Below are 144179 nucleotides of genomic sequence, written 5' to 3'. Positions count from 1 at the left end.
ATAAGCATCCAAGCTTTCGAAACCACTCATTTCATGGATAAATTATGTTTTCTTAGGGCTTTCTAATGAATCACAGCCTGGTGTCTGGTTTTCCTACGAATTAATTCATTTGATCATATCTCTTCAGGTCGTTCCGGACGGTTCTTTCTAGACCTTTTACGGTTATTACAGTGTCCAATAATTGTTCTCCAATATCGTATTCGAACAGTGATGGATCTCTCCGCCTATTTTTCCGCAATATGACACTTTTATTTACGTTCATGGTCAACAGCCAGTCCCTGCACCAACCATCGATCTTCTGCACGCCAGACTTCTGCCGTTGCAGCGTTCGTACAGACAACAGCATCGTCTTCGAACAATCTCTTGTAGATTCCAACTTTATTCGTTAAATCATTTATGTGTATTGTGAATAGTCGTGACCCTATAATGCGCCCTTGAGATGCCCCCGAAGTTACTTTTACACCCGCCGTTTTCACTCCATTTACGACGTCTTGATTTCTTTCTTCTACGAGTTCCTGAATGCGAGTTCCTGATCCGATACTCGGTAATCTTGTATTTTATTTACTAAACGACAGTGCGGAATTACACCCCTGTTCAGAAAAAAAAACAGAACACCTTGAATGACTAGAGAAAGGATGTTCATATTCACAGGACATGTACATTAGTATGTTCTGCAGAAATGATTAGCATTTCAGTCACCTCAGTTCAGCATGTGTTCGGTTGCCTAGTAAGCACAGGGTTCGCCATGGGCCCTGAGAACTTGTTCCATGCGTGATGGCATCGACACGCATAAGTCCACAGCTTGTTGTGTAATGGCTAGCGTTGCTACCTCTGGGTCAGAGGGTCTCGGCTTCGATTCCCGGCCGAGTCGTGGATTTTCTCCGCCCGGTGACTGGTGTTCCTGTTGTCGTCATCATTTCATCGTCATTCGAGAAAACAACGAGACTGGAAACTAGTACGGGCCATGATAACCACTCAGTTGAGTGCCCCACAAACCAAATGTCATCATCATGCATGTAAGTCGCGAATGGCGCCCTCCTGTGGTAAAGCTGTCCATGCTCCATTCACCTGGTTCCACAGTTCATCTGTGGTGATTGGCACTGGGTCATAGAGCTGCAGCAATCGTTTCACCATATCGCTCACATTTTCGATTGGCGACAAGTCTAGTGATCTGGTGGGCCAGTGCAAAAGACTGACACCCTGTGGCAGCAAGAAGGCACGTATTTGTGCAGCAACTGTGGTCGTGCACTGTCTTGCTGAAAAATTGCATCTGGAGTGTTGTGCAGAAATGGTTCGGCTAGTCGCAGGATGTCATTCACGCAGGTCACACTGGTCACAGTGCTCTCGACACGCACCAACTATGATTTGTGGTTGCACACAACAGCACGACATACCATAAGGCCCTGAGCTAGCACTTATGTTTTGTGCGAATGCAGTCATCCTGATTCTCGCTCCCCGTGTCTGTGGCGAACCAAAGTGCGGCCATTATTTTCAAGCAAACATAATCAGAGTTCATCCGAAAGCACTATCGGATGTCATTCATGTTCCCAGTTGCGTCGGTCGTTTCATACAACACTTCCGTCTTGCAAGTTTCTGCACATTAGTCAAAGGTAGGTGGAGAAGTGGACGACGTGCACGTAAGCTATGCCGTAATAAAAGGCGAGGCGCTGCATTCATGGACCGTGCGGCTGGTAACGGCGGAGGTTCGACTCCTCCCTCGGGCATGGGTGTGTGTGTTTGTCCTTAGGATAATTTAGGTTAAATAGTGTGTAAGCTTAGGGATTGATGACCTTAGCAGTTAGGTCCCATGATATTTCACACACATTTGAACAATAAAAGGCGACTGGCTGCCACCCTTGTTCCATTGTTGCGCCAGAGCCGAGGAGGACGTAGATCGGTCCTGGGTGGCTCTGAGCACTATGGGACTCAACATCTGAGGTCATCAGTCCCGTAGAACTTAGAACTACTTAAACCTAACTAACCTAAGGACATCACACACATCCATGCCCGAGGCAGGATTCGAACCTGCGACCATAGCGGTCGCGCGGTTCCAGAATGAAGCGCCTAGAACCACTCGGCCACACCGGTCGGCCCCTCGTTCTCCTCGCTCTTGGTATTCCGAAGGCTAAGAGCTACGAGCACGAGTTCTATAGAAGGCTCATAGTCGTTCAAGGTGTTATGTTTTATTTATGTGCTTTTTTTAACGCGAGTGTATATTGAATGCCTTCCTGAAGTCAAGTAACTAGGCATTAACTGTGCTGTAGTCTAGGGCGCTCCGGATCTCATGCACTAACAGCAATAGCTAAGTTTCGCGAGATCTCTGTTTCCAGAATCAAAGCTGTTTCTGGTAGCGGAGATTGTCGTACTCCATAGCACGTGAGCATAAAACGTGTTCCATAAATCCTCAATAGCTTGACGTCAGAAATACAGCGCGTCGTAGGGACAGGGCATGTCACATCGCTAATGATAGAACTCGGTCCGTGAAATAGCGACGTTAGACCCAGCCGGCCGGAGTGGCCGTGCGGTTCTAGGCGCTACAGTCTTGAGCCGAGCGACCGCTACGGTCGCAGGTTCGAATCCTGCCTCGGGCATGGATGTGTGTGATGTCCTGAGGTTAGTTAAGTTTAATTAGTTCTAAGTTCTAGGGGACTGATGACCTGACAAGTTAAGTCGCATAGTGCTCAGAGCCATTTGAACCATTTGACGTTAGACCGTTGTAGATATCGCAAAGAAGTAGCCTTCTGTGTCGAACCCGAGTTTCTCCTTCACTATCCGTTCACTTGCTCAGCATTCGTCAATAACAGCATCGGCACAACACTATGTTACATAGGCGCTCTATCATCCACAACATCCACACTTCGCACTGCGGCGTTATATGTCGGAGGGAGACAACGACCAACTTACCTAGAGACCTACAACAGGAGCGCAATGAGTGTCATCGATTGTGTTTCTGACAGTCATGGCCTGAGTATTACATTGACTTTAACATGTAATGCTCTGTTTTTCCTCTAGTTCGAAATTATGTAAACGTATTGTCATCGAATCGACAGAGTCAAAAGATTCGTTGTACACCTACACGAAATTTTACTTGCAGTTTTCTAAATTTTATTATATTGTATTGAGACAATACCTGAAGTACGTTGCTAGAATACTAGTTCATTCTGCCAGTAACAATGCTGTATAAGCAACGTCTTATTCTTTCATTCTCAGATAGAACAAGTATCTTAATTTTACAGCCTATGGTAACACGACAAGGCTATTATTCTCTGTACACGCAAACGATTTGAGGTCACGGTGAGCATAAATCTGCAGCTGACTGCTAATGATGTTGTGGTGTACGGTAAGGTGTCGTCATTGAGTGACTGTAGGAGGATCCGAGATGACTTAGACGACATTTCTAGTTGGTGCGATGAATGGTAGTTTGCTCTAAATGTAGAACAATTTAAGTTAATACAAATGAATAGGGAAAACAATACCGTGATGTTAGAATGCAGCATTAGTAGTGCGCTATCTGACAAGATCAGGATGATTAAATATCTTGACGTAATGCTGCAAAACGATATGAAGTGGAACGAGCATGCAGGGAGTGCATTAGGGAAAGCGGATGGTCGACTTCTGTTTATTGCGAGAGTTTTAGGAAAGTGAGGTTCATCTGTAAAGGAGACAGCATATAATACATGAGTGCGATCCATTCTTGAGTACTGCTCGAGTGTTTGGGATCCCTCCGACGTCCTGTTAAGGAAGATATCGAAGCAATTCGGAGGCGGGCTGCTAGGTTTGTCGCCGGTAGGTCCATCAACACTCAAGTATTATGGAATGCTTAGAGGACGCAAAAGGAATCATGGCATCGAGAAAATTAGAGAATCAGCATATGATGCCGTCTGCAGAACGATCCTATTGTCGCATCATACATATCGCGTAACCACCACGAAGATAAAATGAAAGGAACTAAGGCTCTTAGGTAGGCATATAGACAGTGGTTTTTTCCTCTATTTCCGAGTGGAATAGGAAGGGAAATGATTAATAATACTACAACGTACCTTCCGCAATGCACCAGTAGGGTGGCTTGCGCAGTATGTATGTATGTAGATGCAGATCACAGGAAACGACATAATACTGAAACAATGTTACTCGTGTATAGGGAATGTAATTTAACAGAATAGTAATGACCAGTCTGAATTTTCCTTGTGTTCCCATTTCTTTTCTGTCAGTTCCAGCAAGTTAATCTATGAGTTACGTCACCCCGGTGACCGTAACGGACAGAGTTACAAGAAAGATGTAATGCTACGTATACCTTACTATCATAATGTACATATATTCACAGAAAATAAATATCCTACATTGAACAAAGCTGAAGCATAATAAAAATTCACTTTAAACTGGTTTTTGACTCATTTATGTTAACAATTGTGATTACTAATTTTCGTGGTTGAAGACCAATGTTGCTAATAATAAAATTACATTATGAGAAAAATAGTGTTTTGGTGATCAAATATATGCAAATCAAGTTTATATGTGGAATATAGAATGTAAGTATAAAAACTTAAATCTGGTCTAAATTTATACAGAATCAAACATTTCAGTTGAAGTAAGAATGTTCTGAGGAGGCAATCTTATAATTTCATAATTCGTACGAAATAAAATCGAAGTGTATGTTCACATTTATGGATATTTCACTTAGCGCTACGATTGTGAACGCAGGTCTGCACGCTGTAGCAGTGGTCTCGCTGTTCTAGGCGCGCAGCCCGGAACCGTGCGACTGCTACGGTCGCAGGTTCGAATCCTGCCTCGGGCATGGATGTGTGTGATGTCCTTAGGTTAGTTAGGTTCAAGTAGTTGTAAGTTCTATGGGACTGATGACCACAGCAGTTGAGTCCCGTAGTGCTCAAAGCCTTTTTTTTTTTTTTTTTTTTTTTTTTTTGCACGCTGTAGCTGAGCGATTGTGTAAACAGACGGACTTCCGGGAAAGTCTGTATTTGTGTTACTTCTTTCTCGGCGGAGGATCTTTCTCTTCCTCTCATGCCTTACTCAAGTTCGTGTGGTTTGTCAGTTCTAGTCGTGGACTCAGGAAACGTGTGGGATTTACTGATGGCAGCAGGTACCATCGGCTGTGAGTGTCCGCCTTTTATTGGCTGGAGCGTTCTCAGAAGGCGGTAAGACTGAAAGCTCAGAGATGTGGGCAAATCCAAAGCCAAGCAGCTGGACAGTACACTGCGTTAGCGTAGCTTGTAATTTTTTGGAACCTTTGCCATTTCAGAGATCGTTACTTTTATACAACGTTATTCTCCAACAATTAGCCGAGAAATTTGGGAATTGATATGAAGTAAAACATAAACGCTATTAGTGAATTGTTCTTGGAGGGTCTGTGTCAAGATGACTACACTCTTCCCCCCCCCCCCCCCCCTCCCCCGCCTTTTCTTTCATCTGTGCCTGGAATGCGCTTGCGTCTGTGATGTGGTGTACGAGTGTGTGTGTGTGTGTGTGTGTGTGTGAGAGAGAGAGAGAGAGAGAGAGAGAGAGAGAGAGAGAGAGAGAGAGTACAGTTGCTGCGGTTCTTCTGTCCACAGAGAGGCTCCATTCCACTACTACCACATTCAGCGTTTGGCTCCGCGGTCTCTGTCAGACAGCCCTGCGGTCTATATTCAGCCCTCAGTGTTCGCGTCCAGCGATTTCGCACGGCCTCCGTAACGGTGACACGAGTGAGCGGCACAAAGAGCTGGCGGGGTGATTTACACGTTGCCACCCACGGGAATTCAGTGGCTGCCGCTGGATGCCGGCAGCATTCATCTGTTTGTCAACCCAGACCCACACTCCGCCCATCGGAGACTTCATAGGGGAGTGACAGGTCTGAAGGACGATCACGCATATCAATATTACAGAAGACAAACTTTATGCAGCGCTCCATGTACGAGTAGAGGGATGATGTCAAAGTGCACGTCCGAAGGAACAGGCACTGCGGCGACTGCAGCCGTTATGAAATACATGAAATGTATTCGCAGTTGCGAATATGGACAACCATCAGCTGTATCATGGAATGACGGCAATGAAAATTTGGGCCGATTCGAGACTCGAACCCGAATTTCCCGTCAATCATGTGTCGACAACGCATACTTGTACATTCATTACGTATTTTACCGCATAGGGGAGACACTTTAGTTGAAAGACGTTTGCCCTTGCATGTCCGAAAAAACTTTGCACCGTAATTTGGAACAACACAGGCACTGCAAAATGGTATTTATCCGCCCACATCGGGCAAGCGACTTTCAAGTATGTCTCCCTGCATGGGGTTAAATATACATAACGGATGTACGAGTACAGGTCGTAGACCCATAGTTGACGACGTATACAAGTTTGGGTCTGGCCGTGAGTTGTGCTCGGACAGCGAAATGGTAGGGCCACCGCTCGCAATAAGCGGGAAATCCCAGTTCGAATCCCGGTCCGGCACACATTTTCACTGTCGTCACTCCACTGTACAGCTGACGGTTGACCATATGCGCAAATGCAAATCTATTTCCTCTATCTACAGTTTCGATGCAGCTAATAAATGAACAAAATCAAAATAAATTCACTAGTACTAACGGCAGTATCAGTATTTAGCTTAATAATTAGTTAATAGATTTTATTGTAGCTTGCTTGGGTAGAAAGTACTTGTAGTACTGACATTTTTTTTGTATTAGCATTTAATTTAATAACTACCAGGAACAAATGATTAATATATACATTTATTATTACGTACGAAAATGTGAATTGTGCCGGCCGGAGTGGCCGAGCGGTTCTAGGCGCTTCAGTCTGGAACCGCGCGACCGCTACGGTTGCAGGTTCGAATCCTGCCTCGGGCGTGGATGTGTGTGTTGTCCATAGGTTAGTTAGGTTTCAGTGTAAGTAGGCTGTTTAGGTTTTCTTATTGGTAACGCCACATAGCGCTCTGTATGAAAAATCACTGTCTGTGCTGTGCGCAGTCTGTGGCTGGTTTGCATTGTTGTCTGCCATTGTAGTGTTGGGAAGCGGCAGCTGGATGCTAACAGCGCGTAGCGTTGCGCAGTTGGAGGTGAGCCGCCAGCAGTGGTGGACGTTGGGAGAGAGATGGCGGAGTTTTGAAATTTGTGAGAATTGGTGTCATGAACTAATACATATATTATGACTATTAAGGTAAATACATTGTTTGTACTCTATTAAAATCTTTAATTCGCTAACTATGCCTATCAGTAGTTAGTGCCTTCAGTAGTTTGAATCTTTTATTTAGCTGGCAGTAGTGGCGCTCGCTGTATTGCAGTAGTTCGAGTAATGAAGATTTTTTTGTGAGGTAAGTGATTTGTGAAAGGTATAGGTTAATGTTAGTCAGGGCCATTCTTTTGTAGGGATTATTGAAATTCAGATTGCGTTGCGCTAAAAACTATTGTGTGTCAGTTTAAGCACAGTCGTGTACAATTGTTCTAAGAGGACGTTTCATATGGCGACCCTGCCAGGATACCTCACTGGAATCTTCTGATTTTTTCTTGTAGTTTGTGTAATTAATGTTGATTTTGTTTATTGCTAGCGCGTAATCATAGAGAGAATCTCCTTTGTATTTGTAGTTTTTCATTGTTGTGCAGTAAAACAGTTGTGGCATGCATGTAAATTTGCACCAAGTATTTCGCAGCTTCGCTTGCAATTAACTAGATATTATTTTCAGTGCTATGTTAATGTGTTCTCTTATTTTTGCTCTTCAAATTGTGCTTTTATGTGTTATCGTGTGAAATATTGTGACAATAATTACACAGCTATCTTGTTATTTAACTGAGAGAGACAAAGATTTATTTTACTACATCAGTGACAGATGTTTACGTAATTGCACCGTTGGATAACTTCACACTTATGAAATTGTATTTTGTTTGTACTTTGCGAACCCTTCATATTTTTTTCGGAACCATTGTGATGCTATGAGAGCTTTGAATGCTGTATTTGTTATGGGATCATGATTTTTAAAGTACGTTTGAGGCAGGTGACACTTGACATGAGCAGAGAATTTTTTTTTAGTTTTTGAAATTATTGAAGGAAGCTACGACGATTTTGAGATTTGACTGAGGTGTTATGATGTTATTATTACGATAACTATGTGTATTATGCTGTTGTGGTATGTTTATGGTCAATAAGCTGATGCTATATGAGTTATTTGATTATGCTATGTATCTGTTATGATGAAATATTGAAGAAGTGTCGACGAATAAGGTAAGGAATAAAGAGTAGTGGTTAGGGACTCTGGTTTGTGAAAAAGGATGTCGGAAAACGAGAATCGTACTTTAAGAGTTATGAAATGTATGTAAATGCGTGAATGTATTACAATGCCAACGAAAATTTTTTGGACACTGTTATATCAATAGGATTTTGTTTCTACAAATGTGTAACGCAAATTCTTGACCTATGAAGTATTTTTTATATGAGACTGCCACTGTAGCGGAAACTGGTGTCGTAAATATTTCGACAAGACAGTTAAGTGTCCACCTGCACGTAACGCGTCGTGGGCACCCAGCTGCGCGACAACCACCTGACAAAAGAAAGCCATTAATGTGTGCCTGTCAGAGGCACAGGTGAAAAAGAAAAAGAGGCCGTTATCCTCGCTATTGATATCCATTTGTAGAAAGCATCGCAAAAACGACACGCTCATTACTTGGAAAGATACTTTCTTACATCTGCACACCTGATAATGACAAGCGTCTTTCTACGAGAATTGAGAGAATTTCTACTAACTTATGAAATGCCACATCACTATTGAATGATATTTTTATGCTTTTTACATAAATGCTTGTTTCAACTGATATCTGTTTTCCAGCTGTGTTGCAGCATTGGTTTTATAAAATAAAAGTAAATGCATTTGCTAATGTGAAAACTTTCTGTCAACAGATCTGTTAAATAATAATTTTGTGATCCACATTCTTCAAAAAAAGGAGCACTTGGAAAGGAAAGAACAATAAGAAGGGACTAATAACAGTAACTGTATATATAATTTTCTTTTCAAGTACTTGGTAATTTGTTGTAGCATTAGTTTTGTGGTGCACCACTTTAATTACATAGACATTAAGATGTGATTATAACTTTCCCTTATCTGCATTGTCGTCTTTAGTATACTATTTTTTCTACTTGTGGGTTTGTCATGTTTAGATATGTTATTACATTTACTGCTGCTTGCTTTGCAAATCTGCATTTTTTTTTTGTCATTGCTGTTTGCGTTAATTTGTTTTGTGCTGCTGCATTGCGTCGGCCCTTAGTTTAGCATCTGAGCTCAGTAGGTTTAAGTTAGCTTAAGATGGGGTAGACTATATAAGAAAGTAACTATGATGAATTGAAAGAAAAGCATTGAAAAGCTATAAGAAAATGGTTTGGCCAAAAAAAGTAGTGTACAATGGATAAAAACTATTTTTGAAATAGGATGTGAACAAAATACAGATAGCATGCTTGGACAGGATATTTTTGGTGGAAACAAATGTTGACATATGACGAAAGATCTACAGAATGAAGTTTTGGGTTGGACTGCAGTACCAAATGTTACACTGAAAACAAACCCTGCCCTTACCTTTTGTGTTATCCCACTATGTGTTTGTGTACCCTTGTGTATTTATTTTCTTCCTGTCTCTGTGTACTGTTTCATAGAATTTTTTCTCTTCTAATACTAAGCTACAATCACTATGATGAGGAATACTGTTACCCTCAAATATAATTTGCATTAATAATATGTTATTTACTTTGTAAAGATGTTTAGACATTATTTATCTGTTCAGTTTTAATGCTCATGTGTGAAGTTGATGTTTCAAAAGTTGTTCTGATCTTTTATGTATGTACTTATGTCATAATTTTTGTAACACTGATGTGCAAGTTTATTTCTATTCTTTTGTAAAGCCGGTGTTACTACAAATGTTATCTCTATTGTTATGTTCTTTAATGATGTATTTTGTACCTTTGTTATTGTATTCTTATGTTATAAAATTGTAATTGACACCAGTTCATTAAATTAAGTAACTTGTAAATTACATTTCACTGCACACGTTTCTGTTGGTCATAGTATATGGACAATATGTGAGAAGTAGGGACTGTTAGTGCTTGAACGTGTGTTGATAATTCAGCAAGGGACTGGTTAACAGCATTGCTGGTTCTAAGGACATACCAAACAGTATGTGAGTGCACAAGTGGTGGTTTATGGACTTGCTATATTCTCCGCAAGACTCTTCGATGGTGATTGTGCACCTGCACAGTTGCAACAGATGGCTGCTGGCCGTCTCTACAAGGACTACGGTGGATCTGCACCTTTGATGACCCACCAACACCATTATTTCTACAAGGACTACAATGGGTCTACACCTTTGATGACTCACCAATACCATTATTTCTACAAGGACTGCAGTGGGTCTGCACCTCTGGTGGCCCACCAATAGTAATCTCTACCAGGACTGCAGTGGGTCTGCTCTGTAATGACCTACCTACCGATAGTCTTCAACGTCGACTGACTCTGCTGTGGCTCATTGCCTGTCAGCATGTCAAGAGTCAGCACTGTCTTTCCGTTGGAAGGACAACACTACTTCTTCAAGACTGCGTGGAAATCCACTACTTCTGTGTGCATTTTCTTTTACTGCTCAGACATTGAGCAAAAACACTGCTATTTAACTGTGATGGATGATCAGAACTGTCTTTATGGACTGTGAGAAAATTTTAGCTTTTGACTAACATTGTATCGATAAGTGTGTGCATTTCATTTCTTTCTTATTGTAATTATGAAAAATGTTTTCAAATCTGTATTGGCCACTGCCCAAAACAATTTGTAAAACTTTTTTGTGGGGAGCATGGGGGCTATGTAAGTAGGCTGTTTAGGTTTTCTTATTGGTAACGCCACATAGCGCTCTGTATGAAAAATCACTGGCTGTGCTGTGCGCAGTCTGTGGCTGGTTTGCATTGTTGTCTGCCATTGTAGTGTCGGGCAGCGGCAGCTGGATGCTAACAGCGCGTAGCGTTGCGCAGTTGGAGGTGAGCCGCCAGCAGTGGTGGACGTGGGGAGAGAGATGGCGGAGTTTTGAAATTTGTAAGAATTGGTGTCATGAACTGATATATATATAATGACTATTAAGGTAAATACATTGTTTGTACTCTATAAAATCTTTCATTCGCTAACTATGCCTATCAGTAGTTAGTGCCTCCAGTAGTTTGAATCTTTCATTTAGCTGGCAGTAGTGGTGCTCGCTGTATTGCAGTAGTTCGAGTAACGAAGATTTTTTTGTGAGGTAAGTGATTTGTGAAAGGTATAGGTTAATGTTAGTCAGGGCCATTCTTTTGTAGGGATTATTGAAATTCAGATTGCGTTGCGCTAAAAACTATTGAGTGTCAGTTTAAGCACAGTCGTGTACAATTGTTCTAAGGGGACGTTTCATCAGTAGTTCTAAGTTCTAGGGGACTGATGACCTCAGCTGTTAAGTCCCAGAGTGCTCAGAGCCTTTTGTGATTTGTATGGGCTATTTTACTTTTTCGAATAACAGGCTGTAATTGTACCCCCACCCTCCCTCCCGATGAGCCATGGACCTTGCCATTAGTGGGGAGGCTTGCATGCCTCAGCGATACAGTTAGACGTACCGTAGGTACAACCACAATGGAGGGGTATCTGTTGAGAGGACAGACAACCGTGTGGTTCCTGAAGAGAGGCATCAGCCTTTTCAGTAGTTGCAGGGGCAACAGTCTGGATGATTGACTGAAATAGCCTTGTAATATCAATCAAAATGGCCGTGTTGTGCTGGTACTGTGAACTCCTGAAACCAAGGGAAAACATAGCCATAATTTTTACCGAGGATATTCAGTTTTACTTTATAGTTAAATGATGACGACGTCTTCTTGGGTAAAATATTCAGACCTGTGGGCGGGGACTACTCAGGAGGATGTCGTCATCAGGAGAAAGAAAACTGGTATTCTGCGGATCGGAGCGTGGAATGTCAGATCCCTTAATCGGCAGGTAGTTTAGAAAATTTAAAGAGGGAAATGGATAGCCTGAAGTTAAGATATAATGGGAATTAGTGAAGTTCTGTGGCAGGAGGAAGAAGATTTCTGGTCAGGTGAATACAGGGTTACAAATACAAAGTCGTATTGGGGTAATGCAGGTGTGGGTTTAATAATGAATAAGAAAATAGGAATGCGGGTAAGCTACTATGAACAGCATAGCGAACTCATTATCGTAGCCAAGATAGACACGAAGCCCACGCCTACTACAGTAACACAAGTTTACATGCCAAGTAGCTCCGCAGATGATGAAGAGACTGAAGAAATGTATGACGAGGTAAAGAAGTTATTTAGATAATTAAAGTGGACGAAAATTTAGTTGTGATGAGGGACTGGAATTTGACAGCAAGAACAGGAAGAGAAGGAAAGGTGGACTAAGGGAAAGGAATGAAAGAGGAAGCCGCCTTACAGAACTGTGCACAGAGCATAATTTAATAATCGCTGACACATGTTCCAGAAACATGAAAGGAGGTAGTATATATGGAGGAGACCTAGAGATACCGGAAGGTTTCATATTGATTATATAATGGTTAGATAGTGATTCAGGAACCAGATTTAAAATTGTAAGACATCTCTATGGGCAGGTGTAGACACTGACCAAAATTATTGGTTGTGAACTTTAAATTAAATCTGAAGAAATTGGAAGAAGGTTAGTAATTAAGGAGATGAGACCTGGATACGTTGAAAGAACCAGAGGTTGTTGAGAGTTTTAGAGGGAATATTAGGCAACGGTTGACTAGAACGGGGGAAAGACAAATGGGTAGCTTCAAGGGGATGAAATTGTGAAGGCAGCAGAGGATCAAATAGGTAAAAAAGACAAGGGCTAGTAGAATCCTTAGATGATACAAATATGTCGAATTTAAGAGATATCGAATTTAAGAGATTTCGGATTTTATTAACAAAAGGAGAAAATTTAAAAACGCAGCACGTGAATCAGGAGAAAGGCAATACAAACGTTTAAAAAATGAGATTGATAGGAAGCGCAAAATTGTGAAGCAGGGTTGACTGGAGGACAAATGTAAGGATTTAGAAGCACATTTCACTAGGGGAAAGATAGATACAGCCTACAGGAAAATCAAAGAGGCCTTTGGAGAAAAGAGAAGCAGCAAATAAGGGAAAGCTTAAAGGTGGAAGGAGTACATGATAATCCATAGAAGGGAGATAAACTTGAAAGCAATATTATAGAAGGGAAATTGGCTGTAGATGAAGAAGAGATGGGAGATATGATATTGTGAAAACAATTTGACAAAGCCCTAAAAGAGCTAACGTGAGTCAAAACGAGGTCCCGTAGATAGATTATATTCCGTCAGAACTCGTGATAACCTTGGGAGAGACAGCCGTGACAAATTTTCCATCTGGTGACCAAGATGTATGAAACAGCCGTAAAACTCTCACACTTCAAGACGAATGTAGTAATTCCAATTCCAAAGAAAGCAGGTGCTGACACATGTGAAAATTACCGAACCATCAGTTTAATAAGTCATAGTTGCAAAACACTAAATCGAAATCTTTTCAGAAGAATGGAAAAAAGCTGGTAGAAGCCAAACTTGTAGAAGATCTGTTGGTAATCTGTAATAATGTAAGAACACGGGAGGCAAAATCGACTCTACGACTTACCTTAGAAGATAGGCTAATGAAAGGCAAACCTACATTAATAGCATTTGTGGACTTAGGGAAAGCTTTTGACAGTGTTGACTGGAATACTCTCTCTGAAATTCTAAAGGTAGCAAGTGCAAAACACAGAAAGCGAAAGGCTGTTTAGAACTTGTACAGAAACCAGACAGCAGGTACAAGAGTCAAGGGACATGATAGGGAGACAATGGTTGGAAAGGGAGTAAAACAGCGTTACAGCCTATCCCCTATGTTGTTCAATATGTAATTAAAAAAGCAGGAAAGGAAACTAGAGAAAAAATTGGAGAAGGAAGTAAAGTTCAGGGAGGAGAAATAAAAACTTCGAGTTTTGCCGATGAAATTGTAATTCTGTCAGAGACAGCAAAGAACTTGGAAGAGCAGTTGAACGGAATTAACAGTGTCTTGAAAGGAGGGTATGAGATAAACATCAACAAAATCAAAAAGAGGATGATAGAATGTAGTCGAATTAAATCAGGTGATGGTGAGAGAATTAGATTAGGAGTAGATGATTAGGAGTAGTCGAGTTTTGCTATTTGGACAGCAAATTAACTGATGATGGCCAAAGTAGAGAGGATATAAACCGTAGATTGTCATGGCAAGAAAAATATTTCTGAAGAAGAGAAATTTGTTAACATCGGATACAGATTTAAGTGCCAGAAAATCTTTTCTGAAAGTGTTTTTCTGGAGTGTAGGCATGTATGGAAGTGAAACAGGGACGATAAACAGTTAAGACAAGGAGGGAATACAAGCATTCGAAATGTTATGCTATAGAAGAACGCTGCAGATTAGATGGGTCGATCACACAACTAATGAGGAAGTACTGAAGAGAATTAGGGAGAAAAGAAATTTGATGCGAAACTTGACCAAAAGAAGGCACCGGTTGACAATATACATTCTGACATATCAAGGGATCACCAGTCTGGTATTGGAGGGAAGTGTGGGGTGTTGAAATCGTAGATGGAGACCAAAAGACGAATACAGTATGCAGATTCAGAAAGATGTAGGCCTCAGTAGCTACTCGGAGATGAGGAAGCTCGCACGGGATGGAGCAGCATTATACTAGTCTTTGGACTTAAAACTACAACAACAACAACAACAATTATGAATAATAAATAAATTTGTACATATCTTTTATTTAATGAAATATCTTCATCCTTCATCAGTTTTATATAAAAAATGACTAAAAATGATTTCGATCTGGGCATAGCACAACAATTAAACAACGAAAAACCCAAACCCCAAAACAACCAGTAAACCAAAAAATAACGCTGAGGCTATACGAGAAATTCAACCCAAAAAAGAAAAACGCATACATACCTGACACTTATATGGGAAGTATCTCAAATAAACTAAATGCCATGTTAAAAAAAAGACATCTATTACTAGCTTTCAAAACATCTGATACCACAATGGTCAGTCCTCGAATATACACACACCAAAAAAAGTTTTGCATCACCTCCTTTCCGAGATTTCCGGAACCTATACAGAAAATTGGAATACAGATCAACATGAACATCATTTCCGACCTTTTTATTGCTCATGAAAACAACACACTGGCATGTTGTACCACTATACAGCGAGAGCTTCAGAGGTGGTGTTCCAGATTGCTGTAGATACCGGTACCTCTAATACCCAGTAGCACGTCCTCTTGGCCGGCTGGAGTGGGCGAGCGGTTCTAGACGCTACAGCCTGGAACCGTGGGACTGCTACGGTCGCAGGTTCGAATCCTGCCTCGGGCATCGATGTGTGTGATGTCCTTCGGATAGTTAGGTTTAAGTAGTTCTAAGTTCTAGGGAACTGATGACCTCAAAAGTTAAGTCCCATAGTGCTCCGAGCCATTTGTACCATTTTGAACGTCCTCTTGTATTGATGCATGCCTGTATTCGTCGTGGCATACTATTCACAAGTTCATCAAGGCACTGTTGGTCCAGATTGTCCCACTCCTCGGCGGCGAATCGGCGTAGATGCCTCTGAGTGATTGGTGGGACACATCATCCATAAACAGCCCTTTTCAATTTATCCCAAGCATATTCGATAGGGTTCATGTCTGGAGAACATGCTGTCCACTTTAGTTGAGCGACGTCGTCTTCCTGAAGGAAGCCATTCACAAGGTGGGCACGACTGGACCGCGAATTGTCGTTCATGGAGGCGAATGCGTTGCCAGTATGCTGCTGATATGATTGCACTATCGGTCTGAGGACGGCTTTCACATATCGTACAGCCGTTATGGCGCCTCCCATGACCACCAGCAGCGTACGTCGGTCCCACATAATGCCACCCCAAAACAGCTGCAAACCTCCACATTGCTGCACTCGCTGGACAGTGTGTCCAAGGCGTTCAGCCTGACCGCGTTGCCTCCAAACACGTCTCCGACGATTGTGTGGTTGAAAGCATACGCGACACTCATCAGTGGAGAGCGGTCCATTCGACATATCGTTGGTCCCATCTGTACCGCGCTGCATGGTGTCGTGGTTGCAATGGTTGCAAAGATGGACCTCGCCATGGACGTCGGGAGTGAAGCTGTGCATCTTGCAGCCTATTGCGCACAGTTTGAGTCGTAACACGACGTCCTGTAGCTGCACGAAAAGCATTATTCAACATAGTGGCGTTGCTGTCAGGGTTTCTCCGAGACATAATCCTTAGGTAGCGATCATCCACTGCAGCAGTGGTCCTTGGGCGGCCTGAGCGAGGCCTGCCATCGACAGTTCCAGTCTCTCTCTATCTCCTCCATGCCCGAACAACTTCGCTTTGGTTCACTCCGAGACGCCTGGACACTTCTCTTGTTGAGAGCCCTTCCTGCACAAAGTAACAATGCGGACGCGATCGAACCGCGGTATTGACCTTCTAGGCATGGTTGAACTACAGACAACACGAGCCATGTATCTTCTTCCTGGTGGAATGACTGGAACTTATCGGCCGTCGGACCCCCTCCGTCTAAAAGGCGCAGCTTATGCGTGGTTATTTACATCTTTGGATGGGTTTAGTGACGTCTCTGAACAGTCGAAGGGACTATGTCTGTGATACAGTATCCACAGTCAACGTCTATCTTCAGGAGTTCTGGGAACCGGGGTGATGCAGAACTTTTTTTGATGTGTGTATAAAATTAATTGCGGGAATTGTGAAAATATTATTTAGGACAAACGGTACATAACTTTACATTAGAGATTCCGACAATAATCCATCCATGTTCCTTCTTCATCTAAAAACCTATAATCATAAAATATGAAATATACAAACAGCAATCCAGGAAACATTCGCTCAAATTAAGTTGAAATCAGCGCGGTGGCTGATGGGAGCGATTATAAATGGGAAACGCCTTTGAGGTCACTCCCACAAGCCACCGTGCCGTGTGTTGACTTAATTTGGGCGTATACTGTACAAAATTCCAAAAGGAATCAGAATGAATGTTTTAAGAAATGGAATTTTACCCATACATAAAAAACAACTCGTAAGATATTCTGAACGAAAACATAGACCCAAAACATAACCACCATTTTGAAAACTTTATTAGCATTTTCAAGTGATAAACCAAATTAATACATGCATCAAAGATTACACAAAGAACAACTCGAACCACAATATCTATGCTACAGATAAACAAATGTAAACATTCAGAATATAAGAATACATTATAACAACTTAGCGTAAGTAAACCTGGGTCAAGTTAATAAGCTGTCAAATTAAAGCCAACTGTCAGATCATACGAAAAATATGTAATTGTTCATAATATAAGACAGGAAGAAAATAGCTACCACACACAGATGCAGCATGCACATACGTTCTAAACAACGTAAGTACCCCTTTGCACACACTCTATGTAAACTACCATCTAATTGACGACATCTGTACTTTGCGTATTGAATTGCGGGTTGTGCTAGAGGATGATAATAACGCCGAAATAAGCTTATAGCACGAAAGGGTAATAAACTCGTAGTAGCTAACAGGAAGTAACTATTTAATAAAATGCCATACTCTGACCTACACTACGCTGGGAGCCACACACTGCAGAAATGAATGATAACGCTTTTGGCATTTGACTTACTTTCGGCTCTGTTGCTATTTTCAAGTTTTTCATTATTGTCATTTACACTGCATGCCGCAGCACTTGTCAAAAACATAATATTCATCGTTGGGCCATACAGGAATCGTCATGTTAACGCCATTTCTATGGTTTTTGGAACCACTACCAGACTCATGCGATGCAGGCTTTCACGCCAGATACCTCTAGCCAAGTTGTTCAAAGTCATTGGAGAGAAAGCCGTGAAAGTGTGCATTCAATGTACCAGCAAATATAGACAACCCAACAGTGTCCAAAAGACCAGAGAAGTTCAGTATTCATCTCGATTCCATACAAGGGAATTGCTAATGAGTGTTCGATCACCAAACAACCGCATTAGCTAGCAAACTTATGCTTAAAATATTACAAAATAGACTTCTTCCGCAAAGATGTGTACCTTTGTTTTATTGATTATGCTAAAGCCTTTGACTGTGTCGGAAACAATAAACTGTGGAAAGTGCTCGAAAACGAAGGAGTACCAAACCTTCTCACTTATCTCATACAGAATTTACGCTCTGACCACGAACCCATGGTGATTCAGAAATGAGTATGGAAAGGCTATATATTGTCACCGTATTTAATCAAGCTGTGTGCAGCGCACATTAAGAGCAATGGCGGATTACCTGAATAAGAAACTGGAATTGAAATAGATAAGTTAAATACAAATAACTTTAGGTATGGAGCTAATGATGTGTGATTGGTAGCACCTGAGCACTGTTTTACAAACAGCAAGACAGTTGGAGGAATCACAACAACAGGCAACGATTAGCTGAGATACCACAAAATAGCAGATTTAGCATTGCCGAGCGCAGTGGAAAATATTGTAGTTTTTTCGGTTTATTTCTATTTATCCCCAATGACAAATATTAATTGGGCATTTTTATAAAGGGCGTTCAAAAGGAAACGAGCCAGAGGCATAATTACAAAAACCAGTATCTGTATGTTAGAAGTATTGATCCTAGCTGTTGAGACACTTGTCCCCCTGTGACAAAAGGTGGTGAATGACTGTCTCACGAAACTCTCGGGGCTGCTATGTTAACCAATTCCGCACGTACAGCTGGACGCCGGCGTCCACACGAGTGCAGGAAAGGTTGTGCTGGCGTTCTTCTTTGACCAAGATGGTCCCCTACTGATTCACTTCCTGCATCACAGGACAACAATGAACGCCCAGCGTTACTCACAAACCTTGACCATCCTTCGCCAAGCGATCAAATCGAAACGACCTGTGGGGTCATTATGCTCCACGACAATGCAAAGCCTGATACGGCCAACACAGCCGCGGCACTCCTGCAGAAATTCAAATGGGAGGTTCTCGGCCGCCCTCCATACAGTCCGGACCTCTCTCCCTGTGATTAAGCCATTTTTGCTCCCCTTAAAAGGGCTCTGAGGGGCAAACGATTCACTTCGGACAACGACATCATTATGAGACAGCCATTCACCGCCTTGTGAGACAGGGGACAAGTGTCTCAACAGCCAGGGTCAATACTTCTAACATACAGGTTTCTGTAATTAAGCCTCCGGCTCGTTTCTTTTAGAACGCCCCTTATACTTGAATATTTTTTATTGCTAGCCGACAGGATTTTCTCGTACTGATTTTGTTTCCTGTTGCAATTTTTTTTGGCGATGACTTATCTTTATAGGTATGTGAATAAAAATATTTCTTGTGAACAACTCTTTGAAAACCCAACAACTGATTGTTGCCGGTGATAGTTTGATTACAGATCGTTGAATCAAAATGGTGGCATTCGTGTTAATACTATAGAAATACCTACTTAGCATGTACTAATGAAATATGCTTACCATTTCGATATCAAAATCATTGAGTGAATACTTATCGATTAAGATCCTTATCCGTCGATTAAGATCCGATAGCTTTGTGCAATTTGTATAACATTAAACTCATTCTCAGACTCACCAAATTAGTTACATACAAACTGAAACTCTTAGAATTTTGTCCGCTTGTGGATAAATTTTTGCAGATGCTAATGACGACAATTCCTCTTGCCACAAAAGGCGCGCTAAAATTGATTTGTTCCAGAGAACCAGTGATGCCTAAAGGGGTAAAACTGACCAGTGGTGACTGGTGGTCACGTAGTGGTGCGCTACAGAAATCTGTAAATATCCCACTAACATTATGCAATTTCTCTTCGAATGCAATTCTAAAACTGCACTAAAATTACACAGTTCACTTTGAATGGGGTCTGGTATGAAAACAAAACGGACAAATACGTGTTTTGTAACGCTCTCTACACGGTAAGTAGAAACCACAGTGTCGGCAGTGTCGGGTGCTGAAATGATTTCAGCCGTGCTACTATCCGCTCAGAGAACAGCCGCTGCTGTCTGTTTTCGACTGCACATGCTCGTATGTGACGTTCTCCCTCCTGGCGATAATGGTCCTCGCAGCAGCATCTCAGTAAAGCTCTGCTGTGCTGTTGGTTCGCCGAAGAACTGTTTTACTGTGTATTTTTCTTTCAAAGTGCGTGTAAAGTGTTGCGCAAACAACACAGCAACTTCTGTAGATAATCTACTAAAGAGGCACTTCTCCAGTGAGTCAGAGACATGGGTAGACTTAACCTCAGACTTAAATCTAGGTCAAAATGGTATGGGTGGGGGTAAACAAACGAGTATATGAGAAAATTTTGTATGAAACTGTGTGAAAACAGTTGGATCTGTGGATATGATGTTTGCAGTACACTTTTTGCTTTCCTTGCTAGTTATTCAGGAACAGTGATGTCCTGGGGTACAAATTAATGCATTAACAAGAAAAAAAGTGGAAATCATAAATATATAAACATCATACTTGATATTAGTGCGTTAGGAAAAAGCTAATATCACAATAATGCTAACTCGGGCCTATCATGAAGTACATGATTAACAGCAAGGAAATAACAGGTATGCGCTCTACAGAGCTATTGGTTTTATAAAATTATGTGGTGCTTTCGAAATGCCTTTGTGAGCGCACGGCAAGACGGAAACATCGAAAAATCAAGTGACTTTTTGGTTTTGATAGACTTAATTTCTGATATAGACAGTGCAGTGAATGACGATGTAGAAGGTAATCAGGTTTTCATCCAAAATAAACTGCTGGACTGTGTGTTGGAAATTTGCTATAAACTTAATTCGGAAGAAATAAAGCAGAATCAGTTTGCTACTATAATGGCAGATGAAACAACAAATGTCTCCGAAAAGACAAAATTAGTACTGATGTTGTGGTATGAAAAGAATAGTATGCCATACGAAATGTTCTGGTTTTTTTTTTTTCAATCCTGAAGGGCATAATTCAGATACTCTAACAACATGTATTTTGAGTGTTAGATATACTTTGTTCATAGATACACCACACACAATCATCATGCAATGAGTGGTTGTGAAGGTTCCAAAAATTGAAACAGTGTATCTTACTACTCTTTGTGTGCATTGCTTTGCGCACCATTTAAATTTAACAGTGGAATACACACTGCTTCACGAAATGAGACGGATAGGGTATTATTTTTTGAATTTGTCAGATTTTTCAGCCTTCTTTTCAAGGTCGCCGGGACGAATTTTCGCATTACAGGCATAGGTAGCATGAAGGGGGTCTTGTGAACCGCTATTAAATGGAATTTTGAGTCACAGACCGTAGATGTGGTGTTGGAAAATAAATCCTTGCTGGAATGTTTATCGGCGCTGGAAAAAAATCACAAACCGATCAAACTTGTGTAAGTAGACTGTTTAGGTTTTCTTATTGGTAACGCCACATAGCGCTCTGTATGAAAAATCGCTGTCTGTGCTATGCGCAGTCTGTGGCTAGTTTGCTTTGTTGTCTGCCATTGTAGTTTTGGGCAGATGGATGTTAACAGCGCGTAGCGTTGCGCAGTGGGAGGTGAGCCGCCAGCAGTGGTGGATGTGGGGAGAGAGATGGGGGAGTTGTGAGAGCGGATGATCTGGACAGAGACAGTAACTTTGTAAGACTGGATGTCATGGACTGATATATATAATATGACTTTTGAACAATATTAAGGTAAATACATTGTTTTTTCTCTATCAAAATCTTTCATTTGCTAACTATGCCTATCAGTAGTTAGTGCCTTCAGTAGTTTATGAAAGATTTTGATAAAGAAAAAACAATGTATTTACCTTAATATTGTCCAAAAGTCATATTATATACATCAGTTCATGACATCCAGTCTTACAAAGTTACTGTCTCTGTCCAGATCATCCGCTCTCACAACTCTGCCATCTCTCTTTCCACATCCACCACTGCTGGCGGCTCATCTCCCACTGCGCAACGTGCAAACACTATCAGTGAAATGTAACTTACAAGTTACTTAATTTGATGAACTGGTGTCAATTACAATTTTATAACATAAGAATACAATAACAAAGGTACAAAATACATCATTAAAGAACATAACAATACAGATAACATTTGTAGTAATAGGGGCTTTACAAAAGAATAGAAATTAACATATACATCAGTGTTACAGGAATTATGACATAAGTAAATACATAAAATAATGAGAATAGTTTTCGAAACATTAATTTCACACATGAGCATTGAAACAGAACAGAATAAATAATGTCTAAACATCCGTACAAAGAAAATAACATAGTATTTGAACAATTCTACAACATAAATCTTATTAGCTAAACACATAAAGACAGGAAAAAGACAAATACACAAGGGTGCATAAACACATAGCAGAATAACACAGGAGAAAGGACAGGGTTTGTTTGACTGCAGTATTTTGCAAACAAAACTTTCTTTACTTCTCGGAGATCTCCCTTCATTCTTCATTATTTCCAAAAAGTCCTATCTATACCTGCTTTCTGTACTTTTCTCGTATAACCTCTCAGTGCATTTCTTCAAATTCATCGCAACTCATTCTCTTATATAGGCTACCCTCTCTTAAGCTAACTTAAATCTACTGAGCTCAGATGCATAAACTAAGGGAGGAGGCAATGCAGCAATACAAACAGCTATGACAAAAAAATGCAAACTGGCAAAGCAAGCAGCATAAATTAGCAAAGCAAATGCAATATTACAACTAATATAAGGCAATATGCAACAAACAATAAAAATAAATCATTAGTAAAATTCGCTTAACAGAATAATACAAAGTAAAATTCAGTAACACTATGCCTGGCAAACAGCAGCAGCAAATGCAATAACTTATATCTAAACATGACAAAGTTCAAGCAGAAAAAATATTACAGTAAAAATGACCATGTTTAATACCTATGTCACAATTTAATACTAGAGTGATGCATCACAAGAACTTACTGTATCAGACAAGTTACCAAATTGTAAAAAAAATTTATTTATGCAGTTCCTGTGAAGGGAAATGTCTATTTATGTTCCCTCATTTTCTTGGAAGTAGATCATAATTTCCTTTTTTTTTAAGAAGGCACTAACTACTGATAGGCACAGTTAGCAAATGAAAGATTTTGATAGAGAAAAAACAATGTATTTACCTTAATATTGTTCAAAAGTCATATTATATATATATCAGTCCATGACATCCAGTCTTACAAAGTTACTGTCTCTGTCCAGATCATCCGCTCTCACAACTCCGCCATCTCTCCCCCTACATCCACCACTGCTGGCGGCTCACCTCCCACTGCGCAACATTACGCGCTGTTAACATCCATCTGCCCAACACTACAATGGCAGGAAACAATGCAAACTAGCCACAGACTGCGCACAGCACAGCCAGTGATTTTTCATACAGAGCGCTATGTGGCGTTACCAATAAGAAAACCTAAACAGCCTACTTACACTTGTTGTCAAGCAGTTGCACTCCACCCCAATTTACAAGATGAAGAATTTGTCTTTTGGGTAGCATGCTTCCACAAAGTAATGCTTCATGTGGATATCATATATAGTAAGTTTGAGGCAAGATCAGTCGATGCAACAAAAGTAAAAAGCTCAGTACTCCATTTCATGTAGGTTATTAATATGTGGATCATTCTGTCCCTTAGTCATTTGAAGAGGGAGTCAGAAATCACCGACACTTCATTAATAACATAACACTTTTATTCACTAGAGACAGCCGGCCAGGTTGCCGAGCGGTTCTAGGCGCTACAGTCTGGAACCGCGCGACCGCTACGGTCGCAGGTTCGAATCCTGCCTCGGGCATGGTGAGAATGGCAATACTCTCTTAGGATTTAAAGGTTGGCTACAGCGAGCATACACAAGCTTCTGGAATCTAAGATATTGTTGTCGCGCTTCGCAGTGCATGGATTAACTAGTGGCAGTTAGGAGGCCAGCGCAGGAGCCTGCCTGCTGTGTGTTGGGCGAGGGGTCGTTGCCGAGCTGCCGTACTGCCGTGTCCGCCAGCAGCGACACAGGATTTGGTATTTAGTTGATATTGTTTTTATAACTTGCAGCGCTCTTATTAATTTAAAGAAAACGGTTTGTGTATGTGCGTAGCAGCACATGGTAATTTTGATAATGATAGGAGTTGAATTCTTAAGGGGAAACCATTGTTAGATTAAGTATTGATTTTTGTCATTGATTTCTTTTGTAATTGTCAGGGAATTGTTTCACTATGTATTCAATTGAGAAGTATTTCAGTCTGTCTCAAGGGTTTGATTAATTTGTAATATTGCTTTAATGCCACTGGAGGCAGATTTACAAACGAAGCGATTGTTCAAAGAGCTTCTAGCGTTTTGTTAATTGAATGAGAAAGAACCGCTTTCAGAATACAGTTTTTTGTTTGGGTTATCATTTATGGAGTTTAGATTTGACCAAACCCTTTCTCTTGAATTATATGTAGTTGTAGTAAGCAGCAGCAGCCGCAGCAACAGCAGGAGCCGCCATACAAAACATGCATTGCACTCAGTATGAATACTATGTTTTTTTATGTTTTTGTTAAATAATGGAATGCAGCAGATCAAGCAGTGGCAGCAGGAAGACCAAGAAAGTTATTTGTTGCGCACAGGACCAATAAAAAATATGGTTTTGGCGATCTATGTAATAGTAAAGTTAACAAGGGTACAAGCACAAGATTTTCAGTAGTAAATACGAGATAAGAAGATAGAGCTCGCAAATTTCAATGGATGTGTGTGACGTCCTTAGGTTAGTTAGGTTTAAGTAGTTCTAAGTTCTAGGGGACTGATGACCTTAGAAGTTAAGTCCCATAGTGGTCAGAGCCATTTGAACCATTTCACTAGAGACAATAACATAATGAGCTAGCAACTGAAAACTCACGAACAGGGGTGAGGCAAAAAAGATCGGTCAAAGAGAACGTGAGTCAAACAACAGAGTTCCACCCCCCCCCCCCCCCCCAACTCCCTTTTCACTAGCAGAGCAGAGCATAGGGCAGTATCATAATAGGAGATGGCGTCCACAATATAGTCTTGCATCCACGTAGGAGGCTGGAGTAGACATCCTGCGTGTAGGCGGTGGGGTTCGTCAGTCGTAGATGGTCAAAAGACTATAATCAGCAAGGAATGGTAATTGAGAGTGTTTCATCACCGAGGCCTAGGCTACGAAGAGGACTAGGTCAGGGTCTGCAGGGAGCTCGCAGGAGTCCAACTGCCGCCTTTTGGGTGTCGTTGAGGCATCTCGTTGCATAGCCGTAGAGACGAACCTCTACTGCGTAGTCGTCCAGACCGAGGTCGCTGACGTCAACGATGAACACTATTGATTTATGAGTAGGCGACCTGGAGAGCTAGAAGTCACACAGAAGTGATCGTAGTATCTGTCTGGCGTTGCGTTTCATACAGATGTGGTGATGGAATTGCGAGAAGGGCGGGTGTCTTCCTCCGTGGTAGACGCCTCTGTAGGCAGAAACAGGAGGCGGGCGTACACCAATGACCGAGCCGGTTTCACTCTATTCACATGAACTGCTAGATGTTTGCCGCTGAAGAAAATGTCCAAGGTATTCGGCTCTCGAATCATGTAAGGGTCGAAGTATGGGGACTGAAGAGAGGCACAGATGGAGTCGTCAAGCAGGATGATAAAATCGCAGTGTGCATCATCTTTGTGTACGAGGACTTGTGGAGCGTGAGAAGCAGAGCTCTCGACCACAAACTCGGCCAATGCAGTGCCGAGTTTAGCCGTTAGAGAGGAGCTCTCAAAAAGAGAGCTGAAGAGGGAGCCCTTTAAGGGAGAAAATATGGAAAATTCGCTGAACAAGCCTGGGATCAGGGAACCAGAAGCGTGGAGCAGTAATGTAGCATCGTGGATGTTAGGGGAAAATCAGAAATGTTTAACAAAATCAGTACCTAACATAGGTTCGTCGACATCTGCGACAAGGAAGTCCACGTAAAACTGTGGCCAAGCGCCAGATGCACTTGAATATTTGTCGCGGCCTGGATGTTGATACTGGAGTTATCCACGGCAAATAAAATCAGTTTGGTTGGGGATGTGTAAAAGCGGGCCAAAGCTATAGGAATGACGCTGGCCTCTGCGCAGTATCAATCAGAGTTTTAAGGCCTGAGGCGCAGTCTGCTACATATAAACGAACTCGTGGCATGGATGTTGCACATACTGACTGTTACCTAGTGAGGTGCGATTAGGAGGCGACGTGGACCAGTGGGCCTAAACCGGTCCATGGGGAGAGTTTGGTGATACACAGGGGGATCAGCAGTTCCGTGCTGCGTCGCCAAATGCAGAGTTAAACCAGCACAATGGATACACCAGGTGAGATACTTCCTGCGTGCCATCTGTTGGCGTCTGAGTGGAGTTTGGCTGCGGCCGACGAAACTTTGGCAGTGGTCAACGAGAAACGGTGCAGATAGTGAGAGGAGGCTGCTGCCACATGGCTACGTGTCGTCTTGAAGTTGAGTGCTCTAACGCGGCCTCTGCCGGCCGGTATAAGTTGATGCCAGCAGGGCAGATAGTCTCTGACATCAACCCTGTGTTCCCCACTTGTACCTATACTGTTGAGGAGATGTCAGTGTCGAAGTATGCTCTAAGCTTAGTCGGCGAGTCTCAGCTTAGACTCTAAAGGATCTGAGGTGTGAGATAGTAATTGCAGTTGTAACTCGTACGAAAGCTTGACAGGTCATAAGGTCCAGAACACAATGTCCCACACGAATTCTACGTTGACCATTGTATGTAGGCATCGCCAGAGCACATTGGTTGGTTGGTTAATCTGGGGGATGGGACCAAACAGCCAGGTCATCGGTCCCATCGGATTGGGAAATGATGGAGGAGGAAGTCGGCCCTGCCCTTTCAAAGGAGCCATCTTGGGTTTTGCATGAAGTGATTTAGGAAATGACGGAAAACCTAAATCACAATGGCCGGACGTGGATTTGAACCTTCATCCTCCCGACTACGAGTCCAACGTGTTAACCACTGGGCCACCTCGCTCGGTGCCAGTGCAGGGAAGGGGCTTGTGACCCCAAGTTCTCTTCATGTATGATGTGGCGCAACACTTCGGATGGAGGGCGCAATAAACGCTCGATGATGAAGGCTTTTGCAATAAAGTGCTTATAGTGGGTGGGCAGGCACAGAACTAAATTGCTGCTCAAGTCCGTATGACCGTATAGATGACTGACAAGGCACACGGAGTACGAATAATTGTCCATAATAGCGAGAAGGTTGAAGAGGTCTTCAGCCAGGGCGACCAGGTCCGAGAGTTTTCTTCCGACTAGGAAAGTAATGCCTGTCTGCACATATTTTGTGGGAGAAAGACGAGTAGGAAGGCCTGAAGGATGCGTACGTGACGAGTCTCGATGAGCAGCGGAATGTTTCTTGATTGCCGAGTGAGTGTCCCACGGTGTCGTCGATCGAGGTGGTGACCACGCGCGAAACACGACGCTGTAGACGCGCGGAACGGGGTTGACCGCTGTTACACAGACGACTGATATCGCCAGCTGGGGCTGTGATGTATGCACGAGCGGAGTGGGTGATAGTCGGTAAAGTAAACTGCGTAGAATAACGCGATCGGAGGATGTACAGTCTCCAGCGTGGTATTTTAAGCCAAATAGGTCAGTTTTGTGGCCACCGAAGGGAGATGGCGAAATATGAAATGCACTTGTCGGGCACTAAGCTGTGACATGCGGTCCGAAACACGCGTGAGCAGCAGATTGTGGAACTTCTGTGATGCCGATGTCGGTGTGATGCGCCGTAAGACGCAAGACAAAGAACTGGGTTTGCATCATTATGAGCTCGAAGAGGTTAGAGAGCTCAGTTGTGTCGTGTGAAGCGGTCAGCGTTCATGTTCCATTTTTAACAGCAACTTGTAGAGAGTAACACACTTGAGCTTCAGAGTCCCAAGGAGAAATATAGTGCGAGAACACCGGATGCGAAGCATTGAATGGCGGTAGGCTCGTTGTTTCTTAAGGTGCAGCATTTCATCGTAAATAGTCACCGGAATAAGGATCAGAGAGATGAAACGAGTTTGGGGTTTCCAATGTGGCAAATTCCTTCCCTAGTCGTGTAATGAGTGAAGCAGAAGCCACCAACACTCGATTAATCATTAGCACTTTTATTCTTAGAGACAATAACTCAATGAAAACATTTCAAAACCTGCGAACAGGAGTGAAGCAAAGAACATCGGTCAAAGATAATGTAAATCAAACAACAGAGTTATTGTCCTCGTGGCTGACGGTTGTCATAAATAATATAAGAGCCTCAATCGACGACAATGATACTGCATCTCAGCAACAGCAACAGCCACCTCTCAGATCTGTCTCTACCAGCGTTTCGATGCAAACGAAGTCAGTGATAGGATTAACAAAGAAGCCCGTGATCGTTTCCATGCCACAGATTACCTAGACGTAGCAATCCTGTTGGATTCCGCAAAAATCAGACGAATACTCGAGGCATTTCCAAGAGAGATAACTTAATGTTGCTGTTCGGTATTATACCATATAGGAGAAACGAAGATTAAAGACGGAACTTCGGTACTGCATCAACGACCACACTTCAGGAACATTGCTGTAGCAGTAAGCTGCTCCATTTCATTTCGAACAATAATCTGCAGGACACTTTCTCTTAGATACCAAAACTTCTGAACGTTGTAGTGACAACAACTACTACAACTCTGACAACCTGAACCTGAAACATGTTTTTCTTCTTTGAAGAGGACCAACTCCTGTCCTCGGAATACCATGGCAGAGCAACGACTTAATAACCTTGCATCGTTCTCCTCTGAGAAGAATATGGTAACTAACGTAGTGGGCTTCAACTCCAAAGTAATAAATAAATTCTACAGCCGAAAATAGCAAGGTATGAACTTCATTTTTCGTCACTGAATGTGTACTACTTTTTACTTTAAAATATTTTATGCGAACTTCTTTTCTGTTAATTTCTGTGATGTTTTAGCACCATTGGTAAAATTTTGCGCAAGCTGCCACTGCAACAACTATGTCATACCATTATCGACACTACCATTCCTTACATCTACATCCACATGACTACTCTGTAATTCACATTTAAGTGCTTGGCAGAGGGATCATCGAACCACAATCATACTATCTCTCTACCATACCACTCCCGAACAGCGCGCGGGAAAAACGAACACCTAAACCTTTCTGTTCCAGCTCTGATTTCTATTATTTTATTTTGATGAATGTCACTGAATGTCACTGAATGTGTACTACTTTTTACTTTAAAATATTTTATGCGAACTTCTTTTCTGTTAATTTCTGTGATGTTTTAGCACCATTGGTAAAATTTTGCGCAAGCTGCCACTGCAACAACTATGTCATACCATTATCGACACTACCATTCCTTACATCTACATCCACATGACTACTCTGTAATTCACATTTAAGTGCTTGGCAGAGGGATCATCGAACCACAATCATACTATCTCTCTACCATACCACTCCCGAACAGCGCGCGGGAAAAACGAACACCTAAACCTTTCTGTTCCAGCTCTGATTTCTATTATTTTATTTTGATGATCATTCCTACCTACGAGGGTCAGTCAAAAAGTAATGCCTCCTATTTTTTTTCTACTTTTAATTGTCAGGAAATTTAAATGCAATTACATAGGTTGAAAACCACAACATTGAGGATCATTTTGTCATTTTTCAATGTAATCTCCGCCCATCTCTACAGTTTTGGTCCATCTTTGAACAAGGGCATGTATCCCAGCACGGTAAAAATCACAGCTCTGCTTCCTAAGCCATTGACGCACGGATGTTTTGACGGCCTCCTCATCTTCAAAATGAATCCCACGATGAGCTTCTTTTAGTGGCCCGAACAGATGGAAGTCTGATGGTGCCAGGTCAGGGCTGTATGGGGGATGAGGCAAAACTTCCCATCCAATTTTGACAATCTCGTCAGAGGTGTGACGACTGGTGTGTGGTCTTGCATTGTCATGCAAAAGAAGAACATCTGCCATTGATTTTGTTGGGCGAACTCGCTGAAGACGTGCTTTAAGTTTTTTGAGGGTTGTGACGTATTGAACAGAATTTATTGTGCATCCCTGCTCCAAAAAATCAACCAGAATCACACCCTCTGTATCCCAGAAAACTGTTGCCATAACTTTCCCTGCCGATCGCACAGTTTTGAATTTTTTCTTCCTCGGCGAGCTTGTGTGACGCCACTCCATTGACTGCCTCTTTGATTCGGGTTCAAAAAAATGCACCCATGTTTCGTCCCCGGTCACAATTTTTTTCAGAAACTCATCTCCCTCCAAACGGAAGCGCTGCAAGTGTTGGGAGGCTATTGTTTTCCTTGCCTCTTTATTCTGATCGGTTAACATTCTTGGAACCCACCGTGCACAAACTTTTGAGTACCCCAATTGTTTAATAATCGTGATCACACTGCCTTTACTAAGAGAAATAATGCGACACACTTCATCTGCAGTCACCCGACGGTCACCACGAATGATGTCATCAACTTGCTGAATGTTGTGTGGAGTCACTGCACTCACCGGCCTGCCGCTCCGCTTTTCGTCAGTCAACGGTGTTTGCTCTTCAGCTTCCTTACAACGACGAACCCATCGTCTAACAGTGCTGACATCCACTGTCACAACACCATACACCTTCTTCAGTCTTTCATGAATGCGTATGGGCGTTTCACCTTCTGCATTCAAGAATTCAATCACACAACGCTGTCTCAAACGAACATCGATGTCGGCCATCTTACAAACTTCTGCTGTGCTGCCACCTGTTGACACAGAAAGTTACTACTGCAGTGGATTGCAGAAGAAGGTTTGAGGAATGGCGCCAAATTCAAATTTTTCACTTAACTTAATTTTTTTAAGTAGAAAAAAATGGGAGGCATTACTTTTTGACTGACCCTCGTATGTAGGTTGGGCTCAACAAAATATTTTCGCATTCGGAAGAAAAGGTTGGTGACTGAAATTACGTAAAAAGATCTCGCCGCGACGAAAAACGTCTTTGCTGTGATGACTTCCATCCCAATTCCCGTATCATATCTGCCACACTCTCTCCCCTATTACGTGATAATACAAAACGAGCTGCCTTTTTTTGCACCCTTTCGATGTCCTCCGTCAATCCCACCTGGTAAGGATCCCACACAGCGCAGCGATATTCTAACAGAGGACGAACGAGTGTAGTGTAAGCTGTCTCTTTAGTGGACTTGTCGCAACTTCTAAGTGTCCTGCCAATGAAACGCAACCTTTGGCTCGCCTTCCCCACAATATTATCTATGTGGTCTTTCCAATTGAAGTTGTTCGTAATTTTAACACCCAGGTACTTTGTTTAATTGACAGCCTTGAGAATTGTACTATTTATCGAGTAAACGAATTCCAACGGATTTCTTTTGGAACTCATGTGGATCACCTTACACTTTTCGTTATTTAACGTCAACCGCCACCTGCCACACCATACAGTAATCTTTTTTAAATCGCTTTGCAACTGATACTGGTCTTCGGATGACCTTACTAGACGGTAAATTACAGCATCATCTGCGAACAACCTAAGAGAACTGCTCAGATTGTTACCCAGGTCATTTATATAGATCAGGAACAGCAGAGGTCCCAGGACGCTTCCCTGGAGAACACCTGATATCACTTTAGTTTTACTCGATGATTTGCCGTCTATTACTACGAACTCCGACCTCCCTGACAGGAAATCACGAATCCAGTCGCACAACTGAGACGATACCCCACAGGCCCGCAGCTTGATTAGAAGTCGCTTGTGAGGAACGGTGTCAAAAGCTTTCCGGAAATCTAGAAATACGGAATCAACTTGAGATCCCCTGTCGATAGCGGCCATTACTTCGTGCGAATAAAGAGCTGCGTTGCAGAGGAGCGATGTTTTCTGAAACCATGCTGATTACGTATCAATAGATCGTTCCCTTCGAGGTGATTCATAATGTTTGAGTACAGTATATGCTCCAAAACCCTACTGCAAACCGACGTCAATGATATAGGTCTGTCGTTAGATGGATTACTCCTACTATCCTTCTTAAACACTGGTGCGACCTACGCAATTTTCCAATCTGTAGGTACAGATCTATCGGTGAGCGAGCGGTTGTATATGAGTGCTAAGTAGGGAGCTATTGTATCAGCCTAATCTGAAAGGAACCTAATCGGTATACAACCTGGACCTGAAGACTTGCCCGTATCAAGCGATTTGAGATGCTTTTCAACCCCTAAGGTATCTACTTCTAAGAAACTCATGCTAGCAGCTGTTCGTGTTTCAAATTCTGGAATATTCCATTCGTGTTCCCTGGTGAAGGAATTTCGGAAAACTGCGTTAAATAAGTCCGCTTTAGCGGCACAGTCGTCGGTAACAGTACCATCGGCACTGCGCAGCGAATGTACTGACTGCGTCTTTCCGCTTGTGAACTTAACATCCGACCACAATTTCTTCGGATTTTCTACCAAATTTCGAGACAATGTTTCGTTGTAGAACCTATTAAAGGCATCTCGCATTGAAGTCCGTGCCAAATTTCGCGTGTCTGTAAATTTTAGCCAATCTTCGGATCTGTTTTGTGTACCATGGGGGATCAGTTCCATCTCTTACCAATTTATGAGGTATGAATCTCTCAATTGCTGTTGCTACTATATCTTTGAATTTGAGCCACATCTCGTCTACATTTGCATAGTCAGTTCGGAAGGAATGGAGATTGTCTCTTAGGCAGGCTTCTAGTGACATTTTATCCGCTTTTTTAAATAAAATTATTTTGCGTTTGTTTCTGGTGGATTTGTAAGAAATGGTATTTAGCCTAGCTACAACGACCTTGTGATCACTAATCCCTGTATCAGTCATGATGCTCTCTATTAGCTCTGGATTGTTTGTAGTTAAGAGGTCAAGTGTGTTTTGGCAACCATTTACAATTCACGTGGATTCGTGGACTAACTGCTCGAAATAATTTTCGGAGAAAGGATTTAGGACAATCTCGGAAGATGTTTTCTGCCTACCACCTGTTTTGAACAAGTATTTTTGCCAACATATCGAGCGAAGGTTGAAGTCCCCTCCAACTATAACCGTATGATTGGGGTATTTATTTGTTACGAGACTCAAATTTTCTCTGAACTGTTCAACTATATCATCGGAGTCTGGGGGTCGGTAGAAGGAGCCAATTATTAACTTAGTTCGGCTGTTAAGTATAACCTCCAACCATACCAATTCGCACGGAGTATCTACTTCGACTTCACTACAAGATAAACCACTACTGACAGACACAAACACTCCACCACCAATTCTGCCTAATCTATCTTTCCTGAACACCGTCTGAGACTTGGTAAAAATTTCTGCTGAACTTATTTCAGGCTTTAGCCAGCTTTCTGTACCTATAACGATTTCAGCTTCTGTGCTTTCTTTTAGCGCTTGAAGCTCAGGGACTTTCCCAGCACAACTATAGCAATTTACAACTACAATTCCGACTGTTCCTTGATCCAAGCACGTCCTGTATTTGCCATGCACCCTTTGAGATTGCAGCCCACCCCGTACTTTCCCGAGGCCTTCTAACCTAAAAAGCCGCACAGTCCACGCCACACAGCTCCCGCAACCCGTGTAGCCGCCAGCTGAGTGTAGTGAACTCCTGACCTATTCAGCGGAACCCGAAACCCCACCACCCTATGGCGCAAGTCAAGGAATCTGCACCCAACACGGTTGCAAAACCGTCTGAGCCTCTGATTCAGACCCTCCACCCGGCCCTGCACCAAAGGTCCGCAGTCGGTTCTGTCAACGATGCTGCAGACGGTGAGCTCCGCCTTCATCTCGTAAGCAAGACCGGGAGCCTTCACCAAATGTTTATATAATTATTTCACCACCTTTTGTAACACGTATAGTGTGTGAAATAGCAGATGAAGCCAGACCACAGCATGCAACTGCTCTTTGACAACAAGTCACAGCTTTATATTACTGAGTGGTTTACAACATCTACGTAAGTAGCTCTGGAATTTCATTTTTAGTTTTTGTCAATTTCATATTTATGTGTATTATATTTGATGACTGATTCCTTTCAGAATGCTTAAAAATGACAACGTATTGAAACTGCAGATGCAATAAATAATGTTTTAGCAGTCTAAAGCGGAATGGTTTCGTTTAAAGATTTTGAAGTGGATGACAAAGAACGTCTTACTGGAGTAGCAACGAATATGGGGAAAATGTGTTGCATTTGGAGAAGCCTGTAATAAAGGTAACAAATATTTGAATTTGTGAACTTCTGGAACAAAGTATTTAGAAAATGACTGGTAGGTTTCCCTGAACATCCCTCGTATTTGAAGATGAGAAGGGATAATTACTGATTTCTTTTTGGAAATTCGTGGTAAAGTCTTTTGGGACCAAACTGTTTGGTCATCGGTCCCTAAGCTTATGCACTACTTAATATGACTTAATTTACCTTACGCTAAGGACAACACAGACACCCATGCCCGACGGAGGACTCGAAACTCCGACGGTGGGAGCACATCGCCCGGCTATCCCGCGCGGCTACTGATTTCTCACTGACCAGAAAATTAAGTAGCAGGACACAGTGGAGAGGAAAGCAGTTATATCTAGCGAGTAGGCCAGCTACAGCAGTATTTTCAGTTCTTCCTTGCTGCCATTTGTTGTCTTGATAACGACTGCTGCGACAGTAAAAGTTCGGTTAGAAAAGAGAATGGACGTTTTTGCGAAGCGCTTTCGCTTCCTAAAGCGTTGATTGCGTTAGACAGCCGACAAATGTTGGGCGCGAGTCCCTATTAAACAGTGGGTTACTTACACGGGATGAACGCCTGAAGCACGTCATCAGATGCTGCCTTTAAGAGTGGAAGATCTTTCGTATAAAATTTTTTAAATATCAACTCATTCGCTGTTGCAACGTTAATCGGTCAACTGGAAAAAAGGTATGAAATAATATTTACAAGGCCATCCAGCCGCTTACATAATTCCCCCCTGCGCACTTTCACACACTGTACATCTGCTCTAAAGTTTAAATCTGAAGATGCCGCGGAAAAACTTCTAATTGAGTACATAATAATCCAATATCGTAGAGGCAGACCGGTAGAATCGTCATTGATGGACGAACAGGCTCTAGTTTAACAATTTGAAGGCTGGGAGGTGCAGACATAATATGATTGGGCTATTTTCTTTCTGATTGTGCTGATAATGTTGGTAATACTTCCTTTTTATAGACACTTTTATCTCCTCTGTACAACTGGTGGACGACATAATGTTCATTTGCCGTAACATAAATATGCAGTGTTCGATTTCCTTCTATGGATGAAGCTTGCTCTCATAATCAGGGACAGATTTTGAGTTTCAACCTTTGACAACAGGGCTTCTTTTCAGTTTAGTCCTGTAGGACTAAGTAGCAGTAACCTATCACAATTGATCTCTTGTTTCTGCTAAAATTTGCAGAGTGGTTGAATTTGGACCCTTCATGCCGCAGATTGACGTCATGTGGAACTACCGACTGAATGACAAATTGAACCACATTGCTGATTTCCAGGATTCCCTTGAAAGCTGTGTTGTGGCTGTACTCTAGACGGCGTAAGAAGGTCCCTATATGCCCGCAGCATTGTTGCAAGGGTTCAACTGTGAAGTACTGACGGCTGTAGCCCAAATCAACAGCCATCTACAGAGCTGTGACAATACTCAAGCCTTGTCTTGACACGTTGACAAAATCGATTTACGTTGTTGGTCGAGGAAACCCGTAAAGTTGCCGCGACCAGCCCACTTCAACAGACAGGGATGAACTTGCGCCGGCTCAATTATAGAGTAGACCTCCCATGGCTTGACAGACCTGGAGAACACTCTTCTTTATGACTGGCGAAAATCCATCGTTAGTAACCTCACTGAATTCATTTCAAGCTATTCACAAGCATTGCAAGCCCTATGTGACGGCTGCAGACCACTAGAAAACGTAATTACGTTTGCTTCCCTGTTTCTGAGACGTCCTGCTGCTACTAATTCAACAACTATAACTATTACTTCCAAGATTGTCCTCTCATGTATTTAGTATATACGTTCTAATTGGAGCTAAATCTTCAGATCTCAAGATAGTATTGAGCGAACCGCAACGGAATGTTATAGGGCAATTAGTGATATAAAAATATTATAAATGATACGTAAGTGACCTAGTGGATAACAGCTGATGCTCTATGAGTCTGTTCGTTGATGATGCTTTTCTGTATTTAGTTCTGCCGATGGGCACAACTTCAGATTCAGAGGGATGACACATTTATTAATTTGATTTTATTTACTGACGAGGCTACATTCACGAACCATGGGAATGTTAATTTGCATAACATGCATTATTGGGCAACTGAAAGTCCATGTTGGCTGCGACAAGTCGCGCACCAAAAACCGTGGTTGGTGAATGTATGGTGTAGGATTCTGTAAGACAGAATTATAGGCCCCTATTCCATCAAAGGAAATTTTAGTGGTAAGAAGTACACCGCCTTCCTGCAAGAAACAGTAGGTCTGTTATTGGAAGAAATGCCTTTAGGAACTAGGAACAGAAAGTGGTATCAACACGATGGGTGTCCGGTACATTTTTCGCTGATGGCTAGAAATGAGTTGCAGAGACAATTCTCAAATCGTTGGATTGGACGGAGGAGATGTGTCGTGGCCGGCTCGTTCGCCAGACTTGACGCCTCTGGATTTTTTTCTTGTGGGCATTCGTAAAAGACATTGTTTATAAAGATGTTCCAACTACACCTGAAGATATGCGAGAGAGAATTGTCAGAGCATGTGCTTCGATAAGTCCCGATGTGATAAAGAATACCACTCAATCCATGATAAGAAGATTGCAGCACTGCACTGATCCCAATGGTCATCACTTCGAACACCTTCTCTAAATGGAAGTTCATGCCACCTTTGTGACCTTTTTTGACCTTCAAAGACCTTACTGTTGCACATCATTGGATTCGTCTCTCTAGCCACTATCAGAAAATAAGTATCAAACTATAGCATCTCATTTAAAAAAACAAAGTTGACCTCATATCTCTGAAGCGACCCCACCTAGCAAAAAAAAAACCAACGTCATATTATGGTCCCTGTTGTCCCATGCAGCATTTGTCCCACAAACTTTTCAGCTTCTATCATACTTTCGGAGTTATTCTTGGGGGCAATAGTTAATGACTCGCCCTGTATAGTCCACTAACAAGTAACAAGCTATCTAACTACAAAAACAACCTACTAGACGAAAACCAATGATGCGTCCGTAAACATCACAGCACGACATCTCCCTTAATAAAGGTAACAGATGACCTGAAGCTTGCCATGGATGCACAAGAGGCAACTATCATGTGCTTCTTAGACTCCATCAAAGCCTTTGATACTGTTGACTATGACATTGTAATTGCCAAACTTAGCAACCTAAATTTCTCGCCCAGTGCAGTGGTTAATCTCATCCCTTAAGTCTCGCCAGCAGTGCGCCATTTCCGGCACCACAGAGTCACATTGGAAGGAACTAGTATCAGGTGTTCCGCAGGGTTCGGTATTAGGTCCTATACTCTTTTCATTGTATGTTCGCTGATGACCTCCAGTTGTATCTAATGTACCTGAGGAGAGTTATCGAGAATCTCATTACCGACCTCTGCGCACTTTTAAAATGGATGGATTATTGTGGATTAAAGCTTAAACCATCCAAAATCCAATCGGTGCTGGTTGGTCATGTTAGACTCATTGGCCCAAAACACCTGGAATCCCTACCATCTTTAACCTTTAATGCGACAAATATGGACGTCTCTCTATCAGAAAAGAGTTTAGGAGTAATAATAGATCAAAATCTAAGTGGGTCTGAGCATGTAACTGCAATGTGCAAGAAGGTATCAGCATCTCTCGGGGCTTCTTGACCTGAAAAAGAAACTTATACAAACATTTCTACTTCCAATTGTTGATTACGGCGGTGACCTTCAAGACATATCTCAGAAAAGCCCACGGTACCTGGGACTAGTTATGAATGCTTGTGTTCGTAACATTGATGATGTTCGACGCGTTGATCACACTTTTCCATCGTAGGCACAGTTATCCTGGCTGATGCAGACAAGAGCAGAGATTTCCAAACCGTCTGTCTTCTCTCTGTTTCATCAATTAACACTGTCCTTCATATATCTCTCCTCGACCTTAACGCTCTTGTACGAACAATATGCCTGAAACCCCCGCCGCTCCCATCACAGCAAACTCTTTCCTGTCCCACTCCTTCGTTCAGCCACTTTCTCGAAGTCCTTCTTCGTTTCAGCAACCCGACTTTGGAATAACCTCCCACATCGTATTAGAGAACTGAAGAACATCTCCAGATACAGAAGACAGTTAATGACAAATCTACTAGGATTTCCATTGTCTCTGTACGCACTCGTTACCACTGTACGTCCCTCTTTCCAACGTGCTCTTCGTCATCTCCCATACCCTTGCCCAATGCAGTCCCCTCAAACTTCATTTCCTGAGAACTCGCTACACCAGAAAACATGTACATTGCACACCTCTAAATTCTTCTTATACCTGACACTATTATTATCGTTATTATTGTCATTGTTATTATTACTACACTACTGGCCATTAAAATTGCTACACCATGACACGCTACAGACGCGAAATTTAACCGACAGGAAGAAGATGCTGTGATACGCAAATGATTAGCTTTTCAGAGCATTCACATAAAGCTGGCACCGATGGCGACACCTACAACGTGCTGAAAGTTTCCAACCGATTTCTCATACACAAACAGCAGTTGACCGGCGTTGCCTGGTGAAACGTTGTGCAAGGAGGGGAAATGCGTACCATCACGTTTCCGACTTTGATAAAGGTCGGATTGTAGCCTGTCGCGATAGCGGTATATCGTATCGTGACATTGCTGTTCGTGTTGGTCGAGATCCAATTACTGTTAGCAGAATATGGAATCGGTGGGTTCAGGAGGGTAATACGGAATGCCTTGACGGATCCCAATGGCCTCGTATCACTAGCAGTCGAGATGACAGGCATCTTATCCGCATGGCTGTAACGGATCGTGCAGCCACGTCTCGATCCCTGGGTCAACAGGTGGCGACATTTGCAAGACAATAACCATCTGCACGAACAGTTCGATGACGTTTGCAGCAGCATGGACTATCAGCGTGGAGACCATGGCTGCGGTTGCCCTTGACGCTCCATCATAGACAGGAGCGCCTGCGATGGTGTACTCGACGACGAACCTGGGTGCACGAATGGCAAAACATTTTTTCGGATGAATCGAGGTTCTGTTCACAGCGTCATGATGGTCGCATCCATGTTTGTCGACATCGCGGTGAACGCACATTGGAAGCGTGTGTTCGTCATCGCCATACTGGCATATCACCCGGCGTGGTTGGTTACACGTCTCGGTCACCTCTTGTTCGCACTGACTGCACTTTGAACAGTGGACGTTACATTTCAGATGTTTACGACCCGTGGCTCTACCCTTCATTCGATCCCTGCGAAACCCTACATTTTAGCTGGATAATGCATGACCGCATGTTGCAGATCCTGTACGGGCCTTTCTGGATACAGAAAATGTTTGACTGCTGCCCTGGCCAGCACATTCTCCAGATCTCTCACCGACTGAAAACGTCTGGTCAATGGTGGCCGAGCAACTGGCTCGTCACAATACGCCACTCACTACTCTTGATGAACTGTGGTATCGTGTTGAAACTGCATGGGTAGCTGTACCTGTACACGCCATCCAAGCTCTGTTTGACTCAATGCCCTGGCGTATCGAGGCCGTTATTACGGCCAGAGGTGGTTGTTCTGGGTACTGATTTCTCAGGATCTATGCACCCAAATTGCGTGAAAATGTAATCACATGTCACTTCTAGTATAATATATTTGTCGAATGAATACCCGTTTATCATCTGCATCTCTACTTGGTGTAGCAATTTTAATGGCCAGTAGTATATTATCACTATTAGCGGCAGCAGCTGAGGTAGTACAAGTACTGCGAGTATTAAATTTCTTAGTTCACAGTCTGTATAATTTACTCGCACTGCCACTTCAGACACTCGAATTATTTTAATGCTAGTCAGCACTGCGCGCTGGCTTCGCGGCCAGGGTAGAGCCTCTCTGGTTATCGATGATCGTCCGTGGTTTAGTCTTCCGGTCAGAGATGCTGGTCTGAGAGTCTTTGACTGGAAAACTATTTCAGCGTTGGCGGCGTGTCCGTCGATCTCGAGTCCTTCGAGTTTGTTTCCGCGGTTGTGCGAAGATACTCTGCGAGGTGGCGCGTCGCGAGGCTGCTGGAGAAGTGAGAGAGCGGTGCAGTGGGGCGTGTTGTCAGCTGTGATTGTGCGGAACCGGCGTGGACGCCCAGTACGAGTCCGACGAGAGTACTGCACTGGAGCGTGAGGGGCCGATTGGCCCTGGTGTTCACAAACAGCGGTGGCCGTTCGTTGGTTTGGTGGCTAAAAGGTGGTTTAGATCGTTAGTGTGTCCCACAACATGGTTACAGTAGGAGTACGAGTGCAGTTACCCTATTTATACTATTCTGTCACCGGATTGCACTACTGAGCCTGTATGTCATGAAACAGCTCGTTGGTCAGAGTGATTTTATATCAGTAATTTGCCCACCTTGTACTGTTGAAACTTCTTTTGCCCATTAAGAAAAGTCATAATTTCAGTTGGCTGTAATTTAGTACGTTGCTCATATTTAAAGAATGATCATGCACTGTTGTTGTTTGACCGTAATTTATATGTTTTGTGGTTTAAAGGGAGTTCCTTTTACTCAACTGTCATGTAAAGATCAGCTGGATTGATGATCACTGAATTGTTTATAATTCTAGTACGAAAAAGTGGGCTAACTCTGCCGCTTCTTGTAAAGCAAGGAGGTGTTTGTGAAGTAGCTGTTGACTTACTGAGTGCGTGTGGAATACGAGTAATTGGCTTAAACTGCTTGCACTGCTGTTCATCCGGAACTGTTTCATAAAGTTAAAAGTTCTTGTTTGCATTGGTCAAATAGTTACTTCTTACTTGAAGTGTCTGGAATTACTTCAAATTGTTGGTTTGTTAGGTTCGTATTAGAAGGCTTAATTCACAGACAGTTAAATTAATCGGTTACAGTGAAACCGGTTTGTACTGTTTAATGCCAAGGGATAATTCTAATACTTGTAACTGCTCTTCACTGTATATTTTCCGTGTGTGTGCGTGCGTCCGGTTACGTTTGTTTGCTGGCGTTATTAAACATCTCTATTGAGCGCCGTGATTTCTTGTCTATGCCTGGTACTAACAGGTTTACGTTACAGGTCTCGTATGTTATTCTAACCATATGGGCCAAGATGTGATCTATTGTAAAGAAAAAGGCCAGCGAGTGCACTGAAGGATCTACCATTTGTAACAATAATACCAATATTGTGACGCATAAACCCCCCACTCCACAAGTACTGTTGTTTGTTCTTTGGTTGCCAAAGGGTTTGCAAAGATTGTATCTATTGTTTAATTTATTGTCCTGAGTGATTTCTCGGGCCAACTGTTGGTGAAATTACGAATTGTAATTATTTGTTTTAAGGAGAAACAGTCATACTTGAAGGTTCTTGGAATTCTTTGTACATATTCTTTCTCGTCAATGTTATTTTACTGTCAGTAATCAGTGCTGTAAAGTTAATAATGTTCTCTAATGCTGGTTATCAGAGTTTGTTTAGTTTTCTGAACTGACCATCTATGTTCAACTTTTGAAGAGGCTAACAATTAATACGTTTTTAAGGTATGTTTGTGAAATGGCTTGGCATCTTAACACACCTCTCCCGCTCCTAGAATTTCAACTAGTTGTCATATTAAGACTGTTATTCCTTGGGGAACTATGTTTTAGAAAAGATACTGTATATGATAACCCTGATCCGTTGTAAGAGATGGCCATAATCAGGTTGGGTTAAATAAATAAATAAATAAATAGAAATAAATAAAACCTTCTCGTTGGCGCCGAACGTCATTAGCGTTATCCAGCATTCTCTTTAAATGGGTGTTGCACCTCATACGACATTTCCAGGGCTAAGGCTCAGGCTTCTCGATGAGTAGATAAGCATCCGTTGGGAATTACAGTAAATTCATGTGAAGCACTTCAGCAGTGTTGACTGTACGTGGACGGTGACCACACACCGTGTTACTGCGGTTGCTTCTCTCCTCCTGAGGAATTGCGCCACTACAAAACGTGCTCCCACATTCATTTAGACATACAGGCAGTATTACTGCCTACCAACAGTGTTACTATTTTTGTTATTTCGCAAAACGATTGATACGGGAAACCTCTCTGTATAGGAGACCGCTCGTCATCCATGCTCAGTTTAATATGGATAATACGCTGCCCTCGCTACAGTGACCAGTGACCGCAAGCGTGGACCGATCTGCGCGGCCAGCGGTGTGTGCCGCGGCCAGTGTCGCGCTGTACTTGAATGGACCCCCGTAATTTATAGCAGCGGCCGTAATAGACTGGCGCGCACTCGCGCAGGCCGGCGAGGTTCCGGTCCGCGGGCGTAGGCCACGCTAGCTACTGAAGCCGGCGAGCCCACAGCGCCAGCAAGCGCTGGCCTGCTTACGGCTTTGTGCTGCGGCGGCCGCGTGGGTGGCATCTACGGGGCGCGCGTAAATCTCGCATTGTGTCGCATCGCCCGACGATGAACTGGCGAAGCCGTGTGAACCGCCGTGCGGCCGCATTCATACTGCCACAAGCGCGGCGGCGAGCGAGCGCCGAGAACACGAACGCGCTGTCCTGCTGACGCCACTCGCTGCAGGTCAAACTCTTCACGTCAGAAAACTTTCAAGCGCACTCCCACTGGACGAGCGCAACGTGTCATATTAGCGAGCATAGCGTGTCAGAGAAGAGCTAACTGTTATTGACAGCCACAGACAATTAAATGAATATCCCAGGTAATAGCTGAAGTTCAGGACACCAGCGGTTAAAGACAAGCTTTCTGTTTTCCTCCCTCGATTTCGAGGGAGGTATCGCAAAAAAGCAAACAACTCTCGTTACCTCCTGCCGCAGTAGCTCACGCTATTACACGTCTCCGAACTAGCCGGAGATACGAGTAGAATGAAAGTAGGGGACGCTGAGATCTCAGGACGCCGTCCGTGGACGGCGAGTCTGCGGGTCTCTGGGCAAAGGACAGGCACAAACACCACCAGGCAAGAAAACGTGACTTAGGCGGACCGTAATGAAGGTCCAGAAGCAAATCCAACGCATCCTACACACACCACGACACAAGTCTTAAGGGGAGCCGGAGGTGCCTATGCTGCCCATGTTAAAATCACTAAGTTTGAGGAACATTTATGAATAAACTACCAAATAGAAAAAAATTGAATTTTTTTACATATAGAGTGGTTTAGAATTGCAATTATGACAGAGAGATTTTGGAGTATCTTTTCTAGTTTCCTTCCAATTATTTTTTTTATTAATGACCCAATTTTTTACAAATAATTGCTTTATAATTAAACTGAAATGAAACTACTGAACATATTGCCAAATGGCTGTGTTACAATGTAAGTTTGACCACTAGGAGTGCTGTATAAAAATTTTATCTCTCTAGCTTGAGTGGATTTTGAGAAAATGTTCCTTATATTCGAAAAATTCTAATTTACGGGAAATGGCTATCAAAGTTTTTCAATACATTCCTGCACTATAGGATGGATTATCAGGGTCTTCTTCTTCATCCTCCAAAAGCTCCCTCTTCTGTCTTCTTTTCTGGCCTGTTGTTCCATCATACTTCATATGCCTTTCTCTTCTTTCTGCTCCTCTTATCCTTTCTCTGTCAATATTTCTTAGTGCCCATACAGTGTTCACCCCAGCTGTAAATCGTAATGCTTTCAGAACTTCACACTTCACACTGTTCCCTTGGTTGTAGGGTGCTATTGCGTCATAAATGCCAAAGTGCAGTGTTTTTATGCTTACAAACACCCTTTTAGGAATCACTTTCCAAATCAAATTGTTTACACTCTCATTAGTATTCTGTGTCTTTCCGTGTAGACATTTGTGTAACAATTCAGGCTGTGCTACGTCATGAAAAATTGGTTTTATTGCATTTATCACAGTTGCTGCAAACCAAGTTTGTGATCATAGTCCATTTTTGAATTATATTTGCGCCAGGAATCTTTTGGGCACAGGCTGTGTTGAGGGTATTCATTGGAAGAGGCATTATGAACGAACAATGCCCACAATGCTTTTCGCATCTCACTAACATTACTAGTATTTTGCCTTATAGCATACCCATAGTATCTCTGCAGACGTTCAATCACCTCATCAGCAAGCCTGCCTCTCCCTCCTATTGTCTTTCCATCACTGAGCTTGCTTGAACCCAAAGTTTGTTTGAGCCTTCGAAGCCGTGCACCCATACGCTCTTAACGCTTCATTTGTCACAGAAAACAATGTAGCCAACCCTTGCACACTCGCTGTATGCGTAACAGGCCGAGAAAATCCCAAGCAGTTCGCCAGAAAGTCACGAGAGTGTGTTAGATTCATTCAGCGGCCGCCCATTTCCTCTGCAGGCGTGGGGGAAAATGGTAATAACTCCACTTCTAGGTCGAGTAGAACAATAATTAAAAGTTTACATTAAAGAGGAATGTTCCAATTAATTTTCGGTAGCAAAAAAAACCGTTAGTTTTTGGATTTGACCACCTCCGGCTCCCCTTCAGACCAACGATAAAATGGCAGCAAAGCAAGAACAGATGTCAACGAGAGCTGGAAATAGCGGCAAAATCCGGATTACTAGAACTGTCTGATGATGACTCGCCGTCAGAATATATATATATATATATATATATATATATATATATATATATATATATATATAATAGTTCAAATGACTCTGAGCACTATGCGTCTTAACTGCTGAGGTCATCAGTCGCCTAGAACTTAGAACTAATTAAGCATAACTAACCTAAGGACATCACACACACCCATACCCGAGGCAGGATTCGAACCTACGACCGTAGCGGTCGCTCGGCTCCAGACTGTAGCGCCTAGAACCGCACGGCCACTCCGGTCGGCCCGTCAGAAGATGAACGCAGCTCTAATGACGTAATGGAAAGAGTTGAAACGATGGAGCTAGATCAGAACATGCCGAAACAAAACGCAAACGAACAAGGTTTCTAAACTCTTAAGTCTGTAATCACGAGGAAAAGTCTGTAATTCATGAATGAGAATACGAAAAAGCTATCAACTCGACATACATAAATGCTCCATGGACACTGAACCCGATAAAAACGATCCTATGTGAATACCGACCGTCTCGACCACCGGAACTGCTGAAACAAGTGATAGAACGATCAAGATATCGCCCATAACAATATGCTATACAAGACGGAACCTGCCACTTAACATTCAACTCAAGAAACACGTATGTACCGACCATAGCAATATTCAAAGGCGATTCAATACATCATTTTGAGGTAATCCCCGACCAAAGAATCGCGTTGTAATTCTTTGAATCAAATAGGATCCCTTTCTTAACTGATCAAAAATCGACTGATGAATTTTGAAAGGTCCTAATCAAGTGTTTACCGCCTGAGGCTGCGAAAATAGATGTAGAAGAGGAACTTAGACAACTCGGATTAGTACGAGCTAATGTCTATCAATTCAGATCGCTAGATAAGGGAACAAAAAGTTTGATTCTTCAACCGGTATAGTGTGTACGCTGTCGGCAGGGCCGGCTAGTGTGATTCCATCTGCGATGTAAACACATTCTCGACCCCAAAGTCGCCGTGGAAAGGTACCGACACCAGGAACGGTCATCATTATACAAAAGATTCGTAACTGAAGACGTGAATAGGAAATAAATAATCGTAAAAATTTTTACTAGTGTAGGACACCAGACGTGCGTCCAAGTCCTGCTGAAATTGGACTCTTGTTAAAGTTATCAACTAATGAAATGCAAGGAAGTCCAGTCTTCAAAGAAGGCAGCACTTCAGAAAAATACAGAAAACAATATTTTACGGAGAGAGGGGACAGAGGGGGCAAGGGACAAATTCATATTAAGGGACGGGATATTGAAATAGTGGTCAACTTTAAATATTTGGGAAGTGTATTAATGGGGAATGCTCGTTTGGATACAGAAATTAGCAAAAGAATACAACAGAGTAGTACATGTTACCAGCGTATGAGGGGCTTGGTGTGGGGAAGGGAAGTGCCAATGAGGAGCATGCTGGTGTTATATAAGACTTACTTCACACCCATACTAATTTACGGCACAGAGACTTGGACTACAACTAGAAGAGAAGAGAGGAGAGGAGAGGAGGATAAAATCCAGTGAAATGAAGTTTCTGAGAAGTATGCTAGGGAAGACGAGGAGAGAGAGAGAGTGAAAAATGAAGTTGTTAAGGAGGAATTTGGAGTGGAGAAGTTGACTGAGAAAATTGAAAAGAATAGATTAAAATGATTTGGGCATGTGAAGAGGATGGGAGAGGGAAGAATACCAAGGAGAATGATAGAGTTCAAGATTGAGGCCAAGAGGAAGACCGAGAACAATATGGATACAATAAAGATGAGTTTAAGGAGGAGAAACCTGCTATGGAACCAAATTGTGGAAGAAAATAATGGTGGACAGACCGAGTAAAGCGGCGAAGTACCATTGAAACCCAACCCGACTAGATGTTGGGTAGACGAGAAACGAAGAATAATATAATATTTTACGGACTCACCTACAAAAAACGTAAATATCATATGGCGTTGTTCGCTGGGATATCTCAAAAAATGTGTTCAGCTGCCTGTCGGAAAAAATTTTATTCCTCCACACACATTGGATCCTTTCCTTGATGATACGTAAGTGTTTTGTCGTATATTTATTTGTGTCAGTGATTGTAATGGATTCGTTTGTGGTATAGTGTTATGCTTGTGTTGTATGATGATGAGAGGAGTGACGGAGTGAAACCAGAGTCAGCCACATAGCCTACACCTCCCAAATAATACCAAGGGGGCCGTTGAGCTAAGCGTCTCCGTGCGATGAACGGATTACCATTAATATTGACACATCCCATCACCTCGTGATAAACTGCAGAGAGATTGGGAGTTTCATCCAGGATATTGGTTCAAAGACTCGCGATCAGGGCGTTCACGCAGCCATATCTCTTCCCCACACCTCCTCCCCATGGCTGCCAAATACTAGCAACGAAAATGTCATCCACGAGCAGGATTCGATTCGACTTACCTCGTACTCAAGCGCCACCACACGGGCGTGCGTTACGGAGGAGGGTGAAAGAGTTCACCAATGTTAAAGAGTTCCAAGTAGGTTGTCCGTGTGTACATTGTGAGAGGCAGATACCAGCCCAAGGAATAAACACTAAGACGCCATGAATGTTTGTGCCAGATCAAAACTGTGCTCTGGACCGGGACTCGATACCGTAACTGCCCTTTGGGCAACTATCCACGCACAATTGACGATCTATCATCACAGCTCAATTTCCCCCTGTATCTCTCTTCTACCTTCAAAACTTCACGGAAGTTCTCCTGTAAACCTCACGAGCTTAGCACTACCTCTACATGACAATTCACATTATCGTACCTAGCACAGTTTTCATCGAAACACTTGAGCACTATTTTTCCACAGTTCCACTCTCGAACAGCTCGCTGGAAAATCAAACACTCCAGTATTATCGTGCGAGCTTCGATTTCATTACGATGATGATTTCTCCACACCCAGGTAGCCATGAATAAAATATTTTCGCCTTCGGAGGAGAAAGCACTCCCAAAAAAGAGGTTCAAATGGCTCTGAGCACTGTGTGACTTAACATCTGAGCTCATCAGTCCCCTAGAATCCAGAGCTACTTAAACCTAACTAACCTATGTAAGTAGGCTGCTTAGGTTCTTATATTGGTAACGCCACCGCCACATAGCATTCTGTATGAAAATCACTGGCTGTGTTGTGTGTAGTCTGTGGCTGGTTTTCATTGTTGTTTGCTATTTTAATGTTGGGCAGTTGGCTGTTAACGGCGCGTAGCGTTGTGCAGTTGGAGGTGAGCCGCCAGCAGTGGTGGATGTGGGGAGTGAGATGGCGGAGTTTTGGAGAGACAGTAAATTTGTAAGCCTGGATGTCATGAACTGCTATATATTATGACCTTTGAACACCATTAAGGTAAATACATTGTTTGTTCTCCATCAAAATGTTTCATTTGCTAACTATGCCTATCAGTAGTTAGTGCCTTCAGTAGTTTGAATCTTTTATTTAGCTGGCATGAGTGGCGCTCGCTGTATTGCAGTAGTTCGAGTAACGAAGATTTTTGTGAGATAAGTGATTTTTGAAAGGTATAGTTTAATGTTAGTCAGGCCCATTCTTTTGTAGGGATTTTTGAAAGTCAGATTTCGTTGCATTAAAAATATTGTGTGTCAGTTTAGTGTTGATCAGAATAGGTAAAGAGCGAAATGTCTGAGTACGTTTAGTACTGCTCAGCTGTTTGAAAATCAAATAATGTAAGAGGTTTATCAGCACAGTAATTCAATAATTTTTCTAAGGGGACGTTTCATATGTCGACCCTTAGCCGAGGATACCTTACTCGAATCGTCTGGTTTTTTCTTGTAGTTTGTGTAATTAGTGTAGCTTTTGTTTATTGCTAGCGCGTAATTGTAGAGATAATCTCCTTTTATAGTTGCAGTCTTTCATTGTTGTATAGTAAAACAGTTGTGGCATGCATGTAGATTTGCACCAAGTATTTCATAGCTGCGCTTGCGATTAACTAGATATTATTTTCAGCGCACGTTAATGTGTTTCCTTATTTTGCTCTTCAAATTGTGCTTTTCTGTGTTATTGTGTGAAATATTGCGACAATAATGGCGTGTGAAAAATGTAATACTAGGCTCCAAAGAAAACTGAGAAATGACAGTGAAGACGAAAGCAATGTGTTAGCGCCACTGAGTAATGAATTAACTAATGTTCAACGTAGTAATTTGGTAATTGTGCATAGGGAAATGGAGCGGGCTATAGTAATAGCGTAGACAGTGAAACAAATAGTGAACAAGGAAGCATTATCGATCGATTGGTCGGCAACAGCTCGTCTCAGGATTTCGAAATGACAGGACACAATCTTGCAAATGCTGTAGATTCAGGTTTGCGTCCTCGCCGTTTTCTCAAAGAAGTCAAGGCACATTTTCTGCTTTTCAAAATGCGAATATTACCGGTTCAAATGCACTGCCGAATAGCACTGAGGAACATGTTTCAGACACCAGTGCATTGTTATTACAATTAATGCAACAAATGGGACAAAAGCTTCAAAAGTTAGTCACAATGGAACAAAGTCTTCAAAAGTTACACACCACACTTGAATAAAAACGTGAAGATTTAACTACTGAGTTCCATAACATAGAATCGAATTGTCAAAGTCTGTAATGATGTAAAAACACAAATTTGTGAGCATTTTCAACCTATTTTTTCGCGGCATGAAAATGCATTACAGAATCACGAAGCACACATAAAAAACTGCAAACTATTGTTAATGAAAATCACGAGACCTTACGGGCTAAAATTGACTCAGTTGCATCTAACGATTTGGTTACGCTACTTGCAAAGACTCAGGAAAACTTAAAAGGACACAGTAGATACTATGAAAATTGGTTTAGAAAGACACATGGAGAAAATTCATTATCAGAGAAAGTACTCGAACTTTCGGATCAGCTAAATAATTTATCTACGAAGGTAGGTGATAATCTGAATGACACAAGACCGGTAGTCTTCAATGATACAGAAGTGTACGAACAAATTAGGAAATTCAAACAAAATCAGAATCAAATTAATACGTAACACCAAAGAGAAATCCGGGAAGTACATATCAGTTGACACAGGTAATACAAAAATTACATATTTCAGAGGACACTCGCGCTCCAATACAGGGAGGGGAACATAGAAATACGGAACAGCCACAAAAAAATAACACAGGGCACTTCAGAAATTATGAAAGAAAGTGGCAAGGTACACCTAATTTTGAGATGGAACCGTCGAAACGACGTAACAATGACCGACATGCGACTCGCCGACACAATGATTTTGACTATAAGCTGTTTATTACTACATGTAAATTCAAAACATTTAAGAATTCCGGCAACGACATTCATCCACAAGCGTGGCTTCATCAATTCTCTCATTGTTTTCCTCCCAACTGGTCATTGGAGCACAGATTAGAATTTATGTGTGGCTATTTAGAGAATGAACCAGCTGTAAGAATGCGATCGGTCATTCACGATTGTCACAGTGAAGGAGAATTTTATCATGCCTTCTTCTCAGCATATTGCTCTTAAGCTACACAAGACCGAGTAAAACATAGCATCATAATGATGAAACATTCCGAACAATCTGAATTTTCCAGTCTTGTGAAATATTTCGAAGACATGTTGCACAAGAATCAGTACCTCTCAAATCCACACAGCCCCTCAGAACTCATCCGCATTTGCTTAATCAAATTGCCTGAACATTTACGACATATTATTTTGGCAGGACGTTGCAAAGACGACATTGAAGCTTTTCAGGGACTCTTACAAGAATTGGAAATTGACACTGACAATCGCGGAACGCGAAAACAGGAACTCAACAATTACAGGTCATTTCCATCACAATTCTGTGACGACAGAAACAATAACTGGACACAACAAAGCTATTTTTACAATGCAAATCGTGACCATAACAGACACCACCTGTATGACAACCATTGGTAGAATAATAGTTACAGAGAAAGATCGCATTTCCGTTATAATGAATATGACAGAGATAACCAAGGAAACAGACAATATGGGAACCAAAACAGTTATTATCATGGGAGACAGAATAACTTAAGACACAACAGTTCAGCTCGCAGTTACGATTCAGGGAGAAATTCTCCACCACGTGATCGACAAGAAAGAAACTGTGGAAGCAACCGACAAAACGACAGACCAGAATTCCATCAGAACTGGCGGGATTCAAACAGAGCTGGGCCCTCTCGGGAAGGTGAATTTGTAGAAGTGAGGCCTCGTAATCCCAATAACGACGCACGCCAACAAAGAGATAGCAGACAATGACTCGCACAGCAGGCAGCCACGTGCGCCGGCTGGGTCAGAGAAAAATTACATTGGCGCGTACCTTGAGAAAAATTCCAGCATTCCTTACCGACATATACAACATGATAATTGCTTTGAAGTTGAAACTCTGCGCACTAGAAAGGGTAAAGGTTTACACCATATTTCACATGTAAAACCGTTTACTGAAAGATAATCTGCTTTTTAACTTAGTCTTTGCCATAAAACTTTTCACTTCACGTTGCTAGAACTCTTTGTCAGACTTAGAAACTGTTAACATGCAACAATGTTTGAAATTAACTATCCAGCCTAGAACTTATGGAACATACAGGGTGTTTCAAAAATAACCGGTGTATTTGAAACGGCAATACAAACTAAACGAGCAGCGATAGAAATACACCGTATGTTGCAATATGCTTGGGACAACAGTACATTTTCAGGCTGACAAACTTTCGAAATTACAGGAGTTACAATTGTCAACAACAGATGGCGCTGCGGTCTGGGAAACTCTATAGTACGATATTTTCCACATATCCACCATGCGTAGCAATAATATGGCGTAGTCTCTGAATGAAATTACCCGAAACCTTTGACAACGTGTCTGGCGGAATGGCTTCACATGCAGATGAGATGTACTGCTTCAGCTGTTCAATTGTTTCTGGATTCTGGCGGTACACCTGGTCTTTCAAGTGTCCCCACAGAAAGAAGTCACAGGGGTTCATGACTGGCGAATAGGGAGGCCAATCCACGCCGCCTCCTGTATCTATCGGATAGCCCAAAGCAATCACACGATCATCGAAATATTCATTCAGGAAATTAAAGACGTCGGCCGTGCGATGTGGCCGGGCACCATCTTGCATAAACCACGAGGTGTTCGCAGTGTCGTCTAAGGCAGTTTGTACCACCACAAATTCAAGAAGAATGTCCAGATAGCGTGATGCAGTAATCGTTTCTGATTCCTTTGGAAGAAATGGCGGCCCAGACCAGTACTTTTTGAGGATGCAGGGACGATGGGACTGCAACATGGGGCTTTTCGGATCCCCATATGAGCCAGTTCTGTTTATTGACGAAGCCGTCCAGGTAAAAATAAGCTTCGTCAGTAAACCAAATGCTGCCCACATGCATATCGCCGGCATCAATCCTGTGCACTATATCGTTAGCGAATGTCTCTCGTGCAGCAATGGTAGCAGCGCTGAGGGGTTGCCGCGTTTGAATTTTGTATGGATAGAGGTGTAAACTCTGGCGCATGAGACGATACGTGGACGTTGGCGTCATTTGGACCGCAGCTGCAACACGGCGAACGGAAACCCGAGGCCGCTGTTGGATCACCTGCTGCACTAGCTGTGCGTTGCCCTCTGTGGTTGCCGTACGCGGTCGCCCTACCTTTCCATCACGTTCATCCGTCACGTTCCCAGTCCGTTGAAATTTTTCAAACAGATCCTTTATTGTATCGCTTTTCGGTCCTTTGGTTACATTAAACCTCCGTTGAAAACTTCGTCTTGTTGCAACAACACTGTGTTCTAGGTGGTGGAATTCCAACACCAGAAAAATCCTATGTTCTAAGGAATAAACCATGTTGTCCACAGCACACTTGCACGTTGTGAACAGCACACACTTACAGCAGAAAGACGACGTACAGAATGGCGCACCCACAGACTGCGTTGTCTTCTATGTCTTTCACATCACTTGCAGCGCCATCTGTTGTTGAAAATTGTAACTACTGTAATTTCGAAAGTTTGTCCGCCTGAAAATGCACTGTTGTCCCAAGCATATTGCAACAAACGGTGTATTTCTATTGCTGCTCGTTTAGTTTGTATTGCCGTTTCAAATATACCGGTCATTTTTGAAACACCCTGTATTTAGACAGTAATTACGAATGCATTGTTATAGTGAACAGACGTCACAGTGTTATTGTGTGTGTACATTCTTGCATGCAAGTTGCACGATTACGTAACGACTATAAGGCGTACATACTTAGAACATATACCAGTACTGCTAATGAGATTTTACTGTAACATTTTGGTTTACTTAAAAATACAGTATCGATTTAAAGTGCTTTCTGAGAGATACCCGATGACACAGTGGTTAGTTTATTTGATAGGTACACAACTATATCACGACGCTACTAATGTGAGACATAATTTACATTGTTGCTTTTGCGGTGTATCTGTTTTATATCTTCACAGTTTTTCTGGATTCTTCTGGAAAGGAAAACATGTTTTAGTAGTAACTTTTGTGGTATAGCTACAATGAGACAGCCTTTTCTGTAGCACAACAATACGTTACAGTACAGTACTTACTTCATCAGGGCAATAAGCGTAACAACTACGATATCTATACGCATAGCAATTCACTTCGTTTATTACGAGGTAAGTACATTTACTTCTACAGAACTTTGCTTACGGACGACGATAATTACGACACTTGGCACATTTTTTTACCCTAAAGTAATGACAGAGATTATGTTACAACAAGACGCACAATTTAGCGCCGCAGTACAGGTATTTGAGTGATTAATTTTGTACTTAAAACATTTATGTTTAAAGATTTTTAACTACAAGAAAAGTTTTCCGTGATACATTTCATTCCATTTCTGTAATCTGTAACACCTGAGGATATAATTACATTAATCCTCAGGGGGTACACGCTTACTTTGTGTACCATGTGTTTGGCAAGCACAAGAAGTCCTAGCTAATATGGTATTTAGTTATATAACTTTACACATCGGTACCATATTCTTCTAACTAAGAATTACACAGCTATCTGATTATTTAACAGAGAAACAAAGATTTTTTTTACTACATCAGTGACAGATATTTACGCAATTACACAGTTGGATAACTTCACACTTATGAAGTTGTATTTCGTCAGTACTTTGTGAACTGTTCATTTTTTTCTGAACCATTGTGATACTATGAGAGCTCTGAATGATGTATTTGGTATGGGATTATGATTTTAAAGTACGTTTGAGGTAGATGACACTATTGAAATGAGCAGAGTGTTTTTTTTTTAGGTTTTGAAATTTTTGCCGAAAGCTATGACGTGTTTGAAATCTGACTGAAGTGTTACGATGTTATTATTACGACGACGATGTGTGCTATGCTGTTGAGGTATGTTTGTGATCAATGAGATGATGCTATATGAGGATTCTGATTATGCTATGTAGTTATTATGATGAAATATTGAAGACATGTTGATGAATATGTATATGTGTAATAAGGTAAGGAATAAGGAGTAGTGGTTAGGGACTCTGACTTATGAAAAGGAGTTTGGACACCAAGATTCGTACTTTAAGAGTTATGAAATGTGTGTAAATGCGTGATTGTATCACAATACCAGCGAAAATTTTTTGGACACTGTTATATTTATAGGATTTTGTTTCTACACGTTTGTAACGCAAATTCTCCACCTGTGAAATTTTATATGAGACTGTCACTGTAGCGGAAACTGCTGTCGTAAATATTTCGGCAAGAAAGGTAAGTGACCTTGACGTAATACGTTTTGGGCGCCCATCTGAGAGATAGTCGTCTGACAAAAGAAAGCCATTAGCTGGAGAAATAAAAAGAGGCCATTTTCCTCGCTATTGACATTTCTTTGTCGAAAGTGTCACAAATACGACACGCTCAAACTTGAAAACATATGATTACACTGTGGAGCTCTTAATTTGTGATATTTACTAAAATCTCTATGATGAGAAGCATTTTATATCTATTCTCTTTCCAGTTGAGAGATTTTTTTGCCTTTGGAGATGCCATTTGCCTAGTGAATGACGTTTCATATGTTGCTTTATATATATATATTTGCTCATTTCGTTTAATATCTAGTTTCTAGCTGCAGCATCGTTGGTTAAAATAAAATTTAATAGATGTACTAATATATATATTTCATGCCTACAGATCCAGTAAATAATAATTTTATGATCTACTTCTAAAACGATGAGGAAGCACAAAAAGACATTTCCCTTCACAGGAATTGCATAGATAATTTTTGTCAATGGCTTGGTAACTTTTTTGGTACAGTAGTGAAGGTGATGCATCACTCTGGTGTTAAGATGTGACATAGGTATTAGATATGGCCATCTTTACTGTAATATTTTTTCTGCTTGAGCTTTGTCATGTTTAGCTATAAGTTATAGCATTTGCTGCTGCTGTTTGCCAGGCATAGTGTTACTGAATTTGACTTTGTATTACACTGTTAAGCCAGTTTTACTACTGATTTATTTTTCGTGTTGCTGCACATTGGCTCATATTCGTTGTAATGTTGCATTTGCTCTGTTAATGTAGATATACTGCTGCTTGCTTTGCCAATTTGCATTTATTTGTCATTGCTGTTTGTGTTAATTGTTTTGTACTGCTGCATTGTCTCATCCCTTAGTATATATATCTGAGCTCAGTAGATTTAAGTTAGCTTAAGAGGGCGTAGACTATAGAAGAAACTAACTATGAAGAATAGGGAAAGAATGCATTGAGAAGTTATATGAAAAAGATTTGGGCCAAAATGAGTATTGCACACTGAGAAATAATTATTTTGAATGAAATATGAATAGAATACAGAAAGCAGGTATAGATAAGACTTTTTGGGGATAATGATGAATGAAGGGAGATCTCCAAGAAGTAAAGAAAGTTTTGTTTGCAAAATACTGCAGTAAAACAAACCCTGTCCTTTCCTTTTGTATTAGTTCGCTATGTGTTTGTGTACTCTTGTGTATTTGTGTTCTTCCTGTCTTTATATGTTTATCTGACAAGACTTATGTTGTAGAATTTTTTCTAATACTCAGCTACATTCACTACGATGAGGAATACTGTTATCCTCAAATATAATTTGCATTTATAATATGTTATTTACTTTGGAAAGATGTTTAGACATTATTTATTCTGTTTTGTTTTAATGCTCATGTGTGAAGTTGATGTTTCAAAAGTTATTCTGATCTTTTATGTATGTACTTATGTCATAATTCCTGTAACACTGATGTATATGTCATTTCTATTCTTTTGTAAAACCTGTACTATTACAAATGTTATCTGTATTCTTATGTTCTTTAATGATGTATTTTGTACCTTTGTTTGTTGTATTCTCATGTTGTAAAATTGTAATTGCCCCAGTTTATCAAATTAAGTTACATTTCACTGCACACGTTTCTGTTGGTCTTAGTATATGCACAATATATGAAAAAAAGGGACTGTTAGTGCTCGCACGTGTGTTGATAATTTAGCAGGGGACTGGTAAACAGCATTGCTGGTTCTAAGGACAATTCCAAAAACTTTGTGAGTGCACAAGTGGTGGTTTATGGACCAACTGTATTGTCCGCAAGACTCTTCGGTAGTGACTGTGCATCTGCACAGTCACAACAGATGGCTGCTGGCCGCCTCTACAAGGACTACAGTGTGTCTGCATCTTTGGTGGCCCACCAGTACCATAATCTCTACCAGGAATATGGTGGGTCTGCTCTGTGATGACCTACCTACCAATATTCTTCAAAACTTCGACTCACTCTGCTGTGGGTATGCTCTGTTGTGGCCCATTACCTTTCTGCATGTGAAGAGCCAGCACTGTCTTTCCATGAACAATCAGGACTATCTTTATGGACTGTGAGAAAATTTTAGCTTTTGACCAACATTGTATCAATAAGTGTGTGCGCATTTGATTTCTTTGTTATTGTAATTGCGAAAAAATTTTAACAAATATGTGTTGGCCAGTGCCCAAAACAGTTTGTAAAATTTTTTGTGGGAGCATGCGGTCTATGTAAGTAGGCTGTTTAGGTTCTTATATTGGCGACACCACCGCTACGTGGCGCTCTGTATGAAAATCACTGGCTGCGCTGTGTGTAGTCTGTGGCTAGTTTTCATTGTTGTTTGCTATTGTAGTGTTGGGTAGTTGACTGTTAACAGCGCGTAGCGTTGCGCAGTTGGAGGCGAGCCGCCAGCAGTGGTGGATGTGGGGAGTGAGATGGCGGAGTTTTGGACAGAGACAGTAAATTTGTAAGACTGGATGTCATGAACTGCTATATATTATGACCTTTGAACACCATTAAGGTAAATACATTGTTTGTTCTCAATTAAAATGCTGGCTGCAATGGTATCGCGGTTCTAATCGCTCAGTCCAGAACCGCGCGACTGCTACAGTCGCAGGTTCGAATCCTGCCTCGGGCATGGATGTGTGTGATGTCCTTAGGTTAGTTAGGTTTAATTAGTTTTAAGTTCTAGGGGACTGATGACCACAGATGTTAAGTCCCATACTGCTCAGAGCCATTTGAACCATTTTGAATCTATCAAAATGTTTCATTTGCAAACTATGCCTATCAGTAGTTAGTGCCTTCAGTAGTTTGAATCTTTTATTTAGCTGGCATGAGTGGCGCTCGCTGTATTGCAGTAGTTCGAGTAACGAAGATTTTTGTGAGGTAAGTGATTTGTGAAAGGTATAGTTTAGTGTTAGTCAGGGCCATTCTTATGTAGAGATTTTTGAAAGTCAGATTGCGTTGCGCTAAAAATATTGTGTCAGTTTAGTGTTGATCAGAATAGGTAAAGAGCGAAATGTCTGAGTACGTTCAGTTCTGCTCAGCTGTTTGAAAATCAGATAACGTAAGAGGTTTATCAGCACAATGATACATACATTTTCCTAAGGGGACGTTTCAAGTAGAACAATCGGAACTGCTCTATCCGAACACTGTGGGTTTGCATTGAGTAGGAAGTGCAAACTTGTCATGTTCGGATAGAGCATTAGAAGTGTCCTGCTTGACAAAGTCACGTCATTTAAAAGACTGAGCCTAACGTTGCAAAGCTGTGTCAAGTGGAACGAGCATATGAGGATTGTGGTAGGAGAGGCGAATGGATGACTTCAGTTTATTGGTAGATTTTTAGGAAAGAGCAGTTCATCCGTAAAGAATACCCCATATAGGACGCTAGTGCGACCTATTCTTGAGTACTGCTCGAGTGTTTGGGATCCGCAACAAGTCGGATTAAAGGAAAACATCGAAGCAACTCTGAGGCGGGGTTGCTAGATTTGTTACACGCAAGTATTACGGTGATACTTCGGGAACTCACATGGGAATCCCTGGATAGAAGGGGACGTTCTTTCCGAGGAACACTATTGAGAAAATTTAGAAAACCGGTATTTGGGCCTGATTTCGAAACAATTATACTGCTGCGAACGTGCATTTCGCATAAGGACCATGGACATAAGATTAGAGAGTTCAGGGCTCGCACGAAAAGATATAGATAGTCGTTTTTCCTACGCTCTGGTTGCGTGTGGGTAGGAAATTAAATTGCTAGTAGTGGTACAGAATTTCTTCTGCCACGCACCGTACATTGGTTTGCGGAATACGTATGTAGATGTAGGTGTCAGGCAGGTCATGGGCGGTGGGCGTCGTTCCCACGGACTTCGGTCCACGATGGCTAGTGGTTGTAGCGCGTGTTCGTTGGGTGTAAAGCTGCAGCAGTGGCTGGGATCTCTGTCGTCTCTCCTCTGCAGAGTTATCAGAAGATGGAAGGAATGGCCTTTGCAGCTGTAGCAGCTATCACTGTACCCTAGTAAATTACTCACCTGCCGATCTTATGTCCCAGGAGTCACGTTTCGTTTCTTATAGCAGGCGTTTCGTCTCCTAGAACTAAAAGGGACAGCAGGAAAGTTACAGTCAGTATAGACTGGCAATGCATTTATTTAGCGGTGGACACGAAAATGAGAGGTATCCCTGTCACAAGTTTCCTAAACTATCGCTAACGAGAATAGGTGAGCAATGGACTTGCTGTAGGACAAGTCAAAAGGACAAAAGATCACACAAACAATAATGTCTTCAGTACAAAGAGGAGTCTTTAGAGAGAGTGCAGAAATGAATGAAAGTGAATAGCTGTAACGAAAAAAACTAGCCGTGGACAACAATGTGGTCATAGTAACCCGTGTTAGGCATAGAGCTTACAAGCCACATGTCGATTTATAGCGCCGGTATCTAGAGGTCCAAACGTAGGAACACCACGGTCGCAAACATCGTAGTTGCGGTGAGCTTCATAATTCGAAACATTACGGGCAGCTCGAGAATGTTTCACACAAGCAAACCAACACTTGAGAAAAAATGGCGATGACTGCTGCATGATGAACCTCGCGATGTCAACATCTTTAGTAATTGCAACAGAATGGGATAGAGATCTGCTCTCTGGACTACTTAAAGACTCGGTAGATTAGGTAGAGCGAACCTCCGAAGTATACGAAAACATCGTTGCAGCCAACCTAACAGAGGTTGGAGGTATAACCATTCCTGCTGTTCTAGCCGTCTGGATCTGTCCAAGTTCCTGCCTTCCATCTGGGTGGCCCCAACTGGCACGGAACGCCAGAAAGCGGGAGAACTGTGTATATCTCGGCGATTCGAAATAACGGCCAGGAAACCAAGCCATATTTCACCAACATGAATGCTTCCTATGTTAAATAAATGGGGAATGCCAAAATTATTCTGCCTCCTCCAACCGATGATCCTCTATGTTGACATTAGCTCGGTGGTGTCTGTGGACGTGGGAAAATTAGTTTAATTTTACTACTGGTAAACCAATCCTTAAACAAATTTTTGGAAATCAGTAATGCAAACATAGCTGACAAAATGGCATTCGCAATAACCTACGTTTTTGTACGTTTAGAGCTATATGCAGTCTATCACACTAAGTAGAAATTTCATTAAGTCATCTTGTATCCTCCTATAGTCACTTAACTTTGACACCTTCCCGTATATCACAGAACCATCACCAAACAAACGCAAATTGCTGCCCAAATCATTTATGTGTCTAGAGAATAACAGCGGTCCTATCAAACTTCCCTGGGGCACTCCTGACGATACCCTTGTCTCTGATGAACACTTGCCGTCGAGTACAAAATACTGGGTTCTATTACTTAAGGGGTCTTTGAGGCACTAGAATATCTGGGAATGTATTTTGTATGTTCGTATCTTCGTTAACAGACTGCGGTTGGGTACCGTGTCAAACGCCTTTCGGAAATCTAGGAATATGGAATCTATCTGTTGTCAGTCATCCATAGTTCACAGTATATCATGTGACATGGCACGAGTCACCAGTATACATCCACATCTACATCTACGTGATTACTCTGCTATTCACAATAAAGTGCCTGGCAAAGGGGTCAATGAACCATCTTCAAGTTGTCTCTCTACTGTTCTACTCTCTAACGGCGCGCAGGAAAATCAAGCACTTAATTTTTTCTGTGCGAGCCCTGATTTCTCTTATTTTATCTTGATGACCATTTCTCCCTATGTAGGTGGGTGCCAACAGAATGTTTTCGCAATCGGAGGAGAATACTGGTGATTGAAATATCATGAAAAGAGCCCATCGGGACAAGAAACGCCTTTGTTTAAATGATTGCCACTCCAATTCACGTACCGTGACCCTGTCTCCCCTATTTCGCGATAATGCAAAACGAGCCGCCCTTCTTTGTTCTTTACCGATGTCATCCGTCAGTCCCACCTGATGCTGATCCCACACCGCACAGCAATACTCCAGAATAGGGCGGACAAGCGTGGTGTAAGCAGTCACTTTAGTAGACCTATTGCACCTTCTAAGTGTTCTGCCAATGAGTCGCAGTCTTTGGTTTGCTCTAACCTCAATATTATCTATGTGATCGTTCCAATTTAGGTTATCTGTAATTGTAATCCCTAAGTATTTAATTGAATTTAAAGCCTTCAGATTTGTGTGACTTATGGCGTAATCGAAATTTGGTGGATTTCTTTTAGTACTCATGTGAATAGCTTGACACTTTTCTTTATTCAAGGTCAATTGCCGCTTTTCGCACCGTACAGATGTCTTATCTAAACCATTTTGCAATTCGTTTTGGTCATCTGATGACTTTACAAGACGGTAAATGACAGCATTATCTGCAAACAATCCAAGACGGCTACTAAGATTGTCTCCTATATCGTTAATAGACAGATGAGGAACAATAGAGGGCCTATAACACTTCCTTGGTGAACGCCCGATGCTACTTCTGTTTTACTCGACGACTTTCCGTCTGTTACTACGAACTGTGACCTTTCCGACAGGAAATCACGAATCCAGTCGCACAACTGAGCGATATTCGGTAGCCACTTCTTCAACAACGGGCCCGCATCTCGTGGTCGTGCAGTAGCGTTCTCGCTTCCCACGCCTGGGTTCCCGGGTTCGATTCCCGGCGGGGTCAGGGATTTTCTCTGCCTCGTGATGGCTGGGTGTTGTGTGATGTCCTTAGGTTAGTTAGGTTTAAGTAGTTCTAAGTTCAAGGGGACTGATAACCATAGATGTTAAGTCCCATAGTGCTTAGAGCCATTTGAACCATCAACAACGGAAGACCGTATACGATAACAGGTTTTATGGGGTCCTACTCATTTGGCTAATTCCAAAATTGTATCACATATTAACAAGGGAAGCTGTCGTGCAATATTGAAATTCAGTTCAATGTCTGGTTTGAATAGTAATATTTATTCAACAGATGTTAGAAAACGAAAGGTCATCCTTTACACATGTAATTGTAATCCTAACGTATCAGCGTAATTGATTTTGCTAAAAAATAAATCATAATATTAAATCCTCCCTGATTTATAAAATATAAACTATGAACAGTTTTGGATTCAGCTCAAAAGTTCCATTAGGATGAGACGCTTCACCGATTTGCTCAAATTTTCTAAAATTTCGATTTATTTTATTTTGCGAAAATGGCAGACAGGGTTGTCGAAATAACAGTGGACTCAAGTATTGTTGCTACCAGTTAATATTCATCCAAACAAATTTAATGTACAGGCGAAAACTCTATTAAGTTTATACTAACACAAATTAAGATATCGCTAACCTACAGCCAGCTTAGTTCTGCTGTTTGAAACTTTCCCGACTTAATAACTCCTTCAGTGGTTCATGAGCATCGGGTCAGATAACGTTGTGAAAGCTGCACAGTATTCCAACGAGACAGCTATTCGTCATCTTCAGATGCTGCTGCAGTGGCTCGCCAACACACACGCAGGCTCACTAGAAAAGTGCAGGTGGTAAGGGATGGGGCCATAGCTATCGTAGACGAATCATAGGGGACTTCGACATCCAGAGACCCCTACCGGAGAAACGTGCCAAGTTCTTCCCACGCGCGACGTATGAAAAAGCGCAGCCGCAAGTCGTGGTCCAGAGCGTCTGGAGTTTGAATGTTGGCAACCAGTTTACATGTCCAGTTTCCCATTCCCCGTCTGTGTTGACTTGTTGAAATCCTTAGTCCGCGGCCTTAGTACCGCCAATGCTGGTTCCTAAGCCTTGCTAATTATATGTCTCTTATTACTCAGGTCGTTCTTATACGGTATTTCGACTGCCTCTTCAATGATGGAGTCGCAGTACGTCGAGGCAGACAAAAGGATCATTTTCTCTCCATAGTTCACGCTATGTCCCGGTTCAAGGCAGTGTTCAGCAAGAGCAGACTTCTCTGGCTGATCTAATTTGGTGCGAGGACTATGTTCTGTCTTTAACACTGCAACATGTCTGGCCAATATATGATTTCCCACACTGGCACGGGATTATACGTACTCCTAGTCTCCTGAGGCTTAGATTACCTTCAGCAGAACCCAGCATCGTTTTCACCCGCGCTGGAGAGCGGAAGACACACGTCATCTATTTTTTTTTAATTGTCTGCCAATATTTAAAGAACACCCCACCAAAATAAGTCTAAAAAATCATCTGCGTGGAGTTTTTATGACTGTTCTTTAGGTGTAGTGTGTGCTGGTTGAAATTAATTTCGAATCTGCTTTTCATAGTTCCCGTTCTGGACAAACACAGAGGGAAGATGGCTAAGCTTTGTTGATAAGATCTCTGCATTTGAAATAGGTCTAGCCCTGTGAACAAGAGTCCACAACACACCACCGCGTTGAGATGGGTGATGACAGCTCATAGCTCGTACATATAGGTCAGCGTGAGTTGGTTTACAAGACACTCTGAGATCTAAGGAACCATTTTTTCTACAGACCAAGATATGTAGAACGGGATGTCTCCATTTTTCTTCACTGTCATGGTGAAACAAATGCTGGAATGGGAGGACTTAAGGTCCAGCTTCACTATACCACAAAGGTGTCGTCCGCATATCTCCAGAAAAATTTACGTTTTAAAACCGCCGACTGAAGTGCCTTGTGCTCGAAGTCTTCCATGAAAAGGCCAGCTACTCTGAGAGACAATGGGCTACCCATAACAACACCGTCAGTTTGCTCAAAATATTGTTCGTTAAATACAAAGTAAGTCGAGATAAGCACTTGTCTGAAAAGATGTAAGTCCACCAGTTCAGTTCCTATGAATTGTAGTGTGCCTAACAAAGGTATTCGTGTGGACAAGGAGATCACTCCGAAACTCACTGGTATGTCAGTTTCTTCGAGACGCTAATTCTTCATTCGCTGTATAAAATCTTCTGAATTTCGAATGTGATATTCACATTTTCCTACCAAAGGGTACAAAGGAGATGCCAGATGATTTGCTAGGTAATATGGGCCTCCTAGGTTTCCCGCAATGGGGCGAAGCATAACCCCTTCCGTAAGTATCTTAGACAGGCCATAAAGCCGTGGTGGGAGTGGGGCTTGTGCTCTTAAGCTCTCCTTCCGATATTCAGGAGTGCGGATGTCTTCCATTGTACTGCATCCATTGCATCCTTCATGAGACGACGATACGCTGAAACGTGCAGTAAATCGGTCAGCTTATCAAAGTAAGGTGTTGGCGAAAGAACAGCAACGTTTCCCTTGTCAGCAGGAAAATTATTATTTCTGTATCTTCTCTTAAGCAACAGAACAGACAAATACCCGAGTGATGCTGAGATATGAGCGTTGCAAAAGGGACTAAATTTTGTACCCACTCCAAAGACTTTACCGATGAAGGACTTTACCAGTGCCTTTGAACGAGGTGTCTTGAAACTTACCAGTGCCTTTGAACGAGGTGTCTTGAAATTTCACAGCGAGACTGGTGAAGAAATGAGGTGAGAGACTTGCAGGGCCTTAACTGGGATGCCTGCACTCAAACAGAACACCACAACTGAAGATAGAAAAGCGCTCTGTTCCTTAACAGAAGACAGGTCAGAGTCTGGGTCCATTGTTGCGCTTACGAAGACGCTAAATGCGGAAGACGATCACAATTTATAGCATTATGTACAGCATACAGTAGTTGAACACTTCAGAGACGATGACTGTATCAGCATGACTATGCACCCTGTCATAAAGCAGCATCTGTGGCGTAATGGAAGGTTTGTAGACAACACCATCCCTGAAATAGGCTCGCCTGGCCAGAGTCCCGACCTGAACCTAGTAAAATACATTTAAGATGAGCTAGAACGCCTGTTCCGCTCCAGACCCCAGCACCCTCATCACTACCTCCTTAGGTTTCGGTTTTTGAGGAAGAAACAAAAAAAAATGGTTCAAATGGCTCTGAGCACTATGGGACTTAACATCTGTGGTCATCAGTCCCCTAGAACTTAGAACTACTTAAACCTAACTAACCTAAGGACATCACACACATCCATGCCCGAGGCAGGATTCGAACCTGCGACCGTAGCAGTCACGCGGTTCCGGACTGAGCGCCTTAATCGCGAGACCACCGCGGCCGGCAGGAAGAAACAGCTCACTGAGAGTGTCACCAGCAGAGCTCAATCCGTCACAAAGGCGAAGGACGCACCCACTCCACATTAATGTCCATTAATGAGTATCCGAGATAATATTGAACAGAGAGAGATGTATGAAATGTTCAAGTCTCGTTTTTGTTATTTTCTTATATATAATATGTTATTGAATTTGGAGTTAAATGACTCTACCCTCAAATGTCCATATAAGTGTCCAAATCAATCGGCCATGGCGTACTACGAGCAAAGCAAGTACCGTACACCTACAGTTGGCTACCTGTTGTGATAAACAGCAGTAGAAGCGTGATAAGACAATACAAACAGGTATACTGGTTCGAGATACAGTCGATGTCTATCTACATCTATAGTCTGCTAACCAGAGTAAACTACATGGCAGAGGGAACTTCCCATGGCACCACTTATTAAGGATTCTTCACATTCTGTTCGCGTATGGAGTGCGCTAAGAATGAATGCCTAAATAGCTCTGTAATTAGTCTCACCTTATCTTCAGAGCCTCCGCAGGAGCAGTTCGCAGGGATATTAAAAACATTCCTTGATTCTTCACTAAATGCTGGTACCCGAAACTTTGTATCCACGTTTTCGGGTGATCATTGCCGTCTTTCTCCAAGAATCTGTCATTTCAGGTTTCAGCATGTCCGTGACACTCTCCCGCGTATCAGACAACCCTATAACCATTCGTGTCGTCCTTCTTTATTTATTTTCAATAGCCCCCTTGGTTTCTGCCTGGTATGTGTCCCACACACTTGAGCAATGTTTTAGGATGTGACTCATAAGTGATTCATAAGAACCCTCTTCGTAGGCTGATTGCATGGACGGACGTCTGCCTTCTGCCGTAGCTGACTGAGCCTAAGCCACGTTCTGCTTCACGGGTGGACAACCGGCGGCCTGCGAACCGGACTGGCCCCTAGGTTGGTTTCAGTCCGGCCCGTGGAAGAAATTCACGGGAGACAGGCTGAATCATTGAATTGTAGGCCACTGATAAGATTCTACGCCACTTTGGTTCTGTGAAGTCCATAATTTTAGGTATCTGTAGATTTAAATCAAGTTACCTATCTTCAGACAATATGAAATCTTATCAAGATCTGATTATTGCAAATTTCTGAGCTTTTCGCAGGTACTACTTCATTACGGATAACTGTGCCATTTGCGGGAAGGTCTGAGGTTGCTATTAACACTGTCCGCCAGGTCATTAATACGCAACATGTGTAGCAACAATCCCAAAACACTTCCTCCGAGGATGCTTGCAGTTACTTCAACAACTGCAGACGACTCTCCATCCAAGATAATATGCCGCCTCCTTTCTACCATCAAATCCTCAATCCAGACACAATATTTGTGTGTTATCCCATATAATCGTTATGGTACCGAGTCAGATGTTTTTTTTTGAAAATCGAGACCACCCCTTGCCCTTGGATGTGAGCCCCCTTGAAATGGTGTAACTTCAGCCTTTTTTTATTCCCATTTGGCTGCGTTCTGTGTAATTTGTAACGATATTATGTAAGTCGAAAGTGGGATATCTTCCTGCTAAAGGAGTTCTACCGTGAAAGAAGTGGACTCTTGTTCAGGAGTGACTGAGATCGATGAGCATTTGGCCAGTTTTCTACACGTTTTCCTTGGTTTCTGCAAATGAGTTAACGTTCGATTTGTTCCTTTAGCAAGGCCACGGCTCTTTCCTCATATTTATTGTACTTTATCTGATATCTCGATGTCGTAAGGACGATGGCCTCCGACTATCCCTCTTTCTGGTTTTGGTCGGAAATATTGAAGAACAGGACGTTGTAACAAATCTACCGACATCCTCATATTAACTAAGACTTCGAATCAAGAACAGCTGTTAGAAGTAGATATCCTCGGTTGAGCGAAGCATCTTAAATCACTTAATAAAGGCGAGGTCTCACGTCCAGATGGTATACCAATTAGGTTCCTTTCAGACTATACCGATACGACAGCTCCGTACTTTGCAGTCATGTATAACCAACCGCTCGCTCGTCGAAACTTCCGTACCTAAACACTAAAAAGTTGCAGATGTCACACTATTACCCAAGAAAGGAAGTAGGACTAATTCGCTGAATTACAGACCCCAATAGTTAATGTCGATTTGCAGTAGGGTTTTGGAACATGTACCATGTTCGAGTATTATTAATTGCCTCAAAAAGACAAAAAAAAAAACGATTTATTGACAAATAGTCAACACGAATGTAACACAACTAGCTCTTTATTCACACGAAGTAATGAGTGGTAGCTCTTTATTCATATGAAGTAATGATTGGTATCGACAAGGGACCTCACATTCATTCCGTATTTCTAGATTTCCGGAAGGTTTGTGACACCGTTTCTCACGAGCGACTTATAACCAAACTTCGTGCCTACGGAGTATCTTCTCAGTAGCGTGACTGAATTCGTTGTTTTGAGTGACAAAGGTCATAGTCCTTAGTAACTGATTGGGGGGGGGGGGGTCATCAGGTACCATAGGAGTGATATCTGGCGCTCCCCAAGGAAGTGTTACAGGCCCTATGCTGTCCCTGAATATAAAAACGATTTAGGAGACAAACTGAGCAGCCCTCTTAGATTGTTTGCGGATGATGCTGTCATTTACGGTTTTGTAAAGTCTTCACATCATCAAAACCAATTGCAAAATGATTTAGACAAGATATGTATATGGTGTGAAAAGTAGGAATCGACTCTAAATACTATTTATTTACTCGTGTCAGAAGTACCAGGACACAGACTGTGCTGACACTCTAAATACTGAAAAGTGTGAAGTCATTCACGCGAGTACTAAAAGGAATCAGATACCTTTCGTTTATACGATAGATCACCCAAATCCAAAGGCTATAAATTCAACTAAATACTTAGGGATTACAATTACGAATAACTTATATTGCAACGATCACAGAGATAATGTTGCGGGGGAAACAAACCAAAAACTGCAATTTATTGGCAGGACTGTTCGAAAAAGCAATAGGTCTACTAAAGAGACTGCCTACACAACGCTTGTCCGTCCTCTTCTGGGATGTTGCTGATCGGTGTGGGATCCGTGTCAGGTGGAACCGATGGAGGACATCAAAAAAGTTCAAATAAGGGGAACTCTCTTTGTATAATCGTGAAACACGGGAGAGAATGCCACGGATATGATATGTTGGGGTGGCTATCATTAAAAAAAAATGGCGTTTTTCGTTGCAGAGAGATCTTTTCATGAAATGTTCATCACTAACTTTGTCCAAATGCGAAAATATCTTGTTGATACCCACCGGCATAGGGAGCAATGATTATAGTGATGAAATAAGAGAAATCAGAGCTCACACAGAAGGATTTAAGTGTTCGTTTTTCCCGTGGGCCGTTCGAAAGTGGAACGGTAGAGAAATAGCATAAAGTTGGATCGCTGAATATCTGCCATGCACTAAATTGTGAAGTGCACTGTAGTCATGAAGATGCAGAAGTACTGGCTCAGTTATTGCTGAGTTTTTCTCTGAAACCTGCTCGGAAGTCACTCACACCTGACAGCAGCAAGAAGGCGGAGTACATCTGTGATGGGGTTGGTTGGCGAAGAAAATTGGCCGTGCCATTACAAATCAAGGGTAAACGTGAATCTGGAGGACCGGATGAGGATTTCAACCGCCGTTCTTCGAAAACAAGTTCCAATTCTTACCACTGCATTACCTCACTCAAGAGCAGGTAGCACGGGGCGTACTTTTTATTGGCGATGTGTGACAGGAGGCATTCAATTTATTGATCATTTGAAGTTAGCTTCCCCGGTGTAATAGGTCTGAAATGAATGGAGCAGGGAGCACCGCTAGGTGTGAGTGTATTTGTAACGGTTGCCGGGTGAAGTGGCTGTGAAGCTGAAGAAAACCGCAGAGTGCGGAAGGTCGCAGCTGGCGAAGGGGCCACTGTGGAGGGAATCGTAACTCACGCACGGAATCGGGGTCGGCAAGCACCGCCGGACTACGGTGAGCGGTGCAGGGAGGGGGGGCTGCAGCCCGCGTCGCGCCCAGCGGCCCTGGGGGTGCGGTCCGTAATGTATGCGCCCGCCCGTGCCGCGGCCCCACGGGAGGAGGCGCTGCGCTTTTGTCTCTCGGGGGCCGCAGCTGCGCCAATCGCGGCGGGGGGCGTGGCCAGCGCCGGCCAATTGTCGGGGGCCGGGCGCGCGGCGGCGGGCGCGCGCATCTGCTGGGGGAAGCCCCGGGTTAACCGCTGATTAACATACGCCCCGCCGCAAAAAGCCGCTGGGAGGGCCCGGCCGCCGCCTCAAAGGGCTCGCTCCTCTCCGGCTCGAGTGCAGCCGGCCCGGCCGGGATGACAGCCGCAATCGTTTACCGCCGTTTACGCCGCACTGAGCACAGCAGGGGCGCGGAGGTGACGACGCCTGCTTGCGCTGGCCCAGCCCCCACCCCGTTCGGCGACAGCGCTGGCCACGTGTTCCGTGCTGGACTCGACATCCCCTTACTCAAGACCAAATTTCGCGTTTTTCAAAAAGAGATCTCGGCACACAGAGAGATTAAAATGACATATTTCGATCTTGTTGGACTTTATTACGAATATTAGTCATAAATAATTGTCTGCAAAAAACAAAGCTGCGATCATGAAAGTTGATGGTGGGGTTAGCCCTTTCGTTAGCACTTTGCGCTTCAATATGGCACATTTCCTGGACAGTCGATAGCTTGGTGGAGGCCTTGGTTGTAGGTTTTGGTTGTTCGGCTCGTGGCATGATTCACGACCCTCATCCAGCACATTTGGAGCGCGTTTCGCTTTCTGTCAGCAGCGACTGGTTCTCCTGAACATCTAGCTCTGTGTCGTGAGCAGTACAGCTACTTACGTAGAAAAATCCCAGAAATTACTTCAGAGTTACTACAAGACACACATAGGATTGCAGACAAATCATCATCATCATCATCATCATCATTTGTTTGGGCCTTCGTCCCACTTCAACGCGGGTCGGCCTTGTTACTATGGATGTGGCGATTTTAGTGTCAGAATGGGGCGGGATTCCCATTCCTGTCGCCGGCCCCCATCCCTCTCGGGACGGAATTAGTGTACTCGAGCTGCTCAGTCTAGTGTAAGCCATGAAATAGTGCGAACGTTTGCAAAGGTCTGCGAATCGTGGAACTGAGGCGAGACATGGGGACCAGCCCGGTACTCACCTATGAGGATGAGGAAAACCGCCTAAAAATCACATCCAGGCTGGCTAGCACACTGGACCTCGTCGTTAATCCGCCGGGCGGATTCGATCCGGGGCCAGAGCTCCTACCCGAGTCCAGGAAGCAGCACAATGGCGCACTCGGCTAACCTGGCAGGTTTAGGAATGCAGACAAATATTAACTATTAAACAAACATATAGATCAAATATTCAAAATGTAACACACTATTTATGAGGAAATGAGACCATTTAGACATCTAGTTAGACTACAGCTAAAGGACTGGTTTAGTTCAGAGAATACTCGAGCACTACGGACTTTGACACTAACACCAACGACGAGACAAACGGAGAATAGTCTGTACATAATACACACATGACATTAAATGATGAAATATTAAGACAGAGTCAAATTTGAACAGAAACGTGTTAACCTCCAGAATCAAATCTTTACTTTCCAGCGCAGTGTGTGCAGATATGAAACTTCCTGGGAAATTGTGTTCTGGACCGAGAATCGAACTCGGGACTTTTGCCTTTTTCGGGCAAGTGTCCTGCCAATCCCCCTTTAAAAAAAAGTTCGGTCGCGTTACAACTGTTTTATTAATTAAAAGTCAACACTACAATGGAGGCATACGGCAAAAGTTATGACATGATGTAAACTAAAAAGAGTCGTCCAACTGTGTTACACAAGAACGAACCGCGACCCGTCCTCACACCTTTGCTTCGACGATTACCTCGTCCCCTATCGTCCAAATTTCACACAAGTTCTCTTGCTTGGTCTCCGCAATATCATTCCTTCCAGAAGTGCTAGTACCTCAAGTTTCTACTTATTGTAGAAATGTAGGAATAGTAACATACAGATAAAGCAGACTAGAAACTCGTGGCTCCTCCCGTCGGAGGTTCGAGTCCTCTCTCAGGCCGTCCGCAGTGGACGAGCGGCTCTAGGCGCTTCAGTTTGGAACCGCGCGACCGCTACGGCCGCAGGTTCGAATCCTGCCTCGTGCATGGATGTGTGTGATGTCCTTAGGTTAGTTAGGTTTAAGTAGGTCTAAGTTCTAGGGGACTGATGACCTCAGAAGTTAAGTCCCATAGTGCTCAGAGCCATTTGAACCATTTCCTCTCTCGGGCATGCGTGTGTGTGTTGTCCTTAGCGTAAGTTAGATTAAGTAGTGTGTAAGGTTAGGGACCGATGACCTCAGCAGTTTGGTCCCATAAGATCTTACCACAAATTTCCAAAAAGAATAGAAACCTGCCAATAGACTAAGGATAGATCGTCGACAGGTATTGTACCAGGCACCAAGCTAAACCTGTAATTAGATTACATTAATATTAAAAACTGTATCACAAGTTATTAGCTAATTAACACAAATACAATATAAAAGCAATAACAAAAGGTAGATATTAGAACAGTTATGCGAGAGATAGAACTATCTCGTGTATTAAACTAGCAATGGGATGAACTGGCCAGGGACGTCGACGTCGATGACAAGATCCGAGACTGACTCCCTGAGCGTCGCCGGTGAAGGGACAACTGACTCCAACACCAATCTTCCGTAGCTTCCTTTTTCTCTTCTTAAAAGTTACGATTTTTATAATTATCCATTTCGAATTTTCATGTACTGTAATTTCAAGAACCTGCATCTCATACAAAAAAGGACAAAATACGAGGGCTATTCACAAAGTACATTACGTTTTGGAATTAAAAATAAATAAAGTATTGGAACATTTTTTTATTATATACAGATGAAAGCCACACTTCGATACTACTTTTCTACATAAGGCACTTATCGTAGCGATGGACGAGCTTGGAAATTCCTTCGTCGTAAAATTCGGCCGCCTGCGCCTTCAACCACGTGGTTACCTCTTCTTGAAGCTGTGCGTCGTCACCAAAACGCTGCATAGCCAATCACTTCTTCATTGCTGCGAATAAGTGGAAGTCGCTCGGTGCCAGGTCGGGACTATACGCCGGATGAAGAAACAACTCTCACTTAAAAGACTCGAGAACTTCACGAGTGGCATTTGCCGTGTGGGCCCGGGCGTTGTCGTGAATCAGCAAGATCTTTGAGCCCAACTTTCCCCTGCGCTTGTTTTGTATTGCTCTTCTGAGGTTGTGCAGAGTTTGGCAATACCTTTGAGAGTTTATTGTAGTGCCTGTTTCTAGGAAATCCACAAAAATCGTATTTCTACCGGGTTACTGATTAACCACGTCGTTGAAGGCGCAGGCGGCCGAATTTTACGACGAAGGAATTTCCAAGCTCGTCCATCGCTACGATAAGTGCCTTAATTTAAATGGCAACTATGCAGAAAAGTAGTATTTAAGTGTGGCTTTCATCTGTGTATAATAAAAATAATTTCCAATACTTTATTTATTTTTAATTCCAAAACGTAATGTACTTTGTGGATAGCCCTCGTATCTCCATCCAGCCCCGCCTCTATATGGTACTGCATGGACTACGGAGCTATGATCTCAGATGCGAAGTTAATTTTCGCTGAGCCCTGGAGGCCTTGCATACCGGATATTAGAACTCTGGGGAGTGCTAATTCCCGCACAGAATTTATGAGACGACGGGCCCTAGTTTTTCTAAAAGCAGCCTTCAAGAAGAGAAAAAAAAAAATGCAGCCTTGCTCAGGAAACGCTCCACCTCCAGAAACACCACGCCGACATTCTCGAAGTGCCTGCCACCATACAATAGTTTCTTCACCTAAGGAAGGAGGAAGAAGTCACTGGGAGCGATATCAGAAGAGTACAAGAGGTGAGACAAAATTTAGTAGCCCAAAGAAGCAAAAGTTGTGATTGTGTCTCCTGTGCAGAATGGCCTGAGGCGCTGTCGTGGGGCGGAAACATCCGACCGCCCACTCCCCGCCGACCTTGGAGACCTTCCCGCGACGCTTATGCCGTCGGCACACGGGGCGAGTTAGCTAACATATACGTGGCACTGTACAAGTCTTGTGACGTCACTTCCAGTTGTTTTTCGTCGAGGACCCATTTCGTCACGTGAGACACAAAATACACTCCTGGAAATGGAAAAAAGAACACATTGACACCGGTGTGTCAGACCCACCGTACTTGCTCCGGACACTGCGAGAGGGCTGTACAAGCAATGATCACACGCACGGCACAGCGGACACACCAGGAACCGCGGTGTTGGCCGTCGAATGGCGCTAGCTGCGCAGCATTTGTGCACCGCCGCCGTCAGTGTCAGCCAGTTTGCCGTGGCATACGGAGCTCCATCGCAGTCTTTAACACTGGTAGCATGCCGCGACAGCGTGGACGTGAACCGTATGTGCACTTGACGGACTTTGAGCGAGGGCGTATAATGGGCATGCGGGAGGCCGGGTGGACGTACCGCCGAATTGCTCAACACGTGGGGCGTGAGGTCTCCACAGTACATCGATGTTGTCGCCAGTGGTCGGTGGAAGGTGCACGTGCCCGTCGACCTGGGACAGGACCGCAGCGACGCACGGATGCACGCCAAGACCGTAGGATCCTACGCAGTGCCGTAGGGGGCCGCACCGCCACTTCCCAGCAAATTAGGGACACTGTTGCTCCTGGGGTATCGGCGACGACCAGTCGCAACAGTCTCCATGAAGCTGGGCTACGGTCCCGCACACCGTTAGGCCGTCTTCCGCTCTCGCCCCAACATCGTGCAGCCCGCCTCCAGTGGTGTCGCGACAGGCGTGAATGGAGGGACGAATGGAGACGTGTCGTCTTCAGCGATGAGAGTCGCTTCTGCCTTGGTGCCAATGATGGTCGTATGCGTGTTTGGCGCCGTGCAGGCGAGCGCCACAATCAGGACTGCATACGACCGAGGCACACAGGGCCAACACCCGGCATCATGGTGTGGGGAGCGGTCTCCTACACTGGCCGTACACCTCTGGTGATCGTCGAGGGGACACTGAATAGTGCACGGTACATCCAAACCGTCATCGAACCCATCGTTCTACCATTCCTAGACCGGGAAGGGAACTTGCTGTTCCAACAGGACAATGCACGTCCGCATGTATCCCGTGCCACCCAACGTGCTCTAGAAGGTGTAAGTCAACTACCCTGGCCAGCAAGATCTCCGGATCTGTCCCCCATTGCGCATGTTTGGGACTGGATGAAGCGTCGTCTCACGCGGTCTGCACGTCCAGCACGAACGCTGGTCCAACTGAGGCGCCAGGTGGAAATGGCATGGCAAACCGTTCCACAGGACTACATCCAGCATCTCTACGATCGTCTCCATGGGAGAATAGCAGCCTGCATATCTGCGAAAGGTGGATATACACTGTACTCGTGCCGACATTGTGCATGCTCTGTTGCCTGTGCCTATGTGCCTGTGGTTCTGTCAGTGTGATCATGTGATGTATCTGACGCCAGGAATGTGTCAATAAAGTTTCCCCTTCCTGGGACAATGAATTCACGGTGTTCTTATTTCAATTTCCAGGAGTGTAAGTACTGCGATATTTCGGCAACGTGCCACGTAAAGCAGAACCAGTGGGAAGCAAGGACGCCCCCTACGTTACTAGCAGAAAGCAACACGCCATTACTGGTCGTGTTCAGCAGAAGCCCATATTCGATGAGTCACGCCCTATGAGTATATACCGTTTCTAAGCACCAGCACAGTGATTGTCTCGAGAACGAATCGTTGTCATAAAATGACAGGAAACGACATATTGGTTAAAGAATTTTTGTACTTAGTTATTTCGCTTTATAATTCGCGTGTAACGAGAGTAAGCCGTTTTAAAGAAACGACCCATATAAAACTGACGAAAACTTTTCGTTCTTATTGTGATTTATTATATAATTTAATGTCAACGACACTGCGGAAACTAAAGTAATAGAAATGCAGTTCATCGACAGCGTGGTTGGTTGAAGCCCTGCGCCAGTGAACTGGCGTTACATCGTATGAGGGAGCACAACCCGCTATAACCAATTTTTTTCACCTTCGCGTTTTCTAGAACGCTGTGGGAGTTCCATACTAAATTAATAGAAATTATTTCTATAATATTGATGTTGTGTAAATATAAGAGAGTTCTATGTCTGGAGTGAGTGTGTTTCATTTGGTGAACTTTTTATAAGTTGATGTCTTTCCTAAGAGGGCATGTATCTTTCCTTCTTGTCTTATTACTAGACAGCGGATTTTAGGTAAAAACCTATTTTGTTCCTGAGTTCCTATTTGCATAAAAATTTGTACTTACGCGTTTCATGACTATTTACACTTAATAGCGTTAATTCTATAGGACCTAAAAAAGCCTATTTCGACGTTAGTGCGTATTTTTGCCTATTTCGGCTTTAATATCCTAAAAAGTGCCTATTTCATCACATAAGACAGTGGCTCCAAGTTTTTCCACACTATACGACAGATGGAAAAAAATATTTTCTGCCCAGCGTGCAGCAAGGTGGCTAGTTGATATGCGCTCGTGCTTCGTATTTGCTAAAACACTTCGGTCTTTTTAATTTTTTTATATCACTATCCCTGTTAATACTATATACTCTTTATAGATGTTTTGTTATTCATATGTAAAAATAGATCACGGATCTTTAGGTTAGAACCTATTTTTTTCCTAAGCTCCAATCTGCATATACACTCCTGGAAATTTAAATAAGAACACCGTGAATTCATTGTCACAGGAAGGGGAAACTTTATTGACACATTCCTGGGGTCAGATACATCACATGATCACACTGACAGAACCACAGGCACATAGGCACAGGCAACAGAGCATGCACAATATCGGCACTAGTACAGTGTATATCCACCTTTCGCAGATATGCAGGCTGCTGTTCTCCCATGGAGACGATCGTAGAGATGCTGGATGTAGTCCTGTGGAACGGCTTGCCATGCCATTTCCACCTGGCGCCTCAGTTGGACCAGCGTTCGTGCTGGACGTGCAGACCGCGTGAGACGACGCTTCATCCAGTCCCAAACATGCTCAATGGGGGACAGATCCGGAGATCTTGCTGGCCAGGGTAGTTGACTTACACCTTCTAGAGCACGTTGGGTGGCACGGGATACATGCGGACGTGCATTGTCCTGTTGGAACAGCAAGTTCCCTTGCCGGTCTAGGAATGGTAGAACGATGGGTTCAATGACGGTTTGGATGTACCGTACACTATTCAGTGTCCCCTCGACGATCACCAGAGGTGTACGGCCAGTGTAGGAGATCGCTCCCCACACCATGATGCCGGGTGTTGGCCCTGTGTGCCTCGGTCGTATGCAGTCCTGATTGTGGCGCTCACCTGCACGGCGCCAAACACGCATACTACCATCATTGGCACCAAGGCAGAAGCGACTCTCATCGCTGAAGACGACACGTCTCAATTCGTCCCGCCATTCACGCCTGTCGCGACACCACTGGAGGCGGGCTGCACGATGTTGGGGCGTGAGCGGAAGACGGCCTAACGGTGTGCGGGACCGTAGCCCAGCTTCATGGAGACGGTTGCGAATGGTCCTCGCCGATACCCCAGGAGCAACAGTGTCCCTAATTTGCTGGGAAGTGGCGGTGCGGTCCCCTACGGCACTGCGTAGGATCCCACGGTCTTGGCGTGCATCCGTGCGTCGCTGCGGTCCGGTCCCAGGTCGACGGGCACGTGCACCTTCCGCCGACCACTGGCGACAACATCGATGTACTGTGGAGACCTCACGCCCCACGTGTTGAGCAATTCGGCGGTACGTCCACCCGGCCTCCCGCATGCCCACTATACGCCCGCGTTCAAAGTCCGTCAACTGCACATACGGTTCACGTCCACGCTGTCGCGGCATGCTACCAGTGTTAAAGACTGCGATGGAGCTCCGTATGCCACGGCAAACTGGCTGACACTGACGGCGGCGGTGCACAAATGCTGCGCAGCTAGCGCCATTCGACGGCCAACACCGCGGTTCCTGGTGTGTCCGCTGTACCGTGCGTGTGATCATTGCTTGTACAGCCCTCTCGCAGTGTCCGGAGCAAGTATGGTGGGTCTGACACACCTGTGTCAATGTGTTCCTTTTTTCCATTTCCAGGAGTGTAAGTTGGTACTTATGCGTTTCATGACTAACTAAACTGAATACCGTTAGTTCTAAAATTGCGTACTTCTACGTTGACGCCTAATTTTGCCTATTTTGGCATCAAAATCCTAAAAAGTACCTATTTCGTTAATCTGACATAGAGTTCTTGTGGTTTCAAAGATTAGAAAAAGGAAGTAAACTTAGGGCTTTATGCGTCGTCGAAGGCGAAGGTCGCTAGAGACTGTTTACAATTCCTTTGCTTGCCTGACTACCAACAGCACGCGGCAGGTTGAATGGTCATCCATCCAAGCACGCGCCGACCGCCACAGTGCGAATGGGAGCTGGTCAAAGATTTGAGTTACACATTAGAATCGAACGTGGAAGTATTAAATGTTAAATTTGAAAATATTTCGTTCGTAGGATTCTGGCCAGCTGTGTATTTTAGCAAAGAAACGGTTTCATAGGCCTTAAGCTGAGCACGGATTAAAAAATCACAATGTTAATCGTAGACGCCCTCTATAGCTAAATTACTGCCCTTCGCGCATTTTCTAGCTGCTGTCTACAGGCAGTCCGATCAAACTACTCTGTTTCATGAAAGGTATTATACGTGAATTTTCCAGTTCGAAAAATAATTTGCCAGTAGTGAGATGTTTTCATCTGAAGCACCGGTAGATTCCATTCGCTTGTTCAGAAGGGGCGGCCATCTGTCAGGTGCCGTATGTCCAGCAACGAGTACGGTACTTCCCCTCCCGCTCCCATGCACCGCAGTAAAAGGAAAAAAAGAAAACAGGTCATCGTTCACTTTTTCCCAACGAAAACAAATCCGTACATTGTGTAGCGACCGCCGTGTTAAGTGTTACTGACGTTCTAAGTGCAAAATAAATTCTAGTTTCTGTGTGACAATAATACGCCATGCCGAAAACAGCTGTTGCAAAGTCTACTCATATAAGGCAGTGGCTGCAAGATTTTCCGCATTATACAACAGATGGGAAAATTATTTTCTGCCAAGCATGCAACATGGAAGTTAGTTGATATTTTTCTTAGACTTCTTATTTTGCTGTCACTTAGGATTCTTTTTTATTGCTATCCTTTAGTAATACGAAATACTCTTTATATGCGATTCTAAACAGCATTTCCTTTTCTCTTATATGAGGTTTTGAGTGTTAATAAATCTCACTTAACTCAGCATGCAGATGGAATCGCACATAAAGCTAATGTTGAACGAAAGTCAAAATTGAAGCAAACTCTTTTAACCAATAAATCTGGTGAATCCTCCGAAAAAAACAAGTTCTGCAGTGATTTGTGTCATGCACTTGTGGCAGCAGACATCCCCTTTCGAAAACTAGAGGACCCTATTTTCAGAGGTTTTTTTGAGAAGTACTGCCATCAGTCTATTCCTGCAGAGTCAACTTTACGTAAGAATTATGTGGATTCAGCTTACAACGCTGCATTCCACAGAATCCGAGAAGATGTTGGAGAGTCTTGTATATGGATTTCTGTGGATGAAACTACTTACAGTCTTGGCCGTTACATTGCAAACCTGATTATTGGCAAGTAAGATCCAGATCCTCCATCCAGGGCTCATTTGACTTACTCAAAACAGCTTACAAAAACTAACCAACAAACAATAGCACAGTTAGTGAACAATGGGTTTGAGGTGCTATACCCAAACGGAGTGGATGAGAGTAAGGTGGTTCTGGCCGTCACTGATGCTGCTGCATATATGATAGCAGCGTTTCAACTATTAAAAGTATTCTACCCATTGATGCTGCACGTAACTTGTGTAGTGCATGGGGTCAACCGCATAGCTAAGCAAGTAAGGCTACAATTTCCTAAAGTAAATAAAGTAATATCTATGGTGAAGAAAATTTTTGTTAAAGCACCATCAAGAATACAGGCATTCAAAGAACAGCTTCCAGATGTCCCATTGCAGCCAGAGCCTGTTGTCACCCGCTGGGGCACGTGGCTGATAGCAGCAGAATACTATAGTACGCATCTCTCAGCTGTCCAGAAGGTGGTTGAAAATGTACCGGAGGACGCTGCATCCGTAACTGCAGCAATGGAGTTACTCAAAGATTCTTTTTTAAAACGGGACTTATCTACACATTTATGGCAAGAATAATTTCACAATTAGAAGGCTCAGGGAGACCTATCTACGACAATATTTCTTTGCTTGAAGAAGTCAAAATGAAAATTAATGAATCGTCAGGTGAAGTAGGGGAAAAAGTACGGGCAAAAATGCAAACGATTTTGCAGAAGAACACTGGCCTGGAGGAGTTGTGCGCAGCTGCCGACATACTTAGTGGAAAATCCAGCACTCCTGACTGCAGCATTCCTGTCCAACATGTGCCAAAAATGAAGTACGCCCCTGTCACATCTGTTGATGTAGAACGTTCTTTTTCAGCGTATAAATTGACTCTGGCTGACAACTGCCACAGTTTTTCACCAGAAAACCTAGAATAGATTTTGGTTATTTATTATAAAGCCAACTATGGTCAGAATACGTGAAACTACGAATGTATTAATTAAACCATTGCCACATCTTTTTTACGGAGATCTCAAAAATATTTGGAGTTCTGTTCAACATTAATGTTGTAGATTGCTGTGCTCTGTAACTGTGTAAATATCCATTCTCCTTGTTTTAATGACTAATAAGTTGTTCATACTGTCAACACTGTGTATTTTAATTTATTTTTATTTTCTCTGCATCATTTGTATTAGAGCCTATTTTAGGTTTTATATAGCCTAAATGAACTACTGAAGGAGCCTATTTTAGGTGCCTAAAACACACTTTTTTACGACCTAAAAATCCGTGGTCTACTTATTACACGTGCACGGATATTACCCACTAGGGTAGCCGAGGCCGCTAATGCGGTTCTCCCTGGACATGGGTTGGCGCGCCGGCCCCGAATCGAATCCGCCCGGCGGTATGCTGGCAAATCTGGATGTGATTTTTAGGCGGTTTTCCACATCCCGCTAGGTGAATACCGGGCTGGTCCCCACGTTCCGCTTCAGTTACACGACTCGCAGACATTTGGACATCTTCACATTGTTCCATGGCTTACACTAGACGCAGACAGCTGGCGTACACTAATTCCGTTCACGAGGGGTTTGGGGTGGTGGCAGGAAGGGCATCTGGACACCCTCTGCAACTAACACTGCCAAATCGATAGTAAACAGCTGACCCCGCGTTGAAGCTGGACAAAGGCCCCAAGGAAGAAAGAAAGAAAGAAAGAACGTTCACAAATATTAATTTTTTTATTTCATTTTATTCATGTACGCCACAGACAGAACAATATGGCTAGCATAAGGTCAGGAAAAGACATGTTCGCGTTAATAGAGCTAACGTAGAAATTCCTTCGTGCTTCTATTTTTGTCAACGAAATGTATGGTTTGCGAACCAAATAGATCCGACAACCGTCACTGGAAAGCGCTCAGAGCGTAAAATCCCTGTACCGACGGCGCTGCCTCTCGTGACGCGGGATATTGCGTCTGCACGTCAACGTTAGCTGCCTAGTCCCGTGTGCCGGCGGATTTAATCTTGACAGCTTCCCATAACTCAGCCAGGTCATTTCGGTAGTACTGTTCTCTTGCGACGGTTTGCCCGTTTCGAGCATAGTTCGTTACTACCGCAGCATGGCAGTGTCAGACAACACTCAGCATCACCCTACCCGATGACAGCTGGGTCGTCTTCTTTTTTGGCTGCGACGATTCCCAATGTTTCCGCTACTTGCTTTGCTTCTTTCTCTCGGGGTCCCAATAATACACTAAGCACTCGCCCATGATGATTAGGCGGCTAAAGAAGTCATCCGCACTGACCTGACACAGATGCAATATTTCTGCCGTAGCCTCGCTTCGGCTACCTTTTATGAATGCCAGCGACAGGCAACTTTCGTCGTGTCCAAAATCTTGTGCAAGACTGAAAACGTATCTATGGCCGATTCTCACGTTTTCAAGCATGGCCTGATTTATGATTCGGCTGTCTTAGAGCACCAGGGCCTCGTCTTCTTTTACGCGTCCCGGTCTTCGCAGAGATACGTGGTCTGTCTCTTCGTTCCACTTCACCCAGGCTTGTTCGACCACGCTTTTAGCGTCAGCGTCAGCTAACTTTATTGTCATATGACGGCGCGTTGTTGGCACAAGCTTCCACCAACTCAGCATGCATTGTTGTAGCGTTGTTCGCCCTCAAATGCAGTTAACGAACTTCAGCACGATAATCCATTGAGGCATGTTGCTCTAGGGGCTTGCTACGGTACAGTGGCGCGGGATTTCACTATTAACTGGACTGCTGACACGTTCCTGAAAAAAAAAAAAGACTTTGTTCGTGAGGTTGTATGTTTATCTTTTCGGCTGTTGTGGTCTTCAGTCCGAAGACTGGTTTTGATGCATCTCTCCATGCTACTCTATCCTGTGCAAGCCTCTTCATCTCCGATTAACTACTGCAATTTACATTCTCCTGAATCTGGTTCCTGTATTCATCTTTTGGTCCCCCTTACGATTTTTAACCCCCAACACTTCCCTACAGTACTAAATTGGCGATCCCTTGATGTCTCAGAATGTCTCGTGCGTCCTATCAACCGATCCCTTATTTTAAGCATGTAGTGCCAAAATTTTTTTCTCCCTAACTATATTCAGTACCTCCTCATTTTTTCTAGTTACATGATATACCCATCTAATCTTCAGTATTCTTCTGTAGCACCACATTTCAAAAGCAACTACTCTCTTCTTGTCTAAATAGTTTATCGTTCATGTTTCACTTCCACAAATGGCTACACTCCGTACACATACTTCCAGAAAAGACCTCCTGGTACTTAATATTAACAATTCCTTCAGCATCGCCTCATTCAATTCCACTACATTTCACTACCCTCGTTTTGCGTTTGGTGACGTTCATATTACATTGTCCTTTAAAGACACTCTCCATACTGTTTAACTCCTCTTCCAAGACCATTGCTGTATCAGACAGCATTACAATGTCATCGGCAAAGCTCAAAGTGTTTTTATTTCTTCTTCCTGAACTTTAATTCCTTCACCAAATTTTTTCTTTTCTTTCCTTTACAGCTTACTCGATGTAAAGAATCAATAAAATCGGGTCCTTGTCTAACTCCCTTCTCAAACACTGGTTCCCTTTCACGCCCCTCAACTCTTATAACTGCCGTCTGTTTTCTGTACAAGTTGTAAACAGACTTTTGCTCCCTGTATTTCGTTCCTTTTGCCTTCAGAATTTCAAATAGAACTTTCCAGTCAACATTGTCAAAAGCTTTCTCTAAGTCTACAATATTACAAACGTAGGTTTGCCTTTCCTTCACCTATCTTCTAAGAGAAGTCGTAGGGTCAGTATTGCCTCAGGACTGTTCCTAAATTTCTCTGGAATCCAAACTGATCGTCCCCGAGATCGGCTTCTAGCAGTTTTTCCATTCTTCTGTAAAGAATTCGTGGCTATCCCTCGTATATGTTAGTTATGTCTGCTGTGCCGCATACGATATGGGGACTTGTGGAATATGGATATAGATTTACACTATTTACTCTTCTCTTGAATTTTCCGTGGTAGCGGAAAACAGAGTAGTGGTATCTGAGGTTTTTTCGGCCTGAATGATTAGCGATATGTTTTCAGAACTTTATCTTTATTGACGATTGCAACTGGATCACATTTATTCGGCGTGTACCACTGTCGTCCAAAATTTGTGAAATAAAACATTTTCTCTTTCCACTCTAATTACTATTTGTTTCCCACTGCTGGCGAACTTCGGCTGTTATCAGGACCGGCTCTAGATGAATGGGTGAGGGGCGGGGGAGGGAAGGGGGACAAACCGTGCCACTGTACAGAGCGGCAGGTTTTTGTGCTCAGCAAAAATTAAATTTTAATGCGGTTGCAAAAAAAATACGTATAATACTCAATACGAGCTTTTGAATTAACTTTTACTCATGCAACTGACCAGTTTCCTTTCTTACCGTCTTTCTGCGAAATTATGCTCTATAACGTGGCTTGCTCACGATAATGTTTTTAAACTATGTATTGTAATTGTCTTGGTATTTATGAATGCATGTCACTGCATGACTAGAGCTAACAATGGTTTCCAATGTATATTCATTGCTTTTTTTGAACGTTGTTGATAGATTTGAAAATGTTTGCAGATAGCAACAGAAACTATTATAGTTATCGTACTTTCATTTTAATAGAAAATTGCTGACAAGGCATTAAAAGTTTCTTACTTTTAAAAAAGTTTACATAATGAACCGCATTAAGACCACCGTCTCGTCCCTGACAATGCCAGGCTTCACGAATTAAAATTGTACAGAGAAAATATATAAATGCATATTTACAGAACTTAAAAGTCAACCTTCAATTTTTTCCACAAGAAATTTTTAACAAATAGATGATAAGTAAGCTAGGCAAATTTCTCATTTCATAGCAGGCTGAGCGGACCTGGGAGAGACCTGGAAGGACTAGAACCAGGAAATTCCCCGCCTTTATCTGGGACTGAACCTGTGACTGCCAGAGCCGTGTCTAGTGCACCAGCCGCTAGACCACTACTGCCAGCGAACTGAACGGTTGTGGGAAGTAAATAACACACTTTGTAGAGTTGAAACCGCAAACAGTTGTATGTAAAATCCTTTATTTGGAACCACAGCCGGTTTCGTAGCGTATAGCCACATCCTCAGGTGGATATCTGAATACAAAAGGGAAAGATCTGTTAAAAAAAAAAAAACAGAATGTCGCTCCCACGACCACTAATAACAGCAATGACAAATAAATACTCACATAAATTATGTAGATGAGACCCAGATGTGGTGACGGATAGAGGAAGCAGCTGTTACTCTCCAAATGATAATAGGCTGGTTGGGAAACAGGGTTCCTTCAGTGGAAAGCCGCTGAACATCCAATTAAGAGCATAGATTAAGGCAAACTGTATTATAGTAAAAGCTTTCATTCCTTGATACTCAAAATTTATATACTGATAAAACTTCAACTCAACTGATCAGCAAATATGTTATTCATTAAAAACCACAATACTCAGGACAAGTTCCAGCAGAAATGACGTTAACGTAAAAGAGAATGATGCAATCAAACGGCAACTATTAACCCACAGTTATGTTTTAAAAGAGCACAATTTCGTTCAATTTCTTGCACAGCGAACAATATAAGACATTACAGCACTACAACAAAAACCTACGGGCCCTCGTCCGAAATATGAAGTTACTGAAGGAAATTCTATAGCACTAGTCAGAAACTTTTTTCGTTAACAAATACCAACAGGTGATCGCTTAAGGTCAGTTTTAACCACATTTTAGTAGTACATTACAAGAGATAATAAATTACATAGCTTCTAACATAAGAATAATATGCTGCCATCAACAAACGACTAATGTTTATTGGCACCTGATTACAACAACACTAAGTAACAACAAAGCAGCAAAACACCCTCGAAAACTTAAACCGGGGGAACAGTGTACCACTATACGAGAACATCGAACTCATTAAACATAACACGACCAGAGCCAGGGTATGCATCATCAAGTTGACTGTTCAAAACAGGACAAATTCGCTGCAGGCCGCTTGCAACTACAAAACAATTCCGTGGTAGCATAGCGCATCATCAGCCTCCTACAGCAAACAGAGACGTGAAACTAATACACTTCAATATGTGCGCCTAAGTATCATTTGCAAAGAGCAGAATCGACAAAACACAGCAATCCATGACGGTTCTTTCACAAATGTCGTACTTGGTGGCGAAATATGTCAACCCTCCCGAAATAACTTCTTTCAACTCCTAGCGAAGAAATACGCGAGCAGTCAGTCGAACAGAACGCGAGGCCAGATTAGCCTTGAAATGCCCACGAGGACATAAATTCGGAATCTAGCGACTGCAGAAAAGTCACTCCATAATATGTCTAATAGGCCGCGACGGTAAAACAGTTTTCCAAAGTTCACAGTTCCAGCTCATCATAGAAATAATCGTCCAACTTTGCTACGGAATGCCACACACCTCAGAGGACGCCGGCACACAGCATCTCATCACAACAAGGCGTCTAAAGCTCCTTTTACACGATCGACCTTCTTGTCTCAGCTGACTACTCGAAGCAAGTTCGTGTACTCGGCGCTCTTGGTGTTTTATTCCCGTAATGAGTCTCATCGGTTTTGAATTGTCATTTTCGTACCGAAACTGCTGGTGTTGCGAGAGCTGTCTGCTGTGCAGTTTGGCATCTGAATGGTCAAAGTGAGGTAATTAGAGACCATAGTTTCTACGGAAAAATAGAAATATAATAACGGAATGGAGGAACAAGACTTGACAACAGAGGTTATTAATAACCAAAGCAGAATTCATAGTGGTGTTTCTTGTCAGACGTCGTGTGGCAAATTGTTTGGACTCCTGAGAACTGAAGGAATAGGAAAAGTGTCATACAAAAACATCATAAGATATACATTGATTTGCTCGAGAAAATTCACAGTTGCAAACATATCAGGTAATATGTAGAACACAGTAAAAAGCGCCTTTTGCTTTATCCTTTATATCTTTCTTGCTACGTGCCAAACAACAACGAAAATTTTATTTCTTGTCCAATAAATGGTTCAAATGGCTCTGAACACTGTGGGACTCTACTTCTCAGGTCATTAGTCCCCTAGAACTTAGAACTAGTTAAACTTAACTAAACCAAGGACATCACACACATTCATGCCCGAGGCAGGATTCGAACCTGCGACCGTAGCAGTCGCGCGGTTCCAGACTGAAGCGCCTAGAACCGCCCGGCCACCGTGGTCGGCCTTGTCCAATAATTCTGGCTTTTTCACTATAGTAATTTTCATTAAAACACGGCTGCTTTGATCGAGTAGTTCTAGGCGCTTCAGTACGGAACGACGCGGCTGCTACAGTCGCAGGTTCGAATCCTGCCTCGGGCACGGATGTGTGTGATGTCGTTAAGTTAATTTGATTTAAGTAGATCTAAGTTTAGGGGACTGATGACCTCAGATGTTAAGTCCCATAGTGCTCAGAAACATTTGAACCACTTTTTACGTTCTTATTTATGTATAGTGCAGGTTTTTTCTCTGTAAAATGTAAACACATTTTGCAATCAGATATTTCGTCTCTCATCTAGGAGAACAGTAATAGGAAAAAATACCAGGACCTTTTTCAGTATGGCATGAACATCAAATCAACGTAACAAAGATTAAGAAGACACGAAAGCACAGAATCCCTCTCCGCAGTAGGAGTGAGCTCGGGCAGAACAGGTATAACTTTCGATGTTATCAGACGCCGTCGTAGTCCCTTGTCTCTGCGCATGCGCAGTATGCATCACACACGGAAATTTAGAACTCCACACTCGACAGAATTAACTGATAATTGACGTCACTGACACACTGGCGTCTTGGTTGGGTGCTGATTTACAAGCAGGCACGAAAGGCGCATGCACTTCGAGCAGTCGATATTGACCAGAAAGTCGCTCGTGTAAAACGGGCATCGTTCAGCATACGGTGCTCGCCCACTCCCGCCTTCCGCACCGGCCTTCGTGACCGCCCCCACACGCAGAACCACTGACGGCTCCGGAGCCCTCCGCGCCACCTAGCGACCCGCTCGCCTACCTCCCGCTCTGTCCTTTCATCCAGCGCGCTGCTGTATGAGCTCCCCACGGAGCATGCTCCCTCCAGCAACCCACAAGCAATGTCGCTGGAGCCGACTGCACCCGCTGCAAAAACGACCGCAACGCACCAGAGCGTACTGTAAAATTCTAAATGGAGTATATGGTTCCATCAGCATCCCCAGAGAATAGAGCTGGAACTTACAACATGATCAGACCGAATGTAAAAACCACGGAAAGTACCCTCAAGAACTGCATCCTTCCTGTTGACTAAACTTACCAAAACTCAGGAACAAGATCTCATCGCAGCATATGAGCTCCAGCACCTTAGTACTGAGCCTGCAAGAACAGACGACAAGCTGTCACAGCGCCCGCCAGGCACGCACTGCACCGCCGCAGTGTACCGCAGGACAAGACCCACGCGTAAGCCGCACTCCGCAGCCTCGGCACCAGACGTCAAAAGATGGGTAACTTCTTTGCAGTACCAGTAAATTACTTTATATCTTTAATTTGACTACTCCCACACCTTCAGCGTATGTTTTAACAAACTTTTAAGGAGACAAATTTGAATCAGTTTCGACCAAACAGGCACTTCTAAATTTGTGGAGTAGCAGATGTCCTGAGACAAGAAATGTGTAACTCTTATATTTCACTACAACTTACTTATTATACCAGACACCAGCAGCCATGAATTTCAATGTTACTTTCTGAAGTCAGTTGTAATTTAGGCAAGATATTCATTCAGTTTTACTACAAAACCACGACAGTTTAATTAACTTTCCAAAATTTAAGTAAAACCTCACAATGAACCAAGACATCAGAAGCTCTTGTAACTTTAAAATCCTCAAGTACAACGTTACAATGAATTAAAAAATAACACCAAGACATTTAAAAATTTAAAAGAAGAAAATAGAAAATAAATGGTTCAAATGGCTCTGAGCACTATGGGACTTACCATATGAGGTCATCAGTCCCCTAGAACTTGGAACTGTGTAGCTGTCGCGCGGTCCCAGACTGAAGCGCCTACAACCGCTCGGCCACACCGGCCGGCGAAGAAAATCAAAATTAGTAAAAAAACAGCCTCCATCACACAGTATTAAACCTATGAGCTGTTTCGGCCTGTAGTAGTTGGCCATCTTCAGATGATGCACCATACGGCTGACAATGATGACGCTTTGAACAGCTGTGCTGACTCCAATAGCAAAACTGCGAGGAGCAGTCGCTAGAAGTACATTCCTTCATTGTGCTTCAATCAACACCTACACCGAATAGCTATAGCTATTACGAATAATGCATCAGCACAACGGCTGAAATCATCCACAGTAAATCGGATTAATTCACAAACCTGAACAAGAGTAACAGCTAGCAAATTAACATATTGTTAAATAGTACCTAAATTACTTGTCGCATTGCCCTCTTTAAAATTAACGAATGGGTCTTCCGTCACGCCACTACGTGAACACCAAAACAATCACTCAACTGAAAAAAAAAAAAAATCTATGTCTGGCAGCTAGGATGGTGACCCTCACCTGGGTTTAGTATAACACTTATATTTAGAAGAGTGTAAATGCTTGCCAATAATCAAAGTATTATTGCGTCCCTCAACGTTAGTACCGTAATTCTATTCCCATAGGGCTCAGAACTCTAAGAGGGCATCCAAAGCTGGCGGCGTTCCACCTACTATCGGTAAACAGCTTATTCCACGTACTGCACCTGGAGCGGTACCTTCTATAGGGAACAAACAGCAATTACATTTGCCGAGATCCGGGGTACACTTTTCAAACGAAGCCTATATAACACACGCCGAGTGCAGTCACGGATACACTGTGTACCGCTCTTCGTCCCGACTGCCGGAGTCCATACAACCGCGAGTCCACGCAGAACACGGCACACAGCTCCGCGGCGTACTGCTAATCGCTCAATGACTCCACCTGTGGTTCCAGCAGGCAAGAGCCCCCACTCTCCAGAGGTGCTGTGAGCACTCCAAGCCGCTGCTCTCGCACCCCCCTCAAATTTAGTGGTAAGATGGCCCAGCGGATAGCTCCTCCAAAACTGAACACCGGTCGAGCATGAAAACAACAGTGAAAAAAGAAGCAAAATTGAAAGAGCTAACGGTCCAAGTTCAAGATGTGCAACATCGAGAGAAGTTGAATAGCCACGGCGTCGTGGTTATGTGGTCACGGTGTTGGATAGTAAAGCCAGAGATCCGTGCTCAAATCTTCCTTCTTTTACCCCACAAATTTATGAACTGTCCGTCCGCTCACGAACGTGTCCATTTTCCTTCTGTACTCTTCGCAGTTGTCATCCTATACATGTATGAATATCAAGAGCTCAGATGGCAACCCAGTTCTAAGCAAAGAAGGGAAGGCAGAAAGGTGGAAGGAGTATATAGAAGGTTTATACAAGGGCGATGTACTTGAGGACAATATTATGGAAATGGAAGAGGATGTAGATGAAGACGAAATGGAAGATACGATACTGCGTGAAGAGTTTGACAGAGCACTGAAAGACCTGAGTCGAAACAAGGCCCCCGGAGTAGACAACATTCCAATAGAACTACTGACGGCCTTGGGAGAGCCAGTCATGACAAAACTCTACCAGCTGGTGAGCAAGATGTATGAGACAGGCGAAATACCCTCAGACTTCAAGAAGAATATAATAATTCCAATCCCAAAGAAAGCAGATGCTGACAGATGTGAAAATTACCGAACTATCAGTTTAATAAGTCACAGCTGCAAAATACTAACGCGAATTCTTTACAGACGAATGGAAAAACTGGTAGATGCGGACCTCGGGGAGGATCAGTTCGGATTCCGTCGAAATGTTGGAACACGTGAGGCAATACTGACCTTACGACTTATCTTAGAAGAAAGATTAAGAAAAGGCAAACCTACGTTTCTAGCATTTGTAGACTTAGAGAAAGCTTTTGACAATGTTGACTGGAATACTCTTTTTCAAATTCTAAAGGTGGCAGGGGTAAAATACAGGGAGCGAAAGGCTATTTACAATTTGTACAGAAACCAGATGGCAGTCATAAGAGTCGAGGGGCATGAAAGGGAAGCAGTGGTTGGGAAAGGAGTGAGACAGGGTTGTAGTCTGTCCCCGATGTTATTCAATCTGTATATTGAGCAAGCAGTAAAGGAAACAAAAGAAAAATTTGGAGTAGGTATTAAAATTCATGGAGACGAAGTAAAAACTTTGATGTTCGCCGATGACATTGTAATTCTGTCAGAGACGGCAAAGGACTTGGAAGAGCAGTTGAACGGAATGGACAGTGTCTTGAAAGGAGGATATAAGATGAACATCAACAAAAGCAAAACGAGGATAATGGAATGCAGTCAAATTAAATCGGGTGATGCTGAGGGAATTAGATTAGGAAATGAGACACTTAAAGTAGTAAAGGAGTTTTGCTATTTAGGAAGTAAAATAACTGATGATGGTCGAAGCAGAGAGGATATAAAATGTAGACTGGCAATGGCAAGGAAAGCGTTTCTGAAGAAGAGAAATTTGTTAACATCGAATATAGATTTATGTATCAGGAAGTCGTTTCTGAAAATACACTCCTGGGAATGGAAAAAAGAACACATTGACACCGGTGTGTCAGACCCACCATACTTGCTCCGGACACTGCGAGAGGGCTGTACAAGCAATGATCACACGCACGGCACAGCGGACACACCAGGAACCGCGGTGTTGGCCGCCGAATGGCGCTAGCTGCGCAGCATTTGTGCACCGCCGCCGTCAGTGTCAGCCAGTTTGCCGTGGCATACGGAGCTCCATCGCAGTCTTTAACACTGGTAGCATGCCGCGACAGCGTGGACGTGAACCGTATTTGCAGTTGACGGACTTTGAGCGAGGGCGTATAGTGGGCATGCGGGAGGCCGGGTGGACGTACCGCCGAATTGCTCAACACGTGGGGCGTGAGGTCTCCACAGTACATCGATGTTGTCGCCAGTGGTCGGCGGAAGGTGCACGTGCCCGTCGACCTGGGACCGGACCGCAGCGACGCACGGATGCACGCCAAGACCGTAGGATCCTACGCAGTGCTGTAGGGGACCGCACCGCCACTTCCCAGCAAATTAGGAACACTGTTGCTCCTGGGGTATCGGCGAGGACCATTCGCAACCGTCTCCATGAAGCTCGGCTACGGTCCCGCACACCGTTAGGCCGTCTTCCGCTCACGCCCCAACATCGTGCAGCCCGCCTCCAGTGGTGTCGCGACAGGCGTGAATGGCGGGACGAATGGAGACGTGTCGTCTTCAGCGATGAGAGTCGCTTCTGCCTTGGTGCCAATGATGGTCGTATGCGTGTTTGGCGCCGTGCAGGTGAGCGCCACAATCAGGACTGCATACGACCGAGGCACACAGGGCCAACACCCGGCATCATGGTGTGGGGAGCGATCTCCTACACTGGCCGTACACCTCTGGTGATCGTCGAGGGGACACTGAATAGTGCACGGTACATCCAAACCGTCATCGAACCCATCGTTCTACCATTCCTAGACTGGCAAGGGAAATTGCTGTTCCAACAGGACAATGCACGTCCGCATGTATCTCGTGCCAACCAACGTGCTCTAGAAGGTGTAAGTCAACTACCCTGGCCAGCAAGATCTCCGGATCTGACCCCCATTGAGCATGTTTGGGACTGGATGAAGCGTCGTCTCACGCGGTCTGCACGTCCAGCACGAACGCTGGTCCAACTGAGGCGCCAGGTGGAAATGGCATGGCAAGCCGTTCCACAGGACTACATCCAGCATCTCTACGATCGTCTCCATGGGAGAATAGCAGCCTGCATTGCTGCGAAAGGTGGATATACACTGTACTAGTGCCGACATTGTGCATGCTCTGTTGCCTGTGTCTATGTGCCTGTGGTTCTGTCAGTGTGATCATGTGATGTATCTGACCCCAGGAATGTGTCAATAAAGTTTCCCCTTCCTGGGACAATGAATTCACGGTGTTCTTATTTCAATTTCCAGGAGTGTATTTTCTGATCTGTTGTGATGTAACATCTCACTGTCTTTGCCCTGTTCCTTCTTTGGGCTTCCTTTAGGAGGCATATCACACTTCTCTAATACACTACCTAACAAAAACAGTGAAGCACACAAAAGAGGTGGTCAGATTTCATTGTAATTCTGTAAACTTAGATATCACGGGTGGGTATGTACACTGAAGAGACGTAAGTCATGGGGTAGCGACACGCTCACATACAGAAGGTGGTAGTATTGCGTACACAAGGAATAAATGGGCAATGCGTTGGCAGAACTATCGTTTTTACTGAGATCATTAATATAAAAAAAAAAGAGTCCGACTTGATTATGACTGCACGATGGCAATTAACTGACTTTGAACGCGGGATGGTAGTTTGAGCTTCCGAGTCCCACAGTGTCAATAGTGTGCGGACAATGCCAAATTTCAGTCACCATGGACAAAGCAGTGGCCAATGGCCTCCACTTAGCGACCGAGAGCAGAGGGTTTGTGCAGAGTTGTCAGCGCTGACAGACAAGCAGCAATGCGTGAAATAACCGCAGAAATCAATACCGGGTTTACGACGAGCCTATCCGGTCGGACAATGCAACGAAATTTGGCGTTAATGGGCTATGGGAGCGGACGACCACCGCGGGTGTCTTTGCTAACAGCTCGACATCATCTGCAGCGCCTCTTGCGGGCTCCTGACCATATCGGTTGGACCCTAAACAACTTGAAAACCGTGACCTCGTCAGATGAGACCCGATTTCAGTTGGTAAGAGCCGATGGTAGAGTTCGAGTGTGGCGCACACCTCGGCACTGTGCAAGCTGCCGGCGGCTCCATAATGGACTGTGCTGTACTTACACGGAATGTACCGGGTCGTCTTCTCCAAATGAACCGGGTGTGTTCGTCTACTTGGAGACTATTTGCAGTCATTCATGGATTTCCTGTTCACAAACAACAATGGAATTTCTAAGGGCGACAATGCGCCATGTCCCTGGGTCACGATTGTTCGTGATTGGTTTGAAGAACATTCTGGATAATTCGAGCGAATGATTTGATGACTTCGATCGACCGACATGAATCCCATCGAACATTTATGGGACATAATCGAGAGGTCAGTTCGTGCACAAAATCCTGCTCCTTCAGCACTTTCGCATTTATGAACTATATAGGCGGCATGGCTTAATCTTTCTGCAGCTCACTTCCAAAGACTTATTGAGTCCATACCACGTCGAACTGCTGCACTACGCCGGACAAAAGGAGGTCCGACAAGTTGTTAGGAGGTATCCCAGGACTTCTGTCACCTCAGTGCATATAATGAAAGCTGCAGTTCTTTGTGACAGGTCGAGTGGCCGCCTTTGATACTGTGCTTTCAGTTATTCTACCCAGTTGTTTCCGTTTTACGCACAATACCTCGAGCTCCTTCTCTCTTCAGGCGTCGCGAGTTTTGCTGTTATGTGCACTCGCTGCCTGGACGCCAACCAGAATCTCAGGTACTGTTGGTCTCACTCTGCTAGTTATAGCCGAGTTCTAATCTTGGCACCCATTACGCCCTCTGATGATCTTTTGTTTTTCAGAGCTCGCGCCGATATTCCACGAAACGCAAATTATCTCAGAGTTTTCCAGCTCTGGTGATGGCCGACGAGATTTTAAGAAATTGAGTGCCGGACGCAACCCGTTATTTAAATTAAAACCAGTGTTCCCGTTTACTAGGCTTTCTGATAAATTTATTTCAATAGGCTCCTTAATTATGCTGTCCCACGATTCTGGTCTCACTGTGTTTTATTTCATTATTACATTCCAGGCAGAGCTCGGCGACATCTGAATTGCTTTTTGTTTATTTATTTTTCATACGGGTATCTTGCCGATGTTCGTTGCATCTCTCTTCAAGTATTCTGGTAAGGCCGCCCCACGTGCGAGATACCACATTCGCATGGAATGTTATATGCACCTGGCTTTCAGAGATCTAAGCCATCTTCAACATTGCAAAGTATTTTTTTTATCTTAGTTGAAGGGAGCGAAATACCATGTTTCCGTAGGAGTTACAGACGTTTCCGGATATTGGACCAGCACTGTGGTGATCAGTCCTTGGCTGTGTAAAGGAAAATGTTGCTATGTATTCGAAAAAAAAAAAAATGTTTGCTCTAAATATTCTAGGCATGATTGTTACAGCTTCTCCACAGCCTTTTTTTTGTTTTTTTTTTGTTTCCCCCAATGTTGAAAAATTGTCTTCCCTTGAGATGCTTCTTGAGATTTGAAAAAAGGTACTAGTGTCATGGGACCACGGCAGGTGAATAGAGTGGATATTTGAGGATTTCAGAGTGAAGAGTGGGCAATTTCGCTGCGTAATGGCCGCCTTGGGAAGAGGGAAGATTCTTTTTCTCAGCTTGTCTCGAAGTTTGTAGACCTATTGTTGCTTCAGTCCCCATTGTTGCTTCACTGTGTCGAGAATTTCAACAAAGTACTTTGCTGTGATGATTTTACCATGTTGTAAGCAGTCAATAAACAAGATTCCATCTTTTGAAATAAAGAGAAAATTGTCTACTGGTCTTCTTGTCATGAGATTCCCTGGTCGTGGACTCTCCATCTTTAGACGGTTCTTTGGACTCTGGATCATAAGAGTACATCCACGTTTAAACCAACATTCAAAAATCCCGCAGAATCCCCGCGAAACTGGAGCAAAATGGACAGTGAAGCAAGCACTCGTTCGTTCAAGCTTTTCGTCCGTTTTGAGACATTTGTGAAATCACTTGACTGAGAGTTTTCTCATGTCCAAAATCTCAGGAATAATACGAACCACACGTCCTCGGGATATGTATAGGGTCTCTCCTACCTTTTTAGTAGTTATTCTCTTATCATCCAGGATCATGGAATGAACAGCATCCACTGTTTCCCGAACTGTGGCTGTAGTTGGTCTTCCTGGACTCTCTTCATCTTCACTGCTGAAATGCCCTGTTTTAACTGAAGTAACCCAATTCCTAATGTGGAGCGCCGGCCGCGGTGGTCTCGCGGTTCTAGGCGCGCAGTCCGGAACCGTGCGGCTGCTACGGTCACAGGTTCGAATCCTGCCTCGGTCATGGATGTGTGTGATGTCCTTAGGTTAGTTAGGTTTAAGTAGTTCTAAGTTCTAGGGGACTGATGACCACAGCAGTTGAGTCCCATAGTGCTCAGAGCCAACCTAATGTTGAGTAGGGAGAGCAGTTATCATTCAATGTACCTGACATGTCATCATAAATGTATTTACCCGTGTTCCCTTTTAAAGAAGATACGTAATCACAGCACGACTCTCTTTCACTGTGAATTCTCTATTTTCTTGCACTACAGTGAACTAGACTTCAAACCTGAACAGAAAAATAAAAACCAATGTTACTGACATGCTCATCACATATAATGTAAAGAACAAGGTTTAATGCTAAAACATTAGATTTACTCTACATCAGATTCAGCTAGGAAAAAGTAAAGACCTACCAACATGCACTCGTAGATACTGACTTTTGGCTCCTCGTCCTTCGTCTCAGTCTCAAACTGTTTCTCAGACGTTCTAGGTTTTGACTGCATCGCTCTTTCCCTTTGATAATCTGAGTACGTTCCTCCGGAACATTATTCGTAGGTGTTGCAATTCTTCAGTGAAGCACTCTTTATCTGAAGGTATTCGAGCTCTATGGAACAGTCTTCAACAGAGACTTTACCACCGAATTTCCTTCTGCCGGATGATGATGGCTTGTCGCATAAGAAGAGGAATCAGTGTGTGTAGGTTCTCTATATACACTGAGACCCATGGAGCTGTCAGTTCTTCTCTTAACTAACATGTCGAGAAAAGTTTAGTTGGTTCTCATTTTCAAGTTACATCACGAATTTTAACAACAACTAGCCTGAATATCCGTAAGCACACTACTAATAAATCACGCCGAGAAAAAATGAGATATCATGTGGATTCGTGTGAAAAGTGGCGTGAAAAGTGTCAGATGTTGGGCGATCAACGTCAGAGACACAGAGATGCCGCACACTTGTATGAGTCTGAGCTATCAGCACCTGACAGAACTTAGAACGAGCCTCATTGTGAGTTTCCATTTGGTCGGTTGGTAGAATCGTGAACCTTGCAGTTTTGTGGGTCATTCAGATGTGTCAGCGATCTGCTGTTGGAATGTATGAGAACATGAAGGCATGTGTGTCAGTCAAGATTCTGGTCAACCAAGTATGACCACCACCCGGGAGGACCGCCGTATTGTTTACCAAGGACATCGTAAGCACTTTACATCTGCTCCTGCCATCCGAGAACAATTAATAGACTCATGTAGCATTCCTAGTCATCTGGCACCGTTTGTCACAGGGTACGGAATTACCGTCCTATGCGTAGGGTGCCGTTAAAGCCACAACTCAAACGGCTGCATTTGAAGTAGCGCAGCGACCGGTAGGAATGGACTATTTATGAATGGTTTGCACTGTATTCTGTGATGAATTGCGTTCCTGTACTATCTCCCTTGCAATGTTCTGGAGAGGCAGAACAATGTTTCTCCAGATGTCTTGGTTTTGGGAGCCGTGGGATATTCCGTCAGATCATGGCTGGCAGTGATTGAGAGAACTCTGACGCCGCAACGGTATGTCACGGGATTCCTGCGGCCTTCTGTGTTACCTCCCATGTGACGGTACCATGGTTCCATTTTTCAACAGGACAACGCTTGCCCACACACACGGCACGTGTCTATGTGAGGTGTCTGTTATATGTTGAGGTAATCCTGTGGCCTGCAAGGTCTCCAGATATATCGCCTATAGAACAACATCAGTGCTCGGGCGTCATCTTCATCCCAATGGCAGTATCCATGATCTGAAGGTCAGTTACAATGGTTGTGGGTCAAGTTGCCTCAGAAAAGAATACAACGGCTTTACGACACCCTACCAAACCAAATTAGTGCACGCATCCAGGCCAAAGGGGTGAAACGTCATATGGATAAGTGGGCCTGTACTGCCACGTTCTTTGCACATTCGACTTGATTTTTTAATTACTGAAATAACATCACATACTCTCTCAACTCGTAATGTCTTACTTAGTTTCCTCCTCTCCTTCTTGGTGCTTCACTTGTTTTTCAGGCACTGTAGTTGCTTGTTGAAACATTTTTTTTTTTTTTTCAGATTGGCACACTTGCAACTGCCGGTGACCAGTTGACCACTCACAGATAACATCATTCTGTAAGTGAGCGTCATTGAACCAGCTACTGCTGTACATTTAGCTCTCTTACACCAGTAGCTGCGTAAATGTTCGGTTTGTTTGGACTTTGAGAAAGTTTTCTCACACAATTAATTTTATGTTTTAATATCATATCTGCAATTTAAAAGTTATCAATTTCACTCTTTTACGTGGTTATCTGTAGCATTCAGTTTCGACAACCTGGGCGCGGATACGTTTGAGAGGTTGCTGGCAAAAACCCCACAAGTCACTAAATCGCAATTATGGGAAAAGGAAAAAACACACATATCTTCGTCCCATAAGTAGCTAACTTCTTTTCGTTTTATCTAAATACTCTGTCGGCATCATGAATGTTATCGGAACTAGTTCAGTGATACCAGAGTAATTTTATGAGTGTGAAGAAAAAAAATAGATCAGAGTATTTGGAGTTTTGGGCTATTCAATAGAGAAGCCACTAAAATATTGCATAATAATATTATAGTTGTATATCATACAGATATTATTGTCAGCGTGAAGTAACATCTTATGACTTGTATTAGTTAAACAGTTACTTATGATAGAAATAGGATTAAAAATGTAATATATAGCATACAATGATATCTCAAAACATTAATTTTCACGTTCGTCACTATTGTAATCATCGTCTGTTTCACAGTCGCAACAGGTTGTAGGTGAATCCGCTGGTGTAACTGTGCCAAACAGCGTCCACAGCGAAATAATATTAATAAAAGATTTAAAGACAGTATTTATAAAGAAGAGACATTTAAAAATTGGATAATATACATTTACTCATTTATCCGTATTTTAATAATTTCTCTGTGTAAGTTTCGAGGGCAAAGAAATATAACAAAATTATCTAAAGAGACGACAAGATACGCTCTTTTGTTAATTTTTTAGTCGTCTTCACTTCTCTTGTCTTGGTTGTGTGTAGACGGACATCTTACGAGTGCTGACAAATGTAAGCATATTTGTACTAATTAAGAAGATAATTTATTGATTTAATATTATTGTTACAAATTAAACACCTTTCAACCATTGTATTTTATAGGAACGTATTTTTCATAGAAATTCATTTAACAACTACAAATAAATACGTACTTGACAAACTGAAAATAACTCCACTATACAAATACGTACGTAGTGAAGTTCTAGGGAGGCGCCGGCCATTGTGAATGAGCTGTTCTAGGCGCTTCAGTCCGGAACCGAGCGACTGCTACGGTCGCAGGTTCGGTTCGAATTCTGCCTCGAGCACGGATGTGTGTGATGTCCTTAGGTTAGCTAGGTTTAAGTAGTTCTAAGTTCTAAGGGACTGATGACCACAGATGTTAAGTCTCATAGCCCGCATCTCGTGGTCGTGAGGTAGCGTTCTCGCTTCCCACGCCCGGGTTCCCGGGTTCGATTCCCGGCGGGGTCAGGGATTTTCTCTGCCTCGTGATGGCTGGGTGTTGTGTACTGTCCTCAGGTTAGTTAGGTTTAAGTAGTTCTAAGTTCTAGGGGACTGATGACCATAGATGTTAAGTCCCATAGTGCTCAGAGCCAGCCAGTTGTTAAGTCTCATAGTGCTCAGAGCCATTTGAACCATTTTTTTTTTCTAGGGAGGCACTGTCTGTGAACTGAAAATGGAGCATCGCCCGTGTTGCGTGAAGTTGCCTTCGCAGAAGAACGCTACAGCTGCTTGACAGGATGCTAAGAATCTATTTCCCCTCTAGCAGTGTAGAAAAGTGTCTAAGGATTTACATAATACTTGTCCTGATACGTTTCTTACTTTAATATTATTGGTAACTTATATCTGCATGCAATGTAGTGTTAACGCAATTTGTAGAAACTGAAAATCGCCAGGACATGTCTGCGCACTGCGTCGCCATTGCTTCTTAAGAAGCACTGCGGAGGGTATGTATTAGTTTGTGAAACACCTTTTACTTGCTTCTTGTGACGTAGTGGGATAAAGAGAGTGGGTAATCGCATGTTCCCTCTTCCATTTGCAGACCTATGAAGGAGGGTAGTGCAATCCGGTGATTTCTACTCTTCACCCACCCCCTCACCTCTCCACCCTTTTACACTCACAGAACACAATTTATCCCTTAATACGGCTCTGCTGCTGTTAGACGTGGTACACAAATTTGATATTTGTTCTTAACCCACTGCATTTAATAATGAACATTAATTTTGTTCCACTAAAACACTATGTTTAATAATATGCCATTTTTACATCCCCTGCAAAGCGTAATGAATGGGGCATATTTTCGCCGAAAATTTAATTTAGTTTAATTGTATACTCGGAACGGTTTTGTTAGAAGCAGTGGTTTTTGATTTACTCAAGAAAAACATAAAAGAGTGACCTTTAAAAGCCCCCCCTCCCCCAGACGCTGCACAAAATGCTTTATTTGGAGCGCAGTTACATATGGCTCAAGAAATTGGACATTAAAGAAGCAGCAGGTGGATGAATCAAGAAATCTTTGGTTTTCGTTTGCAAGCGGTTCGCGTTTCTTTTCATTTACAATGTCCAAGATTTAAAACTTCAGAGCTTTAGGGTGACTTTTCGACGAGTAGAGAAAGTTAAAAGACGTATAGGTACGAGGGGACGTTGAAAAATTCCTGGCTTTGTTGCCTTACAGCTGAAATTAAAAAAAAAAAATGAGGACATATTTGAAAGCTTGAAATCTTAATATATAATTTTGTAAGTATCATATGTTCACTAATCCTTGAATTTTCTCTGTTGCAGGTGATAGCCGAGACGGCCGACTCACAAGTGAGTTTTTCGTCATTGGAGCTACGGGCCGTCATGAAGCGTCATGAAGTTTTTGCTTCTCCAGAAAAAGTACGCAAAGCACATTCACACTGAAATGTCACAGACACTATGAGACAAATGCGCTTCCCACAACACTGTAAAAACTTTGATATTTCGTTTCTGGACATGCCATTTCACAGTTGAAGACGTACCCCGCTGTGGTCACCCTCAAATCGTAACACAGTTGCAGGATTCGAAGCTGTCCACGAGTTGATTCTTGATGTCCACAAGAAAGATAGCCGAGATACTGGAAACTTCACGGGAGCGTGTTGGTTTCATTATCACCACAATCCTAGACAAGCGCAATCTTTTAGCGAAATGGGCCCCGAAATGTTTTAACTCTGACCAACGATAGGAACACGTTTGGCCATTGAAAGCAGTTTTGCGTCATTTTGAAGCTCCGGAGCCCATTTTAGCGAGGTTAGTGACTGAGGATGAAACTTGGCTTCACATTTATGACATTAAAACCAAGGAACAACGTAAAGAATGGCGCCACAGTGGGTACCTACGGCCGTAGAAGTTCTGCACCCGGAATCAGCCAACGGCGTTCTGCCTCACGCATCTACTGTTGTTGTTGTTGTCTTCAGTCCTGAGACTGGTTTAATGCAGCACTCCATGCTACTCTATCCTGTGCAAGCTTCTTCATCTCCCAGTACTTACTGCAACCTACATCCTTCTGAATCTGCTTAGCGTATTCATCTCTTGGTCTCCCTCTACGATTTTTACCCTCCACGCTGCCCTCCAATGCTAAATTTGTGATCCCTTGATGCCTCAGAACATGTCCTACCAACCGGTCCCTTCTTCTTGTCAAGTTGTGCCACAAACTCCTCTTCTCTCCAATTCTATTCAATACCTCCTCATTAGTTATGTGATCTACCCATCTAATCTTCAGCATTTTTCTGTAACACCACATTTCGAAAGCTTCTATTCTCTTCTTGTCCAAACTATTTATCGTCCATGTTTCACTTCCATACATGGCTACACTCTATACAAATACATTCAGAAACGACTTCCTGACACTTAAATCTATACTCGATGTTAACAAATTTCTCTTCTTCAGAAACGCTTTTGCCAGTCTACATTTATATCCTCTCTGCTTCGACCTACATCAGTTACTTTTCCCCCGAAATAGCAAAACTCCTTTACTACTTTAAGTGTCTCATTTCCTAATCTAATTCCCTCAGCATCACCCGAATTAATTCGACTACATTCCATTATCTTCGTTTTGCTTTTGATGATGTTCATCTTATATCCTCCCTTCAAGACACTGTCCATTCCGTTCAACTGCTCTTCCAAGTCCTTTGCTGTCTCTGACAGAATTACAATGTAATCGGCGAACCTCAAAGTTTTTATTTCTTCTCCATGGACTTTAATACCTACTCCGAAATTTTCTTTTGTTTCCTTTACTGCTTGCTCAATCTACAGATTGAATAACATCGGGGAAAGACTACAACCCTGTCTCACTCCCTTCCCAACCGCTGCTTCCGTTTCATGCCCCTCGACTCTAATAACTGCCATCTGGTTTCTGTACAAATTGTAAATAGCCTTTCGCTCCCTGTATTTTACCCCTGCCACCTTTAGATTTTAAAGAGAGTATTCCAGTCAACATTGTCAAAAGCTTTCTCTAAGTCTACAAATGCTAGAAATGTAGGTTTGCCTTTCCTTAATCTATTTTCTAAGGTAAGTCGTAGGGTCAGTATTGCCTCACGTGTTCCCCGAGGTCGACTTCTACCAGTTTTTCCATTCGTCTGTAAAGAATTCGCGTTAGTATTTTGCAGCTGTGACTTATTAAACTGATAATTCGGTAATTTTCACATCTGTAAACACTTGCTTTCTTTGGGATTGGAATTATTATATTAACTTGAAGTCTGAGGGTATTTCGCTTGTATCATACCCTGCTCACCAGATGGTAGAGTTTTGTCAGGGCTGGCTCTCCCAAGGCTGTCAGTAGTTACAATGGATTTTTGTCTACTACCGCAGCCTTGTTTCGACTCAGGTCTATCAGTGCTCTGTCAAACTCTTCACACATTATCGAATGTCCCATTTCGTCTTCATCTACATCCTCTTCCATTTCCATAATATTGTTCTCAAGTACATCGCCCTTGTATAGACCCTCTATATACTCCTTCCACCTTTCTGCTTTCTCTTCTTTGCTTATAACTGGGTTTCCATCTGAGCTCTTGATATTCATACAAGTAGCTCTCTTTTCTCCAAAGGTCTCCTTAATTTTCCTGTATGCAGTATCTATCTTACCCCTAGTGAGATATGCTTCTACATCCTTACATTTGTCCTCTAGCCATCCCTGCTTAGCCATTTTGCACTTCCTGTCGCACTCATTTTTGAGACGTTTGTATTCCTTTTTGACTGCATCTAGTAATCCCGGACAATATTACGCTACCTGCTAGACCTATTGAAAGAAGCATTTAAGAATTAACGCCGAGGAATGTTGACCAAACAGGTTATTTTGTTGCTGACAGCACACATTAGGTCACATGCAACGTTGTTTCGGCCGAATTGACCACCCTGGGCTTCCAACTGCTAAACTATCCTCCCTACTCGCCAGATCTGTCCCGCTATGACTATAATTTGTTTCTGAAGTTGAAGAAGTTCCTAAAGAGTAACCGTTTTCGGGACATTGAAGACGTCAAAGGTGCTACGGAGAGCTGGTTTTGGCCGCGCGGGATTAGCCGAGCGGTCTTAGGCGCTGTAGTCATGGACTGTGCCGCTGGTTCCGGCGGAGGTTCGAGTCCTCCCTCGGGCATGGGTGTGTGTGTTTGTCCTTAGGGTAATTTAGGTTAAATAGTGTGTAAGCTTAGGGACTGATGACCTTAGCAGTTAAATCACATAATATTTCACACACGTTTGAACGTATTTTTGAGAGCTGGTTTTGTGACCGACCACATGAATTTTATGTGCATGGACTAGAAACGCTCCAACAACGATGTACCAAGTGTATCAATCTCAGGGAGAATTTTTTAATAAATGGCTAATTTCAACGCTCTAGCGTTACTCTTTGTGGACGAAACTAGGAACTTTTCAAACCCCGTCGTAATGTTGAAAGAAATCTATAAGTTATGCACAACTTTCACGCAAACTCATATTTACAGAGCTACCTCTACTTTTCTGTACGTGTATAAAACTTAAACATAAAATGACCACACAATAAAAATGCGTACTCAGAGTATGAGATGGAGCAAAAGAGACAGGGAGCTCATGCCACTTTCACAGTGAATAAGCTTTCATGTCATATCTGTTTTACATTCTTTCTTCAAAATGCTACTTAAGCGATGCGTCGGGCTGGCTGGGAGCGATGCGAGTTTGGTTGGCGAAGATTTTTTGTCTAAGTGGAGGGTGGAGGCAGTGTCCCTTCCCTGCCCCCCCGCTGGGACGCCCTAGCTTTCATGGACTCGCTTCGTCTAAATCAGAGGTTGTCAAAACTTTTGGCGACGAAACCATTTTGAAACACTAAATATTTTAGTATGGAGCCCTAAAATTAGCAAACCTGGTTTCGTGGTCATTCTTTAATAATGATCATTTAACGAAAATCACACAAAAATAGTTGCACTGCTGACTTCTACAACAATACACAAAACAACAAATAATAATAACATACACAAAATAACACTGTAGCTATTGATTCCACTGTAAGTTGATAAAATTGTTTCCAATTAACGGGATGTATGAGATTTTCTGTTTTTGACCAACTGCTTACTGTCAGTCTTGATAGAAGAAAATTGAAAAATCATGTCAGGTTCAGCATCCAGTATATTTCGATATAAGTATAACCTCGTTAGTGCGATCTAAAATAAGATGAACCCGCGGTTAAAGCGAAAAAAATGTTGGCCCCCGCAGAAATGCATTATTTATTATGGTATGTTTAATCGGTTAACACGAATTTCGGTTAAGGCGAATTACGAAATCTGTTTCAGTTCCTACGTAATTAAATTTCACTGTAACACAAACTTCCGACCTTAAAGTATTCTAAAGCATATTTTTTTCCGAAATGAATGTAGGAAATGCAGCTACAAAGCTAATTATACTTATTGTTGATTCGTTTTTAACGTACTGTAGGTCGGTAGCCGCGATTATCACCTCAACAATCAGCGTATGCTGTACATTGTAAGACATTCAATCATGTGTGCAGCAGCACATAGGAACGTACTCAGTGCCAGATTTGACAGGTGTTCTGTTAGTCGTAGCCGTATCGAGTTGGAACACTGATAACAACTACAATTGCAACCGGTACCGTAGCACGAGAAAATGGAAAAGAGGACACAGACAGCTCTAAATGTACAGTTAAAGCTTAAGATTCTAGATGAAGTGGACCATGGTACCAAGATAACAGCAATTGCAGAGCTGTTTGGAATACCTAAAACTACTTTATCTACGATTATTAAGAGTCGAGATATATTTATTAATGCTGCGGCATCAGTTTCTGGAAACAAATCTAAACGACTTCGTACCGCCAAGTATGAAGACATCGAGACGTCACTGCTAGAATGGTTCAGTCATATTCGTGCATCTAACATACCTTTAACTGGCCCTGTGATTCAGTCAAAAGCAAATGATACTGCGAAAGATATGGCCATCGAAGACTTCTGTTGTTCTGCTGGTTGGTTGTATCGGTTCCGAAACAGACATTAAATTTCACCTGTACAAATTTGTGATGAAGCAAATAAAGTTGATAAAGAAAGTGCGAACAGCTGGTTGCATGAATTAAACCGAGTGAGGGAAAAGTATGTCTCGTGTGACGTGTTTAACGTGGATGAAACTGGATTTTTCTACAATCTTTTTCCAAATCACACCCTGGGGATAAAAGGCGATGTCACGGTGGAGCACGAAGCAAACAACGTGTGACTGTTGTACTGTGCTGTAATGCTTACGGCAGTGAGAAGTTTCGTCCCTAGGTTATCGGTAAATCCGAGAAACCCCGTTGTTTTAAAAACATGAATATGGACACTTTACCTTGCATCTACTCTCACCGCAAGAAAGCTTGGATCGAAGGCACTTCATTTCGCAAGTGGCTTCTTCGATTCAGCAGTCAAATGGTTGCTCAAAATAGACATGTTCTCCATACATTGGACAGATGTACTGCCAATAACGTTCATGATCTCAACCTATCCAACATAAAGCTTCAGTTTTTTCCACTCAACGCCACAAGCCGCCTTCAGCCTTTGGACCAAGGCATAATCTCTCTCAGAAAGAGAGCTTATCGTAAGCGACTTGGAAGAGCTGCAATTCGTGCTGCTGAAAACAATAGTGCAATCCCAAATTGGAATCTGCTTGACGCAATAAAAGCCATCGCAGCAGCCTGCAACTCATATCGCCACATCATATACGGAAGTGCTTTAACAGAGCTTGAAGACATAGCAACACTGAAGATGTCCACGAGTTACAAGACGCCACTTCGCCTGATGAATGGACAGTTCTGCAGGACGTTGCGAACCCTGGGATTAGTTTCGAAGAATTCATTAGTGTAGACGACGATGTTGCCGTATGAGCTGCTGTGGAATCGGATGTGCAAGGTGCAAGAAGGGCGTCAGAAGAAAGTGAAGAGGAAGAGAATACAGATACCATTCCATCTACCCGTTAGGAGATTTTTACAGCCTTGGTCTGTTTAGAACGGTTCGCTTCAAAATCCGACGTCACTGCTGGGTTTACGGACGCTATCATTACAATTGGTTGTGAAATTACAAAATATTACCGTTCCCATGAACATCAGTGAACCATGACCGAATTTTTTCCAAGAAAGTAACGTACATAATTTGTGAGTACTTGTAATTTTACAATCACTTTATAGTGTTATAAGTCTAAAATAACGTGATTGAAGTGTAGTGTATTACACATTCGTGTACTGCTGTACATGTATACTTATTAAAATGTGTGTTTTTCACTTAACGCGATTTTTTTTAACACGAACTCCCCATTTTTCGGTCCCTTAGGATTCGTGTTAACGAAGTTTTACTGTACTATCTTTGCAGCTGCTCATGCTGAGAAACCTGTTTCACACAAGTAAGTTGTTGGGAACGGGGGAAGAACAGTCAGAGCCTGTGTGACAAGCTGCTGATATTCATCACCAAAATTCATAAAGTGACATTGTTTTGAACAATTATTCTATGCCTGAATCTCAAGTCATTTCTAAAAAGGATTCATGTTTCATTTGACATATTTTCTGGCTTCTGAAAATTCAGTAAATGGTTCAAATGGTTGTGAGCACTGTGGAACTTAATATCGGAGGTCATCAGTCCCCTACAACTTAGGACTATTGAAACCTAACTAACCTAAGGACAGCACACACATCCATGCCCAAGGCAGGATTCGAACCTGCGACCGTAGCAGTCGCGCAGTTCCAGACTGAAGCGTCTAGAACCGCTCGGCCACCCCAGCCGGCAAAATTCAGTAAAAACGGATTCTGAATGCATGAATTCATTTTCTGCTCTTCAAGAAAATACATCTCAAAAGATGCGCGCGTATCATGGAGACATTGAGTCAATTCATCAAAACTTTCATCTGATAATTCTGCTGTCTCACCAATGAGCAAATTTAGTCTTAAAAAGCTTTCTAGTTCTTTCTTCCCAGAACAAACAATTCAAAAATGTAATTATTCAATTCAAAAATCTAATTTTTTAAGGCGGTAATTTTGTTATTAGTATTGAAAACAGTTGTCTGCTTTCCTTGTAAAGATTGATTTAATTCATTAATTTTTCCAAATGTACCTGTCAAAAGCGCTAGACTGAACAACCATATCATATTGTTCAACCGGTCTTTTAACTTAAAGGAAATGTCAGTCATAAAAGCTTCGAATTCTCCTCTTGGTTCGAATAATCTTGTTAAGTTCATATCTCAGTATAACCATCTAACTTCAGTGTGGAGCAGTAATATTTATGTCTGCTTCCATAATCTTCACACAATACTGAAAACAATAAGCACTGAATAGGGAGTGATTTAACGTAATTGATTATTTTTACTGCTTTATTAAGAACGAGTTTTAGATACGGTGGCATCTTCTTTATCACGAGTGGTTTTCTGTGCAGGATATAATGGCTAGAACTACAGTTTTGCGCTTTACGTAAAATAGTCTTACCGCTCCTGCTGTTTTATCAGTCACTGCCTTCATCCCACCAGTACAAATATCGATGCAACAGTTCGAATCGAGATGGCTTATTTTAAAAAAAATTGTTAATCATGTTAAAAATTTCTTTTCCGGTGGTGTTAGCTGGCAGCACTGTGTATGTAAGCAAGTGTTTTTCGAGTAAATGTTTATATGGACATCCTAGAATTATCAGTAAGATGATAAGTTCAGCGACATCAGTCAGCTCATGCAAAACGAATTTGTTATACTCAAGGCGATAAACTAATTATTGTTTGATGTGGGCTGCGAGATCGTTAATTTGACGCAAAACAGTGTCGTTCGAAAGTGTAACTGTAGAAAGCAGCTTTGCAGATTTTTCATTGAGCGCACAAAGTGTTATGTCTGTCACACATGATTTTATTAAATTTTCAGTGGTAGTGTGCGCTTGTACTGGATGTGGAGTGCGATCGCTGAACAAATACAATGCCTCCGTGACATTTCATCCACAGTTTCAGTCGCATAATTCGTAGTTTTGTGACTTCTTAATATCTATTCTTTCTTAAATATAAAAAATTCTTCATTCTTGTCTTTGTAATCGGGAAGTATGGTTCCTAAACGTCAGTGCATCTTAGCAGGTACCATGGAACTAATCGAAAGTAACTTGCTACATCATATGCAGAGAGGTGAGCCGTTAGCATGAAAAAAACCAAGACTGATGTAAGATTCGTCATATGCTCTTTTCTTAGTGTGTCGTTAGATATCTTACCGCTTGAAATAGAGGAGCATGGAGTCTTTACATCACCTTAAATCTCACAGTCTCGATCGGAAATCTTCGAGGTTGATGCGTCTTCTGGGTGAGCGACGTCTGAACTTTTCAATCTAACATTTTGCTGCAGTCTATCTTTCACAATCAACAATTTAACTTCACAATATGACAAACGTAGAATAATATCGCCACAAAATACTGAATTTTATAACTTTAGTCAATAGCAAAGACGAATCGAATATACTGCGGTCCGAGAGCGGTGTGTGGATTCGCCATGCCGATTTGGACATTGTGCTGCAGTTGTAAATTCCAGTAGGAACTCTACTCTGTGCTGTGTGGTGCGGGTTTATATGGCCCAGGGTGGTGATGCACAGACAGCAAAGCGACAAAATCGTTCAAGGGTGTTCGATGTGGTTGTAGATGAGAGACACGGAGAGAGCTAAGTGGGACGTTCGCAGCATGTGGAGTCAGCGCACAGCGAAAGATAGAGAGAGAGAGGAAAAAAAAATGGAAAGACTTCAGTACGGCCGCTGCATGCATATGTACTGATGATGTGATTCAAAAATGGCTCTGAGCACTATGGGACTTAACATCTATGGTCATCAGTCCCCTAGAACTTAGAAGTACTTAAACCTAACTAACCTAAGGACATCACACGACACCCAGCCATCACGAGGCAGAGAAAATCCCTGACCCCGCCGGGAATCGAACCGGGGAGCCCGGGCGTGGGAAGCGAGAACGACACCACACGACCACGAAATGCTGGCACTGATGATGTGAATCCACCACACACTTACTTCTACAAGTTAAATTCCTTTTTTCATAGTTTCTGATAATAGTATTATTGGAATATTATTGCTGCTTGTCAATTCATTTTAAAAACAGCTTTTATAAAACCAACATTGGTATGATTTTTGTAAGAGTTGTTTTTCTAAGTGTGTGACAAGACATGACATCTTTTGCTCTTCAGGTTGATACTATTTTGGCGGAGCCCTGGTAGAGCCGTTGCAGAGCCCCAAGCGAATCAAGTGAAAGAGAACTGTAATCCTGGATACAGCGCATTCCCTTTGGACTCGGGCAGTAGCGATGTATTTTGCCTGGTATGCGAGTTTAGCGCGTGCTGCTTACGACACCCATACGCAGCGCTGCGCTACCTGTTCCGGTCACAGTCGACTACCCCACATTCATTCCTATAAACAAACAAAACAGAAACTTTAAGGACATCGTGGAAGCACAAGTCTGATATCGATCAAAGTGACGATGTTCATCGCAAAATAGGTATTAAATGATTCTATTCGGGATTGCCGTCCATCATCAACTTCAGTAAGAGAAGTGACCTCCCTAGGCATGAACACATTCTTTTATCCGTTGTGACGTGGTAAGAAACAGGCTCCTAATATCAGATTGAAGAATTTTCTGCCATCTCTGCAAAACATGCTGTATCAGTTCTGTGCGACTGGGGGCTACAGGTTGACATGAATCAGTGCAGGGCGATTTCTGCGTACGGGTTGGCGTGAAAGCATTCGCATCTCCTGCATACTTTATGAGTGAAAAATCAGAGGATGGGCCTGGCCAGGATAATGTAACGGTTCAAAATGCCGACAGCTTCGGCCGCAGACCAGCAACTGAAACCATGCCGCAGTTCTCCGTACTGTTTAATGCGTAGATGGTATGTTACAGTGTGACACTCCGTTCGTATTCAACGCGACCGTCCGCAACTGTCAGCAAGTGGAAAAGGCATTAAAATCACCAGGACCAGCTCGTCAGCGACTCGTCACAGCAGGGCTGTCCGATGAAACAGAGCCTGTGTCGGCTGTCGCGTCACTGACTGCCTCCACCAAACCGTTAACCTACGACCGCTTCCTGGGTGTCCAACGCGGACACAGCGACGTCGCCTCACTGCCACACTACCATTTCGCAGCCGCCATCTGCCAAGATGCTGTGGTAACCGGGCCGTCGCTACTGTCCACGGGTAACGCCATCGTCTGAACGTGTGTACCGGTGTGCTGAGGTCCGAGGATCACATCCCGTCATCTGCAGTCGAACTGTTTCAGATGTGCTGAACCATGTCTGTCCGAGTTCATCAATAAAGTGTTCTGTCAGCTGATGGCTGCTTTCTTCGCCCTCCCGATCCATCGCCTATCTCCAGAGCCACTCACACCCGGTTACAATGTTGGTGTCAGAATACCTGCTGGGGCGGGAAATGGCCGTCCAACGGACACTTGAAGAGAAGAAGGTGCAGCAGCAGTGGTGTTCAGCGCAAGCTTTCAAGTAAGTACGGGCAACAAGTGTTTTATTTTGGACCATCTCACTGAGTTTGCCAATATCCTTGCTGCAGTGGTAACACCGGTACCCGTCAAATCACAGTAGTTAAGCGCTGTCGGGCTTGGCTAGCGCTTCGATGGGTGACCGTCCAGGGCAAGTGGGGTGCACTCAGCCCTTGTGAGGCCAATTGAGGAGCTACTTGACTGAGAAGTAGCGGCTCTGGTCACGAAAAGTTACGAAGGCCGGAAGAGCGGTGTACTGGCCTTATGCCCCTCCATATCTACATCAGTGACACCTGTCACTGAGGATGACAGTCGCTACCGTTGGGCCTCGCGAGGCCTGTTCAGACGCAGTCTTTGTGTTTGTCCTTTTCCTTTCTGTTTTGGATGTACGATATGCTTATGGTGGTAGCTATGAACGAAATGGGTGTCCCTGAGAAATCAATAACACAAGGGACAACTCAGCGTTTGCTAAACCAGCTAAGGTTAGAGGTGACAATGAAGTTTTGTGAAGAGAAGAGAGTTGTCTATAGGATCAAAGAAGGAAAGGGTCATCTTCAGGCGTGTCTTCATTCTTGATGCTGGTGCGGCCTAACTAGTCGCACCATTTTCATTGAATCTGGGGAAGATATTTTTCTATTCATGAATATTTTGCATACGGCCACGAAATTAGGTAACTGGAAAGATAAATAATTGCTAGATGTAGCTAGTTTAAAACTGGTAGGGAATGCCAGATCATGCGTGATGTGCAATGAGAAATTGGGGAACGCTCTGTCCTTGGCAGAGTTTCAGGAAGGGTTAGTGAATCTTTACAATAAGAAGAATACCTCGAGGTATTATCGTGTGCAACTGAACGATATAGCGGAGAAGCAGGGAGAATGAGTAGAGTTTTTATGGACCCATCAGGCAAATAAATATAAGTAAGTATGAATTAATAAATGATAATTGTGCCAGCAATTTCATTTTGCAGGCGGCAAAACAAAGGGCACTTGATACGTTCTTGGAGGCGTGCCGTCCGAAATGTCACGGAAAGTGCACATAGAGCTTCCGGGAACTCTGGACGAAGCCGTGGCAAATGCAGTAGCTTTGACTGAAATTGATTCTATAATTAGACTAAAGGAGAAGCGCGTACTGTTTGATGTGGTGTGGTGCTCCGCATATATTCAACGGTTCTGTACAAAACCACAATGTCAGAGGTGCCCGTAAGTGGTGCACTCTGTTCAGACACGTCCGCAGGGGCAGATTGGATGGAATCAGGTAACACTCGCGCCCCTACATCAAATGGTACGGGGGGCGGTGTGACCACTGCGCAACTCTCCCAGTAAGTTCGACTACAGGACTCCCCAGTACAAATCACTGACAGGCGTTTGTCTACTCGGCCGTATGAAGGGAACGTCGTGAAAGTTGCTGTTCGATATACGATCGCAGGCATCCGTGGCTAGCCAGAGTACATTGAGTACAATGAATATGAACCCATAACGCTGTAGGTCAAGTGGTGCGGCTGGTAAAAGAGTGAATTCTGTCGGTTCCACGTTGTTGGGTTTCCGAGTATGAGGGAGAGGCTTCCGAGTATGTTTGGAAGTTCGTTAGCTATGATGTGTTTCTGGGTTTGGGCTTTCGAAATAAACATCATGCTAAAGTCGACTTGCAGCAGTGCACTGTAAAGCTGTGTGGAACGTGGAGCAGTCTTGGTTCTACGCGCGAACTGTCGCAAAGAACAGCCGGGACGTACACTAATCCAGTTAATCGTGTAGACAGTCTCTTAGGGTCGACTCGCGCAATATGATACCGAAAGGTGCAGGAAGGCTGGTCTGGACGAAAGGAGGAGCTTCTCTACCGGTTAATACCGTGTGCATGGTAGAGCTCTTGTCAAAGAAAGAGGTACTGGATCAGACGCAATGTTTTGTACTACAAAGTTCATCGTACAAGATATAGAAGGTAGCTGAGTTTGAAATTTATTCCTTTGTACACAACCGAGTGGATTATGATGGTCTTCGGCGAGTCTAAGGATTCAAAGACACTTATCAGGTAGGGCTACATGTTTGTTCTACCCGACAACTTCTGTGTGTGGTTTGCTTGAAAATAGTTTCTGTTCGTTAATACTGTAGAAGTAAGGCATTTTGGTACTCATGGGAGCCAATAAAGACGTCCTATGGAGATAGTAATGTAAAATAACTGTATAAATAAGTGTGTATATGAAGTTAAAACAAAAATTAGAAAATAACAAAAACTCACGAAGTTCTATCTGCACCTATCAGGCCCTTGGCTATCCAGGATCCGGTCACCTCTGCAGAAAGCACAAGATTTGTCATTACCCGTTCATTTGACTGCGAGTCGCGTGTCAGTTGTACATCTAGGCGTCCTGTGAAGGGTGGATGGGGACCAACAAGTTTGAGGTGCTGTCGTTCACTAAAAATGAAACTGAGGTAGTAGGACTCACTTCACCTGTTTTGGATAAACCTATTTTGTCCGGTGTCTGGAGGGGGCAAACACAAAGGGGTGGGGTCTATTCGCCGTCGCAAGTTCAAACGTACGGCGAAAGATGGTACCCCTTAGGGAAAATGGCAGCAAGCGACAGGAAAGTACACCAGGTGCACTCAGTAAGTATGCCTGGGGTCCTCATTCAACATGTTAAAGAGGTTATTCCGTCAGCCATTGAGGGAACATGGTGAAACCAACTGCAGATTGTGGCACACTTTGGAACAGATGATGCCTGTATTCTGGGCTCTAAAGTCATTATTGGGTCATTCTGGCCACCGGCAGAGAAGGTTGAGAAGACCAATCTTGCGCGCAGAGTTTCAACGAAGCTCACAAACTGCAGAATTTTCCCAGAGCTGATCGTAACGCTTTGATTCGGAATCGAGCGGAAGGACTGAAGCAGAGGCTTCGAAAGTTCAGTGACAAGCTAGGCTGCGACTTCCTGGACTTGCACCATTGGGTTCAGAACTCTAGCGTCCCCCTAAGTAGGTCAGGTGTGCATTACTCATCAGAGGCTGCTACTCAGGTAGCTGACTGCATGTGGGCTGCATACAAGGGTTTCTTAGATTAGGCGACCCCCATCCAATCCAGATAACAATGGCTGTGGAAAACCCAGAAGCATCAGCGTAAAATCTAAAGAAATGCCAGGTAAGAGTATCAAAATCCTAATGGTAAACTGCCGAATCATTCATAACGAAGTGCCAGAGTTTGAAGCGCTCATGAAGAGGAGTGAAACTCTTAGATTAGGCGACCCCAATACAATCCAGATAACGATGGCTGTGGAAAACCCAGAAGTATCAGTGTAAAATCGAAAGAAATGCCAGGTAATAGAATTAAAATCCTAATGGTAAACTGCCGAATCATTAATAACGAAGTGCCAGAGTTCTAAGCGCTCATGAAAAGCAATGAAACTCACATAACACTAGGTACAGAAAGCTGGCTGAAACCTGAAATTGATAGCAGTGAGATTTTTGGGGAAAATTTACATGTATGTCGAAAGGATAGGCAAATGGGAAATGGAAGTGGTTTATCTGTCGCAGTAGACAAAAAACTCAAATCCACCGAAACAGAAATTGAAGTTGCATGTGAAACTGTTTGGGCAGGACTCGGTATGACGGGTGGGCATAAAATGATAACTGGATCCTGCTATTGCCCACCAGACTCATCTCCTGATTTAACCGAAAACTTCAGAGAAAACCTCAGTTCGATTGTATGAAAGTTCCCGTGTCATACTGTAAACATCGGTGGAGACTTAAATCTACCAATAATTAATTGGGAAAATTACAATTTTGTTAATAGTGGGTGTGATAAGATATCCTGGAAAATTTGCTAAATGCCTTCTCTGAAAACTACCTGTAACGGATAGTTAGGAACGCCACTCATGACGGAAAGATATTGGATCTAATGGCAACTTATAGACCCGACCTCTTTGAAGATGTCCTCATCAAAACTGGTATCAGTGACCATGACGCGGTTGTGGTAACAATGATTACCAAAGTACAAAAGACGACTAAAACAGGTAGAAACACATATACATTCAGTAAACTAGATAAGAAATCAGTAATGCCCTCAGTGAGGAACTTGAAACTTTCAGCACAGGTCATGAGCTTGTAGAGGAGCTCTGGCTCAAGTTTAAAAGAATAATTGGCCACACCCTGATCAGATATCTACGCAACAGAATAGTCCATAATAAGAGGGAACTTCCATGGTATACTATCACTGTAAAGAAACTTCTAAATTAGCAGAGATTACTGCATAATAAGTGTAACACAAAGCGTAGGGTTATAGACATAGGGATGTTGAATGAAACGCGTTTGGCTGTCAAGAGAGCAATGTGTGATGCCTTCAATGACTACCGAAGCAGAATGTAGTCAAATAACATTTCACAAAATCCAAATAAATTCTAGTCGTATGTAAAGGCTGTTAGTGGCACCAAAGTTAGAGTCCAGAGCCTAGAAAATGAGACTGGAACTGAAATTGAGGCTAGAAAAGCAAAATCTGAAATGCTGAACTCAGTTTTCAAATGATCTTTACAAAGAAACGACCAGGAGAATTGCCCCTGTTTAATCATTGTACCACTGAAAAGACGAATAAAATAAGTATTAGTGTCAGTGGTGTTGAGAAACAGCAGAAATTATTAAAACTGAACAAAGCTCTAGGCCCTGATGAAATCCCTGTCAGATTCTATATTGAACTTTCGGCTGAATTTGCCCCTCTTCTCACTGTAATGTATCGTAGACCCCTCGAAGAAAAACCCGTACCCAGTTCTTGGTAAAGGGCAGAGGCCACACCCGGCTACAAGACGAGTAGTAGAAATGATCCACAAAACTATCGCCCAGTATTCTTGACATCGATTTGTTGTAGAATCTTAGAACATATTCTGATGTATATTGAACAGAATGACCTCGTCAAAGCCAATCACTATGGTTTTCGAAAACATCATCATGTGAAACCCAACTCGCACTTTTCTCACATGACCTATTGAAAGCTTTGGATCAAGTCAGCCAGGTAGATGCAACGTTCCTTGATTTCTAAAGTGCATTTGACTCAGTACGACACCTACACTTATTGTCAAAAGTACGATCATATAGGGTATCAAGTGATATTTATGACTGGATTGAGGAGTTTTTGTAGGGAAGACACAGCATGTTATCCTGGATGGAGTGTCATCGTTAGATGTAGAAATTACTTTGGATGTGTTCGATGGTAGTGTGTTGGGGTCCTTGCTGTTCATGTTGTACATTAATGACGTTGCAGGCAGTATTAACAGTAAAATCATGCTTTTTGCAAAGATGCAGTTATATATAATGAAGTACAATCTGAAAGAAGGTACATAAATACTCACTCAGATCTTGATAAGATTTCAACACAGTTCAGAGATTGGCAACTTTCTCTAAATATTCTGAAATGTAAAATTGTGCACTTCACAGACAGAAAAAACGTAGTATCCTATGACTATAATAACAATGAGTCACTGCTGGAATCGGTCAACTCGTACAAATAGCTGGATGTAACATTTTGTGGGATATGAAATGGAATGATCACATAGGTTCAGTCGTGGGTAAAGCAGGTGGAGGACTCTGATTTATTGGTAGAATATTGGGGAAGTGCAATGAGTCTACTAAAGATATTGCTTACGAATCACTCGTGCTACCCATCCTAGAATATTGTTCAAGTGTGTGGGACCCGTACTAGGTAGAACTAACAGGGGATATTGAACGTATACAGAGAAGGGCAGCACGAATGATCGCAGGTTTGTTTAATCCGTGGGAGAGTGTTACAGGGATAGTGAAGGAATTGAAGTGGCACACTCTTGAAGACAGACGTAAACTGAGTGCCAGTCCGAGACTCGAACTCGGGACCTTTGCCTTTCGCGGGCAAGTGCTCTACCATCTGAGCTACCCTAGCACGATTCACGCCCCGTCGTCACATAAGAGCTTCTGCGAAGTTTGGAAGGTAAGAGACGAGATACTGGCAGAAGTAAAGCTGTGAGGACAGGGTGTGAGTCCCAAAGGCAAAGGCCTCCAGTTCGAGTCTCGGTCCGGCACACAGTTTTAATCTGCCAGGAAGTTTCATATCAGCGCACACTCCGCTGCAGAGTGAAAATCTCATTCTATCCCGAGAAAGTCTGTTAACAAAGTTTCAAGAACCGGCATTAAATGATTACGTGAACCGAATAGGATGGAACGCCAATAACTGGTACAAAGGCATGTACCCAGTGCAATGAACCTCACGGTGGCTTACAGACTATAGATGTACATGTAGATGTATATACGGAAGTCAGAAGAATGAGTGTAGAGATGATAAAATGTTAATATTAACATTAAAACTGTTGTGTATAAAGTAGTTATGAAAACTCTAAAGTTATTGTAAATAAAAATGAAAGATTCTGGTCCTTTGGGGACAGGAACCATACAGACCTGTATAACACGAAAATATGTGGAACACGAGGTGTACAAGAACGTAGAGAACATGTGTCATAATGTGCACGATAATACGAGTGAAATATTCGCGTTCACGCGCTTAGAAAAGTTGTGGACGCCCATGTGTGTGATATACACGTATGTACGTGCAGTGACACAGGAAACAGTGACGAAAACGAATACTGAAGTGGTCGCTTACCTTTTGTGATCTCGAACGGTTAAGTGTAGAGCAAATCCCACGCCAGACGCTGTAGCGAATGAGCTCTTCAAGTAAAGTAAAGAATTTCTTAGGTCACAACGTAAGATACTTCGAAGGTGTGAACTCTGCCCACCCGAGTTCAACGCAGGGCGACAGTGAGTGCTGCCAGTTGCCCGTGGCGACAGTCGGTTGTCACTTCTGAAGTGTACGCGAGTGACCAGTGCAGTTGTGAACTAATTGGACACTGTTACTAAAACCTACCATGCATGGGTGCTTTAAAAAGTGCTTATATTGGTGATTCCTAAATATACAGACTCTGGTCAATAGAAGACATAACTTCCCGTGATAAATAAGAGACAGCTATTGGCATAGTGGAGATGAAAGGACGTTGACTTGTTAATAAGTTACCATTCATGAAGCGAACTCAGATCCCCATAACACATACAGAACATAAAATGAAAGCAAACACCTAAAAACAAACATTCAGACACATTGTAAAACAAAAATTCGATGTTCTAGTACCATTTTTTTCTGTGTATTGTTAAACAGACTATGTACTGTAGAAAACTGATGCTGCAGTACAATTTCTGCATGTAACCAACCTCGGTGAGCGGCCATTCAACCTGGTGGACAAGATCAGTCGAGAAGTGCTGTCAACAACGGAACGCGACTTGGCGCCGTCGGCAACGGCGGCAACCGGACGGCCGTCTTGCCTCGCTGACGTCACGGCATTCGGTACGTGCACGCCGCTCATCACGTGACAACGATTTTGACTTGCCGACACGAAATTACAGTAGAATTTTGTTACATACAATCAATAACTGTATAAACAAAAACTGAAAACAAAATTTCACAATATAGGTGAGTCATAACATAGACTTGGGTAGAGCTGGTTAATAGGAGCACAAAGATTCAGCATAAAAATAATCAATTTCGTAAATAGAATAGAAATGAACTTAAAGTCCAACAAAATATGTTTTGAAACCAAGAGAATCTAAAAAAAAGTTGACATATGCTATTCTACAAGCTAAAAACTAGAATCATTCCCTATTTTATCAAAATAAAACATTATTCTACATTATTTGTCACTGTATATAACTGTGCCACATGTTAAAAAAACTTTGTAATTAAAAATTATTGACAGTAAGGGAGCCCAGAGGCTCAGACGAGTTTTATAGTCCGCTTGACCTGATTCCGCGTCCGAGTGAGTGAATAAAACAACATACTTGTGCGGACCACAGTTGAAACAAATTCCTGACTCACCGAGCGAGCCAGGAAACGCTCAGATCTACTGCACCAAAATTCCTTTCTGATAATTTCCAAAAAAATGGTGCAGACAAAAAAAGCATTTGCGAATGAGTCAGAAGACTACGTCCCATTGCTACTTAAGTGCTTTCAACTGAATCCTGGAAGTGAGGTGTTATCGAGCCATAACTTTCAAAATTTAGGGGGCAGCCAAACGTATCTTGTAAAAGATGTATTATTTTTCATGTTTCAAAAAATTCTTGCAATGAAATAACTTCTTGCAATGAAATAACTGTGGTTTATGGTGTGGGTTTCTGTAGTCATGTCCTAGTTCATGAACCACTGGCAACGTATGAGTGGCCAAGTAAGTGGTCCCGACAGTCGGGATACCAGTTACTTTGGAATAAGGATGGGCATCTCGGACATATTCTGAGTCGTGGTCACCTTTGTGCTCACACGGCAAGAACTACCAAATCCACCGGTTAGTCCCTCAATCGTCAGGGGTAAAACCCAATGGGACTCGGGGCAAGTAAGGCTAGGAACCTGCTTCCCTGGTACTTTAAATATGATGCTGGCAATAATCAGAGCAAAATGCCTCGGACCTTTGAAGGCGACGGAGTCCCACCTCTAACTGACAAACCAGGGACTCCTAAGATACGACTTGGCAAACAAGTGGTAATGAGATGGGGAGCTATTAATATCAATGGGGGATACTCTGGGAAAAAGGTAGAGCTGGCAGAGGCAGCAAGTAAGATGGGGCTGGACGTTTTAGCTGTTAGTGACATTCGGGTAAGGGGTGAGACAGAAGAGGAAGTGGGAGAATACAAGGTCTACCTGTCAGGAGTCAAAGCAGGAATAGCACAATGGGGTGTAGAGCTTTACATCAGGAAAGAAAACGAATCCAGCGTAGTTGCAATAAGGTATGTAAACGAACGACTGATGTGGATAGATTTGACAGTGTCTAGCAAGAAAATTATGATTGTGTCAGTATATTCGCATTGTGAAGGGACAGATCAAGATAAGATGGATAGTTTTTATGAGGCACTCAGTGATGTAGTTGTTAGAGTAAAGGGTGATTTTAATGCCAGGATTGGAAATCGAACAAAAGGGTATGAAAAGGTTATGGGTAAATTTGGAGAGGATATAGAGGCCAACAGGAACGGGAAACAACTCTTGGATTTCTGTGCCAGTATGGGCTTAGTAATCACAAACTCCTTTTTTAAACATAAGAACATTCACCGGTATACTTGGGAAGGCAGGGGAACCAGATCTGTCATTGACTATATAATAACAGATCAGGAATTCAGGAAGGCTGTGAGGGACACACGTGTATTCGGGGATTCTTTGATGACACTGATCATTTTTTAATCTGCAGTGAAATTGGGATTGTGAGGCCGAAAGTGCAGGTGGTCAGGTCCATATGTAGGAGGATAAGAGTGGAGAAACTTCAGGATAAGGAAACCAGGCACAAGTACATAACAGCGATCTCAGAAAGGTACCAGTTAGTTGAATGTCGTCAGTTACAGTTGAAACGTCCCCTTAGAAAAATTTATACACAACTGTGCTTAAACTGACACACAATAGTTTTTAGCGCAATGCAATCTGACTTTCAATAATCCCTACCAAAGAATGGCCCTGACTAACATTAACCTATACCTTTCACAGATCACTTACCTCACAAAAAATCTTCGTTACTCGAACTACTGCAATACAGCAAGCACCACTACTGCCAGCTAAATAAAAGATTCAAACTACGGAAGGCACTAACTACTGATAAGTATAGTTAGCAAATGAAAGATTTTAATAGAGAACAAACAGTGTATTTACCTTAACAGTCAAAATAAATATGATAGTTCATGACATCCAGTCTTACAAATTACAAAACTCCGCCATCTCTCTCCCCACGTCCACCACTGCTGGCGGCTCACCTCCAACTGCGCAACGCTACGCGCTGTTAGCATCCAGCTGCCGCTGCCGAACACTACAATGGCAGACAACAATGCAAACCAGCCACAGACTGCGCACGGCACAGCCAGTGATTTTTCATACATAGCGCTACATGGCGTTACCAATAAGAAAATGTAAACAGCCTACTTACATAGCCCCCATGCTCCCCACAAAAAAATTTACGAATTGTTTTGGGCCGTGGCCAATACAGATTTGGAAAATTTTTTCATAATTACAATAAAAAAGAAATGCAATGCACACACTTATCGATACAATGTTGGTCAAAAGCTAAAATTCTCTCACAGTCCATAAAGACAGTCCTGATCGTTCATCATAGTAAAATTGCAGTGTTTTTTTCAAAGTCTGAGCAATAAAAGAAATTGCACTTGGAAGTAGTGGATTTCTAAGCAGTCTTGAAGAAGTAGTGTTGTCCTTTCAACGAAAGAAAGTGCTGAGTCTCGACATGCAGACAGGTAATGGGCCACAACAGAGCAAACCCACAGCAGAGTCAGTCGAAGTTTTAAAGAATATTGGTAGGTAGGTCGTCACAGAGTAGACCCATTGTAGTCCTGGTAGAGATTACAGTATTGGTGGGCCACCAGAGGTGCAGACCCAGTGCAGTCTTTGTAGAAATAATGGTATTGGTGAGTCATCAAAGGTGTAGACACACTGTAGTCCTATGAAATGTTCTTAGAACCAGCAACGCTGTTATCCAGTCCCTTACTGAATTATTAACACACGTGCAAACACTATCAGTCCCTACTTCTCACATATTGTCCATATACTATGACCAACAGAAATGTGTGCAGTGAAATGTAATTTACAAGTTACTTAATTTGATGAACTGGTTTCAGTTACAATTTTATAACATAAGAATGCAATAACAAAGGTACAAAATACATCTTTAAAGAACATAACAATACAGATAACATTTGCAGTAGTACAGGTTTTACAAAAGAATCGAAATAGCAAATACATCAGTGTTACAAAAATTATGACATAAATACATACATAAAAGATCAGAATAACTTTGAAACCTCAACTTCACACTTGAGCATTAGAACAAAACAGAAAAAATAATGTGTAAACATCTTTACGAAGTAAATAACATGTTATTAATGAAAATTATATTTGAGGATATCAATATTCCTCATCATAGTGAATGTAGCTTAGTATTAGAAGAGAAAAAAATTCTATGAAACAGTGCACAGAGACAGGAAGAAAACAAATACATAAGGGTACACAAACACATAGTGGGATAACACAAAGAAAGAACAGGGTTTGTTTTACTGCAGTATTTTGCAAACAAAACTTTCTTTACTTCTTGGAGATCTCCCTTCATTCTTCATTATTTCCAAAAAGTCATACTGAAGCCTGCTTTCTGTATTATGCTTACATCCCCTTTCAAAAATAGTTTTTCTCCACTATACACTACTTTTTTTTGGCCAAACCATTTTCTTATAGCTTCTCAATGCTTTTCTTCCAATTCATCATAGTTAGTTTCTTATATAGTCTACCCCCTCTTAAGCTAACTTAAAGCTACTGAGCTCAGATGCTAAACTAAGGGACAAGGCAATGCAGCAGCGCAAAACAATTAACACAAACAGCAGTGACATAAATGGAAATTGTGGAAGCAAGCAGCAGCAAATGCAATAAATTATATCTAAACATGACAAAGCTGAAGCAGAAAAAATATTACAGTAAAAATGTTTAATACCTATGTCACATCTTAACACTAGAGTGATGCATCACGAGAATATACGCTAGCAGATAAGTTACCAAATCGTAAAAAAAATTATTTTTGTAAGTCCTGTGAAGGGAAATGTCTATTTGTGCTCTCTTTTCCAAGAAATTAAATCATAAAATGATTGTTTACTGGGTCTGTAGACAGAAAATAGTGATATTAGTACATCTATTAAATTTTATTTTAACCAATGCTGCAGTGCAGATAGAAACGGGATATTAAACAAAATGAGCAATCTCTCAGCTAGAAAGACAATAGATATAAAATGTTTCTCATCATTTCATTTCAGTAAATATCATAAATTAAGAACTCTACAGTGTAATCATGTTTTCAAGTTTGAGGGTGTCGTATTTACGATGCTTTCTACAAAGGAATGTCAATAGCGAGGATAATGGCCTCTTTTTTTTTCTCTCTCTCCACCTGTGCCTCTGACAGGCACACACTAATGGCTTTCTTTCCAGGTGGCTGTCGCCCAGCTGGGTGCCCACGACGCATTACGTGCAGGTGGTCACTTAACTGTCTTATCGAAATATTTACGACACCAGTTTCCGCTACAGTGGCAGTCTCATATAAAAAAAATTCACAGTTCAAGAATTTGCGTTACACATCTGTAGAAACAAAATCCTATTGATATAACAGTGTCCAAAAAATTTTCGTCGGCATTGTAATGCATTCACGTATTTACATACATTTCATAGCTCTTAAAGTACGATTCTCGGTTTCCAACATCCTTTTTCACAAACCAGAGTCCCTAACCACTACTCATTATTCCTTGGTTTATTACACATATATCATATTCGTAGACACTTCTTCAATATTTCATCATAATAAATACGTAGCATAATCAAATTCCTCATATAACATCAGCTTATTGATCATAAACATACCGCAACAGCGTAATACACATCGTCATCGTAACATCATAAAACCTCAACCAAATCTCAAAATCGTCGTTGCTTCCTATTTCAAAACCTAAAAAAAAATCTGTACTCATGTCAAAAGTGTCATCTACCTCAAACTTACTTTAAAAATCATGATCCCATACCAAATACATCATTCAAAGCTCTCATAATATCACAATGGTTCTGAAAAAATATGAACTGTTCACAAAGTACAGACAAAATACAATTTCATAAGTGTGAAGTTATCCAACGGTGCAATTATAAACATCTGTCACTGATGTAGTAAAATAAATCTTTGTCTCTCTCAATTAAATAACCAGATAGCTGTGCAATTTATGTTTTAGAGAAATATGGTACAGACGTGTAAAGTTGTATAAGTAAATACCGTATTAGCTATGTCTCCTTGTGCTTGCCAAACACATGGTACACAAAGTAGACGTGTACCCCCCTGAGGATTAATGTAATTATATCCTCAGATGTTACAGATTACAGCAATGGAATGAAATGTATCACGGAAAACCTTTGTATCATTGTATTTCAAATATCTTTAAAAATAAATGTTTTAAGTACAAAATTAATCACTCAAATACGTGTACTGTAGCGCTAAACTGTGCGTCTTGTTGTAAGATAATCTCTGTGCTGTGGAAGTGTCGTAGTTATCGTCCTCCGAAAGCTAAGTTCTGCAGAAGTCAATGTACTTACCTCATGATAAACAAAAGTGAAATGCTTTGCGTATAGATATCATAGTTACTACGCTTATTGCCGTGATGAAGTAAGTACTGTACTCTAACGTATTGTTGTGCTACAGAAAAGGCTGTCTCATTGTAGCTATACCACAAAGTTACTACTAAAACATGTTTTCCTTTCCAGAAGAATTCAGAAAAACTGTGCAGATATAAAACAGATACACCGCAAAAGCACAATGTAAATTGTGTCACACATTAGTAGCGTCGTGATATAATCATGTAGCTATCAAAGAAACCAAATGCTAAGTCATCTTTAATCTCACAGAAAGTACTTCAAATAAAGAATGTCTTCCCAAGTAAACCAAAATGTTGCATTAAAACCTCATTAACAGTATATGTTCTAAGTATGTAAGCCTTATAGTCGTTACGTAATCGTGCAACTAACAAGCAAGAATGTACAAATAACAACACTGTGTCGTCTGTTCACTATAACAATGCATTCCTAATTTCTGTTTAAAAATTTTCCCTAGGTTGTAGATTGTATAGTTAACTTCAAAACATTGTTGCATGTTAACAGTTTCTCAGTGTGACAAAACATACTACAAATGTGAAGTGAAATGTTTTATGGCAAAGGCAAAGTTAAAAAGCAGATTATCTTTCAATAAACGGTTTTGCATGTGAAATGTAGTACAATCCTATACTCTTCCTAGTGCTCATAGTTAACTTGAACGCAATTATCATGCGGTATACGTCGGTAAAGAATACTGGTATTTTTCTCAAGGTTAGCGTCTATGTTATTTTTCTCTGAGCCAGCCGGTGCACGCGGCTGCCTGCGGTGCTAGTCATTGTCTGTCTCTTTGTTGGCGCGCGCCGTTATTCGGATTAGGAGACCTAACATCTACAAATTCACCTTGACGAGAAGGCCCTGCCCTGTTTGAAGCTCGCCAGTTCTGATGGAATTCAGGTCTGTCGTTTTGTCGGTAGTTTACATAGTTTCTTGTTTGTCTGTCATGTGGTGGAGAATTTCTCCCTGAATCGTAACTGCGCGCTGGACCGTTGCGTCCTAAGTTATTCTGTCTCCCTTGATAATAATTGTTTTTGTTCCCATATTGTCTGTTTCTATGGTTATCTCTGTCATATTCATTACTACGGAAATGCGATCTTTCTCTGTAACTATTATTCTTCCAACGGTTGTCATGCGGGTGGTGTCTGTTTTGGTCATGATTTGTGTTGTGGGAATAGCCTTGTCGTGTCCAGTTATTATTTCTTTCATCGCGGAATTGCGACAAATGTAACCTGTTCCTGTTTTCGCGTTTCGCGATTGTCAGTATCAATTTCCAATTCGTGTAAGAGTCCCTGAAAAGCTTCAGTGTCGTCTTTGCAACGCCCTGCCAAAATAATATTCCTTAAATGTTCAGGCAATTTCATTATGCAAATGCGGATGAGTTCTGAAGGGCTATATGGGTTTGAAAGATATTGGTTCTTATGCAACATGTCTTCAAAATATTTGACAAGACTGGAAAATTCAGATTGTTCAAAGTGTTTCATCATCATTATGCTATGTTTTACTCGGTCTTGTGTAGCTTGAGACCAATATGCTGAGAGGAAAGCATGATAAAATTCTCCTTCACTGTGACAATCGTGAATGACCGATCGCATTCTTACAGCTGGTTCATTCTCTAAGTAGCCACACATAAATTCTCATCTGTGCTCTAGTGACCAGTTGGGAAGAAAACAATGAGAGAATTGATGGAGCCACGCTTGTGGATGAATGTCGTTGCCAGAATTCTTAAATGTTTTGAATTTACGTGTAGTAATGAACAGCTTATAGTCAAAATCATCGTGTCGGCGGGTCGCATATCGGTCATTGTTACGTCGTTTCGGCGGTTCCATCTCAAAATTCGGTGTACTTTGCCAATTTCTTTCATAATATCCAAAGTGCCCTGTGTTGTTATTTTGTGGCAGTTCCGTATTTTTATGTCCCTCTTCCCGTATTGGAGTGCGAGTGTCCTCTGAAATACGTAATTCTTGTATTACCTGTGTCAGCTGATCTTGTACTTGCCGGATTTCTCTTTGGTGTTGCGTATTAATTTCATTTTGATTTTGTTTGAATTTCCTAATTTGTTCGAACTCTTCTGTGTCATTAAAGACTACCGGTTTTGTATCATTCAGATTATCATCTACCTTCGTAGATAAATTATTTAGCTGATCCGAAAGTTCAACTACTTTCTCTGATAATGAACTAATGTCCTCCATGTGTCTTTCTGAACCAATTTTCAGAGTATCTACTGTGTCCTTTAAGTTTTCTTGAGTTTTTGCAAGTTGCGTAACCGAATCGGTAGATGCAACTGAGTCAATTTTAGCTTGCAAGGTCTCATGATTTTCATGAACAATTGTTTGCAGTTATTTTATGGCTGCTTCGTGATTCTGTAATGCATTTTCATGCCGCGAAAAAATAGGTTGGAAATGCTCACAAATTTGTGTTTTTACGTCATTACAGACTTTTTGACATTTCGATTCGATTTTATGTAATTCAGTAGTTAAATCTTCACGTGTTTGTTCAAGCGTATGTTCCACTGAGTCTAACTTTTGAAGCTTTTGCTCCATTGCGTCTAACTTTTGCTGTGTTTGTCTCTGATTTTGTTCCATTGTGTCTAACTTTAGAAGCTTTTGCTGTGTTTGTCTCTGATTTTGTTCCATTGTGTCTAACTTTCGAAGATTTTGTTCCTTGTCCCATTTGTTGCATTAATTGTAATAACAATGCACTGGTGTCTGAAACATGTTCCTAAGTGCTATTCGGCAATGCATTTGAACCGGAAATATTCGCAGTTTGAAAAACAGAAAATGTGTCTTTACTTATTTGAGAAAGCGGTGAGGACGCAAAACCTGAATCTACAGTATTTGCAAGAATGTGTCCTGTCATTTCGGAATCCTGAGGCGAGCTGTTGCCGACTGATCGATCGATAATTGTTCCCTGTTCACTACTTATTTCACTGTCTACACCATTGTTTGCAGCCCGCTCCATTTCCCTATGTACAATTACCAAATTACTACTTTGAACATTAGTTAATTCATTACTCGGTGGCGCTAACACACTGCTTTCGTCTTCGCTGTCATTTCTCAGTTTACTTTGGAGCCTAGTATTACGTTTTTCACACGCCATTATTGTCACAATATTTCACACGACAACACAGAAAAAAAAACAATTTGAAGAGCAAAAATAAGAGAATACATTAACATAGAAAATAATATCTAGTTAATTGCAAGCGCAGCTGCGAAATACTTGGTGCAACTCTACATGCATGCTACAACTGTTGTACTGTACAACAGTGAAAGACTACAACTACAAAGGAGATTCTCTCTACAATTACGCGCTAGCAATAAACAAAATCTACATTAATTACACAAACTACAAGAAAAAATCAGAAGATTCCAGTGAGGTATCCTTGGCTAAGGGTCGACATATGAAACGTCCCCTTAGAAAAATTGTACACGACTGTGCTTAAACTGACACACAATAGTTTTTAGCACAACGCAATCTGACTTTCAATAATCCCTACAAAAGAATGGCCCTGACTAACATTAACCTATACCTTTCACAAATCACTTACCTCACAAAAAATCTTCGTTACTCGAACTACTGCAATACAGCGAACACCACTACTGCCAGCTAAATAAAAGATTCAAACTACGGAAGGCACTAACTACTGATAGGTATAGTTAGCAAATGAAAGATTTTAATAGAGAACAAACAGTGTATTTACCTTAACAGTCAAAATATATATGATAGTTCATGACATCCAGTCTTACAAATTACAAAACTCCGCCATCTCTCTCCCCACGTCCACCACTGCTGGCGGCTCACCTCCAACTGCGCAACGCTACGCGCTGTTAGCATCCAGCTGCCGCTGCCGAACACTACAATGGCAGACAACAATGCAAACCAGCCACAGACTGCGCACAGCACAGCCAGTGATTTTTCATACAGAGCGCTACATGGCGTTACCAATAAGAAAATGTAAACAGCCTACTTACACAGTCATTGGAAAAGGAATGGACAAGGTACAGGGACACAATACTAGAAGTGGCTAAAGAATGTCTTGGAACAGTGGTATGTAAAAGTAGGATGAAGCAAACAGCTTGGTGGAATGACACAGTCAAGGCAGCCTGTAAAACGAAAAAGAAGGCGTATAAAAAATGGCTACATACTAGAACTCAGGTAGACAGAGAAGTTATTTTGAAGAAAGAAACAAAACCAAACAGATAATTGCAGCATCCAAGAAGAAATCTTGGGAAGACTTTGGAAACAGGTTGGAGACTATGGGTCAAGCTGCTGGAAAACCATTCTGGAGTGTAATTAGCAGTCTTCGAAAGGGAGGTAAGAAGGAAATGACAAGTATTTTGGACAGGTTAGGAAAACTGCTGGTGAATCCTGTGGATGCCTTGGCAGATGTAGGGAATATTTTGAAGAGTTGCTCAATGTAGGTGAAAATACAATCAGTAACGTTTCAGATTTTGAGGTAGAATGGGATAGGAATGATGATGGAAATAGGATCACATTTGAGGAAGTAGAGAAAATGGTCAATAGATTGCAGTGCAATAAAGCTGCTGGGGTGGATGAAATTAAGTCGGAACTCATCAAATACAGTGGAATGTCAGGTCTTAAATGGCTACACAGGATAATTGAATTGGCCTGGGAGTCGGGACAGGTTCCATCAGACTGGACAAAAGCAGTAATCACACCAATCTTTAAACATGGAAACAGAAAAGATTGTGACAACTACAGAGGTATCTCTTTAATCAGCGTTGTGGGTAAAATCTTCTCAGGTATTGTTGAAAGAAAAGTGCGAGTATTAGTTTAGGCCCAATTGGATGAAAATCAGTGTGGGTTTAGGCCTCTTAGAGGTTGTCAGGACCAGATCTGTAGCTTACGGCAAATAATGGAGAAGTGTTATGAGTGGAACAGGGAATTGTATCTATGCTTTATAGATCTAGAAAAGGCATATGACGAGGTTCCTAGGAGGAAGTTATTGTCTGTTCTACGAGATTATGGAATAGGAGGCAAAATTTTGCAAGCAATTACAGGTCTTTACGTGGACAGTCAGGCAGCAGTTAGAGTTGATGGTAAATTGAGTTCATGGTTCAGAGTAGTTTCGGGGGTAAGAGAAGGCTGCAACCTGTCTCCACTGTTGTTCATATTATTTATGGATCATATGTTGAAAACAATAGAGTGGCTGGGTGAGATTAAGATATGTGAACACAAAATAAGCAGTCTTGCATATGCAGATGACTTAGTTGTGATGGCAGATTCGATTGAAAGTTTGCAAAGTAATATTTCAGAGCTAGATCAGAAATGTAAGGACTATGGTATGAAGATTAGCATCTCCGAAACGAAAGTAATGTCAATGGGAAATAAATATAAACCGATTGAGTGCCAAATAGGAGGAACAAAGTTAGAACAGGTGGACGGTTTCAAGTACTTAGGATGCATATTCTCACAGGATGGCAACATAGTGAAATAACTGGAAGCGAGGTGTAGCAAAGCCAATGCAGTGAGCTTTCAGCTACGAACTACTCTCTTCTGCAAGAAGGATGTCAGTACCAAGACTAAGTTATCTGTGCACTGTTCAATCTTTCGACCAACTTTGTTGTATGGGAGCGAAAGCTGGGTGGATTCAGGTTACCTTATCAACAAAGTTGAGGTTACGGATATGAAAGTAGCTAGGATGACTGCAGGTACTAGTAGATGGGAACAATGGCAGGAGGGTGTCCACAATGAGGAAATCAAAGAAAAACTGGGAATGATCTCTATAGATGTAGCAGTCAGGGCGAACAGGCTTAGATGGTGGGGCCATGTTACACGCATGGGAGAAGCAAGGTTACCCAAGAGACTCATGGGTTCAGCAGAAGAGGGTAGGAGGAGTCGGGGCAGACCAAGGAGAAGGTACCTGGATTCGGTTAAGAATGATTTTGAAGTAATAGGTTTAACATCAGAACAGGCACCAATGTTAGCACTGAATAGGGGATCATGGAGGAATTTTATAAGGGGGACTATGCTCCAGACCGAATGCTGAGAGGCATAATCAGTCTTAAATGATGATGATGATGATGATGAATGAAATAACTAATCTGTAGGAGAACTAGGCATAAAATATGGATACAGCGTAAAAGGTAAGAGAATGAGTATTGGTTATAATTCAAAGACAGTGTGCACGAGAAATGTTAAAGAAAATCTGTAAACCTCATCCAGTTCTTATGTAAGACAAAAGCCACTTCAATGTTGCCTACGAACGTACAGGAGGCACGTGTGATGAGCTTATTTATTGATTAATAACTGTCATATTGGTAGTAAATATGTCTTCATACATTGTAGAAATCTTTCAGTAATGACATATTAATTTTATTGTATAAGTTTTATGTTGCACATGAATGTGTCTGGAATTATGCACACATTGTTCGAAGGCAGAACGACCGATAGCTTATCGCTTCGGGTCGTTTAAATACTTACGTACTTTTACGTATTTTAAGGGATTTTCCACTCTTCAGCAGTTGCGTTGTATTCCCAGTCGCTAGATTTCACGATCAGCGCAGTCTCCCTCTTTCAGACCACTCTTCCGATCACTTCCGCCCTCTATTTATCTCGGCCGTCCACGCTTTCTCTTTCCTGACGGCGACCATTTCAGTACTGCTTTTGGCCATCGTCCTTGCTCCACTAGTCGTACATGGCAGTACCATTGAAGACCTCTATTTTCATTTCTTTTCACGACTGGTTGTTCCATTTCCATTATCTCCCTAATTTCCTCATTTTTCCCCCACCATTTTCTGGATGTCCTGGCTGCCCTCCTTCCTCCATCCGCCTCTACAGCCTGTACTCTGCTTTTCCGCTTCACCCCAGGGCCCATCCTTCTGCGCTATATGTTAGTACACTTTCCACTAATGTTTGCAGAATCTTCCTCTTTGTTTCGTTTGATACTGCCGAGCTCAACAGAACTATATGCAGAATTTTTCTTGCTCCTCCTACCTGCTGGATCCTGCAGTCGACATCTGCTTCACAGTTTCGCGAACAATGGATAATCGATGCTAAGTATTTAAACTGCTTTATAGATTTCATAGTCCTTGCGGCAGTATCGTATCACTTTATCTCCTCCCACTATTAGATATCCTGTTTTGCAGATAATTACGTTCTAAGCCTGGCTCGTTCAAATGCTTCAAAATATTAACTTCTTTATCGTTTAAATATTACATTTTTAAAAAATCGAAGCTATATATTCTACTTTACGAAGTTCGAACTAATACTTATTACTGCTCTTCATGTGAAGTCAGTTTAACATTTTGACGGTCAAACAGTGATGACGTACAATAGCCACCAGGACCTGATACATCAAAAGAAACACATTAAGCGATGGCCTACAAATACAATATAAGAAAATAATTGACCACTTATTGATCTGTATTATAATAATAATCACATTGTCCGTCGCATTCGTGACTTGACTTTCGTGAAGCAAACTTTTATTCATGCGTTGCTTACTTCTTGCTCTGTTTAATTATTTATGTTGTTGTTGTTGTTGTCTTCAGTCCTGAGACTGGTTTGATGCAGCTCTCCATGCTACTCTATCCTGTGCAAGCTGCTTCATCTCCCAGTACCTACTGCAACCTACATCCTTCTGAATCTGCTTAGTGTACTCATCTCTCGGTCTCCCTCTACGATTTTTACCCTCCACGCTGCCCTCCAATGCTAAATTTGTGATCCCTTGATGCCTCAAAATATGTCCTACCAACCGATCCCTTCTTCTAGTCAAGTTGTGCCACAAACTTCTCTTCTCCCCAATCCTATTCAATACCTCCTCATTAGTTACGTGATCTATCCACCTTATCTTCAGTATTCTTCTGTAGCACCACATTTCGAAAGCTTCTATTCTCTTCTTGTCCAAACTAGTTATCGTCCACTTCCTGATACATAAATCTATATTCGATGTTAACAAATTTCTCTTCTTCAGAAACGCTTTCCTTGCCATTGCCAGTCTACATTTTATATCCTCTCTACTTCGACCATCATCAGTTATTTTACTTCCTAAATAGCAAAACTCCTTTACTACTTTAAGTGTCTCATTTCCTAATCTAATTCCCTCAGCATCACCCGATTTCATTTGACTACACTCCATTATCCTCGTTTTGCTTTTGTTAATGTTCATCTTATATGCTCCTTTCAAGACACTGTCCATTCCGTTCAACTGCTCTTCCAAGTCCTTTGCCGTCTCTGACAGAATTACAATGTCATCGGCGAACCTCAAAGTTTTTACTTCGTCTCCATGAATTTTAATACCTACTCCAAATTTTTCTTTTGTTTCCTTTACTGCTTGCTCAATATACAGATTGAATAACATCGGGGAGAGGCTACAACCCTGTCTCACTCCTTTCCCAACCGCTGCTTCCCTTTCATGCCCCTCGACTCTTATGACTGCCATCTGGTTTCTGTACAAATTATAAATAGCCTTTCGCTCCCTGTATTTTACCCCTGCCACCTTTAGAATTTGAAAAAGAGTATTCCAGTCAACATTGTCAAAAGCTTTCTCTAAGTCTACAAATGCTAGAAACGTAGGTTTGCCTTTTCTTAATCTTTCTTCTAAGATAAGTCGTAAGGTCAGTATTGCCTCACGTGTTCCAACATTTCGACGGAATCCAAACTGATCCTCCCCGATGTCTGCATCTACCAGTTTTTCCATTCGTCTGTAAAGAATTCGCGTTAGTATTTTGCAGCCGTGGCTTATTAAACTGATAGTTCGGTAATTTTCACATCTGTCAGCACCTGCTTTCTTTGGGATTGGAATTATTATATTCTTCTTGAAGTCTGAGGGTATTTCACCTGTCTCATACATCTTGCTTACCATCTGGTAGAGTTTTCTCAGGACTGGTTGTCCCAAGGCCGTCAGTAGTTCTAATGGAATGTTGTCTACTCCGGGGGCCTTGTTTCGACTTAGGTCTTTCAGTGCTCTGTCAAACTCTTCACGCAGTATCGTATCTCCCATTTCGTCTTCATCTACATCCTCTTCCATTTCCATAATATTGTTCTCAAGTACATCGCCCTTGTATAAACCTTCTATATACTCCTTCCACCTTTCTGCCTTCCCTTCTTTGCTTAGAACTGGGCTGCCATCTGAGCTCTTGATATTCATACACTTGGTTCTCTTCTCTCCAAAGGTCTCTTTAATTTTCCTGTAAGCAGTATCTATCTTACCCCTAGTGAGATAAGCTTCTACATCCTTACATTTGTCCTCTAGCCATCCCTGTTTAGCCATTTTGCACTTCCTGTCGATCTCATTTTTGAGACGTTTGTATTCCTTTTTGCCTGCTTCATTTACTGCATTTTTATATTTTCTCCTTTCATCAATTAAATTCAATATTTCTTCTGTTACCCAAGGATTTCTAGCAGCCCTCGTCTTTGTACCTACTGTATCCTCTGCTGCCTTCACTACTACATCCCTCAGAGCTACCCATTCTTCTTCTACTGTATTTCTTTCCCCTATTCCTGTCAATTGTTCCCTTATGCTCTCAATGAAACTCTGTACAATCTCTGGTTCTTTCAGTTTATCCAGGTCCCATCTCCTTAATTTCCCACATTTTTGCAGTTTCTTCAGTTTTAATCTACAGGTCATAACCAATAGATTGTAGTCAGAGTCCACATCTGCCCCTGGAAATGTCTTACAACTTAAAACCTGGTTCCTAAATCTCTGTCTTACCATTATATAATCTATCTGATACCTTTTAGTATCTCCAGGGTTCTTCCACGTATACAACCTTCTTTCATGATTCTTAAACCAAGTGTTAGCTATGATTAAGTTGTGCTCTGTGCAAAATTCTACTAGGCGGCTTGCTCTTTCATTTCTTAGCCCCAATCCATATTCACCTACTATGTTTCCTTCTCTCCCTTTTCCTACACTCGAATTCCAGTCACCCATTACTATTAAATTTTCGTCTCCCTTCACTATCTGAATAATTTCTTTTATTTCATCGTACATTTCTTCAATTTCTTCATCATCTGCAGAGCTAGTTGGCATATAAACTTGTACTACTGTAGTAGGTGTGGGCTTCGTATCTATCTTGGCCACAATAATGCGTTCACTATGCTGTTTGTAGTAGCTTACCCGCATTCCTATTTTCCTATTCATTATTAAACCTACTCCTGCATTACCCCTATTTGATTTTGTGTTTATAACCCTGTAGTCACCTGACCAGAAGTCTTGTTCCTCCTGCCACCGAACTTCACTAATTCCCACTATATCTAACTTTAACCTATACATTTCCCTTTTTAAATTTTCTAACCTACCTGCCCGATTAAGGGATCTGACATTCCACGCTCCGATCCGTAGAACGCCAGTTTTCTTTCTCCTGATAACGACATCAAATGGTTCAAATGGCTCTGAGCACTATGGGACTCAACTGCTGTGGTCATTAGTCCCCTAGAACTTAGAACTACTTAAACCTAACTAACCTAAGGACATCACACACATCCATGCCCGAGGCAGGATTCGAACCTGCGACCGTAGCAGTCGCACGGTTCCGGACTGCGCGCCTAGAACCGCGAGACCACTGATAACGACATCCTCCTGAGTAGTCCCCGCCCGGAGATCCGAATGGGGGGACTATTTTACCTCCGGAATATTTTACTCAAGAGGATGCCATCATCATTTAATCATACAGTAAAGCTGCATGTCCTCGGGAAAAATTACGGCTGTAGTTTCCCCTTGCTTTCAGCCGTTCGCAGTACCAGCACAGCAAGGCCGTTTTGGTTAATGTTGCAAGGCCAGATCAGTCAATCATCCAGACTGTTGCCCCTGCAACTACTGAAAAGGCTGCTGCCCCTCTTCAGGAACCACACGTTTGTCTGGCCTCTCAACAGATACCCCTCCGTTGTGGTTGCACCTACGGTACGGCCATCTGTATCGCTGAGGCATGCAAGCCTCCCCACCACCGGCAAGGTCCATGGTTCATGGGGGATTTATTAATTGTCAGGAAAGAAGGATACGTTACGACCTCCACTGGGTCCTTGTTTAGAACAGGGACGCAGAATGCTTGGATCTGCTTCCTCTCCCTGTGACCCTCCCGCAACCCTTCGCTCATTTCGTTGAGTATGGGAGTACTTTGACTTTCATACATGTCATCATGCGGTAATAAGACAATTTCAGTCATAAGCACAGGGGAAGTATGGAAACACGAAAAACGTAATACATTACCATGCGTAATGTAGGTAGGAAAACCTCTGGCGTTCAAAACAGCTTTCATGGTCTCGGAATGGACAAATGCATATTCTGCATCGTTTTCAAAGTAATCTCATAGCATTCTTCCTGTAGAATAGTGGCACGTTCTGGTAACTATGATGAAGGTAGCTAGCGATCAAGCACCCTTCTCTCGAAAGTAGACCACAAAGGCTCAGTATTATTGTAATGTGGTGACAGTAGTGGCGAAGAAAGATGCGACAAATCATCCTCGAGCTCAGAAAACCAATCGTGGGCGAAATAACCTTTGTGAACAGAGGCCCTGTCGTCTTGGAACGCAACGTCACCACCGAAGAACAAATACTGAATCATGGGTCAGACCTGAACAGCCAAAATGCGCATACAGTTCTTGGCATTAATGTGACCTTCCTGAGTAAGAGCGGGGCCCGCGGAGTGCCCCAATATGTCTGCCCAAGCCACCACAGGCCCCGTCCCCTGCCCATGCCCCCTAAACCATGTAAACTCGACCAGAGGTTAGAAACAGTGGGAAATAAAGTCATCCGGCCAAATCATTTTCGTCCATTGCTCCACGGCCCAGGTTTTAGGGCTTCGGCATCACATTTTCCTGTTGCGGACGTTTGTATCGCTGATGTGTGGTTTGGCAGTTCCAGCTCGCCTTGAAACTCCTAGCTTATGCAGCTCTCTTTGTGTTTTGATGTGGATAGTGTTCGTGAGTGCGACGTTCAGTTTCGCAATAACTGTGTCGTCCTCTTGTTTTTCGTCGCAATCCTCTTCAGTGACCCTCTGTCACAATCACTCAAACTCACTTTCGTTAGCGTTGTAGTTTAGCGGAGGATGCTTCTCCCTGTATGAGGTGTAAATCTTCGATACGCGCCTCCTGAAACACCAAACTCTTAGGACACCTCGATTACGGAAGCACTCATAATACGAACACCCAACAATTTTCCCACTTTCGAATTTGCTTAACTCCAACGTAATGCATTCACGACTATACAGAACCCTGTTATGGCCACAACTAACGCTTGCGACTATTAAGGGTATTGCGCAGGTACTGTTCGTGGTCAGATAAAACAGCCCCACTTGCAGGCTTAGCTAGCATCGGTATTTATGCCCAAAGGAGCATTTCTCGTGGTGTTTCCATATCTTCGTCCAGCTCCCGTATCATTTTTGGTGTTAATGTTCAGTTTTCACGCACTGTTTATTTTTTTTGGCGTTGTCCTTTATTCGACGCCGACACTGTGGCAAGCGCCTTTAAAGAAATTTGTGTTCTGAAACGTTGTGCGTTGAGAGCGTACTCTGACAAGCGGAATTCCATTCCTCGTTCCTCGCTGTTCCTTTGAGGGCGTTTATTAACAGTACAAGCTACTCCAGATGTACAATGAGTGGGCGGCCTTTTTTGCTCTCGCAAAAGCAGAGCGGGGCGAGCCGCAGCCGCGCCTGTCGGCGTCTTTCATCCTGCGGCACTCGCGGCCCCCGGAGGCACAAAGCGGGCTGCGTCCTGCGTAGGCGGGGCGGGGCGCGGCTGGGTGCAGCGAGGCTCGGGCGCAGCCGCGCGGAAGAGTCCGGCAGCTGGCCACGGCGTGGGAGCCGCGGAGCCCGCCCGCCCGCCCTGCGCGAGTCACAGCTGCTCATTAGAAACACGACGCCTCCTAAGGTAAACAGGCTTGCCCCACCTGCCAAACAAAACAACACTGATTCTAAAAAAAAATTGTTAGAATGGCTCTGAGCACTATGGGACTTAACATCTGAGGTCGTCAGTCCCCTAGAACTTACCAGGAAAGTATTGGGGCTCGAACAAACACAAATACACCAAAATCGTGTGAGAAATAATGTAAAGGTCTCTTATTGCACTAATGATACACCCGCGTCTGCAAAACTCTGCAGTCGTCCCTTAGAGGCCTCTGCGTATGCTATGCCGCATTGCACACTGACCTGCCGGTACGCCAGTCGGAACCAGTAGGGACGATTCAAATGGCTCTGAGCACTATGGGACTTAACATCTTAGGTCATCAGTCCCTTAGAACTTAGAGCTACTTAAGCCTAACTAACCTAAGGACATCACACACATCCACGCCCGAGGCAGGATTCGAACGTGCGACCGTAGCAGTCCCGCGGTTCCGGACTGCAGCGCCTACCTAGAAAGACCACCGCGGCCGGCGGTAGGGACGGTGCAGTGCGCCTCTGAAGTTACGTTTTGTGACATTATTTGTGTACTGAAGCGTCAGATGGCTCGGCGATTGTTAATCAATCCTGCTAATGTATTCCGATTGGTTGAGATGAAGTTACGTAGAACTCTTCTTCGTGTGTGTGTGTGTGAAATCATAAGGGACTTAACTGCTAAGGTCATCAGTCCCTAAGCTTACACACTACTTAACCTAAATAATCCTAAGGACAAACACACACCCATGCCAGAGGGAGGACTCGAACCTCCGCCGGTACCAGCCGCACAGTCCATGACTGCAGCGCCTAAGACCGCTCGGCTAATCCCGCGCGCCACTCTTCTTCGTGAAGGTGGTATTGGTGTAGGAGACGAATCATTCGCATGTTTTCTGGTATCTATTATAGTGCAGAAATATGAGCATAAGTTAGAAACTGATACTGTTGTAACACTAACACACAATGATGATGATAGGGATGATAATGACGAACAACTCATTGCAAACGGTAGCGCTACGGCAAGTGCGGGAAGAGGCGATGGAAGCAGTGACAGTGAATACCAACCGTCTCCCAAGAAGAAGGTTAAAGTTGCCAGTATCATCACGGCGTTTGATGACAACACACTGGAGAACATGTACGATGATTATTACGTAAGAGGTTTCGACACATACAACAAGCTTCTGAAAAGATACCCTAAACTGAATTCTAAAAGGAATATTAAAAACATACTGGATTACGTGGCAAAGAAAAGAGAAGGAAATACAGTTTTCAAAGGAAATCGTACACTGCTGTTCAAGACCATCAAGAAGCGTGTAATGGCTTAATTCGATGAAGCGCGAGAATGGGTCCCGCCGTTCACTATTGGCATTTACAACATTTGGCATTGGACGTAGCCAGAAATCTCGGGTGTACAAACTTTACTGCTTCACTAGGATTTATTACTAATTTGAAAAAGGAGTTTAGGATAACATCACGCCGTATCACTATGCTCCGAGCACGAAAAGATAAGGATGACGAAGAAGAGCTGATTGAAAGAGCTCATACGTTTGTTGCTGACGTCATTGACTATATCACGAGAGAAAACATCGATATTAGTTCTGTATGGAACTGTGGTGAGAGTCAGTTCAAATGTGAGCTTTCTTCTGACAGAACAGTATCCGTGTAAGGGGAGAGAAACACGGCCGCGATGTTGCAATCAGTTAACTACGCAACACATGGTTACACGATCGATGTTGCTATATCAATGGACGGACGATTGGTCGACAAACTCTATATTTGCTTCCAAGAATCCAGTGGAAAGTTTGGACCCCGCGTATCAAGGGAAATAGAAACGCGTTGCCCTCCAAATGTCGTCGTCGATGCAAGTGTGAGTGGGAAGATGACGAAACAACATCTGAAGACGTTTTTTCTGTCTCTTTGAATCAACATTTGTCGAGAAAGTCAGCAGTACTTTCTTGACGCCTGGTCTGGACATAAAGATGAACGAGTACTACTGGGAGCATCTGGCGGAAAACATGTAGATTTAAAAATCGTTCCGCCTAAAACTACAAAATATGCGCAACCTCTGGATGTGTATTTCTTCAGGCAATATAAAATATATGCCAAGAGAATAACAGACTTCATTAAACTACGTTCCAGTAATATGCAGCCGAAATTGTACGACAGATTCTTTATCATGAATATGCATTCTGTCATTTACAATCAATTATCTGCGGGATTATACAGACCAATGCTTCGTTACGAGTGGCAGGACTCTGGATACGATATTGGTGAACCAGTGAACAACTTCAAAAGTGTCATTGACGTGGCGTTCAACACTGATACTATAGAATGTGCAAATACGCCATGTGAACAACTTGCATTTCTTCACTGTGCGTTTCGCAGTCGTTCGTATTGATCAGAGCATTTTATTGACATTCCGCATTTACATTTACAGTTAAGATTGCTGCATTGGGTATGGGGTCTACAATTACATCCACAGTTATATCTAGAGCATGACTGCAGAGTTTTGCAGAAAAACGGCACCCACCAGCACATTCAGAGGTACATAATGGTCCTGTAACCTAACGTTCATACAGATCTGTTTGTTCGAGCCCAAGTACTTTCCTGGTTAGAACTACTCAAACCTAACTAACCTAAGGACATCACACACATCCATGCCCGAGGCAGGATTCGAACCTGCGACCGTAGCAGTAGCGCGGTGCCGGACTGAAGCGCCTAGAACCGCTGGGCCACCGCGGCCGGCAACTCATTCTCCATCTCACGCAAGCACAATGCGCCCCAACAGTGGATTGATTGACCTAATATCATCATCATCATCATTAGTCGGTTTAGTCATTGCTGACTGTCGTGACCTCATTTCTTCATTAATTTATTAAGTATGTGGTTATGCGACCAGACGTCTTGTAAGCTTTCTATGAAATATAGTCTGTATGTAAGAAACCTAAATATATTGACTTCAAAACTTTCTCCTCGTGTAAGGTGTATTCTACGTATCGTATTCAGTTGCTGATCAAAATTGATTGTTGGTTGGCCCTTTGTTGCACGTGTCAACAGTGTCGTGAAATAAAATTTTAAACTTCATGAAATGCAAAACGTGATATCAAGAAAATGAGTCTAATTAAATGCGAAAGAAACTAACTGTGTGCACAATGAAAACAATATAACTGAATCTCAGTACTGAAGTACATTACGAACGTTACATGACACAGAAAGCAATGTTTGAATAACCATAAAAATAAATTAATGCTCTACCGCAAAGAAATAACTGTTTAAAATTATCAACACTGTTCACTGAAAATTAATCTGCTTGCTAGCTCGACGGCTGACAATTCCGACTACACACTGCCCTGAAATAAAAGTGGCTTACCTCTTGCTCAGGATGCTGTTTTTTGTGTCTGCAGTACTGACGTTCTCGAAAGGAAATACAAATCAGCAGGTGCAGCAGCTAAAGATAAATATGTCCTCTAAGTTTTTTATCTTTTCAGAAACAATTTGTTGCTGCGTGTGACGTGAGGCACAATGCACACACGACAAAATTCTAAACTTTACTGCGAATCATGGAGTTGAGTTTTACTCTAAAAAACGTCATTCTTGAGAAACCAAATTCCAGTTATTTAGAAAAAGACAGCACAACATAAGGAGTCCCTAACAGTTACAAAATTCTCTCATTACAAAAACTACAGACATACCTTTAATCCTCCAAATTCTTCTCCATCTTTGTAAAAAAAAACAAGACAGTATTATAAATGAGTTTTCATCTCCACATTTGAGTATTCCAGATGGTTTTCTCCAGATTCACAAATAGTAGATCTCTTTCTCTGAATAGCTCAATTGCTCACCATTACATATGCCTTAAATACAAACTAAGAATACCCCAGCCCTACGCAACTGACTCATTAGCAAGTCAACGGCAGATAAAGCTATACAGAATCAAGGATTATTCACTACTCATCCAGTGCGCCCATTCATCTTTGTCACAGTACAGTAAACGTGAATTATTTACAATAGCAAAAACGCATGGGACTCTTACAGTCTCTATTCACAGATATCTTCAACTTTTCTTAATACGAGAGGCGTTCAATTAGTAATGCAATATTTTTTTTCTGAAAGCAGGTTGGTTTTATTCAGGTTTGTAACACACCATATTATTCTCCATTCTTTTTGGCTACAGAACCCTATTTTACAACATAATCTCCGTTCAATGCGATGGTGTTACTCCACCTTACTGGAAGGTTGTGTGCCCGCATGTTAGCACTCTACTGGCCGACGTCGGAGCCACCGTCTTGCTGCATCAGTAACCTCCTCATCGTCCTCGTATTGCTTCCCGCGGAGTCCATCCTTCATTGGGCCAAGAAGGTGACTGCTGGAAGGTGCGAGCTCCTGACTGTAGAGTGAATAGGAAGAATAGTCCAATAAAGGTTTGTGAGCGCCTCTCGGTACGCAGAATTGTGTGGGGCCTCGCATTGTCATGGAAGAGGAGATGTTCATTTGCATTTTTGTGGCGACGAACACGCAGGAGTTGTTTGTTCTGTTTCCTGATGGTAGTACAGTACACTTCAGAGTTGATCGTTGCACCGTGAGGGCGTCCCAGAAGACCGTCACCACGACTTTATTGGCTGAGGGCGAAGCTTTGAACTTTTTTCCGGAAAAGAGATGGTGTGGCGCCGTTCTATGAATTGCCTTTTTGTTTCCAGTTTTAAGTGCTGAACCCATGTTTCTTCGTCTGTGATGATGCTCTAGAAAAAATTCTCACGATCAGCCTCGTAACGCCCAAGCAATTCTGTGCAGGTGGCCCTTCGTTGCTCTTCACGGTCTTCTGTTAGGCAACTTGGGAACCCAGCAGGCCCATACCTTTGAATACCCCAAATGGTAGAGGAGCGTGGCAGCACTACCAGTTGAAAGCGAAAGGTGTTTGATTGTGATCCGTCGATCACCTAAATTGAGAGTGCCCGCACGTTCCAATCATGTAGGAGTCACAGTTGTGTACGGTCGGCCGGTACGCGGAATCTCGGGCAGGTCTGCGTGACGCTGTTGCCATGATGACAGACGCCTCATCCAACAACTCCCCGTAGACATTCTGCAAGCGCCTATGAGTACCTGTGACGCTCTGGTTTTCCTCCAAAAGAAACTCAATGACGGCTCTCTGCCTGGAGCGCACCTCCGTTACAGACGCCATTATGAAGGCTACGTACAACGATGTCACCTAACGGAGCTTCATGAAGCTATAGGGGCTGAAGGGGAATATTCCACGATTTCCCATATTTTTCAACCGATTTTGGGCGAAAAAAAGGTGCTGCATTACTTATTGAACACCCCTCGTATAATGTGAAGAGGCAGGCTGGGAATTATCGCTTGGTCCAACCATCTACTTACTGCTGTTTCTCGTGGTCTTCTAACCTGGATTTTTTTCTGCATGATAGTGTTTTTTAAGTTGTCCCCTTCTAGACTCTAAATGTGCTCTAGGAACTGGAACTATCTTTGACTCATACTAAAAGATAAATTTCTCGTGACGCTAAGTTGTTCTGTAACGGAAGCATTGGTTCTTCATTCCTTCCACGGTGCTTGCAACACCACATCTCGAAGGCATCGATTTCACTCATGCGACTATCGTTCAGGTCCACGTCCCGCAGTCGTACAAAAACACAGGGAACACCGTTTTGGTTCTGTATCGCACTTTCCTGAGTTATTGATCAGAGATCCTAGACATACAGTCGTTCTCTACCTTCAGACCTATAAGACGGATTTTATATAAGCCTTGGTGATTAATAACCATTAATTCGGTCTTTTCCATATTTAGTTCTAGAACTAAATTCGAATTAATAGTCTTCACTCTTGATCACTAAGTTCTTCCTGCAACGAGGATAGTGTTATTCGAAAAGTGTAGGCTGTTAATTTTTTCTGCTTCCAACTGAAATTCCACCATTCCAGCCATTTATTACGGCCCTGATGATATACTCTGCATAAAAGTTGAAAAGTCGGGCGCTAATCCGGTCGGCCAGTTACGCCGCCGCGTTTCCTACAACCGCCACCGCGACACGAGGGCGCTCCGACGACCGATTACGCCGCTGCCAAGGACTAAGCCCTTGTTTGTGTGTCTGCCAGATTAATAACATTCACAGACTTTCATAGCAGCCTGGCTTCGACATCGTATGAATACGCAATGTACTGAAGAGTGACAAATTTATAAATCTTTATTATCAGCATATATTTCTACATTCAAATCTTTTAGCAACTGCTGCTGCAGCCACAGTAACAAAGTTAAGTATTATTTTTGTTATTTGACATTAGCTGTGGAATAAATTAAGCTAACACTGCATGAATTTATTTTTAGTGTTAAATCGTGGTAAAAAAAAAATATTTCAGTAATTTCGAGTAGACAGAGATGAATTATAACTTCTGACATTCGGTAAATTTTCTTTTGTCGTTACATTCTGGGTACAAAACCAAAAATGTACAAAAGCTTTACATCGAGCATCATTGCACAAAAAAGCTACATCACGCACTGTGACATAAAACACTGCTCGATTGGCCGCATTTAACAAATTGTACAATCAATATTTTGTAGATTCTAACATGTAATTCGGTACAATATAGAAAAATAGTAGTATGCTTGTAAGACTCAGTCACCATGAAATATTTAGAAACAACATGACACTGTAAAAAATAAGGATTATTCATTATGATAAATTTTGAAGCAGTCAGTATTCTTCTTCAGACACAAAGCACAGTGCTAGTTCACACTTTTCACACTGGACAGCAGAAAATACACTACATGATCAAAAGTATACGGCCACCTGGCTGAAAATGACTTACAAGTTCGTGGCGCCCTCCGCCGGTTATGCTGGAATTCAATATGGTGTTGGCCCACCCTTAGCCTAGATGACAGCTTCCACTCTCGTAGGCATACGTTCAATCAGGTGCTGGAAGGTTTCTTGGGGAATGGCAGCCAGTTCTTCACGGAGTGCTGCACCAAGGAGAGGTATCGATGTCGGTCGGTGAGGCCTGGCACCAAGTCGGCGTTCCAAACCATCCCAAGGTGTTCCATAAGATTCGGGTCAGGACTCTGTGCAGGCCAGTCCATTACAGGGATGTTATTGTCGTGTAACCACTCCGCCACAAGACGTGCATTATGAACAGGTGCTCGATCGTGTTGAAAGATGCAATCGCCATCCCCGAATTGCTCTTCGACAGTGGGAAGCAGGAAGATGCTTAAAACATCAATGTAGGTCTGTGCAGTGATAGTGCCACGCAAAACGACGAGTGGTGGAAGCCCCCTCCATGAAAAACACGACCACACCCTAACGCCACCACCTCAGAATTTTACTGTTGGCATTACAGACGCTAGCATATGACATTCACCAGGCATTCGCTATACGCACAACCTGCCGTCGGATCACTACATTGTGTACCGTGATTCGTCATCCCACACAACGTTTTTCCACTGTTCAGTCGTCCAATATTTACGCGTCGTTTGGTATTTATCGGCGTGATGTGTGGCTTATGAGCAGCCGCTCGACCATGAAATCCAAGTTTTCTCACCTCCCGCCTAACTGTCATAGTATCTGCTGTGGATCTTGATGCAGTTTGGAATTCCTGTGTGATGGTCTGGATAGATGCCTATTCCACATTACGACTTTCTTTAACTGTCGGCGGTCTCTGTCAGTCAACAGACGAGGTCCGCCTGTACGCTTTCGTGCTGTACGTGTCCCTTCACGTTTCCACTTCACAATCACATCGGAAACAGTGGACCTAGGGATGTTTATAAGTGTGGAAATCTCGCGTTCAGACGTATGACACAAGTGACACTCAGTCACCTGACCACGTTCAAAATCCGTGAGTTCCGCGGAGTTCCCCATTCTGCTCTCTCACGATGTCTAATGACTACTGAGGTCGCTGACGTGGAGTACCTGGCAATAGGTGGCAGCACAATGCACCTAATATGAAAAATGTATGTTTTTGGGGGTGTCCGGATACTTTTGATCATATAGTGTACCTTGTAGCTGGCGTGCTTACTGCGTTGTGGCTTTCCTATCACTGTCGGCCAATGTCCAGCACTATCTCTATACATTTGTTGTTGGCTGTGCTACGACTGGAGATCTTTTCGCTTCATTCTCGCTGTAGGTCTACCTCACTTCCCTTGTGCTCCTCCTACTTCGCAGAGGCTTCTCTCTGAAATTCAGACAATTTTAAAGTTTGTATATCTGTTTATTGCTTTGCGTTACGCTTGTAGAGAATCCAGAAATTGATGGTTGGAACATCTATTAGATGATAAACTAGTCTGAAGTACCACTTTTGCTCTTTATTTCAATTTTGTGCCGTTAAGCAGACTGTTATGGAGATCCACGCCCCCGACATGTTTGTTGTATTCCTGTATCACATAAAGAATACTTATCACTACCATCTGTTTTTGCTTGCGATTGTATCTTTCAGCTCTACACTTTGGCAGTTCCCTGCCCTGAAAACGTGGGCGCTACATTTAATATCTTTCACGCTATAGACGCTACATCTATTTCACTTACGTTTGTCACTTACTCTATAGACTTTCTCAAATCATCGTCCGCTGGAAGTTTACTGTCACGAATTGTGTTTCTCCTAACGGTTCCAAGAGACAAAATTCCTTGAGAAGCCAAGTATGTCATTAGAGGTAAGGATGTGCAGCAGTTGTCAAAGTAAAACTTATGGAAGTAGAACGTATGAGCCACATCCTTTGGAATAGATCCTACTAATCTGACAATCACTGGCACTCAAGTTCGGTTCATCTTGCAAGCGGAGTAAAGTATGGTATTCCTGCCCAGTGTAAATTTCAAAAATCTAAGTGAAACCAGATGTACCACACGACATGGAAACTTTGTAGCCCCATTGTGTGGCTCATC

This window comes from Schistocerca gregaria, chromosome 3 (assembly GCF_023897955.1).
Source record: "Schistocerca gregaria isolate iqSchGreg1 chromosome 3, iqSchGreg1.2, whole genome shotgun sequence".
Lineage (NCBI taxonomy): Eukaryota > Metazoa > Arthropoda > Insecta > Orthoptera > Acrididae > Schistocerca > Schistocerca gregaria.
This window is presented reverse-complemented; position numbering follows the sequence as displayed.